Genomic DNA, 144,179 nt, shown 5'->3' on the forward strand with positions numbered 1-144,179 from the left:
TTTCACTTAGCATGATACTCTGCAGTCCCTCCATGCTTTCACATCTCTTTTTGTAGGTAACATTGATGTATAGGTTTCTTTGTGTACCTGTAACAGCTTTTGATGTCAAGTCTTCTAACTTCATTAAGTGAATTGAAATGATTTCCTTCTTGTCTATGCTTAGAAACAGTTCCTATGGAAAAGACACTTACTGTAGCTTAGAAGGAAGAAAGAAGTGGAGATGACATCTGAAACCACTGGTGATTGTTCTGTTTGGGGTGGCAGAGAGTAGATACTTTTGATTTGTTTTTAGCTCCACGTGGGAGAAATGGCCCATTCAGCTTTTCTCTCTCTTCTTCTCTGGGCCAGTTTCAATCTATAGGTATTGGTAGAAACCCATTGTGAAATGAAGCTTATCAAAGACTAGAGGCCCGGTGCATGAATTCGTGCACCAGTGGGGTCCTTCGGCCTGTGAGCCGAAACCGGCTCTCTGACATCCCCCAAGGGGTCCCGAATTGTGAGAAGGCACAGGCCAGGCCAAAGGACCCCACCGGTGCATGATGGGGGTTGGGGAGGAACGCGGGAGGTTGGCTAGCCAGGAAGGGACCGCGGGAGGGCTCCAGGGCATGTCTGGCCCATCTCCCTCAGTTCCACTCGGCCGATCCCAGCAGCAAGCTAACCTATCAGTTGGAGTGTCTGCCCCCTGGTGGTCAGTGCACGTCATAGCGAGTGGTTGAGCGGCCTTAGCATAGCATCAGCATATTACACTTCGATTGGTTGAACAGCTGACTGGACAACTGGACACTTAGCATATTAGGCTTTTATTATGTAGGATATCCAGACATATTCCATCGTCTCTGCATCTAGTGTGCGCCTATAGTGTCTCTCTCCAGCTCCTGGCGGCTGCTGGCTGTCCCGCCATCCCTTGGCTTGTGGACACATCTCTGCAACCTCTGTCTTCATCTCCTCATGGCACTTTTCCCTGTTTGTCTGTGTGCCTGATACCAGCCGCTCACTCCTCTCTATGATGACCTCCTCCTAACTAATTACAGCAGGAACGGCCCTATTCCCAAATAAGAGTCACATTCTGAAGTTCTAAGTAGGAGGTGAAAGCTGGAGCAACATGACCCAGCCCAGTCCAGCAGGAATTTGACCTTGATTTTGAATATGCCACTGGCAGTTGGCATAGCCCAGTACCCTGAGCAGAGCGGCCATCCCAGAATAAGGCGCCAGCAATTAACCTCACCCCGCCCGGTGTTGTCCCTGCCCAGGGCTGGGGATGTCAATCTGCCCAGCATGGAAGACACCTGGTACATGTGGCTAATTGACGGGCTTTCACAGATACTCAGTGACCATTTAAGTGGCCAGAAACCATGCGTCAAGGGCAGGGGCGAACAGGCGGCTTTTGCAGGCAGAGCCTTGCGTCGGCATCAGAAAGAGTTAAACTCCGCAGCAAAGGCTACGGAGTGAAACCACAGCTGCCGGGGGGAGCACACGGCGTTCAGCCCTAGCAGGCTCCCTTCCGAGCGCACCGCAGGCGAGCGCTGGCATCGGAAGGAGCCCCAAATGAGCCAGCAAGTCGCCCACTCCATCATGAAGAATTGTTCTCTGGAGTGGGGACCAGTGGGGACGTGTTTGAAACACTCACCATATGTGCCTGGGAAGGGCCTAATTTGTCCATCTTGAAATTCTGCCTCTCTTCTGAAAGGATAGTTAATTTCAAGTAATTTGTTTCACAGGTGAAGCCTTTCTCCAAGTGTTTAATATATCAGCCTGGGTTGCCTGAACAATTAGAAAGTGTCACCAAAGAAAAATGTCGCAGTTCATGTAAATAACTGTTTACCTAAAGGCCCGGGAACCCACCCGAGTCAGCACACGGTAATGAGGCATGACGGGGGGAGAGCCAGCCCGGCTGCATCTGCTAACGCTGACACTGCTCCTGCTCACAATTGGCCAAAACAACTAGTATTTGTTTTTTGTGTGGTTTTTTTTTTCGTGTCAGAAATAATGTAGCTTGAAAATTTTCAACAGGCGACATGAGCCTGGACCATTTGTTACTTCTAATGGCCTAATTGTTCTCCTGGCAGATATAAAAAATTGGGGCGCTTCTGTCATTTACCTAAATTTCTAATGAATGCAAAGGCAACGAGAAATTGGAGCAGGAGAAAAAAAAAAAAAGAAGGAAAAGTTGAAAAATGCCTGTTGGCCTCTGTGTCCTCTTCTCGTTCGCCTCGCTCCGGCGCTGCCCCAGCAGGGAGTCCCGACGGGGCTCACCAGATGCAGCGGGCTCCCCCGGGAGGAGGGACAGGGGGATTATTGGCCCAAACCCTTGGGAAATGGGGCGCTGCTTTCCCAACAACCAACCAAACAAGCCCCTGAAGAGGAAGGTGAGTCCCATCAGGTGGCGTTTCCTGATGAATTTCGACTTCTCGCCATCGCTACTGGGAGAGAGCGGGCCCTCGCCTACTCCAGGCCTAACCGGGGCCAGAGCTGAGCTCGGTGAGGAACGGGGAGCCCTGGGCGCCGGAGAATCGCCTGGAATTTGGAAATTCCTGGGCGCCTGTGCAGCTGCAGGGCGACCTGTTGTCCATGAGCCTCGACCTTCCGTCTGCTGGGCACCTGACGGTCCCCTTCCTGTGCGAAGGAATCCCTTGCAAACGGGAACTCTCGGAGAGATGAGTAGGGCCGACGTCGTCAAAGCCATGAGAATGCAAAACATTCCCCGTCCTGTGTTCCTCAGTGCGGTCATTCCCTGAGAACTTGGTGGGGGAAAAATCAAATAATTGGGGGAAGCGAGTTATCTTTCTTCCCTGGACATGATGCCGGTTGGCATAGCAAAGGTTCTGAGGATTCTCCAGTAAAGGACCTCTCTCCTTGTATTTAACTCATCACTTGCCAATGCATTTGACTTCACCATCCTTATTTTTACGTGGAAAAAAAAAATCATATCTTGCAGAACACAGATCTCCGGGGTCTAACCTACTGCAGAGGTCCTTGCTTGTTGGGAAGCGATGTCTAGTGGTAACCAGGTAATCGGATGAAGAGCCCTGACACACCTCGGGGGAGGCTGAAGGGATGAGAGGCTGAACATGGGCCTGGCCAGTGAGGGAAGAAGGGAGAATTCCTCGCCTTGCAGGAAGCGCATGCCTTCCGGGATCCCCTCCAAAGCCCGTGCAATCGAGGCCTTAATTTTGGGTTTGCGGCCTCTAAAGCTGTGAGATAATTAAGTTCTGTTGCCATGGCAGCCCCAGGATGCTGATACAGGCAGAACGACATGAGCAAGTAGAACAACCATCGAGGCCTCTCCTCCAAAGGACACCTCCTGATCCTGTCACAGCTCCTGGTGCGCAAGAGGAGGACGGGACACGCCTGAGGCCCCTGCTGGCCACGGGCGGTCAGTGCACAGGTGCCCGGCACATCGGCGGCCGAGAATCATGAGAGTCTATTCTGGGGGTGGGGAACCTTTTTGCACCAAGGGCCATTTGGTTATTTATAACATCATCTGCTCATTATAATCCACTTAATATAAATTCATGCTGCTATGAAAAAAGCTCCTAGATTTATTAATTCCGAGTCCCGCCTATGGTTGCCTTGGCGGAGCCAGACCAAATGATTTTGTGGGCCTAACACGGCCCAGGGGCCGGAAGTTCCCCACCTCTGCTCTGGTCCATCTGGAATACAGTGCAGCCTGGTTCACTCCACAGCGAGGCTGCTTCAGGAAGAAAGAGCCACTACCCGTAAAATAAATAAAATTAAAATTAAAAACCGTCCCTGCTGGAGAGAAATTACTGTACCCATTGAAGAGTAACATCATCCAGGCACACCTGGGAGTGGAAACCATGCACCTCATTACTGACCGGCTCCAGGCGGCCCAGCCGGAGGTGCCTCAGGGTGAACCCCGATGTCCACAGCCCCGGGGAGGTCACCGTCAGAACCAGCGCTGGGACTGGTTCACTCTCTGGGCTCCAATATCACCAAAACCAACCCGCCCAGGCGGCCCCATTGCGAGTTGCCCTGGATTCGCAGGAGCAGCTCCTTAAGATCAGGAAGCGAGGCGGCCACTGCTGTGCGGAGGATGGAGGCCGTCTGTGCCCTCGGAGTGAATGGCTGAGCAGGGGAGTGCTGCCCAGGAGAGCTCACAGCTTTGGGCCAAGCGGATGGAGGGGAGGTCTCCTGCGTGCCCTTCCCAGTCCAGGCAGCCTCGGGCCACTCACCTGGGAGTCTCAAAATCCTCAGTCAAAATGGGAATAAAAATGTCTAGTCTTCGCGGGCTGAAAGCATCCACCGAGACAACATACAGATGCAGGTGAAAGTGCCTGTTACAGGGGCGGGCGCTCATGAAGAGCCACCGTGACCCCCGTGGAAGGGGGGGGGTGTCCCCGCTATCGACAGGAAGCCAAGCTGAATGAAATTTGTGGGGCTGGACCATGCTTCACTGTTGTCTTAATTAATCAATTTAAGTATTGAGACTTCTAAGCAGGGTCATTGAAAGAAAAACAATTACAAGAGAAAGCAGAAATAGCTGGTCATCTATTTTTACACAGACTGCTTCCTGGTTGAGGACTTGGGTTAAATACCAATTATTGGTTTTATATTTCTGGTCCATGAAATGGAGGCATTAGTTATAATATGGCTCTTAAATACAACTGAGAAAACACCAGGATACGCTGTCAGCCAATGAAAAAAGCCATAGCATAGCATGCGTGCGCAATACTATGGGTGTTGAAATAATGGAAGTTCAACGGAGGCACAAAAATACCCGCCTTCAATGCGTTATTAAAAATGTTTCTGCCCGGCCAGCATAGCTCAGTGGTTGAGTGTTGACCTATGAACCAGGAGGTCACAGTCTGATTCCCAGCCAGGGCACATGCCCAGGTTGTGGGCTCGATCCCCAGTGGGAGGTGTACAGGAGGCAGCTTACCGATGATTCTCTCTCATCATTGATGTTTCTGTCTCTTTCTCCCTCTCCTTTCCTCTCTGAAATCAATAAAAATACATTTTAAAAAACGTTTCCCAACATGTTTGTCAATAAAAAATGAGAGTGAAATAACTCTACTAATAGGACTTTTAAACATATTTTTTATTCTTTCAACATTCAGATGAACATCAAGTATCCAATATGAACCTATATATTGAGAACATGAGGGTGCTGGCTGAGAGAACAGAGCTTGGGACTTGAGATCTAGTGCAGAAGAGAAGCGATATTTTTTTTTCCCTTTGCAGCTGTGTGTGCCGTAACAGAGAAATAGAGAAGCTGTCTGGGGATCCCATACACTAAAAGGCATCTACACAGTTCTGCTCAGGTCAAGAGGCAAAGCTTGAGTTGAGACTTGGACAAGAAGAATAGGAATTAATTCTTGGACGAGGAGAAAAGCATTCCAGGTGGGGTGGGTGTCAGGCGTGAAAGGGCAGGGCTGGGAGAGCTCCCGGCACACCTGCCGCCAGGAGGGCCCCTGTGAGGGCCATACAGGGAGGCCTCAGGAGGCAGGGCCAGGCCAGGCAAGGCCCCCTAGGCCAGGAGAAAGTGGCTCGACCTCTCCCCTGGGGAAAGGAAAACATGGATTAAGCAGAAAGCTAACATCAGCCATAGGGGAACCTAACAGGAAGGGGTGAAAAGAAGCAATTAGACCAGTTAGGCTGGTTAGTAGTTTGGCCAAGAAACTACATGGAGTGAGGAAGAGACCAAAGCTTGGGAAGAGGTTGAGAGTGATGTCATTCACCAGCCACCAGGGTCACAGGGGAGGAGGCCAGGTTCCACAGTGGAGGAAGGAGAATGTAAGTTAAGTTTTGGTAACACCAGCGTTTGCTTGCCTGGGGGACATACTCAGAGAAATGCACAAGGCAGTTGGAAATATGTGCATAGCACTTATATCAATGAAAAGGCGTTAATGGGAGAGCAGGTTGATGGGGATATATCGGGTCACTAGGAAGTCACCTGGAGAGAAGTAAGACGAGACCCAAGAAAGGCTTTTGAGAAATTCCAATATTTAGGGTCAGTTACATGAAGAAAAATTCACAGACTAAAGAGTGATGAAGAGATTAGAAAATATAAATAGATTACAGAAAAAATTGTTTCAAAATACAACCTACCAAACTGACACAAGAAGAAGTAGAAAATCAGAATAGCCCTATATCAGTAGCCAAAATTGAGTTCTGCATAAAAACCTTCCCACAAAAGTAAGTCAGGACCCAGATGACTTTTCTGTTGAATTATTCCAAGTATTTAGGAAAGAAATAATATTAATTTCACACAAACTCCCTTAGAGAAGAGAAATAAAGCAAATGCTTCCAAATTTGTTTCTGAGACTAGTAAATGGCAAATGTAACTTATAAAACATAAAATGTATCCATAGTATTCTCTCAATATCTCTCTCTAAATATAAAATAAAATATATAACACAATATAATACATAGTGCAAAATAAATATGTATGTGTACATATATACATGTATCTATATGTGACATATATTAATACATACATAATGCATGTCTACATGTAACTTGTATATGACTACATGCAAAAAAAATCTGAAATAAATAAATAAATAGAATCTATTGCTGTTTCATATGGTTGGAATTATATTTTCTTTTTTACATTTTGTCAAAATTTTCAAATTTTTAAAAATTAGCATCTACTACTTTTATGTTGAAGAATGTAGCTGTTTTATTTGGGGGGCGGGGGTATCAAGTAAATGTTAAATTCTTGACAGAGGTCAGGGAAAATACCTCAAGGGTGTCCCTTAGCTTAGAATTTTGGTTAGACAATGTAAATTAAATGCAGTAAAGTATGACGGATTTGGGGACTGAAAAGTAAAGAAGTAGAGACAATAAATAAATATATACATTTCCAAAAGGCCAGATGGTGAAAAAGAGAGTAGGAGAGTTTTCACCCAGTGGAGAGAAGCCCAACGAGAGAAAGTTTTAATAGGGAAGAGATTGGGACTTTTATATCATCGCAAAGAGAAGGAGGCAAATAGAAAAGCAAGAACAAAGAGCCTGATATTTATGGGTTAAGACTAGGAGACACCCAGGGGAACGGAGTGAGACACATGCTGTCTGACTCTGCATCTGTGTCCCCAGAATCTGTGTGGTCCCAGCTGTGTCTCTGGACTTCCTTCTCCCTGCCCAGGGCCGAGGCATCACCTCCAGGCTGAATCTGTTGTAGAGACAGCGAGGAACCAACTCAGGCGGGAAGCAAATTCTTTGCCAGAGCTCCTACTGCTGGGTCTTGAGTCCATCCTGTCCTTTGAGACTCTTCTATGAAATTCTCCCTGCCGTCCCCTCTGCGCCTCCCTCCACCTGGTGTCCTGCGTGTGAGGAGGCTCAATGGCCCTGGGAAGCTCGCTCTCCCCCCACCTCGCTCTTACCCACCCATGCCTATCTATCATTAATGGCAGAGACTTGACCCTCTGCTTGTCATTTCTGACTTCCTCCTGCAATGTTCAAGGTTACTCGATATCCATAAATATTTGCCTACGGGAAAGGAAGGAAAGGATTGATTCAAAGGGTGAAATCTGCTATAAAAGTGGGGGAAATAGAAAGACAAACATATTCTGAGTCAAGAATATGGCATTACTCTTGTTTTAGGTGTGGGAAAGAGAAAACTCTTATATAAAAGTAACTATATATATACATATATATATATATGCTTGTATATGTATACATGGATGGACATGTAGATATAGATTATAGATACACACACACAGATATATATATATATATATTTTCTTACTAATGATGAGCATGTAGATATAGATTATAGATATATACACACATACATATATATATTCTTACTAATGATGAACATGTAGATATAGATTATAGCTATACATATATATATATATATATATATATATATATATATACTCTTACTAATGAAGTGGGTCCTGGGGGGCAACCCCTAGCCTCAGTGCCTCCACAAGTCTATAGAAACCACAGGGACTCGCCTGGAATAAAGCAGGAAAATGGCCTCTTAGGACTGAATTATGAAGTCCTCACATTGCTCTTAAAGGGGACGGTGTTTTCGTGGCATTCCTCGAGAACCCCACTTCTTCCTCCCTCGTACCAGTGAGAGTCTCTGTCCCCACACCCAACTGCTCCCTCCAAAGGGTACCAACCTCTTTAATCCCCTCCCCCTCCAAGCGGGAGGTGAGGCCGCTGGACAGCAGTTAGAGAAATTCTTGGCAGTGGAAGGAAGTAAATTTTTTTAATTTGAGCAACAGATGGACAATGGCATATTTCATCGTGGCTGGCAGCCTGCCTCTCCTTAAAAAGGCGCTCGCGCGCCCTGCCAACGGGCCTCAGGTGCTGGGGGCCGCTTCGCACTAACCAGGGCGGGCACGGAGCCAGGGCGTCCTCGGTGCGGTGCCCCGCTGGCACCTTCAAGTTCGCCGCAGCCTGAGGATCCTGACTGGCCGTCCGCCACGGTGGCGGGTTTGCGCAGTGAATCAAAGTCACTGACCATTTCTGGACGCCGAGATGGGGTCCACGGCGCCCCCGGGAGCCCGGCGGGCCCGGCTTCCTCCCTGGAAGGTGCGGCCCGTGCTTTCCAGGGATCCATGATCCATCTGTTTCCAGGGCCAGAGGCAGTCAAGGCAAACACATGGGCCAACGCGCCACATGTGTGTCTGGCACAGGACAAACCCGCTTTCATGTTTAGAGTGTTTGGAGGTCATGTGGGGGGGGGCAGGAGCCCGGGGTTCTAGAGAGAGTAGAAGGCCACACCTGGAAGCAACCTTGGGCGTCGTGTAGCGCGCCTGTGTCGATTAAAGGATGAAGGACTTGAGGCCTTACAGTCACGCCACAAGGTCTGCAGTGGAGCCGTGGTCAGTCCCTGGTCCCATGAAGAGAAGCCTCCCCCTCCAGCAGCGCTGGAACCCCAGCCTGCCGCATGGTCCCTTCTGGGATCCCTTTGACATAGTCTCTCTCCAGACAGAGTGAAGGCCCCCACGGCATCCTGGGACACCATGGCTGTGCCACCTGTGAGCACGCCTCCCTGTCTGTGTAGGACTCTGTCCCCATCGCCAGCCTGGGAGTGGGCCTTGCCAGCATCAGCACCCCAGAGCTTCGATTTAGAGGTGCTGAGTGAGAACGTCCTGGGGCATTTCAGCCCGGGCACTGGCATTTCTCTCTTCACTGGCACATCCTACCCGAACCCACCCAGGTTCCGGGTCCAACGCTTCTGCTGGGCTCGTCCCGGGAACATCAGCTCTGTGTGAAGACTCTGCCTTCTAGGGCTTCATGGGCCACATCCTAGTTCAATGATGTCCCCATCTCCGAACCCACAGAGGACAGAGGACGTGCACTGCACTACATGCGTGTTCCCGGCCAATGATGACAGAGAAGTGTAATCCTAGACGTGTCATTGTCACTTTCTTGAACTTCATGGGTCAAATGGCAGCCAGAAACAAAGATGCTCGCAGCAGACAACGCCCAGCCCCTTAGGAAGTCGGGGGGTTTGCCGTTGAGGGTCATGGTCAGTGACCCTCCTCTCCGACCTGCTCCGACCTGCCCATGGCCTGGCCCCCAGTGTGCCCGGCAGGACCCTGCGCTCCCTGCTGTTCACCCCTGCTGCACCCCTACAGTAGCCCAGTCTCCCACTGTAAGTCGGCGGGTGGCCCCTGTTTCACAGTCGCACACGCCCTGCTGGTCAGCCTTCTGCAGCTCACTCCGCAGCGGCGGCTGAGGTCACTGCTGACCCACCCGGATGCAAGGACAGAGTAGGGTTTCCTCTTCCCACCGTAGAGTCTCGCACAACAGAGCTACTCAACCAATGAGCAACGGCATGAGGACACATGAGGGCTCCTCCCTACGGCGCCCTGAATCCTGCTTTCCTCCACAAATGGGGTCCCCTTTGGAATGCCCAGTGCCCTTTGCCCCCTGGTGACCCAAAGTTGATGAGGCAGAAGCTGTAACTGCTGCAACCCGGAGTGAAGGTCCCCACGGAGGGACCGCCCTCACCTGCGGACTGGCCTCCAGGGAGCAGGCCGGCCAAGGAGGAGACAACAGACAAGACGAGGAAGCCACTGGGCAAACAGCAATGAAAAGAGCACCCTCGCTCCCAAGGTCACGTCCCCTGGCCAACCCTTGCTGGACAGGCATGCTCCTAGGCGGGCTACACCCACCCACCCTCGAGTCCTCTGTAGCAGCCGAGGGTGCGTGGTCCCGACCGTGGGGGACAGCACCTCCCAACCCGGGCACCGTTTGTAGCAAACCATCCACAATATGAAAATATATTTAATGCAATTAATAATTGAAGAAGTGAGCGCGTGTGCTCTCGGAGAGTTAAATGCTTGTCAGAGTGATCGATGCACGCTTCGCCACCAATGCGTTTCCCATGAAGAGCAGAGGGATTGTGCAAACTTGCGCTGACCTTGGGTTGCCGGGGACAGGCGGCAGATTGCGGGGGCAGGCCCACTCACGGAGGAACGGCACGGCGGCCCCCAATTTACAGCCCTCTCCCCAATTAAAGCACTGTACAGGCATTAAAATTAATGCAGTCTTAACTCCAAAGCAGGCCCTACTTTCTTAATTAGTGCATAATTATTCCGTTTTTGATATCCTGGAAAATTATCACATGGAAATGATTTTAGGCAGAGTAACAATAGCAAAATCTCCCTCCCCCCACTCGATTAACATGTGAAAGTAATTAACACTTTATTACAGTGCAAATACTATTACTGCTAATGTTTAATGACTTCTACCATTGCATCCCAAGCAGGAAATTCAGGAGGCCGCGCAGTGATGGTTCCCCATAAATATATTACAAACGGCTTGCAAAGATGAGGGCGGTTGCAAGTCGCTGCATTCGGAATGAGCAGGCAGAGACACGGAGTCGCCAAGAGCTTAGCAGGCAGGGAAATGCGGTTGGGAGTCCTCACTCGGGCACGGCCGGGGCGGGCAGCCCAGCACAGTCCCGCTGTGGCCGCCGTTAATGCTGCAGGTCCCGTGTGCTCTGCCCACGGAGAGGTTACATGTTAGTCAAAGCGGACGTTAAAAACATTGGGGGGAAATGAAAATGAAATTCCTCCAGCTGAACACACTAGAATTAGGGCAGAAGTTAGTATTCCTGTAACCAGGAGGCGCTGGGGTGTTTACCGTGGGGTGAAAATTATAACTCATGAGTGACTGTCCGTCCTCAGGGGCACTGAGCCTAACAGAAACACTGGAAATGAACGCTACAGCCCTGACCTGAAAAGGGGCAGAAATGGACGCAGAGTCACACGTGGAATATTGAACTGAAATTGAGCGCAGGGATTGCGGCCGCTCACCCAGCACGCATTCATCTGGAGACAGAGCCGGGAGTGGCGAAGGCTGGCCCAGAAGGCTGCCTGTGGAATGTCGTCATTGTTATAGAGCCAGGAACTAACAGAACAGGCTCACACACAGGGACCAGGGGCGCTCCTACTCAAGCCAGGCTGTCACATCCCACCCTGTCCTGTGGGAGGGCGGATTTCTGCAGTGAGGGGCGGGGCGGGCTGGGGACGGACTCACAGGGAGGGCGGGCTGGGGTCAAGTTGGAATCCTTGTGTCAGGGGTGAAGTTCCTTACGTGACCGGGCCCGATAGGCAGGATCTGTGACTCATCATCTTTTACACAGTCAACGGCTGCTTCCTGAAAGCAGCCTGCGGGGAGGGCAAGAGAGAGGTGCCCCAATAGCTAATGGCCTCGGGGGTCCCGGAGTCCCCCCAGGGGGAAAGCCGTTGGAAGAGTCGGCCAACGGCATCAGCCAGACCCCGGAAAGAAAGACACTTTGATTGCATGACGCATGGACACGGGGGGCTGTTCCAAGCAGCAGGTGACATTCCTTATCTGGGCACGAAACCTTCTCTCTTCTCTGAGAGGGGCACAGGGAGAAATGGAACAGAGGCTGATAGGAAGGACCTAAAGTCTTGGGTGCTTCAATGATGGACCCCTTTTATTTTTTTAATTAAAAAATATTTTTAATATATTTTTATTGATTTCAGAGAGGAAGGGAGAGGGAGAGAGAGAGATAGAAACATCAATGAGGAGAGAGAATCATGGATCGGCTGCCTCCTGCACGCCCCCTACTAGGGATCGAGCCCACAACCTGGGCATGTGCCCTTGACCGGAATTGAACCTGGGACCCTCCAGTCCGCAAGCGGACGCTCTATCCACTGAGCCAAACCAGCTGGGGCATGGACCATTTTCAATAAGTGAAATAAAAATGTTCATCTCCCACACTGTACACATTATTCAAGTGACTGGCATCCCCGGCCTTTGCATCTTTTCTGTGGCCAGTACAGGTAAGTCATCTCATCCTCCTCTAGTTTTCAGTGGCCTCATTTGCCCTCTGGTTTTCTTAGAAGTGCCAACACACTAGCTGGGCTCCACCGCCAGCCATCACCCCGAAATGCTGCCACAGAACCCGCCTCCTGACCGTTGGCTGCCCAAGAACCCGACTGCAAAGCTAGTCATCTCCCTACGCTAATGAATCACTGACTCATCTGTGAAGCCATTTCCCCAAAGCAATAACCACGGAAACATGATTGGCAAGAGTTTGCTTGTAAAATAGATTCCAGATGATTCCAAAAGGCCAACTATATACCCAGCAACAAAAACTCTTAAGGCAATTTTAAAAATGATAGAGCTGAGGGAATTTGTACACCTCAGCCAACTGTTTTGACTGCTTTTAATTAAATACAAATGAAATAATTGACATAAAGTGCCATTAGGCAATTGTTTTTCTGGCATTTTATCTCTTTTGAGACATAACTGCTTCTGCATTGATTATCCAGAAACCTCATTAATTCCATTGGAGCTGGTTGTAACAGAGATACTGTCAACTTAGAGCGTGTGAGAACTTTTATGTGAATATCACATTTGTATCACACTTTAGATCCCAGAGTATTGTTATTTTGATCCTTTTTTCTTTTATCCTGGGGCTATCACTGTGGAGATGTGTGATGTTAATTTTTTTCCTGTAAATATTTTCAATAAATGAATAAGTTATCAAGGAAAAGGATGTTTCTCTGAGAGTTTACCAACTTAATGGTTGTTTCTCATTTTCAGAATAATCAGAATTTTTACTCTCTTTCCCAACATGCACATGAAGCCAACACCTGGTCATTGGGAAGACCTACGGTTGTCTGTCCACCGTGGTCTCACAGACCCACACTGTGTCTTCATTGTCTCACAGGATGGGGTCAATATTGGGTTTTCATCTTAGAAGAAACATTTGAACCATTAGGCTAACTCGGATCCATTATTAAATTGATCACGGTCCCTGGGCACATTTTTTGGCATCCAAATAATTCTTCCAGGCCTGAGGCGTATGTTCAAGTGAGATGAGCAGTTCAGTTAGGTCTAAAGTGATCGGCTGTTCTGGATGTTTCCTCGAAGCATGGCCAAGAGCCATGGAAGTGTTCACACCCAGCAACGCATGGACTTGTGGGAAGGGCTGAGGTAGTGCAGGAGGCACCCATGGTAGCACAGCGCCCTGTTCCCAGGGCGCCCGAGGGCTTTTGCCCGAAGATGCTGATAGAGAGATGCCATCGGAGAAAGCCCTCCAGCTTAGACGGAAGTTCCGTGGCCATTATTCAAAGTGGATCAAACTCTGTATCAGGTGCTCCAGGGCTGCTGGCTAAAAGGAACGACGTGTATGCAGTTTGAAATTCGTAGCAAGGTTAGTTGTTACCAGGGGAACGCCAACAAGACATCCACCTCCGAGTTCAGCCCTCGGTAAGAGGGGTCTCCTAATCCGTCCCCACGCCCGCTCCGAGCGCGGTGCTGTTTGGTGTGGTTCCGGCTTGACAAATGGTCCTAATGAACTCGGTGTTTGGTCCAGGTTCAAGTCACTTAGAAAGCAAGCCATGGCCCAGGCTCCGGGCCAAGAGATTCCGAACAAAACCACACTGTTTGCCAGCTTCCTAAACTATTGCCATCGAGAGCAGACAAAAGGAGGAGAGGGTGCCTCCTGGAACCTGCGCACACTGTATCCGGTGAGATTCCTGTGCGGAGCGCGCCTGGGCCGGGAGGCGGCCAGCCGGCCAAGCTCACGCTGCTGGCCTCGCCGTGCTGACTCTTCAGATGGCTGTCACTTTCTTCCCCCGCTGCCAACTGCTCCCGGGGCACCAGCCTGCGTTGTGAAGCCAAGAGTTCAAGCAACGCTTGCCATCTCGCGTGCCATCCTCATGTAATTAGGGAGGCAGATGCGCGCTCCTGCCGGGCCTCCCCACTCCACACTCTGAGCCCCCAAAGAAGTCAATCACAGCTCCAAGTTCAAGGGGCTGGAGCCTGGCCGCAGAAGCTGGGCTCCCCGTGCACGTGGTCATTCCTCCTGCCTCCGCTGGGCCCCTTTTTCCAGCAGCCCGGAAGGTGGGTCCAGTGTGATGTCTTTCCAAGCACCACGGAGGGGAAGGTCCCGGTCAAGTTATTTCCAAGTCAGCCCTCGAGAGAAACAGGGCACAGCCATTGTGCGCTTGCCAATGAAGCTCTGAAGGTGAGTGCGTTCCAAGTCATCAGGCAAGTTCCAGAGATGACTGGCTTCCCTAAGCCCTCCCCTTGTTCGTTCTTGAATCCTATCCGTTCTTTCGGATGATTTATACGGGTGTCCCTGCCAACGTTGCCCTTGAGTATATTTTAAATCATCAGTCGCCACCCCAAGCACCCAGAAGGGGTTTTAAAATATTCTCCCCCCACCCTAGCTGGTTTGGCTCAATGGAAAGAGCATCCATTTGAGGACTGAAGGGTCCCAGGTTCGATTCCGGTCAAGGGCACATGCCCCGGTTGCGGGTTCGATCCCCAGTAGGGGGCATGCAGGAGGCAGCCGATCAATGATTCTCATCATTGATGTCTCTCTCTCTCTCTCTCTTTCTCTCTCTCTCTCTCTTTCTCTCTCTCTCTCTTTCTCCCCCTCTCTCCTTTCATCTCTGAAATCAATAAAAATCTATAATAATAAAAGCATAATATGCTAATTAGACTGGATGTCCTTCCAGATGACCTTCTGGATGAAGACGGGGCTGAGAGGGAAGCCAGTGCTGGTAGCTGGGGGAAGGAAGGCCTACTCTTGCACGAATTTCATGCATCGGGCCTCTAGTATATTTAATACAATACAATACAGTACAATACTCTCCTCACTAAAAGGAACTGAGGTTCTTTGGAGAAATGGTTGATTCCAGGGCTGGAGCAGAGACAGATGAGCTGAGAACAAATGTGCCATGAGCTCAGGAAGGGTTTAGAAATGGAGGCAGACCTGTTAGGACAACCCAGAAGTAGCTTGGATGGGCTCCCATTGGCCAAACCCAGGACATTTTGAGACACAGAATAAATAGTGATAGGAACAGGTTAGAACCCATCGCTTCAAACAAGAATCTGTACGCCGGTGCTGATATAAACGAATGAATGCATGCACAGGGAGGGGACAGCTCTGCCGCTTTGCCCCATGCCCAGGAGAGGAAGGGATGCTGTGAGAAAATCCCATTTTGCGGCCATCATTGGAATAATTGGTTCGGGCATGGCTCCTCGATGGATGCACAAACGTTCGGATGGAAATTGATGAGGGACATAACAGTGCCATTGTCTCAAAGTACCTTCCCCCACGGTATTTGTTACCAACAGAAACCAGTACATTTGCAACAGAAACCAGTACATTTGCAACAGAGGAAGCTGGCACGCCCATGCTGACATCCATCGGGAGTGACACAGAGTGACCTCAAGTGTCTCCGGGCGTGACTGACCGAGAAGGTGTCCCTTCGGCAGTGCTCCTGCCCCAAGTGAAACTCAGAATCTCAGCCTCCGAAAACAGCAGACAGGCCCGAATGGAGAGACGTTCCAGGAAATAACTGGTCTGTGCTCTTCAAAAACGTCAAGGTCAACAAGTCCAAGGAAGTCTGAGGGATCAGTCAAGACCCTGGACCAGCCGCTCTGAAATGTGGCTCCAAAGACGGTAGCCGGACAATTGATGGAGTTCAGAGATGGAGTATGGAGCAGTGTTACAGTTACTTTAATGATCTGTATATATAAAAGCCCAGCAACCGGAACGGCGGAACAACCAGAACAACCGGAATGACCTGTGGCTATGACACACACTGCAGCAGCCAACTAGCCTGATCCGGGCCCCAACCGGCCCCCACCCCCGGCTGGCCCAGCCCCCGATTGGGCCCCAACACCCCCATCAGGGGGGGCCAGCTGGACCCCACCTGTGCATGAATTCATGCACCAGGCCTCTAGTTATATTATGATTGTGTAGCGGAGTCTTCTTGTTCTTAGGAAATGTACTATAAAATATGTCAGAGTAAAAGAGCATGCTATCTGCTACTTACTCTCATTTGGAAACAAATTGTATGTGTATCTGTACATATGTATATATGTGTATACATACGTATGCGTATGGGTATATATGGTACATATGTGTACATACAGAGAGAGAGAAAGATATTTATTTAAACAGGCAAAAATGTTAGCGATCAGTAAGTCTGGATAAATGGCATATGGGAGTTCATTGTACAATTTTTGCAAATTCTCTATACATTAGGCATTATATCAACTAAAAGTTACAAAAAGGCACCCCAAATTGGGGGATTAGAGGGGAGGTCTACATTCAGGGAGCCAAGAGCATCAGAAAGGCTTTGTGCAGTCAGACCAGGAACCTCTGGGCACTGTTTATGCCTCTGCCAGGAGCAAACGAGGCCCATGCCAACCCCCAGGGACAGGGACTCCTACGTGGATTAACTCAGGGGTGCTCACCCAGGGGTCACTGTGCCCCGCTGGGGACATCTGGCAACATCTGGTGACCTTTGTGGTGTTACACTTGGGTGGGAGGGGGGTGAGGAGGTGCTGCTGGCACCCTGTGGGGCCGGGATGCTGCTCAACATCCCACGATGCACAGGGCCCACAGCAAAGAACCACACGACCCCATGTCAGCCCCGCCAAGGACGAGCACCCCTGAGCTAAACAATTGGCTTCCAACAACCGCGTGGTTAGAGGACTGAATTTAAGAGAAATTTAATTTCATAAATTAGAACAGTTTCATGAAGCTCAGAATGTATTGCAGACTCAGTTTGTGTCACTTTCAAGGCTGGTGATGACAAAGACGAATGAAAAAGCAAGACAACACGTCTCATTCAAGAACAAAAGGATTCCCCAGCTTATCGCCGGGGGTCCCCACACAGAGAGACAGACCCCTTTCCTCTGTGTATGGATTTCATACTCATCTATACCGTTTGGAAAAAAAGTAATTGCCAGAAAGTGTGACTCAACATTTTTTCTTGGCATCTTAATATCAAAGACTAAGATATGTTAAGCTTTCTAAACGTTCTCTTTCACTGCGTGTCATTCGACGTGACATAAACACAAGTCAATAGACAATTATGAGGAGTGTATCACCATCAAACCAGTGTTACATGAAATGTTGAAGGGTGTTCTTTAAGAAGAGGAAGAAGGAACAAAAAGATAAAAAACATGAACAATAAAATGGCAATAAGTACATATCTATCAACAATCGAATCTAAAAATCAAAATAAATGAACAAGAAATCTAATGAACAAAATCAACTGGTGAATAAAATAGAATCAGAGGCATGAAAACATGGAACAGACTGACACATCTCAGAGGGAAGGGGGTGGGAGGTGGGAAGAGGGTAACCAAAGATCTTACCGATATGGACACAGACAGCAGGTTGCTGAAGGCCGGGCTAGGGGATGGGGGGGTGGTTAGGAACCTGGTGGAGGGGGGAAGTGAGGGAGACAAGGGGGCATCTGTAATACTCTCAACAATATAGATTTTCTTTTAAAAAAATGAAGATAATAAAAATAGTTCCTGTTAGGTATACTGGGGTTGTAAAAACTGCTAATCCCCATTGTAAACAAATTGCTGATCTAAATTAAATTGGTCACAGCCATACGGAGGAAGTCCATCTGAAAAACAAGGATGCGCCCTGCAGGGTTTGGCCTCATTTTGGTCGCGGACTGAAATGCCGCCCCCCGTCACAACGGGCGAGAACACGAGCGCGTCTGATGCCAGGACCCCGTCCCCAGAACCAGTGCAGACGGAATGGCAGCCTTGACGCCCTCCGCGTTAGCAACCTTCTAAATCATCTTGAAAAATATGTCGGTGTTCCAGGTCCGGTTATGTGGTTGCCCAAATCCTATTAGAACCATCAACAGCAGTTTGTTAATGCAATTTCCCTCCGTCCCCTCGCACCCTGTCATGTGGAGTCATCTGTTACACTGTCATGGGGCGTCCGCAGGGACCGGGTCTCGCTTCCGCCCGCTTCTTTATCTCGCTGCTACCTCGGAGAACTACAACACCGTATCTTTCAAAACATGGGCTCCCTTATCACAGTTCAGCTGACACCCCGCCCGCTTACTTTTCTATCCCCAGACTCACATCCTCGACGGGCACGCACATTCGTGATTTAGACAAAACTAACCCGGGGGATGTTGTCCTGAAACATTCTGATGCTGACACCGAGAATCGTTGGTGTATTCTCTCCCTTTACCCTACAAATATTATGAGATGATTGCTCTTTGCATGGTGATTTCAGATGTATCGATCCGCATATTGTGGTCACATCACAGGTTTGATGGACTCGCCAGTAGTTGGAATCCAACTATATTCCAGGACACCTCCAGGCTTACCAGTGTGCTGGCCCCCAGGGGCATCCCATCCCTGCTGTCCCCCCCTCACCCTGCCCCAGGGCTGAGGGACAGAGAGAACACAGCGAGCTCGCCTTCCTCACTCACATCAAGACCCATGGAGTGGGTAGCGGAGAGGAGACAAGAATATTTGTACCGCCCTAACCGGTTTGGCTCAGTGGATAGAGCGTCGGCCTGGAGACTGAAAGGTCCCAGGTTCGATTTCGGTCAAGGGCATGTACCTTGGTTGCGGGCACATCCCCAGTAGAGGGTGTGCAGGAGGCAGCTGATCGATGTTTCTCTCTCATCGATGTTTCTAACTCTCTATCCCTCTCCCTTCCTCTCTGTGAAAAATTAATAAAATATATTTTTTTAAAAACTTAAAAAAAAGAATACTTTGCACCTATTCTGTATCAGGGAATGTTCTAGGTGCTTTACATACACTACTATGATATTCTTCTCATGTAAAAGGGCACCTGGGAAGGGAGACCAGAAGATTAAAGCTGCAACCAGAGGATCCGAGTCCATGGCACAGCCAGTGAGCAACAGAGAACGTTCGCACAGCACACCAGAGGTTCTCTTCACAGAGTGAAAGGACACGGGAATGAAAATAACAATAAAGAGCATGAGAACAGAAAACAGAGTCTAAACACAAACAAATACACTGGTCGTCTGGAAGAGATCTCTTGTTCCTACCCCCTAAAGCACAGAACCATTCTCACATCCGTTACTCTCTCGAGGTGAAACAACACAGAGGTCTGATGTGCAGACTCAGAAAGCGCACAGCTTTTCATGGGAGAGCCGTAGATGAAAGGCGCATGTATACACATTCTCTAGCACGTGATGGAAAATTGCACGGAAGAGGAAGAAAGCACAGCCTGTGTGGGCGCGATACCCCGCGTTTCTCTGCACGGGAGACTGATGGGCGTTGGCCTCCGATCCAGCCTTTGGAACTCGAGCCGCCAGTCCAGGCGCAGCACCTACAGATGTCAGAGCGGGGGAAACGGTGACCTGAAAATATGACGCACCCACCTTATCTTTCCTTTGTGAAACAATTCCAGGAGCAATTCATAGCCCAATAATTTAGTTATTAAAGAAGAATGAAAAAAAAAACTGGTGAATTAAGCCTTTAGCTTAGAAACCAGAAGAAATAGAAGCAAATACCTATATATGAAATAAATCAGGTATCAATGAGTCAAAACATATAAAAATTGGCATGATAAATCCAAAATCTAGTTCCTTGTTCAATTTCTTTTCATTGTAACCTAAGATTTAATTAAAAATGATATGAGGTATATGGGTCAGTTTATCCAGTTTCATTTGATAATGAATGAATGATTACACTGAATTTCACAATAGTATTTTTATAGGAGTGAGGTTGAAAAAACTTTCTCCGGTAAGACAGCAAATCCAAAAGCAATATAGGAAAGGGGGGGGCATAGATTTTTCCTTGTAATGCTTTTTTAAAAATAGTTTATCTTTATTGTGGAAAGTATTACAGATGCCCCCCCCCCTCATTTTCCCCATTGACTCTTGTAATGCTTTTTAAAAATGTTATCAGCAAACTAAAAATGCTACAGATAATTAACCTCTTTGATCACCCATATGATAGACAATTATTAATACCCCCAGATACTGAAATCACCCACAAATGTATAACTGCAAGAGTGAAGAGCTGGTAGAGAAATGGACAAACATCTGGACAAATACTTAACAGACAAGAAAGTTCACCTACTAGTAAGGGGATGGGATCGGAAGCAATGATGTGATCCCGTTCTCCTCCCCACATACTGGACACATCATGAACATCAGTCACATTTGGGGCCAAGAAAGACACAGGGAAAGAGAGATTCTCCTACAGTGCCGATGGGGAATGAATCACAAACTTTCAGAGCATAAGCTAGTATGACCTGTAAAATATTAAGTTCATATTTCCTAGTAACCTGACATTTTTACTTCTGGAAATTTACCCAAAAATTAAACACTCTGGCATTCATATTCAACTACATAACCATGCAGCTTTGAAAAAACTGGAAACAGCCTGGTGCCCATCAGTAGAGTCATGCTTAAATAAACTATTCCACTGCAAAACATTATGGAATATTAAACATTCCTTTAAAGATTGTGTCTTGCATTATTTATTAGCCCAGGGGATATTTACAATGCACCATTAGCTTGCAAACAACAAGTTACAGTGTGATCCCATTTTTATGAGGCCAAAAACATTTAAAATCAAGATGTATACATATGTATATTATGGATATGTGGAGAGATATATATGGGGATAGATAAGAACACAAACCATACCACCCTGAAATGACATTGATGATCTGATTACCTAAGGGGGGCAATGGAGAGGGAGTAGAGAAAACCATTACTTTTTCCTTCTCATAATTTTAGATTGTCTTATTTGCTCTAATTTAATAACAAAAATTAAAAATATAATGTACCAATAAAATAGAGTAAACACAAATACATGACTTTTGGAAAGAGAGAGAAGACAACAACAAATAAGGCTATGTAAGAACAGTCAGAGACCATTCTGTGTAGAAACCTATAATAAGAGCTTTGAATATTGAATGAAATAAAAACTAAACACATTTTAGAAATGATCAAATAGTAGTTATTCCAGGAAGGCAAGGATGGTTTAATTCCAGGAAAATCTATATATATAAAAGCCTAAGCAACTGTTACAACTGGATGACCAGCCGGTAGCTATGAGGTGCACTGACCACCAGGGGGAAAACACTCAACGCAGGAGCTGCCCCCTGGTAGTCAGTGCGCTCCCACAGCCATCCTCCTGCGGTCCCTCCCCCAGCCGGCCGGCCCCAATCGGCCCCGATCTGGACTGAGTGAAATGGCCCCAAACAGCCCCTATCGCCGGCCAGGCCAAGGAACCCCACCTGTTCATGACTCCGTGCACTGAGCCTCTAGTAGGTAATATAATTAAATATAGCAATAAAGCAAAAGTGAAAATAATGTATTTATTTCAATAAATGGCTTTAAAAATGCACAGATAAGTAGAAAAATATATATTTCCTTGACATAATGAAATATACTGTATTGCCTGACTGGTTTGGCTCACTGGATAAAGCGTCAGCCTGGGAACTGAAAGTTCCCAGGTTCGATTCCAGTCAAGGGCATGTACCTTGGTTATGGGCACATCCCCAGTAGGGTGTGTGTAGGAGGCAGCTGATTGATGTTTCTCTCTCATCAATGTTTCTAACTCTCTATCCCTCTTCCTTCCTCTCTCTAAAAAAAAAAAAAATCAATAAAATATATTTTTAAAATATACTGTATCATGCTTCATGATAAAAATCATAATTTTTTTAAAATAGGACACATTGCCAGAACCGGTTTGGCTCAGTGGATAGAGCGTCGGCCTGCGGACTCAAGGGTCCCGGGTTCGATTCCGGTCAAGGGCATGTGCCTTGGTTGCGGGCACATCCCCAGTAAGGGGCGTGCAGGAGGAAGCTGATCGATGTTTCTCTCTCATTGATGTTTCTGGCTCTCTATCTCTCTCCCTTCCTCTCTGTAAAAAATAAAATATATTTTTAAAAAAAAACTTAAAAAAAAATAATAAAATAAAATAGGACACATTGATGCCTTTCTAGCCAATTCAATGAGTCCAGAAAAAAAGGTAGAAATGTTGAAGAAATACTATAATTCATGAATAAGTCTGTACTAGGAGACAAAGTAATGAGCTACATGATAACTATTATGACTGACTAGATAAGTCAGAGATGGTGAGATAGAAATAAGTATAAATATTAATATATTTTTCTATGTAGGAGCAATAAAAAGATAGAAATATGACTTTTTAAAAGTTCATTCACAATAGAAACAAAAAGTATACAATACCAAAGAATGATTTTAATAAAAATTTTAAGGTCAACTGCAAAAGCTATTAAGGGACAAACAAGAAGACTTAAATCAAAGTCTTATCATGTTTGTTAATAGAAAAATGAATAATAGTACAATATGTAATCTTACCAAACTAATTTATAAATTAAATTTAATTCCATTTGTACTCCAAATAGAATATTTGTCCCTCATAAAATGATTCTAAAATTAATCTAGAAAATAAATAAGGCAGAAGAATCATAAAATGTTTGAGATAGAATGAGAGGGACTTGTTAAAACAAACTGTAAGGCTACAATACTTAAAACAGTACAGCACTTCCCAGAGAAAAGACCAATCAATAAACAAAATTAAAACCTCATCCCACGTGTGTGTAAGAATTTACTGGGTTGAAGGTAGCAGGGGATGAAATCTAATTCAATAATTCATTTGACTTAGTTCAAAAAGGACTAACTAGAAAAACTTCAGTCAAATCCCCTTTCTCACAAAACATTAAAACTAAGCCATGATGAGTTTTTAAAGTGAAACATAAACACTAAACCACAACAGGGAAGGAAGACGTAGGCACTCTCTGGACCTGGGGGAGGGAACATAGTGTTTATGAACCCAAAACCGGTGTTAGTTTCAAACACACACAATCTATATACAAGAGATAAAGTGAGTAATCAACGTGAGGAAAAGCACTCGCGGGTTGGTTAGGAGCACCTCTGTACTCTCTGGAAGACTCGTACAGTCAATGAGAAAAATATCAACACCCCCTTACACAAAGGGGCCAAGGCCAGGATCAAACCACTCGCCAAAGAACACCAGAGAGCCAATCGGGCGTGGCCGCAAAGAGTCCCACCTCTGCAACTACAGAAATGAGAATTAACACATCAAAGCACCATTTCTTTGACATCGAGTCTACAAAAATGAAAGAGCACCGACTGCCCAGTGTGGACGATAACCGGGGCAGGGGCACTTGCATGGACGACCGGCAATAGAATTATTTTAGATGCATCTTTCTGAAAGCAACTTTATGAAACGTTTTAAATTGGACCCAGCCTTTGGCCATGGAATTCCACTTCTAATATTCTTTTTTAAGGGAACACGCCAAGGCCATTGCAAATAATTGCGTGCCTTGCCATTCATCATCACAATATTTATCATGGCAAGAAACATCTAAATGACCTCCATGCCCGATTGAGGCTGGCTGCGGGAACCTGCCTCCTCTATCTGACAGGCTGGCACGTGTTGTCTTTTAGAATTGTGTTAAGAATGCTTCCTAACAGGGGGAAATGGTCGCGATCTGTTGTGAAGTGCCAAGTGTAGGTTAGAAAAGTATGATTCTAACTTGATGATGGCCACACCCCCGACTGAAAAGAGACTCGAAGGATATGATTCAGCGGGGTGGGGTTATGGCTTTTCTCTGACTTTCACACGTTTTACAATGGACACGGATTACTTGAATACAGAGAAGACCAAAAAACGTTTATTTCCGTGACCATGTTTGTTATCAAGTTGCCAAGCATTCCTCACCCAAACAAAATCTTGGGAAGCAGAAAGTTGGAAGCTTTTCAAAGACCAGCCCTTTGCGTGGCCCGAGCTCCTGAAAGGAAAATGCTCAGAGTCACCCTGCGTGCTGCCGCTGGTCCTCACAGGAGCTCAAGGTCACCCCTTCAGGTTTGCTGCCGGTAAAGACCCCGCAGCCAATTGGAGGTAGGACAGTGGTGGGATAAAGCCTCTGCCCTGAAGATGCGTACCACCTACTTGGGGGAGGAAATGAAGGAGAAAGAAAACCTGCTGTGTTTCCAGTGTAGAGTTTGCTATTGCCAATCAGTGTGATGTGTTTATGAGAAGAATGTTACAATGAGAGAAAGAAGGCCCCTAACTGGCCCACCGGCCCCTACTGTCCCCTCCTGCCCCCGCCCATCCTGAGCATCGCCGGGCGCAAGAGATTTGCAAGAATGAACAAGCGCTGCAAGTCTGAGAGATGGCATTGGTCAAGCACGCATTTACCTGTCAGGGTCCGAGGGCAGGTCCTCCATACCCTTCTAGGTCCTGACCTTGGCCTGGCCTCCATCTCTCTCCCCGTCACTTCCCAGCACAGCATCGCCCCCACCCTGGGCCTTGCTCCCTTTCTCCCCTGGTCAGTAGCTGTGTGACCAGGAGACCTCCAGCCTACAAGCCCAGAAAACCAAAATCAAACCAGAACAGCCTTAGGAGATAAAATAGGGAAAACGCTACAAAAATTAGGGGACTACCCTTTGCAGAAATGAAGGAAGGGGTGCCCTGAGGTGAGACTGGAATGAATTAATGAATTAATGAATGGATGGTTTCGTGTATCACCCTAATTGCTAATATTTAATAATTTATATAGCATATTAAAAAGTGGTTGCTATTATGACTCTTGCACAGAATCTGCTGCCCGGAGAGAAAGGGCTGTTGTTGCGACTCAAGGGTTATGAACATCCCACGTGACATCACAGAGCAGGTCCGACCCGCAGAGGAAAATGCCCAGGCCCGCAGCTCTGAGGAGAGGATGGCGTCAGCTGCCCTGGGCACCCGGTGTTACTGTAACCCTCCCAGCTCCCCGCACGGAACCAGAGCTCCCTTCTTATCCTGGCAGCACCTGCGTATTTCCTGAAGCCCTGAGAGGAGGACCACGAGGCCTGGCAGAGGGCAGGGCAGCCCAGAGAACCCTCCTCACATCACTGTCACATGACAGACTTTCAGGGGGGAAATCAAATTAAAACATTCATCCAATTAGTAAAATAGATGGGTAGAAATGATGAACCACTTTTGGATGTTCTGACTTTCGCGACCCCTTAGGAATTCAATTCATCATCTTTGCCAATGTCAAATCGACTAACTCAGACCCCTGTGCCTAAGTTAATAATATTTCAGCTGGAGAATTTGGGAGAATTGTGATATTCATAAAAGAGATATTCAAAATGTTTCATAATTACGCCAAGTGTGTCTAGATGTAGCAGAACTGCCTATGTTTTGGGAGAAGAGCCTGTAATCTCTAACAGATAAGTTAATTAGTCCGCCAGCCTGGGATTGGCCAGGGAGTCAGGAAGTTTAGCCAACGTCTCCTCCCAAAGGCTTAAGTCACTGAAATGTGACCACAGGCCAGCAAGAGTGACTCAATGACCGGGGAATGCCTTCCAAGAAAACAGCTTTAAAGAATTATAGGTACAGCCCGGCCAGCCTGGAGGATCACGGTTCAATTCCCAGGCAGGGCACATGTCTGGGTTTCGGGCTGGATCCCCAGTAGGGGGCGTGCAGGCGGCAACTGGTCAATGATTCTCATCACTGATGTTTCTCTCTCTCTCCCTGCCTCTCTCTGAAATAAATAAAAATGTTTTTAAAAGAATTATAGGCACAGCATGCATTACCTCAGTAAGGCGAGGCCACCTGCTTCTGAGCCGATGGGCTCTTCAAGTAACAAAGGCAGGAGGCTCCCCCCGCAGCGGGGAAAGGCCAGATCTCGAAGCCTCGACCCAGAGCTGGGTCCTTCCTGGCACCGGGCCTGGGATTTCTCCAGACAAAGGCTCTCCCACGAGTGACTGTTTCTCTGCTTCACGAATGAGTCACAGCAAAGTAACGCGGGGCAGATATCAAAGCGCATCTCCCTGGAGAAAGCTATTAATAATCATCTTTATTAAGCTTCTATTTGATGTGGTATTTCCCTATCTTCACATTTTTATCAGACCCGCTTAGAACTAAACTCCCTTCACCTTGCTATGGTGGGATTTTATTTTAATTTCCCGATGTTGCCTCTTTTCTGCATATGGAATGCTGCAGAGAATGAGCTATTGTGCCTGAAAATTATAAATTATTATTGAAATTTAAAGCAGTGCGCTTTTGAGCTTGTATATCATCGCCCCATAATTTATTTAGAGGTATTGAAAAATCCATATTAGAATTAAAAATGTAATATATAAATTCATCTTTCTTTGTTTATTCCCGTGTTTTATTGCACACCTGTTTGGAGACCGTCACTGTGCTAGTTTTCAGAAATACCAGAGAGAAATGCATGTGTTTTTTTTATTTTTTCCAGCATTTTCTTGCCCTACAGTTCCAAACTCTATATAACTTCTTACATTTGAAAAGTTCTAAACAAATCTAAAAACGGGTTCCTGTTCTTTTCTTTTCTTTTCTGTTTCACTTTTATTCTCCAACATCTCAGTGGACGCCAGGGGCTTTGTGGTAAATATTCCTAATTGATATCTGTTATCGGACAATCGCCACCCTCCTTAAGCCGGCTTCTACAAAGTCCATGTATAGGACGCGTTTGTTTTCACTGTCGTTTAGATGCACGGATGCAAATTGAAGACATCAGCTAATCAGGCATGAGGATCATTTACAAAGGGAAAGACAGGGCGGGTCTCTTCCAGCGTAAAGTATACGGAATCACCACCGAAATGGCCCCGTGAGCCCGCTGGCTCGCTCCAGGAGGGTCCTTTCGAACTCCATCTGTGAACATTTGGTCAGTCCTTGATGGAGGAAAGACATTCTCCCAGGTTCGGATTAATTTAGTGCGCATCTGTGCGCTCACCGAATCCCTACCCGGACGCCACTTCAATTAAAATTCATGGGAGCCAGATCCTTGAGCGGCTTTAATTGCAATATGCAGATTATAAATGGCACCCATCTTTAACCACACAAAAGTCTTTGCCGTGGCCTCCGTCTCAGGGGGGCTATCGAAGCGCAGGGCTAGTTACGGTGGGAGAATTTTCCTCTATCGTGTTGCGGTTCCAAACGACGCTGAGACCTCACCGGCGGGCAAAAGGCCAATCAAAACGGATGCAAAAGTACAATTAAGGACTATTTTCAAGAAACGCCTTTCCATTCTGTTCAAGGGCAGACGGGGCTGCGCGGGGCCAGGAAGAGGAGAAAGCTGGGCGCGCTTTAATGAGGCCGGAATAATTCTATGTCGGCTCCATAAATGACGCAGTAAATGGATTTTTTTTTTTCTCTTAAGCGGGTTGCATATTGTTCTCACAGCTGGTTTACAACAGGCACAAAAACTCCCCTCCCAGCGTCCTCGAAGCTAACCTTTAAGTCAGGCTGCAATCAAATGATCTCCCCTTCACACGCGCAAACTATGAGCTCACGTATGAACACCCTGTGCATGCATTTCAGGGAGCTAAACAGTCCCAGGCTCGCCTGGGTCATCCTCTCCTGCACCCTGTTCACACACGGAAATTAAAGCAACAGACAAAACCACCCTCACATAACAAGCTGAGAGACACAGGATCGGCCACGTAAACAGCAGACGTGATTAAGAAATAGAAAGTCAAAGATGACACCCAGAAATGCCAGCGAGGTTAATCACACTTAATTGGAAGGGATGGCTATAACTTTAAGAAGGCGGCTCGGCTGCAGTGGGCGCGAAGGTTTTTATTCTACTCCTTTACAGCCTGCTTCGCAACTACTTGGACAAATACAAAACAAGAATTACAGTGCACCATAAGTTATTTTAATATCCTGCGCGGGTGCATACTCCCCATGAAATCCCCAGACTATGATTACGGTTCTCTGTCTGTGTGAATGTGTCAAGTTCTTTCGAGTGACTGCACACTCTAAATTATATATAACCGTTACTTTATAGCTAATAGGCACTAAAATTACTTTAAAACAGAAATGTAAAGTTATATTTTCATCCTCTTTGACAGATAATAAAGCTTATTTATGAGATCCAATTTTTCAAGCATTAAAACATCTCATGTTTACAAAAACATTAAAAACATTATGACTTGATATTGAAAGGAATGAAGAGAAAAAAAAAAAAGCAAAACCATTATGAAAATATTTGTCCTGCGCGGTGACTTCTCTCTTCTGTCAAAATGTCGTAACTTCGTTGATGAGTGTGACTGGTTTAAATGCTTTCAAAATTAAAAAATATTTGTAAGTTCAAACGGAGGCCAGTGATTTAAGGCCGCCCGGTTGCGCCATCGGTTGGCGCGCACGCGATGTTGGGGAACGTGTTTTCGATGAAGGCCTGACACGGGACAGATGACGCCCGCTCATTTTCCTCCGCGACCCAAGAAGACATCACCTGATTGTCCTGCGACTGCCTCGCTGGGGCAGGCAACTGAGGTTGGGTTTTGCTCATCCACAAAGTTTCTCATCTCTTCCTGGCCTGTGGGACGAGAGTCCTAATAACCCTTAGGCTTCCCTTCCTTCGATCCACCCACCTCCCCGCAGACCCAGTGAGAGGCAGGCGCTGGGGAGGCCACGGCTGAGTGAGCTGGGCCCCGCACCTGCTCCTGCCTGGGAGGACGGCCCATTGCTCACAGCGGGAACCAGAGCCAAACCCACCCGAAGTCACATGACCCTGGGGGCAGGCTGTGCTCCTGGGACAACGGTAGCCACAGGGAAAGTGGCAGGGAGAGGGGACCCTCCTGGACGGTGCAGCCTGGAGCAGAGACGCTGGGAATCACCCACTGGGAAGCCTACCAGACCTGCCCCGGCTCAGGGCCATCGCCACCTGTCTCTGGCTCAGGCAGCCTGGTGGCGGCAAAGCCCCATAGAGGGCGTCCCCTCGTGGGTCAGGCAGTCCCAGCAGGTGCCCTCGGGACTCTGCGCCAGCCCCCGGGACATAAATGCTTTCACGGCCGCCCTCTCTGGCCCGCCGCCTTCAGCAGGCCTAGGCTGCCCTTCTAGCGGGAGGAAACGAAGGCAAAGACCCCAAGAGATAGAGCCCTGGCCGCCAGCTGGTCAGCAGAAGGTTCCAACGCAGGGAGGCTGCCCAGCCCGGGCACGGTCTGTGTCGCCGGCCACCAGGACCCTGGGCTCTGCTGCCCAGCCTGGGGCACAGGCTGCTGAAGGGGGCCGGTCAGAAAGGGAGGCCATGAGGGAGAACGTGGACCTGCCAGGGAAGGAACCCCAACATCCTCCCAGCAAAGGGCACATGGTCAGAGCACCAGGAACAGGGCCGTGACCCTGCGACCCAGGATGAACTTGGAGAGGACCTGGGCAGGCAGGGATCTGGGCTCCAACACGGGGGCCCAGCGGGAGGCCGGCAGCAGCTAAGGCAGCACAGTGTTCAGCTGCGTTTTGAAAGGCTCACTCTGATCACACCCCCAGACTTTGTTCCTCCTCCAAAGCTTTCATGAACTATTAACCCCGCTCACGGGCAGGGGAAGAAACCCAGCTCATCCGTAAAAAACGGAGGAAAAAAATCATAGCACTGCAGAAGTTTGCAAACAAACAGAAAGGTTAGGAAGACATCAGCTCTGTCAACTCTGTGTAGAAGATTGCCAGAGCACGTCCGCGCAGGTGTGTGTATTTATGTTCGTGTCCACGTGTGCAGGTGTGAGTCCCGGGAAGCAGTGGGCTGGGGAATAGCCATGAACCAAGAAAATGCACAGCAGCTGCTAAGGAGTCCTCTGCTTTAGTATTGAGTTCATGTCAGTTGAGCCTGGGAAGGCAGGGAGATGTGCCAGGTGGGTCACATGGGCCTGTGCAATCCATAACCGCAGATGGAACAACTCAGGTCCCCGGATTTTATGAGAGAAAGCATGACAGTCTCAGAAGCAATGTACAGACCCTGTTATTTATGGCCTAGGCCCCATGCGGGGCTAAGGAATGGGTGTCATTGGCCGAGGTGAAATGTTGTATGACGCTACCGAGTGTCTCCGGAACTCAGATAGGCAAGGTCCTAACCCAGGTCCCCGATGCAGACAGAATCGCAATGCAGGGTCATCAAGTCCGTCCACTGGGTGTGAGCAGCGGGTGGGGCTGGAATCTCCGTTAAGGCTGCTTCCCTCCTGACCCATGACGTCCAGAGTTTCATGGGCAGCGATGCTCCCACCAGCCCTTCTTCTGAGAATAGAACCCCTTATTCTCATGGGACATATTCCAGGGGTGTCCAGGGCAGATTCTTCCCCCAGCCCACCCCAAGCACAGACCTGACCTTGACCAAGGCCCAGGCCTCCAGACATCTCCCAACCTTTATAGCTGGTCCTGTGATCGCCATGGTGCCCAAGCGGCCAGTCAGAACTGTGTCCAGGATGCTAGCCCTCCTCTCTAAGACAGGGATGGAGAACGTCCGGCCCGAGGGCCATATAAGGCCGGAGGAATCATTTGGTCTGGCCCTGCCAAGGCATTAGGAGTGAGTTCGTTAAACGTTTGACCAAAGAGAGCAGGCTGACTTTTAAGTTGATGATTCTGTATGGCTCTGAGTGGTGTTATAAATATCCCAATGGCCGTTGGCAGAGAGAAGGTCCCCACCCCTGCTAAGACAACCAGTCTTTGACGGTCGGGTGAGTGGCCCTATTTTCTGTTTAATGTGGGGAAACGGCCTGAAAATGAAGCCAACATAGAAGGAAACAGGACCCAGAGATGAAAAGGACCAATGGGACAGGTTTCCCATGACGTAGGGTCACTCTCCGATCCAGCTAATTCTCTGACCTGTCATTCCTACCTCTGTGCCAGGCGTAGTCACCGGATAGGCAGTCATTGGAGCCAACATGGTCCTGGCAGGAGGCCCCTCACCGAGCATTCTTCTCCCACGTGGACTTTTCCCACAATTCCACAGCCTCTTCAGTGACCCAAGAGCTAACGCGCCTGCTTTTCTCAAATCGCCGGCTCGATTTACAGCAATAACCACCAGGAAAAACAAACGTATTTCTTTCTTAAGCAGAGTAGGGGAGAACTTCACTGTAAATAACAAAGGTGTTACCTTTCCCGACAGTTGATCAAATTTATGCTCATACAAAATGAAATCAAAAGTAAATCAGATCTTAGCAGAACAGTCGCTAACTGTGAATCCAGGCTGACTTAAGCAGAGAACGTATGCAAAATGGAAGTTCAAGAGGGTTTGGTAGGAGGTGAGCGCTGGCTCTGTGGAGACGGGGGACACAAGTGAGCCAGGGTCCTGATTTATGGAACCGGCGGTGTGTGTGTGGGGCGGGGGGGGGGGGGGGGGGGGGGAGGCGGGCGGGGGAGGTGTTGACAGCAGAGCTGGCCCGGATCTGGGAGCACATTAAATTCCCACTGAATTCCCCAAACTCGGGTGCAGGCAGAGCCGCGAGCAGCGCAGTGAGGAAGAGTAGGGAGCGAGGGGGGAAGTGGCAGAGGCCGTCCTCACTGGAGACAGGAGACCGTGGGGTAGGGTTGGCAATCAGCAGACTGTCACGGGAGGGACACAGCAGAGAGTAAATGCTTCAGGGTGAGGGACACCAATGTCACTCGGGGTGTGGGCTTAAGATTAGGAAGACAGCCCTGACCGGTGTGGCTCAGTGGATAGAGCCTCAGTGTGCAGACCAAAGGGTCCTGGGTTCCATTCCGGTCAAGGGCATGTGCCTCAGTTACAGCCTCCTCCCTGGCCCGGGCCCTGGTTGGGACGCGTGCAGGAGGCAGCCAATCGATGTGTTTCTCTCACATCGATATTTCTCCGTCTTTCCCTCTCTCTTCCACTCTCTCTTAAAATCAATGGAAAAATATCCTCGGATGAGGAATGAATGAATGAATGAATGAATGAATGAATTTTTTTCAAAAAAGAGATGGAGACCATTTTAAAGAATCTTTCCATCCCTGTTGCTTCTGCCAACGTCCCAGAGAAAGAAACCAATGTCTCCGCCCAGAACCAGACACATTTCTTCCAAACTTACTGGAGCGCAAACCACACACAATGAAAGGGGGACCCTCCTCTGAGCAGGTGCAGGAGTGGGGCCGAGAGGCAGACACATGGCCTCTGCGTTCACCAAGACCACGACCCCACTGAGCGTGGCCATCGGACAAGGCTTCCTCGTGCCTCAGGCACCGTCACACAGTCCCCCTGCTGTCATCCTGCCCTGCCCGGCCACAGCTACCGCCCTCCCCCCCTGGGTGGCCGAGCCCTTCCCTCCACTTCATCTGGTCCTGATACACCCACACTGAACACGCCAACTAAACAAAGACAGGTTCCTGCTGGCAGGAGAGACAGCGTCAGCACTGGGAGCGCGCCCAGTCCAGGCCTCTTCTGGGATTTCCAGGTGTGACAAGAGGTCTCCCGCCAGTCCCGCCCCTCCTCGGGCCACATGGAAAGCTTGGACCAGGGAGTTACAGGCGCCTGAAGATGAGAGAATCAACGCAGGGCTGGTCTCAGATACTGTGTCTGAAACTTTAAAATCTCATCACATTCGCCAAAACTACAGCCTCTAGCTGGATGGAGGGCACCCGCTGGAGGATTTTCTGTGAGAAGCCTGCATTTTCTTTGTCAACAGGAAAAAACGGTATTGAAATTGCACAGCTGTCGAAAATGCTACAATCCTGGGGAGGCCTAGACTCGCTCCTCTTGCAGACTTCCAGCAACACGGAGGTGGCCACACGCACCCAGGATGCGATTTCTAGGAGAACAATTCCTTTACTCGCTTACAAACTGGTAAAGTTTGGGGAAAGAACGTTCCTCTCTAAATATTGCACCTGCCACAGAAACAAACAGCTGTGTGCCTAGGACGCGTGGTCCGGGTGTCATTTCGTGTGCGTTTGCTCCACAGGCGAACGTGTTGACGGCAATCACAGTGCAGTGTTAAGGTGCATTACACTCTCGCCTCGTCCTGGCGGAGGGGGGGGGGGGGGGGGGAGGGTCCATCTCCATCCCCTGAGGATGCGCGCAGCGTGCTGAGCCAAACCCGAGGACTAATGAAGAAAGACCACGCAGTTGCTAAATATCTTGTTTGATGCAGAAATAAAAAAGACTATGTAATGCAAAACTCCGGGAACCTGCGGCCGACCATACCTCACATGACACGCTTTTGTCAGAAAAGTTGGTCGCGTATCTCAGCAGTTCAGGGCGTGTGTCCCCTACGCCTGGGGGCCCGCGGCTACGGTAAGGGTGCCCCCTCCCGGCTGGCCATGCTGGGGCGGGGGGAGGACTTCCTGTGGTTGACACAGGTGAAGTCTTCCAGACCAGGGGTGACATTCCGGGGACATCAGGGTAGCATCCTTCCTAGGCCGTGGGATTTACAGACCAAGTCATGGAGTGCACAGAGCATGTCACCGGAGCCCAGGAGGTGCCACGGCCACGGGCTGGGCAGGCTCCAGGGGGTGAGCTCTGATTCCCACCGAATATGAATGTAGGAAACGAAATGGAATGAACAAAGCGCATCATCACCGTGCCCGTTTCCCAGTGTGAGGAGCATCTTTAAGGGGCGACAGCAGCTAATGAGCCCCTTCCGCAGGGTCCAGGGCAGCCCGGCGGCCAGAGTCCCCACAGTCCCCGGTGCCCGGGCTCAGAGCCACCTGCCCCAGTGCCCGGAAATGGACATGAGAGAGGAGCCCCCAGAGGGCTGCTGCTGCTGGCCAGACCTCCAGGAATGAGAGTGTGGAAGCCGCCCGGCCAGCATGGCTCAGTGGTTGAGTGTCGACCTATAAACCAGGAGGTTGCGGTTCGATTCCCTGTCAGGGCACAGGCCCGGGTTATTGGCTCAATCCCCAGGGTGGGGTGTGCAGGAGGGAGCCAATATATGATTTGCTCTCATCATTGACGCTTCTATCTCTCTCTCCTTCTCCCTTCCTCTCTGAAACATATATATATATATATATATATGTTTTGTTTTTTGTTTTTTTAAAGAGTGTGGAAGCCACTGGGTGGCTGGAAAGCCTGGTGCTTACAGAACTGCTTGGTTTAGGGCTTTTTCCTTGACGTTTTTCATTCACCAAAAATCTTCTAGGGAACCGGTGGGTCAGACAAGGCGCATGCCCCGTTCTACAGCTGGTGGGGGTTTGCCTACAAGATGCAGAGTTTGAACTCATTAATTCTCCACCTACGTTCTCTCCACCCAGGACGGCAAAGCGCCTCGGCTTAAAGTCACCCCCGCTTGGTGACTATTAGCGGCGCGGTGACAAGTGAAAACGGGCGCTTAGCACTCGCCGCGGCCCCGGTAATGGATGCAACATAAATTATTTGGGGCCTGAGCCCGAGCGGGACAGGCTTCCTGGCAAAGCAGTGACATCCGCAGCCACTGCTTGAGACCATTTGCACTGTGTGCAATTCACACTTGTCACCAGCGTGGCCCGTCATGCCAACATCCAGGCGAGGACTTCTCTTAAGGTCACCTCATTAGTCAAAAGGCCACCGGAGCTTCCAGAGGAAGGGAGTCTGAGGGACAAGGCACAGCTCCCTGGGGGGGGGGCGGGGGGTAGCTCTTCATTTGCGGGCGGAAACTTTTCGGTGCAGAAGCAAACTAAGAGGCAGGGGGACTCGTTTACAACAGCTCAGTCCCCCCATGTCGCCCCTCAGGGAAACGTGGGCTGAACCACCTGCACAAAAGCTGAAATGTACCAACTTCCCAATCGGGGGAATTTCTAGCACAAAAATGAGAAGCACCTGCCATTGTGAGAAATTCAAATTCACAGGGCACGAGTTTTCCAAACGGACAACAAACTTGCTGGCCGTGCCCCTGGACAGCCATCTCCTTGATGACCCGGGTGCCATGTGGAGGCCACGGGGCAGGCGGGAAGGGCGTCCCAGCTCCGGGCAAAGTGCCAGAGCGGAGGGGGCCCTTCCGCGCCAACCAAAGGACTGGTTGAGGGATTTGAGTGTGCCTCCCCGGCAGGAGCTCAGTGTCCCTGATGCCAGCACAGTGCTCACATCCTGGTGACCGTTCACCGAGCACTCGGCCTGCGCTGGCGGGACCGCCTTCCAGAAGCTGGGGGGAGCGCTCTGCCGAGGGACCTCTCAAACACAAGGAGACATCCATCCAGAAGCACGTGGCCAAGGACCAGTCTCCCCTGCGGTCCCCAATTTAAATGGACTTAACACCTCTCGGGTGAGATACGACCAGCACCCCCAGAACAAGTCCCTTTTCTGAAGGGAAGCGTGATCATAATAAACACAGGTCATCGAAACCCTTTCTCTCTGTTTTCCTCTGGCTGACACCTAGGAGGGGGGCGCTATTCTCCGATGGCCGACTTCCCCAAGCCATGGAGCGCCGGAGAGCCATCGCCACGCCCGGGGAGGGTGGAGGTGGAACATGCCACGGCTAGGCCACGGGCCTCGCAGCCGGGGACAGAGGGAGGGGCGCTCCCGGGCACCCACACTCTGCCTCCTACGCCCTGCTGCACCCCCAGCCCAACAAGTGTGCCAGGGGCGCCATGGACAGTCTCCATCCAGACACGAAAGAGAACTGTTGACACAGCTTGACAGTCCACACAGCAGGCACACAACGAGGGCTGAAACCCCTTCCGTCCCCTGCATGTCCAACCTGATAAAACACATAACAGAACGTATCTCCAGTCCTTCCTCCTTCACCAGCCATACAATGTGTGAGTGGAAAATTCCAGAACAGCGTTTGTCCAGGACATGCAGGCTAATGGCTCCCCTGATTGCACGGGGCTATTTTGGGGGCGGGGGGGGGGGGGGAGGGGGTGGTAAACCCGGCTACAAAATAGATGCAGCACTTGTTTTCCAATGAACGCCTAATAAGGCTGCCTCTTAAGTCTAGATACGTGAAAAACTGCGCTTTCCGCAGCTTGGTAAACTACAGATTAATCCTAGAGGATCCCATAGGTGCCTGTTTAGTACGTTCAGATCCGAACGCAGCCCCGCAGTTAATAAACCCTCCGTTAGCCTGCGAGGACGTCAGGAACTCCTCGTCTTAGAAGCCAGAGACCCGGGTGAGGCTGACCCCATGTTACACACCTCCCTCCTGCGTGGGCGCGGGAGCCCTGTGTGCGTTCAGACGCGCCCGGCAGGGTGGCGGGAGGCCCTTCAGAAGCTCCCGGGCCCACGCCCCTGCCGTCCCGGCCTCGCTTCCCCAGTCGGTCTGCGTTCTGGAAGCCTTGAATCGCAGCGTCTTCGGGGGAAGGGATAATGCTGTCTGTATGCAATTGCGAGTTCAGTTTATTATGAGAAACGAAAACATGTTAAAAATTAAAGAAACCTTTTTCTTTGTGTTCACAGTTCCTCGTGTTAGTTTAACCCCCACGCCTCACCCCCAGGGTCATTTGATGAACCCGCCTCCCGTTCATGTTTGCAGGCGCGGACTAAACCCTTGGCCCCCCCCCCCCCCCGCTGTTTTTTGTTTGTCTGTCTGTTTGTTTGTTTGTTTTGCGTGGCAGGTAAACAAAGTCTTGTGAGCGCAGATGAGCATTTCCGCCCCGTCCCGGGAGGGTGGGCAATCACATTTGCAGAAGTTTGTGCATCCCTCACGTCCCCGCCCGGCCTCCTTAGAGAGCCCTGTGTGTCTATCCTCGCCTTCCTTTACTGGGCGTACGCCTTTCAGTTTTCTCCATTAAGCTCAGAGCAGGGGCGGCCGTAACATCTTCTACCCTAAGCCAGGCGGCAGTTGACGCCTGTACACGAACGTCACCCGACTGCATCCCTCGGGGTGCGTACGAAGCCCTTTGCAGAACGGGCTCCACTTTTTTTTTTTTTTTAAATCATAGACTCACAGTTTTAGTCAAAAACAAACAGGGTCATTTCATTTTCTTCTTCAACAAAGGGACCCTTCCGATGACCACAGCGCATCCTCCTCCCTCAGGTGTCGCCTTTTCAAGGCCGGGATGTCGGTCGGATGTGTTGCTTTTGCGGTGCCATCAGCCAAAGTCTATATAATTCCCCCTCATGGTCTTGGCTTGTTTACCATCCCCGAGTCCTACTTGTTTAGGCTACGAGCACGCCCCCGCGGAGGCGCGGAGAGCAGCCCTCTTGGCTCTGAGAATTATGTCACCTCCCGGTCCCACCGCCTCTCCCGGAGCCCCTCTGACAGACAGCATCAGCCAAATCTGCATAAGGAAGAGTAAGTGACAGCTGGGGTCAGGCTCTCTTTGTTTAATGACACTGCCAGTTACACAGTTTTGAATTGTTTAAATATGAGTCTGCCGCTCCCACAGCCATCATCTCGCTGGTTCCACTCTTCATACCCAACAGCCAGGAAACTGACACGTAATTACACACTTGCTGATGGTATCGCCGGGGCCGATAATTAAAAGTGCCACCCGAGGATTGCGATTGCTAGTCTACAGCTGGGATGTTGTCAGGAGGCAGCCACTCCGGCGGCTTTTAACGCCGCGTCCGTACAGGTGGACCCCGGTGCCCGCGCTGGAGGGACCGGCCGGCCTCCGCACATCATTCTCGGCGTCTCACACAAATGAAGGAAATCTATTAACAATCCTATAAGTGAAATATAAACACGGTGACCCGAGGGTTAATCTGCCGGCTTGGATGCAGGAGTTGGATCTATTAGGCATTGTTCTTTTGCGCCACCCTCCCTTTTTTTTTTGCTACATTTACCGAAAAGACCATCGGATGTCTCCCACCTCTGAGTCTAGCTTCCCGTCTCACGGAAGTGAGAGAGGAGGCAAAGAATGACTAGCTCAGCTCGCTACTTGACTGTGTGCCTGTTTCTGAATAAAGAAATAGGGGAGGCCTAGCCAGTTTGGCTCAGTGGATAGAGCGTCGGCCTGTGGACTGAAGGGTCCCGGGTTCAATTCTGGTCGGGGGCACATGCCCGGTTTGCGGGCTTGATCCCCAGTAGCGGGTATGCAGGAGGCAGCTGATCAATGATCCTCCCTCGTCATTAATGTTTCTCTCTCTCTCTCTCTCTCCCAATCCCTTCCTCTCTGAAATCAACAAAAAAATATTAAAGAAAGAAAGAAAGAAATAGGGGAGATTGTGGGGAAAAAACACACAAAACTTTAAACCATTACAAGTTTATTCACTCACTGCCTTGCCCAGCTTTCTCAGAAAGCCATGCGTGTCTATTCTCGCCTTCGTTTATTGGGCATAGGCATTTCAGTTTTCTCAATTAAATTCCAAGCACCAGAGGCCATAACAACTTCTAACCTAAGCCAGACTGAGGTTTAAATCCGTATAATGGATTTAATTTGGGGGAGGAGATGAGATTGGGGCAGACAGTCTGGGGTGGGGACATGGGGACCTCCTGGGGGTGAGGCATAAGCCCCACCCTCTGCCCAAGAAAGTGGCCGCGCCAATGGTGTGACCCCTGGTGACCTCTGACGTCCCAGCCCCTCCTTCCCCGAGCAAGGGCGCACGGGGGGGGGGCAGAGCGTGGAGCGTTGCTAAGATCACCGAGGGAGGACAGGCAGGGAATGTGGAGCAGACAGGAGCCACGGTGAGCAGGCGTTCACGGATGCTACACGTTAAAGTATGAGAACAAGGCAAGTGGGAAAGTTAAAGCTGCCGCAGACAAGTCATGCTCCAAATGGTAACGGGCCCGGACAGCAGGACAGAGCCGCTTTGCCCGGAACTGTATCTATTCGACTCAAAAATGAGCCATTTATCCATTGCACCGGGCCCAGACCTTCACCTGGGCGTGCGTCTGTCTCCCACGGACTGCTGCCTCTCAGAGCCGCCTCCAGCCCTTCTGCTCGGACAGGCGGCCAGCCCTCCGCTGGGCGGGGCAGGGTGGGGCTCTGAGCGGGATGAAATCTTCCTATTGCCTTGTATGCGGGGGAGAGGGTCCTCACGCCCCTGCAAGCGCACGCCTGGGCGTATGGACAGGTTCGTTTGAGAGCGAGGACCCGGCCCACTTTCCCGGTCCCCCTTCGGGCCCCAGAGGAGAGGGCCATGCCCAGGGACCCCTCACTGCTTCTCTCCTGAGACCCAGCGCTCCTCCTGGCATCCTCTCCCTGGGCAGCGGGTTGGCACTGGGGCCTCCCCTGCGCCGTGGTTGCCGGCAGGCCTGCGGTCGGTGGTCTCTGTAAATGGTGAGAATCTCACCTTTCTCGGAGGCTTCCAGGAGGACTCACGTGACCTAGCACCTGGGGAGTCCCTGGTCATGCTTCCCAGCATCATGTGGCCGACGCCCAGTTTGGTGGCTGAAGAGGAAGACAATACAAAACTGTCGTATGCACACACACTTCACACGTTTGAAATGTCATATTGATGGCGGTTGTCCCGGAAGTCTCACCCGTTCTTGCTGACGGGGGTCTCTCGCAGCCCGCGCACCAGAGGGGCCCCTGGGCAGCCTCTGCTAACATCCAGGACGCCGGGGCCACGCCCGGCCAGGAGATCTGCACAGCCTTCGTGTGCCCTTTCCTCTCATCACAGGGGTATTTGTTGTTCCAGCTGCGCTGTGTTGTCTCCCCGACACCCAAAATGGATCAATAGACCAGAGTGTAAAATGTATAAAGCATTTCAATAATTCGTGATTATTTTTAATATTTAATGAAAATATATTTTACTTTAAACATAACATAAAGAATAGTTTGAGTAATTAATGTTTTAAATTTTAATAAGAAAATAATAATCTAAATACTCCAACTCAGTTGGATTGTTGTTTTTTGTTTTGTTTTATTTGTTTGTCTGTTTTCATTTTGTACAGAGTTTTATTGAGCAGCTACTGGGACGGCTGGGGCAGAGAGCAGATGGACGTCCACAAAACATGTCACCTTGTCCTTGTGATTACTGTAAACCTCCCTCAGAGCGACTGCCCTTTGGTGAGCATTCAGAAAGCATGCGATGCATTTGTGCTCTGTGCCCACTCCCAGGGCTCCATCCCCATCTCCCTTCCCCAGGTCTCCTGGTCACCATCTCCCAATCTTGCTCTGACCAAGGCCCTGCCCCACAGCGATTGTGAATAGTGAACGGGACTCCGATACAAACACGCACGATGGGCAGTGAGTCTGTGACAGATGACTCCCACCAAGCATCCAAAAACAGTCAAGAGCTATTACAAAAGCAAGATGGAGAATGTCTGAAGATGGAGTTCTATTGATAAAAATAAAATAGTCATCTTTTCCTGAATAAAGCTATTATTACTATTACCATTAATGAAACACTAAAGCTCACTGGTCACAAATAGACGGTATCTGTAAGATGAACATAATGAAAACAGAACAGCTGAACTACATTTTTTTAACATTAATTTTAAAAAATGAAGTACAGCCCGGCTGGTGTGGTCACCCTTCGAGTCCCAGTCGGGGCACATGCCCAGGTTTGGGGCTTGGTCCCTAGTAGGGGACACAGAGGAGGCAGCAAATCACTGATTCTCATCATTGATGTTTCTCTCTCCCTCTCCCTCTCCCTCTCTGGAATATTAAAAATATATTAAAAAATAAAAATAAAAAATGCAATGCAGGTAATGACACCTCTAGTTCGTTTACCTGAAACGCACACTTGAAACTGAGGTTGTCACAGAGAAGGGTGGACTTCGTGGTCAGGCGCGCGGGAAGGGCTGTTGGTTTTCCGTGGGCTCAGAGGGTGGCAGCTCCGGGGAGGAGGGGTGAGGGGGGGGGGTGGCTAGGGAGACAGGGAGGCGGGTGCCACCAGGCGGTTTCTGGTCAGCAGGCCTGGGGTGAGGTCTGCAGGTTTGCACATCTAGTAAGTTCTCTGGCCCGGCTGCTGCTGCCGGCCTGGGAACCCCACTTTGAGAACCCCGGTTTCAGGATGCACTTTTGTCTTCTAGGTGATTCCGCTTTTCAGTCTGGATTTAAGCACCAATTTGCATTTCCCATTTTCAGAAATACTTAGCCATCTCGCCTCGGCGCCCTGGGACACTGAGAATGAATTCTCACCAAACTGACGTAAGTAACCTGGGGTTTGCGGCGCAGCCTCCAAGTCTGCTCTTTGGAGGGAGGGCTTCCCCACACGCTGGAGGCGCTCAAACAGGGCTCTTTGTCCACTCAACACCGCCGTCAGGGTGCGGAAACGCGCAGGAATACCTGTTAGCAAGTCTCTCAAGTGTGTCCTCTACGTTCAAAATATCTCAGTGGGATCTTCAGAGGAGTTCAGTGCCGGGTCATCTAAACAAGGGAAGAACCCGCTCGGGGCCAGGGCAGGAGCCCCCCCAGGCTTCCAGGCCCCACCTTCTCCCGTCCGTCCTGGGTGCGGAAAGCTGATGTCAGTGAAGCCGCCCCCTCGGGATGGATGTAGGTTATTCAAATGAGCTATGTCTGCAAGATATGCTAATTTGCAAAGCTGGCTGTAATCATGCATGCAATCTCTGCAGTTTGGAGATTTCTTCCAGAAAGCTCTGGAAGCCCAAACAGAGGGAGGACCTTTTCCAGCAAAGGCCAAGAAGCATCCGCATGAAGCAGGACTGAACTGTCAGTTGTGAGAGCCTGTCTCGCCAGTGGCCTTGTCTTCCCATGACTGTGGGTCCAACAGCTTTGCTTTGCTCTGTTCTCCGGCCCCTGCCCCTACCTGGGGTTTCCCAGTGCACGCTTCAGGGGCAGGTGTCGTGTCCAGAGCATCCATTCTGCATCTGGGAAGTCAGATGAAGGGCTGAGACCCTGCATGTGATCACTTTTATCTCATCCCAACTGACAATTGCCAAAACACCACTGGTCAGATAAGCGCATTACACATTTTCCTAAATTCATTAAACATTTATAACAATTAAAATATTTTAAAAATTCCTTGCATACTAAAAATCTATCTTCCTACCATCAGCAGTGAGTAAGAAGTCCTCATAGTATTACATTTAAATACACTTGCTCCCTGAATAAGTTCAAGAAAAATATCTGGGAGTGACCAAGGTCACAGACAAATTAAAGATAAAGATGACCCCAGGAGAAGAAAACCTACTTGCCATGATAATCTCATAAGGAAGAATTCGCTGAGCCAATATTTAATAAATATGTTCATTTCCTCATTTATTTTTTAAATATTTGGTCTACATTCTCTTGCTCATTCTGCGTGAAGAATGGTGATGGATGGATGGGTAGATGGATGGGTAGATGGATGGACAGATGAATGGATGAAAGGGTGGGTGGATGTGAATGGATGGTGGATGGATGGATGAATGGGTGGATGATGGATGGATAGATTATTGGATGGATGGATGGATAGATGGATGTGAATAGATAGATGATGGGTGGATTATGTGGGTGGATGAATAGAAGGATTGATGAGTGGACAGATAGATTGAGAGATGGATAGATAGATGGATGGATAGATGGATGGATGGATGGATGGATGGATGGATGATAAAGCAAAATCATCATTAGGTCTGGAAGTAGTTGCTGCCTTGGTCAAGTCACCTTAAGTCTCTGAGCTTCAGTTTTTCCGGTTTATCCAAAAATACAAAAAAATGCTGCCCCACTGACTTTTTGAGGTTATTGTGGGAACCATGTTAAGTAATAAAAAGGAAGGGATTATTACAATATAAATTTATACATTGGTTTAATTATTTTCTCATTTTGTTTTATGAGAACTTTGACTGATGTGAATTAGACATTTTCCAACTTAAGCAAATAGTTCATTAGGACATTTAACCCGTCACTGATGGAGAGGACAATTTACAGAAAGATTCGGCCCCACAGAAACAAGAGTTGCCAGCATTTCATGAGGATGCCTTAGGTGCCAGGCATTGTTCAAAGTGTTTAACTTTATTGACTCATTTAATCCACAAACAACCCTCCAGGTAGGTATTATTATTATTGCACCTGTTTTCCATGAAGAAACTAAGACGGCAAGATTAAGAATTCACCTCGGTTGCCTAGTGGGTAAGACCAGAGCCAGGGTGCCAGCCCCGCCATCTGGTCGCCATGTGCATATAACCACTCTGGGCTCCTGGTGGAGTCCCAGGCCTGCAGCCCACACACCACACGGCCTTCCTTAGCCTGCAGCCCACTTTCTCATCTGTGAACGGGATGTAGTACCACCTCTCTTACACACTCTTGTGGATGACACGAGATGACGGATGCAACCTGATTAACGCTTCGCCTAGTACCGTGGTCGGCAAACTGCGGCTCGTGAGCCACACGCGGCTCTTTGGCCCCTTGAGTGTGGCTCTTCTTAAGCCTTAGGAGTACTCTAATTAAGTTAATAACAATGTACCTACCTATATAGTTTAAGTTTAAAAAATTGTCTCTCAAAAGAAATTTCAATCGTTGTACTGTTGATATTTGGCTCTGTTGACTAATGAGTTTGCCGACCACTGGCCTAGTACATAGTCAGAATCCTGAACTGCTTAAACATTTAAAAATAGTTTCAACTGTCCACTCAGAGTCAACTGCATTACCAAGCACAGGCAAACCACACGCGTGGACATCCACCCTGTTCGCCTGCTGCTGAATCTGTGGGCACGTGGGGATGTATGTGTGTGCATGAGTACATGTGCAGGAGAGTGTGCACGTGTGTGAGTGCATGTGTATGAGTGTGTGTGCACATGCGTGTGCACACATGTGCATGAGTGTGTGTGTGCATTGCATGCATATGTGTGTGGAGGCTCACGCACTTTCCTTCAACTGAGTTGCTCTCATGATGAGCTGGTCAAGAAGAAACTGCGAAAGCAGGACCACAAGGCTAACACACGCCCGCAGCTGAGTCGGGAGTTTCAGTAAAGCGGCTCCCTGTTCAGAAAACGCTTAAAAATGCTGCAGACTTTCCAGCGCAGCCTGGGGGAGGCCTTCCTCGCTCCTCCCGCAGCGGCTTTGCCAAGCTCTCCCACGCGGTCCTGGGTGATCTCCTTGGAGACTAAACAGTCACCAGGAGCGGCGCTGTTTCCTTCCTATCCCCTCTAGGGGCTGATGGCTGCCCGAAGGCTGTGCTAGGATGCCCCACCCAGCAGTGGGATGAGTAACAAGACCCCCGCCCCCCCATGACTCACTCCCACCCAGGCCAGCACCAGGATGGTCTCAGCCAATCTCCGCTCCCGATGCTGACTGGGGGCGGGCAATCCCTTGGCAGTCCCACGTTTTTCAGACGGTGGTTCCCTATTCTGGTATAACTTACACAAGTTTAATGGTGGAAACAACACAAATGTGTCCTTTTACAGTCTTGTAGGTCCCGACGGACAAGGGGATAAAAGTGGGGTGCCAGCAGTCAGCGGGGCGCACTCTCTGGGGGCTCCAGGGAAGAACCAGTTCCTGCCTTTTCCGGCTTCTGGAGGCACCTCGGTCCCTCCCTCACCGTCCAGACCAGCACTGTGGGTGAGTCCTTTTTCCACCTCATCTCTGACCAGCTCCTCCGCCTCCCTCTACACGTAAGGACCCTGTGAGGACACGGGCACCTCCCTCTCTACACGCAAGGACCCTGTGAGGACACGGGCACCTCCCTCTCTACACGCAAGGACCCTGTGAGGACACGGCACCTCCCTCTCTACACGCAAGGACCCTGTGAGGACACGGGCACCTCCCTCTCTACACGCAAGGACCCTGTGAGGACACGGCACCTCCCTCTCTACACGCAAGGACCCTGTGAGGACACGGGCACCTCCCTCTCTACACGCAAGGACCCTGTGAGGACACGGCACCTCCCTCTCTACATGTAAGGACCCTGTGAGGACACGGGCACCTCCCTCTCTACATGTAAGAACCTTGTGAGGACACGGCCCACCCAGATAAGCAGGACCGTCTCCCCATGTGAAGGCCAGCGGAGTAACAACCTTCTCCCATCTGCACCTCTCATCCCCCTTCACCATGCGCCCTAACCTGCTCACAGGTCCCGGGGACCAGGATGGACATACTTGAGGGCTCCATCTTGCTGCCCACTAGAACGGACACCACATCAATGGTAACAAGTCCTCAGCCGAAGGAATGAATCCCTAATGTACAGCCAAGGATGGAGGAGCTCTAAGAGAGTGGCTGGGTCTTCAAGGGTGTACGTCGTGGATTCAGAGCCTCACTGACTGCACTGTCACCGATTCACTAATTCATGCGACCAGCCCTCGCTCAACATCACAACCCACAGCAGCCTTCCTGTGTGCTGGGGGCGGCGGGGTGAGACAGTCAGGTAAGATGAGGGTTGTCCCAGCCCCAGCGAATTCATGAGGCAGCCTGTGGAGAGACATGAGTGGACTCAGGGCTGGGAAAGGCATGAGGTGCCTCTCCTCCTCCTCAGCCTGCCCTGTGGCCCAGCAGCTTTCACCCCAGGAGGCCAGCAGGTGAGGGCCCCCTACCTGTTCTAACTGCCGTCCGAACCCTTCCTCCCCGCAGCCTGAGCCCACGGCTCAGAGCAGCTCTGAACCTCTGTGTTAAGACCTTCATGAAGCGGGCCCTGGCCGGGTAGCTCAGTTGGGTAGAGCGTCGTCCTGATATGCAGGGGTTAAGGGTTCCATCTCTGATCAGGGCACATCCAAGAAGCAACCAGTGATGCATAAACAAGTGGTACAACAAGTCAATGTCTGTCTGTCTGTCTGTCTGTCTCTCTCTCTCTCTTTCTCTTTCCCTTTTTTTCTCCCCCTTCCTCTCTCTCTCTAAAAAAGTCAATTAATTTTAAAAAAGAAGGCATTCATAAGGATGAACAGAATGGCAAACCCTTTAGTCACTGAGGCCCCAGTAAGGGCCAATGCTGCCACGAAGAGCAGGCGATGGCCGTGGCGGCGGCCCAGCACACAGGGCCCGGCGTCCCGTGGAACCGGCGCGCTCGGCAGAATGAGATCCCGGTAGGAATGCGACCTCCACCGGTTTCCCGGTGCAGGGGATGGAGGCAATAATACCCAGCTCGCCGGGCTATTGTGCAGATTAAATTGAATGATAACAGATGTAAAGCCATCATCACCTAGTAGGTATCCATTACACCTTGGTTTTCTCTGCCTCCAGCAGTTACTCACAAATTATCGGCATTTGCTGAGTTCTGAAATACCAGCCAGTTACTCAAAACAAATCATTATGCACACCGCGCTCGTGCTGGCTGTAACTTCTTTCTAATTTTAGCAGAATCCTGTCAGAGCCACTCAGGGACGATGGATCTTACAAGAGCGGCATTGGCACTGGGCCTGGTGCCATGGCTGGGCCCCGCCCAACCGGCGGACAGACTTGGGTCCATTTTGTCAAAGTTGCTCCAGTAAAAAGAGGTGACGTCGGGTTTCCTTTTCTGAAACCCACCAAGAAAACATAACGATGAAAAATTAACTCCAGCTTCGGTGAAAGTAGGAATGATGGCAACCTCACGTAATAGGCTATGGGGGCCAGAGACGAAGGACCACATCTCTCCGCGGAGCCGGGCAGCACACAGACGTCGCTATAGACCGGAGGGTCTTGGAAACCCCGGGAGGAGCAGAAGGGGAGGAAGGCACTCCTGAAGGTGGGTCCTCTGGGGGACACGATCAGGGTGTGAGGGCCAACCTGGAGTGGGAGCCTGGAGTGGCGATAAACCCAGGACAGAGGGGAAATAGTGATCATTCTTGCAGCTACTTGCCAGAAAGGAGCCAACACTAATCAAACAGCAAAAACAACAATAAAAAGCACATGTGAGCCGGCTGGTGTGGCTCAGTGGTTGAGTGTCATCCCATGTACCAGGAGGTCACCCGTTTGATTCCCGGTCAGGGCACATGCCCGGGACTCCATCCCCAGTAGGGGGTATGCAGGAGGCAGCTGATCGATGTTTCTCTCTTATCGGTGTTTCTACCTTTCTCTCCTCCCTCTTTCTCCCTTCCTCTCTCTCTCTAAAGTCAATGAAAACATATTTAAAAAATACATGTGAAATTACTGTGAGCCTTTCAAGGTCTTGCCAACAGGAGGAACAGGGAGACTGAGGAAAAACTGCCGCTGGGGGAGGAGAGGGTGCAGACCAGATGAGGAACCCGGCGGCGGGTTCAGGAGCAAACTCCATGGCTGTATAACAACATTCTTTAAAACAAAAAAAACAACTTTTAAAATTAATTTTAAAGAGACAAAGGAAGAGAGAGAAAAGGAGAGAGAGAGAAAAAAAACAACAACACTGTTTGTGGTTCCACTTATGCATGTAGTCATTGGTTGATTCTTGTATGTGCCCTGACCGGGGATTGAACCCATAACCTTAGCCTATGGGGACGACAGCCTACGCACACGCAGTTCTCTTAGTGAAGGTCCAACAGAGAGATGGCCAAAGGGGAGAATGGAACATTTCAGGAAAAAGGCCAATGGAGGACATGCTTTCAGAGAATTTCTCCAAAAACAGGAAAATCTTCCAGGTAAATGATTTTGTATATTCTAAGATAATAAGAGAAAACAGAATATGGAAGAAATAGCTTAGGGAAGAGCTATAAGAGATAAAACAGCAACCTTTACAAAATGGAGATAAAAACAGAGAGCAGAAGGGAGTCATTTAAGATCACAAAACTGTTACGGACGTGAAAACCTCAGTCGCAGCAGCAGGAATGTGAAAAGGCCGCACCCACCGAGCAGACAGACACAGGACCAGGCCGTGGAAGGTTCCGTGGGGTGACGTGGAAAATGAGGGGTTAGGAAGAGAAGGTGACAGACACGAAAGAAAGACAGGGGTTTCGATTTAGACTCTGTTTGTTGCAACACGGATGTTGCTATTTCCTTCTTTCATCCACTTAGTCCTTCATTTGTCCATTCTGAAATTCTTTGAATCGCGGAGTTCCGGCTGCTCACGGACGCTGTTCTGGGACCTTGGACATGAGCCGTGGTGAGGACGCCCCCACCCACAAAAGCTCACGGCGGAGACAAGAGAACGAAGAAGCAAGACCCTGGTTGGGAGACTGTTCACACCGCGAAGGAAATCAGTGAGAGTCGGGAGGCAGAGCGCAGCTGGGGAGGGCTCCCTGCGGCCAGGATGGGGGGGGGGGGGGGGGCGGGCAGGGGGGCAGGAAATGATGTCACCCCATGCTCTGACGGAAGGAGCCTTCCCTCCCTAAAGAAAAGGCCCGACCCCCAAATTCAGGGAGAAAAATGACACGAGACTGTGAACACCAAGATCTATCCGGAAGCCACTGAAGTTCAAGACATGCTCAAAGCCTTGAAGGTTTTTTTGAGGGACAGCAAGCCGGACAGGGGTAAACTGTGGCTGGCACACGGTGGCGCCCGCGTGGCCCAGAGCCAGGAGCTCACAGAACGATCCAGGTGGCACCAACTCCCTTTTATTTTCACTGAATTTATTGGGGTGACATTGGTTAATAAAATTATATGGGTTTCAGGTGCACAATTCTATAACACAGCATCTGTGTATCGTATTGTGTTCACCACCCACAGTCAAGCCTCCTTCTGTCCCCATGGATCCCCCGTTTTCCCTCTTCTTCCTCCCGCCACCCCCCTTTCCCGCTGGTAATCACTACACTGTGGGCAACTGCAAAAGGGTGGCCTGGCTGCCTCATCCACGGGCCACATTCAGAACCCTGACTCCCTGGGAGGGAGGAGCCGGGACAGGAGGCTCTGAGGCAGGGGTTCCAAAAATCACACTTTGGGAAACACTCTCTCCCAAAGTTTTGGGGAAGGAAATACGGTTCTAAGATTTTATACGCAGCCAATTGGTGTCCACAGTGACCAGAACACGTCTCCCAATCGCATACACCAGCCCCTCATGGAAGCAAGATGGCTCGATGCCATCCAGGCAAACAGAGGGGCCGGCCATGAGGGCGGAGGGGTGCCGGGAGCTCCGAGTGCGTTTCATGTGGAGTCAAGATAGAGCCGTTGCAGGAAAGACGGCAAGAAAGCCGGGAGGAGATGTGGTTTTATTTAATCAGTGATATTAATGCTGTAACATAAGTAACCGGAATCCAGGGGCCGGGAGGGAGAGAAGGTACCTAAAGCACCTGCCCCGCACCTTCCCCGGTCCAGCAGATCAATGCTGTTTGAAGCTGATGGAATAAAAAATAGAGATCGAAGCAATTTTGTTAAAGTCATAAAAGTGAACACTAGAAGAACTAAAATGAAATTTAATCTCCCCCAATACTAACAGGCTCTCTCTCCTCTCCAGTTCTCCTCTCCTCTCTCCTCTCTCTCTCTCTCTCTCTCTCTCTCCCCCCCCCCTTCACAAGCACAAAGACACACACACACGAAAACAAAGGAAACATTAAAAATGGAGACAATAATATAAAACCACACACAACAGCTTCTAAAAATACATCCTTCGTAATGGATGTAAATTGGATAAATTCCCTATTAAAAAGTATTTTGCATTAAATTCAAATTCCATTATATGCTCTAAGAAAAACACCTTTCAAAGGTTACCCAGGAAGGTTGAAAACAAAAGTATTGACAACAAAAGGAAGTCTAGGGGTAAGTGATGCCGGCTTCACAGCCGGGGGGGCCTGGAAGGTTCGGCTCTGGGCGGCAAGCACCCAGCTTCCTGGGAAGCTCCCGGGGCCTCCGAGAGGCCTCTGCCACTTCCCCTCTTTCTTTTCCTTCCAGGTGCTGTTACCCCCTAAACTGTCAAACGTCTTGCTTATTCGTGATCTCTTGTCTGTCACTCACAGGCCAACGCCAGCTCCGCGAGGGCAGCTGCGTCCCTTTGGCCCATCCTGTGGCCGAGGACAGCGCCGGGGAAGCTCGGGAAATACTTTCTTGAAAGAATGAAGAAAGAATAGACGCCAGTTCAACCACCACGTTGCAGACGATTTGACACCAGAAAATCTGTTAATGCGATTCACGTGCCCACACATCACAGAGAACATGTGGCCAACAGATGCCACAGAGAAAGTCTGTCCAGTTCCAAGCTTCCCCCTGATAGGGACGCGGACAGATAACGCTGGCACAATAAACTTTGTAAATTTCTGGAAAGCAAAGTTCCCTATGAAAACTGGGTGGGGGGGGGGGGGGGGAGGGTGGTGCTTATAGCACCTGTGACAGATGGGAGGTTTTGAGACTAAAACACGCACACGCACACGCGCACACACACACACACACGCACACACACACGCACACACACACACACACAGCTCTTCCACATCTCGTTTGTTTACTTTCATCAACCCGAAAGGAAAACACGCAACAAAGATGTAAAACCCGTAAGTGAGTGAGTGCAAACCCAAGCAAAAAGGACCCCTTTCCCTCTCAGGTCTGGGAAGGTTCGCCCCCTACCGACCCTCACTCAGTCCTACAACAGTGCGGGAGGGAGGCGCCCGGCCTCATGGGGACAGCAGGACCCTGCAGCTTTCAGAGGGTGACGTGCAATATTCCTCATAATCCAAGGGCAAGGTGCTGGGGCTGGCGGAACGCCACCCAGGAGACTTCATCTGACAATACACTATCCTCACTGCACCAAGATCCACTCCCTCTCCCCCCACCCTCTCTCTCTCTCTCTCTCTTTCCTTCCCCACCCCTCTCCCCACACACACACACACACACACACACACACTCCCAGGCATGTTTCTGACAGACACAGGGTTTCCACTTCAAATGTACCCTTTTGCAAATGAAAACCCTGTAAAATACAGGCCGCCGTCTGCGTGCAAAGCCCCGGTCTCCGTACCCTGCGCATCGTTTTAATTCTCTCAACAGCTACGTTGCCAGAGTGTCTTTCACCCCAGTTTTACAGACGAGGAAGCCGCGTCCGAGAGGGTGGGGAGCGTGGCGGGTGGGGGTGAAGCTGGGGTGGGACTGAGCCCCTCACAGCAGAGCCAGGCTCTCCAGCAGCCCCTGTGCTCGCCCTCCTGCTGTTTGTAACCATGGACAACAGGGGACCCCTGGGACCCCTAGGACCTGGCTCCAGGGACATGGAGCACAGTGTGGGGCACCAAGAAGGGCTCGTGTTCATCAGCGGAGCCCTGCATGACAGCCATGCCAGGCTGTGCTGGGCGGGAAAGGGGGCTCCTCTGTGTACGTGCCCAGCGCGTGGCCGCGGGGGGAGCCCAGCCAGGGCCCGGCCTCGGGGGACCGGAGCCGGACAAGTGGGAAATGGGCCGGGGCGGGGCGCTTTGCATTTCACATAGTTTCTACCCGGGGCTTCCTTTCCTAACGAGCACATCTTTCTGCTGCCGTGTTTTTGAGAAAACGCTAATTCTGAAATAGAGAATAAACATTTCCTGGACACTTCCCCAGGATGTGAGCCTGGCCCGGGGCTCCACGCCCTAATGGGAGGGCGGGCGGGCGGTGGACAATAGGATTGCTGGAAAGGGAGGGGAAAATGACTTCAAGATGCGATGTTTCCCCATAAACAAGGCCGTGCGTGCTCAGCGGGGTTGCCAGGGGGGTCCCCCGTGGCGTGCGTCTCTGTGGTGAAGAGAGGCTCTTCGGGAGCCCCGCTCTGGAGGCCTGGGCTGGGCACGGGGGGCTATTTTCAGGTGCCGAGTGCTCCCCTCCATCCCTCATTCTCCCAGCTGCCCTGCCCCAAGGCCCAGGGACAGGAGGCAGGGCCCCTTCCCAATACGGGGCACACTGGCTCCTGGTTTCCTGCCTGGCACATTCCCCACCCCCGGGAGGAATTCCACAGCTAAAGACAGGCCTGTTTATCCCCTGAAAGAAGGGGCCTGAGGGAGCCTCAAACGACCAGGGGCGGGTCTGTGTACCCGGCCGCCTCTCGCTGGGGAGGGAGATTCTCGAAAGAATTCAACTCCTTGGAGGTGAAAGGGTAGCGACTGGAGTAACCCCCAGCCCCCCAATCTGCGGGGGCAAAAACGAGAATTTCACCACACGGGGCCTGTGACCATATCGGCTACGTTTCAACACCCCGTTCCCAGCACACACACTGCCCCACACACACACATACACACACACGTGCTCATTTGCCTGTTTGCGAATTTTCATTACGGCTCATTAAAGAACAAACCTCTTCAGTTAGGGAAGATATACAGCTCCTTATCAGAGGGCTGTGGATGTTCTTCTTAGCCGTGTACAGACACGGAGATTAAATTTCAGAGAGAGATTTATTTGGTGCTATTGTCCCGTTATTCACCAGAGAATTGTGCAATGCAAGTAATCTGATCAGAATAATGCATAGCGACATATTTCAGAAAACCAATAATTGTGGTAACACAGAGCTCTGCGAGGTGCCAAAATAAAGTCCAGAATCACTCTCACCCTTTCCCCCCAGTTCCTTAATCATAGCTCCCCGTGATGGCGCAATGCTGTCCGCCACACACACACACACACACACACACACACACACGCACACACGCACGCACTGGCGGAAATCGCCATCGGACTTTCGGAGATTTATTGCACTCTGAGATCTACGGCACTTCTCTGGACCCCAAACCGAATGATATTTTACAGACGAGACTCTGCAAGCTGTCACAGCTTTCCTGTCTTAGGATTCTTTGTCCTTGGCTGGGTCTGCAGGTTTCGAGGGTTTTGTGTTGTTGTCTTTTCACTAGGTGATGAAGAAGTGAAGTCCAACGACAGGAACATGACTAAAACTGGCTGTATTTAAATTCTGTTTACTCCTTTCACCTTCTGACTTACCTACATAAAAGGTCATCTTTCACGAACAAGCCCCAAACAGAATCACGGCCCGCTCGCTTTCCTCAACTCCTCATGGAATAAACAGAATCTGTAACAAGATCCCCATAACCGTTTTTTATGCTGCTCCTATTTGCAATGATTTTATAACCGGCGGCCGGGTGGCCTGGCTCGCATTCTCACAATCACTGCAACCGGGGATTAAGAACCATTTAGGGCCCGAGTCTTAAAGCCAGTCCCCACGCAGCAGTATCTGCAACATTATGCATTGTGTCCTTTTATTGTGGCTGCCTTTCCCGGTGCCGCCGAGGAGCTGGGGACTTGGGTCCTCGTTTTCAGCAGAGGAGCGACCTGCTTACCAACGTGGGCAGTGGCATCGGACGAGATTTCAGATGTGGCCGGGAAGTAAGTGCTGGGCCCCTGATGGCCGCCATCCGCTTCATCCTGAAATAGTCACGCGCCGAGACCCCTCCGGACGCTTCTCCTGGGAACCCTTTCTGTGCAGACACGGGCTGGTGTCTAAATTGCTCAGGAACAAATACGTTGAGTAGCTGGAAAACTGCATTAAGAAGAGCAAGGCAGCCCAGCTGGTGCGGCTCAGTGGTTGAGCATCGACCTATGAACCAGGAGGCCACAGTTCTATTCCTGGTTGGGGCATAAGCCCCGGTTGTGTGCTTGATCCCCAGTGTGGGGGCGTGCAGGGACAGCCGATCAGTGATTCTCTCTCGTTGTTGATGTTTCTACCTCTCTCTCCCTCCCCCTACCTCTCAAAAATCAATTTAAAAAACAATTTTTTAAAAGAAGGGTGAGGCGACCTAACCGGCTGAGAAGGCGAACAGTAGGGAAGGGGCAGGCACACTGGGGAGTTTGTTCTCCGCCTGCGCAGGGATTCCAGGTGTGAGGGGTCCCAGGAGCACATGCTGGCCCCCACCTCCAGTTTGGGGGTCACCCGTTGGGCAGGGCAGCCTCTAATCTGGGTCTGGGGCCTCCACTAACTAAAGGAAACAGGACAGGATGGTCAGCCACATGCACTCAGCATGTCCAGTGGCCCCCAGCGTGAAACGGGGGAGCCAGGGGGTTCCCCGCTCAGCCACAGTATCCCAGCCTGGGGTCAAAGATAGAGAGTGAACAGCAGATGAGAGATCCTAAGGGACTCCCTTCGTCTTGACCCACCAGGTAGGAATGCATCCAAAGACCACTGGGCTTGAAATCTAAGTAACGCTGAATTCGGACAGAAAGAGCAGAGGACATTTCCATAAGCTGGTATGGTTCCCAGGCGGGTCCCTGTGCCAAGGTCAGCATGGTCCACCCACTGACGGTTAGCGGAGGGAAGAGCCCCTGCCCGGAGCCGGTGCTAATACTCGTTCATCCGTGAAAACGAGAAATGGGTGCGTTTTAGGGAAATGAATGCCTTCTGGTTTTCACATCGTTAAGAATATTACTTGAGTCTATCTTTGTAATAAGTAGCATTGCTACCTTATATTCAGGAAGTGTTTCTGTGAACCAAGTAGGTCTTATAACCCCCATGTACGATGATGAAATCCAAGCTATGCAAACATATTGACTACCGCCCCGTTGAAACGAGAACGAAGACGAAGATGGCTATTATCACTACGGCTGGTTAACATTGTTGTGATAGATTTTCCCAATGCAGTGACATGTGAAATATTAAAAAATGAACTATTATAAATGACATCATTCTTTGCAAGTAATATACCACACACACAGAAACCCTTCGAATTGAGTATTCAGTAAAGTAGCCCGGAAAAAAAAAAGGAAAACATAGAAAAAAAAATGTCTAAGTTATTAGAAAATAGGATAGAAGAAAATTACTTTTGTAATTGCAAACGACGACATAAAATACAGGGACCATTCTAGCAAAAACTGTACAGAATTTGCAACAGAAAAACCACAACTATTCCTCAGAGACGATGCAGTGTTTTATAGAAATAGAACATGATCATCTAGAGCAGTGGTTCTCCACCTTCTGGCCCTTTAAATACAGTTCCTCGTGTTGTGACCCAACCATAAAATTATTTTCGTTGCTACTTCATAACTGTAATGCTGCTACTGTTATGAATCATCATGTAAAGATCTGATATGCAGGATGGTCTTAGGTGACCCCTGTGAAGGGGTCGTTCGAACGCCAAAGGGGTTGCGACCCACAGGTTGAGAACCGCTGATCTAGAGGAAGACTGAGTATTGCAGAGATAAACGTTATTCCCCGTTAATTTTAGAGGAGTGCGAGCGCCATCCTAACCCAAAGGGCTGAGGCGATGCTCCTGTGGGAACCATGCCCAAGTCCGTGTCAGACCGACATGCAAAGGAGAGCTAGAGGGTGCCAGGCCATTCCCTGTCCAACAGCCTCACCTAACTAGTGACCTTTTCCTTTAAAACAAGAATCGCCAACTAAGGGAAAGGGGTGTGCACACAAGTAAACATTTAATGAGCAGTGCTAGGAAAAATGCCCAGATACTGAAAAAACTGACATAACAGGCACACCCCAGATGATACAGCAAAATAGATGCCAGATGGAACAACATAGCCCACTATGGAGACTTAACATAAACACGAAAAACTTTTAATAAGATTATTTGTATGTGTTTTAGGCCATAAGTTCCATAAGGGAAGGTCATGTTTGTCCTTTTCAACGCATGAATGAGTGAATGAAAAAAAAAAACAACAGTGATATAATGGAGGGGAAAAGGCACAAAGAACATATGGATGACTGTGACAATTTAAGATATTTTAAAGTGATAGCAAAAAAATATGAGAAAAGATTGCAAATGAAACGATCAAGGATTAATGGTCTTAATAATTTAGGAATTTTTATTAGTCAGTAAGAAAAGGGCAATTGGAGAAAAGTAGAGAACATTTCAAATCTTGGTCTGGGGGAGTCGAGAGAGACGCCCGCTACGCTGCCCTCCGTGCCGAGGGCGCTGCGGTCCGTGCGCACTTTACGTGCGCCCTCCTCCGCGGGTTCTGGGATTCCTCCAGCAGCCCAGCGCAGAGGCATCGATCTGAACACACTTCCGATATGTTGACATCATTATCTAGAGACGGCGTTGCCTTCCCAAGATCCTCTGATAGAGACATACCTCCAGTCGCTCTTTGCGCAGTGGAGGTTTGATAAAATCGTCTCGAGGAAAAAAGCTACAACGTGAGGCTCGCTTGGCTCACAAAAATAAAACAGAACAGTTCGGCTCTTCTGTGAGAATGGGTCCATTGATGATACACATCAATGAAGAATTACTATGCAAGAATGAGAATGAATGATAAAAATCTATTATATTGTCAATTTTTGTGGCTTAGACACCGAGAAAAAACTCTTTTATCTCAAGAGCTAAACACAAACGCGTACACACTCACACTCACACACACATACTCTCACACACTCACACATGAGCACACACACAGGAACACACAAGCACAGGAGCACACACACAGGAACACACACACTTGCACTCACACACACTCACACTCACACACAAACACATGAGCACACACTCACACAGGAACAGACACACCCGCACTCACACACACACACGAGGACACACTCACACAAGCACACATCGTGGCGGAGGCCAGACACCCAAACCAACTTCTCAAAACCTCGACACTCAATTCATGTCTGTTCCCTACCTTTGTCATGAAGCATAAAGAAGGAAGATGAAACCACACAAAAAGATGGTTTTAGGATGAAAAACTCAATGAAAAGATGAACTAGACACCACGGAGCCTCAAACGAGGCAGAAGAGGGAAGGTAATGGCGGGGGGAAGAACAGAGCATTAATGAAACGATTCTCTCCGTCTCGAAAAATACCTTGAGTTTTCATTCCCTTGTTTCATCTCATTGAGGGTCTATCCAGTTCTGTTGAAGAAGAAAGAGCACCCTTTTCTGAATTCATCCTAGAAGCATCCAGAGAAATTGCAGTTGTTCACATGGAAAGTAATACAATTACTAAATAATAATACGAGAATACACTGTGTTTTGGGCATTCACAACCGTACACCTACTTTTGCCCCACCCTGTATTTGGGGGAACTGAAACAATATTAGACCAAAAAATCAAGACAGACAGGATAATTAAGACAAGAAATTATATGTTATAAAAAGGTACAGTCCTTTTACTTACCAGTCTAAGGCCCCATACATTGAACAACATTACATCAGAATATATAAAACAGAATATATAACATATAAAACCGTATATAAAACAAAACCAGGAAGAAAAAAAAAAAAAAAAAACAGAAGAAACTGGCTTGTTAACAGAGTGAGATTTTATGTTACCTCTTTAAGAATTACAACATGACAAATGAGTAAGGATGGCTCCTCTTAGATAAAATACCAGATTTCACAGGTACAGAGAGAGCTTTGCCCTCTACAACTGGAGAATCCATGTATTCTCAAACATTCGTGAAATCTCTATTTTAAAAATCTGCCCAAAGTTTAGTGCATAAAGAAAATTCACAGTAGAAATCAGAGGCCATTCCTCCGAATCCAAAGCAATAAAACTAGAAAGTAATAACCGAAGGATAGTCCCAAAATGTCAATCTTCCCACAGACGTGGGCTGGAGCCTCTGAGCACCTTATGAATTCCGGAGAAAAGGAAGGCGGAAATTACAGATGCTTACTAATGAGAATACTCCGTGTGAGAGCCTGTGGGCACGGGCCAAGCGGTCCTCCGAGGGGAGTTTAGAGCTTCAGTGCATTTTCAGGAAATAATAACGACCCAAAGTAAACCAGCTGAGCATTTAATTCAAGAAGTTAGAAAAATAACTCAAACGATATCAGGCAAATAGGAGTGGATAGTTAACAACCTAAAATAGAAGCTCCTGCTTCTAGTATCACAAACTTGGTTATTGGGATCAAGCCTTCCACTGAAAACAACGAAAAATAATGGGTAGTTTTAATGCCCTTAAATAAAATAAAATAAAAAACTGTCAATATTGTAAGGAAATACCACCCAAAATCTAAGGAAAGAGTGAGCTCAGAGAGCTGAGCTGAGCCGAGCTGAGCGCTGAGCGGAGCCCTGAGCACTCAGAGGTGTGACAATTTGGGTGGCCAGAGCTCAAGGGGGCACAGCCCACCTATGTCGGGGGTAATTGCCAACCAACTGGGTATTATCTGTTAACTTCAAATACAAACAATGCCCCATGATTCAGCTCCTCTACCCTTAGGGATACACCCTAGAGCAGAGGTTCTCAACCTGTGGGTCGCGACCCCTTTGGCGGTCGAACGACCCTTTCACAGGGGTCACCTAAGACCATCCTGCATATCAGATATTTACATGACGATTCATAACAGTAGCAACATGACAGTTATGAAGTAGCAACGAAAATAGTTTTATGGTTGGGCCACGACATGAGGAACTGTATTTAAAGGGCCAGAAGATTGAGAACCACTGCCCTAGAGAAACGTGTACACCGGGATCCAGGGCTAGAATACGCACGTGGTGCTATTTTTAGTAGCCAAACGCTGAAACAGCCCAAATGCCCATCGACAGGGAAGAGCTATATAACTGGCCCTTTTTACAGGAGACGACGACCTGGTATCGAAATGAAGCAAGAATAGCTACACATCCCAACAGGAATACATTCCACATACACTGTTGAGTGAAGGAAGCAAGGAGGGGAAAAGGAGATATTCCACAGGTCTCCGATCCAAAAGTTCAGATATAAAAATAAAGAAAAACTAGAGTCTCTTGACTAGGGATGCAGACAAAAGCCAAGACATTCTTCTCACAAAAGTCAGGAAGGCGGCTACCTTGGAGGGAGGAAGATTCTGAGTTGGGGAGGGCTGTGTAGGGAATGCTGGGTGCCGGAAATAGGCTAACGAGGAGCTTGTTAGAGGGTAAGTCCACTTCCATGGGTTTCTTTCTCCCTTTTCCAACGCAGAGAGATGGAAAAAGTTAAGCAGGAAATAAGATTGTATAAAATATACCAAAACACAAAGAGTTGATTTGAACAGAAGTAAATCCTGTATAATAAAAGGCCAGCGACCAAGCAGCGGAACGACCAGAACAACCTGTCGACCAGTCACTATGGCGCGCACTGACCACCAGCGGGTAGACGCTCAATGCAGAAGCGGTCCCCTGGTGGTCAGTGCACGCCCACAATGGGAGCTCCACTCAGCTGACTGGTATGAGCTGCTGCTGCTCCTGTAGCAGGCTGATCCCCAAAGACCATGCCCCCCCCCCGACACCAGTGCACAAATCCCATGCACCAGGCCTCTAATATTCTTAGAAAAGGACAGCACAATAGCCAAGGAGTCTAAGGCCTGGTCTAGGAGAAAGAAAGGAGATGAAGGAGCTTAGAATCCTTCATGGAGCCAGTTCTCGCCATAAGACAGTGGGTGACTTAGACAAACACATTTAAAGTGTCCACAGGGTGAACAGTTTGATACAAAATTCCGAGTGTTCCACCATAGACCAGCAAAATGTCAAAAACCAGAAGACACCAGTGTCTGCAGATGAAATTGGCCAACAACCCAACTATCTGTTGTCCGCTGCTATTTATTTATTTTTTTATTTATTTATTTATTTATTTATTTTTAAATATATATATTTTATTGATTTTTTACAGGGAGGAAGGGAGAGGGATAGTTAGAAACATCGATGAGAGAAACACTGATCAGCTGCCTCCTGCACACTCCCTACTGGGGATGTGCCCGCAGCCAAGGTACATGCCCTTGACCGGAATCGAACCTGGGACCTTTGAATCCATAGGCTAATGCTCTATCCACTGAGCCACACCGGTCAGGGCTGTCTGCTGCTATTTAAAGTGTCCCCCAGACATAGCAGACCTGTGTCTTCTCACCGCATCTACTGCACGGCACACTGCTCTATTCATTCCTTTCGGTCTCATTTGTTCTTTTCTAGCTTTTTGACTTTATATAAATATACATACATATATATATAACGTTTTTTACATATTTATGTTTTATGAGTTTATATGTGTGACTTGTTTATTTTCATTTTGGGGCGCGAGAGGCGCACAGTGGCCTCATTTTCCTGAGCTTTGGTGTAGCTGTATCCCGTGGATCCTGATAGACGGAGCTTTCCTGAGTGTAGTTTCAGGAATCCTGCGTTTTGTTTATTTCCCCTTTGACCCACAAGTTGTTTAATAGCTGGTTTTGTTTTTCCAGGTGGAAGGGCCTTTTTTTGTTTTTTATTTTCTTATTAATTCCTAGGTTTATTGCAGTTAGCTAGTGAGGGTGGTTTGTATTACTCATATTTTTTGGAATTTATTGAGGTTTTCTTTATGGCCTCATACATGGCCGTATTTTGTGAACGTTTGCTTGAGACGAAGGAATGGCCTCGATATGCTACAGGGCGCAGCTATGGAAATATAACCACGCGATCTACCTTGTCCATGCCACTGTCCAGGTCTTCTACACCATGGGTCCGGGAGACTCGTCCCAGCCACACGACGTCTGTCTAGGACTCACAGGGTGACTTGTCCTACTCTGTGTGCCTGTCCATTTCTCCTGTTCTAATATCTCATTTCTTCTTTCCTCTCCTGTGGTTTCTGTTACATGCAGATCCCTTCTGTAATCTAATTTATGGATAATAATTTTTAGATCTTCATTGTTCACTGGAGCCCTCAGCATTATAAAATGTCCTCTTTTTTTCCCTTTCACTTAAGGCTTATTGGCCTGAATTCTACCTTGTCCATCAAATTGCAATACCTACTCTCCTTCTGTTTGCATCTGCATCCTCACCAGCCTTTCATTTCTTTCCCTCAGTTACCTTGTATGAGGCATATCTGTTGGTGTCACTTCGTGTTGCATTTAGCTTTGTGAGCCAATCAGACAACTTTTCCATATATATATATAGATATATAGATATATATTTCAGAGAGGAAGGGAGAGGGAGAGAGAGACAAAAACATCAATGATAAGAGAGAATCACTGATTGGCTGCCTCCTGCACACTCCCTACTGGGGATCGAGCTTCCAGCCCAGGCATGTGCCCTTGACCAGAATTGAACCTGGACCCTTCCGTCCACAGGCGGACGCTCTATCCAATGAGCCAAACCACTAGGGCAGACATCTTTTCCTTTTAATGAGTAAGTCAACCCAGCTCCCTACTTTTATTCATGTAATAATGTATTGAGCTTGGTTCTTTCCAGTCGTTCCAGAGATATACACACTTATGTTTACATGTATGTAGGTAGGTGTGTGCATGTTATATATGTTATACAGATACATGCATATACAAAGTCCTCCACCATGGGGTCTTCTTATTTACTATTCTGGTGTTATTTACCAGAATGCTGGTAAATTTAATATGATATTTAGGAAGGCTTATATTTTTTCTTCTAGTGTTTCTCTTGTTACTTGTCTTTGAATAATAGCCTTACCTGCCTCTTTAGTTAATCAACCAATCTCATTAGATCCAAAAATAAATAGACAAAGTTGAATATCAGATTCTGTAAGACAGTTGAGCCCTAAGGTATCTATCTTTCTTAGGTAGATACTTATCAGACTTATTTCTTAAGCATCTAAAATGAGTCAAAGCTAGTAACATCCATGGGAGAAGGAAGAAAATCTAATCATTTTCCTTGTGGCTAAATTTCTCCCAAAACCCTAGTTAAGAATGCTTCTTGGTTATGAACACAGACAGTAACGGGGAACTTTCCCTTTCCTGCCCCTCTTCCCATTCACCAAACTATTGGACACCAGAGTTAATCGCTGTGTCCTAACGCACCTAAGACCTTACCACCTGGTTTATCAGCGCCAGGTGACCTTTTACCCTTAGCTAACACCTGTGGGGTCATCGGCGAGATTTCCACATTCCTCTTTCTCCTGGAGTGTTCCTTACGTCATTTCCGTCATTTCCGCATCGGCTGTGATAGCAGACACCAGAAGAGGCTCCCCCGGGGCTCCCCCCACGCTGCCTGAGCCCCTCCCTCCCTGCCCAACTCAGCCCAGTGCCCATGTCCCCCCTCAGACTGGGCTCTACCCTCTGAAGGGGTCTGCTGGTCACTTCGGAGACCCCAGGGCTGCCTGTCCCTGCACTTCTGTGCCCACCGGCTGCACCACTTCTGCTCTCCCAGCAGCTCTGAGTCTGAGACCAGCTCTCCGTCCAGTCAGGTGCACCTACCTCTGCACATTCCGAGTGAGACGCTTGCTGTGGGGGAATATGTTTCGTTTTACAAATCATAGAGGAATCATCCGAGCCCTTTGCACCCTTCATCTGCCCCCACACCATCGATCCCGAGACCCCTGGGCGGAGGGTGGTCCGGCCACACCTGTCCCTGCTCTGAGCAGGCGTTTCCTGTCACCTGGATTCTGTTGTCTGTGGTTTTATGTCCTTTATGACTCTGTTTCAGCGTTTCTCAACCTGTGGATCGCGACCCCTTTGGGGGTCGAACGACCCTTTCACAGGGGTCGCCTAAGACCATCGGAAAACACATATATAATTACATATTGTTTTTGTGATTAATCACTATGCTTCAATTATGTTCAATTTGTAACAATGAAATTGGGGGTCACCACAACATGAGAAACTGTATTAAAGGGTAGCGGCATTAGGAAGGTTGAGAACCGCTGCTCTATTTGGTTGATACGTGTTTCAGAAGGCGCCTTGGGGAGCTTCAAATCCACTGGGGCCATGACTCTAACACCACAGCCAGAGAGATATTTAGATGGCGATGAAGCCCAACCGGTTTGGCTCAGTGGATAGAGCGTCAGCCTGGGGACTGAAAGGTCCCAGGTTCGATTCTGGTCAAGGGCATGTACCTTGGTTGCAGGCACATCTCCAGTAGGAGGTGAGCAGGAGGCAGCTGATCGATGGTTCTGACTCTCTATCCCTCTCCCTTCCTCTCTGTAAAAAATCAATAAAATATATTAAAAAATAATAATAATAAAAATAAATAAATGACGATGAATTTGACCATGCCCTAAAAGGATGTAAACCTCCCACAATTTACTTAAGAAAGCACAGAACTCCTACAACCATCACCATATTGAGTCTTTCCATAAAAGAGATCCTACATATCTCTTCTATTTGTCCAAACCCTTATTTTTATCTTTCTTGGTGAAATTTTGTAGTTTTCTTCTCTGGGTTCTACATTATTATTCCTAATATTTTCCCTGGGTACTTTATATGTGAGGCTGCTCTTGTAAATAAGAACTTCTTTTCCACTAATGATGCTGATTATGGCTGATATGTAAGATTACTATTGATTTTTATATATTTATTTAAGGCTCGACCCACTCAATGCTTCATTGGCTGGATAAGACAAAAGATAAAATAGATTTTCAGCACAACGATAAAGATCGAACATGTTTATTCGTTAAAATTATGTATCAGTGGGTCATGATTTGAATGACCAATTTTCAAATCAGAAGTTCTATTTTATTTTATGGTTTATGCTCATCATCTTCAGATAAATCACTGCTGATTGACTCAGTGGGATTTACTCCGGAGAAATATGTGAGGATTTGATCCACTGGCCTGAAATACCTTTGAAAATTACACACTTCTTTGTCCTCACACACCGCTCTTTGAGCGAGACCCTGTAAACGGCCCCTTCGGAGATGTTCTGAGAGACGGTATCTGTTTGTAATCGGGTGTAGGACTAGGAACAGAAGTTCGCAAATTAGAAAAAGCAATTCTTTGGAAAAGTCACTCTGCATAACTTTGATGATGAAAATTATATGAACGAAATAATAAAAACGTACGTTGGACCATCTGAGCAACCGCCACCTGCTTCAATAGGAAAGACCAGAGAAAGATGTATGTGCCTCCCTCATGTACCGGCCTGGACCCCTGCCTGCCCGGAGAACACGCCGGGCGGGGGGGGTGGGGGGGCCTACCCACAGCCCTGTCATCTTGGAAGTGCGGGTCGCCCGGGAAGGGCCTGGCCCCAGGCAAAGAGGACGCTAGTTCTGGGGCGGAGGGAACAAAATTGAGGTGCTTCCCCAAGTAAAGCGAGGAGGGTGGGAGAGGGGAGAGGCAGGAGGCAGTGGACCCCAGCATCATGTAAAGCAGTCAGAGGCGAGTGCAAGCCAGACACAACCCGCCACACCCCCACCCCCGCCTCAGCCCTGCTGTCTCTGTGGGAGGAGCCGCCATAGGGAACCGGCCACATGGACGCACCTACAGTAACAGCCCTCAGTAAGTCACCTTTCGGCATTTGCCTTCCAGGGTCCATCTTGACTTCAGGAGCAATTCAAAGTGTCCGTTGGAACCTGTGCCTCCCTGAGGATAAAACCACGGCCACCTGCCCGGCTGCTGTGGCTCAGGGGTTGAGCGCCTACCTATGAACCGCGAGGTCCCAGTTCGATTCCCGGTCAGGGCACAGGCCCGGGTTGCAGGCTCGATCCCCAGTGTGGGACGTGCAGGAGGCAGCTGATCCATGATTCTCTCTCATCATTGGTGTTTCTCTCTCTCTCTCCCTCTCTCCTTTCCTCTCTGAAATCAACAAAAATATATATTTGAAAACAAAATCACAGCCATCTATCCTTGAATCCCAGACATTCCTCACCGCTGGCTCACCACATGGTAGAGAGCGAGTTAGTTTTCTCATCCATAAAGTGGAAAGTTTAGACGGGGCGGGCACCCATGCTTCATGTCAGCCTGACATCCCATGAGCCTCTGAATCCATAACGGACGTTCACAGGTCCCAATCCCCCCACTGGACAATGACATCCTGGGTGCAAACGCCCACCCAGGCAGAGGCCAGACAGAGGGAGAGGAGTAAACAGAAAGGGGGGGAGGTACCCAAAATGGACAAAGGGTCCTTTTCGGGGGTGATGAAATGTTCTCAATTTAGATGATGGTGATCATTGCACAGCTCTCTAAAAAAATAATAATAATAATTGAATTGGGCGGTGGACATGGGTGGGTTTTATGGGATGCAAGTGACACCTGATGAAAGCCATTCTAAAAAAGAGCAATTCGTGTCTGCAAGGCTGACAGAGGGCGGCCCAGGAAGGCACATGAGGAGTCAGGTGTGACAGCAATGGGTGTCCACCAGGGGTGGTCAGAGACCCATACCAACCTGGAAGCACCAGCAGATCCGCTGCCTGGGCAACGACTTGGTATCACTCAGACATGTTCCCTCGGGGCCACACCCTCTTCCTCTATGTCAGGCCAACACGGAGCCGGTGGCTAAAGAAGAGCCCACTGCGTGCCTGGGGCGGGCGGGTGTCTCTCCGGCTGGCCACCACCCAAGAGCTTGGCCGCGTGGAGAGGGATTTCTGCCCTCTGCTCCCTCCTTACGTGCCCTCGGAAAGTGATGCCAGGAAGGTAAGCCCCGGGGGTGGGGGGAGAGCTCCCCAGGGACCCTGGGACGGCTACTCATGACGAGCTTGGCCACTATGGCGAATTTTGATTTTCATAATCACTCTCCGTGGTTGTGTTGACCAGAGGGACATTTTATTCCCCGGCGTGCCCTGTCAAACTTGCCATTAGCTTCCAGGGGGAGAAAAAATCCAATGAAAAGGCTTTTAAAAGGAGATAAAGTTTACTCATTGGAAATGAGAAATGAATATTTATTGTCAGCGCTCTGTCTAGATTAAAACCTTGTATGTAACACCAGTTGCAAGTGTGAATTATTCCCTTGTTCACGTCGGCATGACTTCTGTTCTCTAATGAGCCCGTCTCCGGGAGTGTATTAGCGGCGGGATGATGAAACGGCTCATCAGGTTGGAGTATTAAGCGAACAACTAACTTCAACTTTCCCAACAATGAGTAAAAAAACAGAGGGGCCCCCAGCAGTTCATTTCACCAATTTGATGCCACCGCCGCCAACTTCCCGAAGCAGAGCCACAAAGTGAGGGCTGCCAGCAGCAGCGAAGATGGGCTTCGGTCCCCCGACGACCTGCTGCGGAGCCAGGGGAACAAATAAATACGCTCCCCACACAAATCATGGTTTTTGGCAAGGTTCGTCTTGGCCAGAATGGAGGAGGGTTTTTTTCTCTTTTTTTTTTTAAAGAAAAAGAGAACACAGTATTCTCCACATCACCCACCAGCAAAAATGAGCTCTTGCTGTTTGCACGGCATCAGGTGATGGTCCAGGCGAGCCTTCTCTCCAGGGTGTGACTCCGTGATAGGAAATGTCATCGTTAGTAGCAATTCCTCGTCTGCCTAGGGCGCTCGAAGTTTGCAAACACTCTCGAACGTGGAATCTCATTTGGGGGACGTGCTCCTTCTGAAATGCCTACTGGGGGAATCGCAGAGGCCTGGAGATACAGGAACATGGGCACAGAAATTCAGGGATTTGTTAAGCAAATCTGCTTTCCAGAACATTCCATGGGCCATGTACAAATCTTTCAGCAGCACCAGGCTGTCCCTGCACTCAAGGGCCAGCACCTGAGACACTCGATGCCCCCTCTGCTCTATCTTCAGGCCCAGGTGCCGCCCTGCAGCGCTGACTCAGGAGATGGGCAGGCAGTGTCCCAGCCTTCGTGGGGTCCGACCACTGAACTTCCTGAGCCACTGCTGAGTCTGTTGTCTGTAACACAGGCCAGGACACTCGGCCCTGTTTTGCTGGGTATGTGGTTAGGTCCTGGATTTGACATATTTCCCAAGTGGCCTGGAATGTTTTTGCTCGTTAAGATGGCCGCTTACAATCAGTATCCCAGCTCCCTCGTGTGTCAGAGTGGGGAGCAGGGGCCTTCGGACTTCCTGTGTTGAACCCATTTTATAAAAGATGCACAGCCCTGGCTGGTTTGCTCAGTGGTTAGAGTGCCAGCCGGCAGACGTCAGGGTCATGGGTTCAATTCCCGGTCAAGGGCACGTACCTTGGTTACAGGTTCAATCCCCAGCCCTGGTTGGTTGGGATGCAAGCGGGAGGCAACCATTGATGTATCTCTCTCACATTGATGTTTCTCTCTCTCTCTCTCTCTCTCTCTTCCTCTTCCCCCACTCCACTTCCACGCTCTCTAAAAATCAATGGGAAAAGAAAATATCTTCACTCCTTGGGTGAGTATTATAAAATGAAAGAATAAAAAGAATACAGAGCTGGATCCAAGATACACGGTCACTCCGGGCCACATGGACACACACCCCCGCAGGACCCTTTCCCCTGCCTTGTTCTAGCTCTTCGTGGGGGCGGCCCGGATGAATTCCTTGCAAACTGTTGTGAGCGATGTGGAAGTTTCTAGGAGGGAGTCAAGAAGGCAGAGCCCTTGGTGGCGTGTCGTTCAGTGAAGGGGTCGCTATTTTTGGACAAGAACAATCCCTCAAGATAAAACCGCATCCACAGGGAACGGTCCTCCATGTCCTTGCGGTGACCCCGGAAGTTAACTTCAGGGCGCCCGAGGGGGCAGGGCGGAGGGCTTGGGAAGAGGATGCTGGAGGCGCTTCCAGGAGCCCCGTCCCTCTTCTCACCAGGGCCACGACCCAGTCTTCCTTGGGGCCTACACTCTGCCTCGGTGCCGGGCCCTGGACAGAAACTTCCCTCGATGCCTTCCTCACCACGAGGGGTGCAGGACAGTCCAGGGCAGAGGGGGCCGTGTTTAGGGTGAGGGGGCCAGGATGTTCCCTGGTGTCCACCGAAATCAGCACAGAGAGGGGGGAGCCTGGAGGGGGCGGGTGTCACATTAGAAGGGGCGAGAGGTGCCCAGGGCGCCTGCTGCAGGAGGGGGTGGGTCCAGGGAGGGCGTCTTGTTTTGCTCTGACCGGTGGGTGTGGGGATGAGGAGGGTCTCTCAAACAGGAGGAAACAGGAGCACTGATGGAGCACTGGTAGACGCCGGGAGAAGACAACACAGGAAAGGGAGTGATCGCGTGCTCTTACTGGGGAGGGAGACACATGACTCAGAGAGCTCGGTCATTCACGCCCTCATGGGGGGGGGGGGGGCACAACGATGGGGAAGGTCTTTGAGAGGGTGATTTCCACTTGTGCTCAACTCTTTGGCTTCTCTGTAAATATTCAGAGCGATTTTTCTGCTGCCCAAGGCTGGTCTGATTACTTCCTTGTTATCCGAGCCACGCTGTGCAAGAAGCTCTTTAATTCGCTGTCTCATTTGCTACATGCAGTCCCTCATGAGAAACACCCTGGGCCTGGGCGCTGCCTCTGGTCTTGGCCCTGACCCTCAGCCCTCGGGCCAAAGCTGCCTGCCACGGGCTGAGGCCCAAAACAGAGCAGAAATAAATGGTCGGTTCCTCCACGCTTCGAAAGTGTGCCTTTCTTTCACCCATTTCACTCCTCTGTGGCATCTATTCCTGAGCACATGGAAATAAAACGCTACACGCGGTGATGGGGAGAGCGGCTCTATCGGATGAAGGGGGGGGGGGGGGGGGATTTTATCACCAAAGGGACTATCCTCTCCATGGTCATGGCCGGGCCCTTCAGACCAGGGCTCTGGGAGGCCCAGGGCTTGGCTGCAAGCTCACGGGACTTCCAAGAATCTGTTGCTGGCCTTACAGCGACACAAACAAACGTTATTTTTTTCTTCTTTTTGTTTCCACTTTAGAAAACTAAGTATGCACCATTTTTCCAGATCCAAAGGCAGTTTGGAGAATTCACACTAATCTGCATCACAACATGAGCAGGATTTCCATCGGTATAATACTTATATGCATAGATATTTATATGTCTGTACAAAACAATTTTTTAAATGAATAAGGCTCTCCTAGAAAGAAAGCACTTACTTGAGTGTGTGTGTGTGTGTGTGTGTGTGTGTGTTTAATGTTTCTGAGCAAACATTCCGTTTTCTGGTCCTGTCTGTTGAACTGAGCTACAACGTACCTGGAACCGCCTTCCTGAACGCGACACTGTGCTTGTGTGTGATTCCAGTGTTTTGTGTGTGGCTGAGTCAGCTGGTTTGTGTTATTTTAATCAACTGAGAGGCCTTGGTGTAAGACCCGCGACAGGCAGCAGCCACGCTGATAGCTTTCTGTGTCTGTTTTTTCATCAGAGACGGTGACTTTGTGGGGGGATCGCTCCTTGGGCTCGGGAAGGCGTCAGACTGCGCAGTCACCTTGCCGCCCGCCCTTCTTCCTCCAGAAGGAAGCACGCTCACTGTGCACAACACCCCGCCGGCAGGCGCCCCCCGCGCACTCGCTCTTTAATTTGGAAGAATCTTGGAAAACACGCAGCCGCGGGATTTTGGCATGCTCTTCAGAATGCACATAAATAAATCTTTTTCCAGCAAATCTCCAAGGGTTTTAGGCAAAACTTTGTGAATGCCAGAGCAGAAAGCTAAAAACAATTTCGGGTTTGTTTGCTGAGCCAAAAGAGTGAGTATCGTGTCCAAAGTACAATTTTAAAGCATTATTTTTCTGTATTAAAGAATTCAGCAACGTGCCTTTCCAACTCAAGAATTCGTCTGCGGAGTTTCCCAGGCACGTACTGCTCCTCCGAGTTTTAACTCTTCACAGAGAAAGCCCAGCGGAGCAGGCTCTGGGAAATGTCACCGGTGGTGTGGGAGCCTCTCAGACTAAAGAAATGGATCCTGCACCCCGAACTCCCAGGCCCCGTCCCCCCCCCCGTTAGCAGGAATGGGCGCCATTGTGTAGGACAGGACATGCACCTACTACATCCTCAGTAGATATCTGTGGAACAACAACAAGAAAACCTGTAAGGACCAGAGCTGGCGAGCTGTCTGCCGCTGCTCTATAACGGCCTTGCTGAGGTTGATGGACATGCCAAAGGCTGTAGGTGTTTAGGGTTCAGAGGTAACGATGCTGCACTGGGCACTTAAACCTTCGCTAAGAGGGTAGGGCTCACGTGAAGTGTGCTTGCCTTTCATCGACTCTTCCTGTTTCTCGGAAAAGCACAGGCACATGGTAAGAGGAATTTTTAAATGTGGGAAGAAAAAGGAAGAAATGGAAATCTCAAGTGTCCCCCGGCCCCTGAGAAGCACCCTTCCTCTCAGTACTCGGCGGTGTCCCCGGCCCCCTTGGCTGGCCCGCGCACGTCCTGAGCGGCGTCACAACCGCCCCTCGCAAGGTCTGACCTCCCCGCACAGGGCGGGGTCATGCCACATGCGCCTCTGCCAAGTCCAAGCACCAAGGACTATGCTTGCACCTGGAGGGCACTCCGCAAGTGGCTGCCCCGTCGATAATGCGATTCTTCTAATGTTCCACTTGTCCTGGCCAACACGGGAGGGAGAAATGCACTGCAGGGAGAAATGGGTAATGGACATCATCCATGTTTGTCCACTCAGGTCTTCATTTGAACATCTGGTTTTCTGGGGGTGCCTCCCTGTGGCTGGAGGGAAGCCACCTGGACACCGGGAGCCACGCCTGATGGTCTCTAATGACCTATTTTTCCCGCAAATAGAAATAAAATGAGTGTAAGAAAACTGGGCAATGACTTGTTTTGTGGATTGGTCTGATACTTCTTCAGTTCTGTTTCACTTTCATCCAAGAAAGTTTTGATCATTGAAGGAGGAACACATCACACAGCCAGCTGACTGGCTTCACGGCGCCCCCAAGACTGTTCGATGGAAATTGGTCCCCGTGTGTGGGGCACGGCATGGTCTCCCTCCTCCCTGCCCCCGCACCCTCCCTGCACCGCAGCCACCCCTGCTCGGTCCACTCCCCCAGCGAGCATCCCCTCTGCCACCCCTGGATACCGCCCCCACCAACCTGCATGACTTCTGAGCTGCCGGCTCAAAGGCCACTGGCACTGGCAATAGTCCTCACACCTACGGAAGGCCACATTCTCCCGGGGTATATTCTTGTCAAAGCAATCATTTCACTTATCCTTATAGCTTATAATCAGGCAGATATTACTGGGATTATTTGCCCCGTATCTAACAATACCAACTTACAGATGCTAGAAAAAATCATTTTGTTTAGCGACATTTCAGTATACAAGATAGATAGATAGATAGATAGATCTATATGGATATAGATATAGATATCTATATCTCTCTATATATATAGAGAGAGAGATATAGTATCACTGAGCCACACCGGCCAGGCTGTTGCTTCTTTTTTAAACACGGACTCTGCCATTCTATGAACTAGTGACAAACCATTATAAATTGAAGTATAAAACAACATAATTTAGAATATCACCCACACATATGAAATACCTAGGGGAAATTTTAACAAAATATACACAAGATGTGAACAATGAGAGCTAATTATTGTGGGGGGAAAAGCAACCTAAGTGAATGGGTAAAAATACCACCACGTTTCCCACTTAGAACACTCAGTGCTATTGAGGTACCACTTCTCCCTAAATTTAGATTCACTGCAAATCCCAGCGAAAACCCCAAAATGCTTTTCTGTGGGCATTGACAAGCCAATTCTCAAATTCATGTGGAAATGCGAAGGCCTTAATGTAGCCAAAGAAACTTGGAAAAAAAGAACAATCTTTTCCAAAATGGTACTGAAACAGTTGCCAATCCATATGCAAAATATAAACGTTGATCTATCTCTCTCACTACATACAAAAACGAACTCAAAACGGACCACAGACCTAAATATAACTATAAGACCTCTAGGAAAAGTAAACATAGAAGAAAAATGTGATGGCCTTAGGTTAGGTAAAGAGTCCTCATATTTAGACCGAAGGCAAGGTCCCTAGAAAATAACAGTGACGAGTCAGGCTGCACCGATATTAAAGAATCGTGTCACGTGAGCGACAGCGCTAAGACGGAGAACACGCAAACCGCATCCTGGGAGAAAACATTTCCAAATCCCGTGTCTGTCTGATGGTGGACTTACTTCAAGAATAATTAAAAGACGCTCAAAACTCAATCATAAGACAACACACAGCCCCGTCAAAAGAAAAAGTGGGCAACAGACATTTCACCAAAGAAAACCCGCAGGGGCAGCTAAGATGCCCAGGTCGCCTGGCCCGGGGGGAAGGTAATGAAACCCGCAGCGATGCGCGCGGAAGAGGCTGTGGCGGTGCTGTCGCAGGCCCAGTGCACGCCTCCCTGCGCGTCTGTTCAAGACACATGGACGTGGGCGGCACGGGTGGGGTTTTTCCAGAAAGAAAATAGAAAAGGTGAACTCTCCGCTTCTCCATCGTGAACCTGTCTCTCTCTGACCTCACGCTCAGTATGGAGTGTGTACATATCAAGTATCACCGAGCCACACCGGCTGGGCTGTTGCTTCTTTTTTAAACACGGACTTTGCCCTGGTCGCGTGCAGCTTATATTTCCAACGTAGTTATATTTTTATACACACACAGGTCTTCTAATAGCGACAGTGTAATGAAGGACTTTAAATCCTTTTAAAAAGAATGTGTATAAGACTATTTATAGCAGCTTTGCTCACAGTGACTGAAATGCAGAACTCCCAGCTCCCTATCCCGAGAGGATGGGCACGCAATTTACGATCTGGGACGTTACGTAGCCAGAGCACAAACTGAGCTCCTAATCCTGCAGCGTGGACAAGCCTCACAGAGCGACCGCTGAGGGAAAGGAGCCGGGCACAGAGGAATTCACATCGTGTGACTTCATCCGGAGAAAGTTCTAAGACAGACACAATAGATGCAAGATGGATAGGAGGCCTAAGAGTGGCGTTGGGCGGAGGTGGGGGTGTGCAGGAACTGACAGGACAGACAGGGGAGGGGGCGTTCCTACCTGACTCAGAGGTGAAGGGCGCGGGTGGGTCCATTTGTCAAAATGGACAGTTAAAAGGTGTGTCTCTCCGTGTGTGTAAATGTTCCCTTAAAAGGGGACCATGAGATTCCAAAGTCACCAAGATGACAGTGTCGGGGACCCCAGGTTCAGTCCTCCCACAAAGGGTCTAAGAAGGTTCAAGTCAGAGAGAGAGGGTAATCGCTGGTCACCAGGGGCTGGGGGTGCAGAATGGTGAGATGCGGGCCCAAGGGGACAAGCCCCCGTCAGAAGATGAACTTGTCAGGGCCCTGATGGACAGCATGTGACTCCAGGGAACAATACCTCCCCGTGCACTTGACAGCAGCCCTAAGACTAGGTCGGCACTGTTCCCACTGGAACAAATAAGAAAAAAATTCATGATTGTGGGGAAAATCAAGTGAGATCATTCACACGATCATCTTGCCCGTGTCAGGTGAAGACTCAATGTGATGAATTAGGGGACGTCATTTATTATAAAGCTGCTCTGCAAAGCAACGGGCCGGAGGCCAAGGAAGACATCTTGGGAAGCACAGGATTTCAGAGGTGAGTCCCCGGGGCCACGCCAAGAAGCCACCCCACCTGCCCTCGCCGAGTGAACAAGCAGCCGAGGACCACGGAGGAGCCGAGGCTGAAGCGCACTGATCTCCCATCTGCAGGCTGGAGGACGATTTCCCATGGTCAGCACTGGGAGGCTCAGACATGTCAGTGCTGGAGGCTCTGGCCGGCGGTTGCCATGGAGGGTGCTTAAAGGCGTCTTTAAGGAGTGGTCGCCAGCGAACGTGCAAGCCGGCGAGGAGCAGGGGCGACGTGTGCATGTTAGGGTCGACAGGAAGTCAGGAAGTTTTAGCCCTTCTTGCGTCTAAATATACCTAGAGCTGTAAGAATCTATTTTATTGTTGAAATTCCTGTGGGAAGAACAGTTTTGTTACTGTGACCCAAATTGCACTCTCATGTCCTGTACCTATGGCAATAGCTAATCCTGAACATTCTTAAAGAAACGGCTTTTGCCGAAACCGGTTTGGCTCAGTGGATAGAGCGTCGGCCTGCGGACTGAAGGGTCCCAGGTTCGATTCCGGTCAAGGGCATGTACCTGGGTTGCGGGCACATCCCCAGTGGGAGATGTGCAGGAGGCAGCTGATCGATGTTTCTCTCCCATCAATGTTTCTAACTCTCTATCTCTCTCCCTTCCTCTCTGTGAAAAATCAATAAAATATATTTTTTTTAAAAAAGAAACGGCTTTTTAGGAGATGCAATGATCACATCAGAGCAGAGAATGCTCTTCAAGGGAAGCACAGCCTCCACAGAAAGAGTCCAGCCGTCGCCCGGGCGATGCCAGCAAGTCGTAAACGGCATTGATTGGCTGGTTATCGGAATCCAGGTGTCCGTGGCCTGCACAGAAGCTCATCGATTTGCTCTGTCCCTGGTGGGCACACAGTGAGTTCCCTGCACATGCGTGCTCATGGCACAAACAGAAGTTTTCCCAGAGCCTGGGATGGGGGGTTGGGGGGGTGGGGGGCTAGGACCATATGGAATTGGAGCCAGAGCCAGGGCCTGACCCGCTCTCCCAGGGAAAGGAGTGGAGAGGCGGATGCTGGCGCGCCTGGGAGAGAGCCCTCTGGAACTCGGCACGCATCGGGCGGTCCTCGCTGATCGATGGTAACTGGATCGGATGCTCCCCAATTAAACAGGCCGAGCACCAACCCTCAGGCTTTGAGCCGGGCAGGACTTGTCTAGAAATTCACTTTTCCAATCGAGCTTTAACCAGAAAAGAAATTTATAAATGGAGATGTCAAAGCAATTGTAAGGGAAAATGTCAAACGGAAATTTAGATAATTCCGCTCCTTCGGCGGGAGTTCTAACGTTACAGAGAACGTGGCCAGAGCGCGCGGGCCGGGGCCAAGACGGACTTCCCCGCATGAGTCATTACTGCAATTTCCAGACCCACCACTCATCCCTCGGAGCTCAGCGCGGACAGGGGCGCCCGCTGCTCCAGGAGCGGCCCGTGGGGGCCGCACGGCCCTCGCCCGGCGAGACACGCTGCGGGCTGAACTATCAGAACGCCCGCTCCTCCCGGGACAGGTGACACGGGCCATGATCAAAGGCGCCAGAAGAAAGAGAAGAGGGTGACAGGCGGGCGATGGCCCTCCAGAAGGCCTGGTGGCAATCCCGCACTAATGAGAGCCTCCCTGTGACTGGAGTGACACGCCGAGATGTCCTTCCCTGGGACAGGCCTGAGTGATGAGATCACAGCCCGCTGGCTGGAGGGAGGACAAATTGGGAGCGTCTTCTCGCTCAGGTGCGCCGGGCGTCGGTTAATAATCACCGAGGCCACCGGTGTCCTCGCCCGCCGCCGGTGGTTGTCTTCCTGATGCGTGTCACGCGCGTCGGGGCCACGGTGATCACTGGGTTGTGTCTTAGTGAGTGATCGCAGGCGGGCGAGGAGCTCCACACCGCCGGGCACGTCACTTTGTTTTCCGAGACGCCGAAGCAGTCGATGTCCACGGCAACCGCCGGCCAGAGCCTCACGGCATTGACAAGTCTGAGCCTCCCAGTGTTGCCGTGAAAAAGTACCCTCCAACGTGCAGATAGGAGATTAATGCGCTTCAGCCTCGGCTTCTCCATGGTCCTCGGCTACTTGTTCACTCGGCGAGGGCAGGTGGGTTGGCTTCTTGGAGTGGCCCAGGGGACTCACCTATGAAATCCTCCACTGACACCCGGAGGCAGGGCCTGCACCAAGGGGCCCCCTAAAGTCCCTTCAGCTGTGCCCTCACCGAGCAGTCCCTGTGCCAGGTGCGGGGAGGGGACGCAGGTGGGACAGGAGACTTTGTTCCCATCTCCAGGAAGCTTACTGTGGGTAGCAGATGGTACTAACCATTACAAAGCAGAAAAAGCCGTCTCACAGAACAGAGACACCAAACCCCAAGACAGGCAAAGCCAAGAGAGATCAATTCCATCTGGACCACAGGGGACCACAGCATGAAGGAGGTGGCCCCGGAGCTGACAGTGATGAGGGAGGAGGGACGGACCCTGGCGAGGATGCAAGCAGTAACGAGGAACGGGAGGCAGGGCCCACGCCGCTCTGGAAAACGGGCAGGTGGTCTTCCCAGAGACAGGGGTGCGCCACGGGGCCCCGCCCCAGCCCCTCAGCAAATTCTTTTCAGCTGAGGCGCTTCACGCCTTAGAACCATCACTTGGTAGCCCAGCCTCTGACAGACGAGCTGAATTGGACCTTCACTCCAAGAGAATCATGTAACCTGTGCCTTATTTCAGTGACCAGCTGTAAATATATAATCATAAGCTGATTGTACAACTGATACATATAACTAATTGTGTATGTGCATGTGTCATTATAAATATATGTGTAAGTATGGAACAGTTCAATCGTTTAAGAACAGCAAACACCTGCAGGTGAAACCATTTCCTCATATGCTCTACATGTTCTCAATCAGGATGCAGGGATGGGGATTCGGGGCACACAGGGAACATCTGAGGATGATTCTCAGGGTTAAGGACTAAGTCAGCTCATAGATGATGACGGGGGGGGGGAATCTTTGAATTATTTGATGGAGAAATATTTCCCTTGTTCCAGCTGCTCACAGTTCGAATTCTAGAGAAAGACGGCGCCCAATGAGACAAATTATATATATATGGCTAATATGCAAAGTGTCCCTCAGGAGTTCGACCAGAAGTTCGATCGCTCACTATGACGTGTGCTGACCACCAGGGGGCGGCGTGGGACGAAGGACGGCCCCAGCCGCCAGCCAGAAGGCCCGATAGGCCGATTGCAGGCCAGGTCTAGGGACTCTACCTGTGCACAAATTTCTGTGCACCCGGCCTCTAGTCCATGAATAAATGTGAAGTCCACTGCAGTAAAATAAAAAACAAAAAACAATTTTCAAAAAAAACTGCCACCAGAAAGGACTGTCCCACGGCAGCAAACGCAGCTCAGGGCCCTGGGGGAGATGCCCGAACCGGGACCTCAGACCACTTATGTGGTAACTAGTCCATGCTTCACACAGGAAGGTTCTCAGCACAGGCGCTCCTTTCCGGGAGGGGGGGGCATCTGAGTGAACGAGACAGCCTTGCGCGTGGAATTGCATAACAACCCCAAATCCCCACTCCACCCACCTGAGACGCCACCACTAGATAGCGACTCCTTTGGATATTGAGAAACTGGAGAACTTTATCCCCCATTAAAATAAATAACATTGAGCCCGGCCGGTGTGGCTCAGTGGTGAAGGGTCAACCCATGAACCAAGAGATCACCGGTTCAATTCCTGGTCAGGGCACATGCCCGGATTGTGGGCTCAGTCCCCAGTCGGGGGGAGAGGGGGCAGCAGAAGGCAACTGAAAATGTTTCTCTTTCATTGATGTTTCTGTCTCTCTCCCTTCCCCTTGTCCTCTCTCTAAAATCAATAATATAAATGAATTAATAAATAAATTAAAACATGGGAATGATGCTATGTTGTAAAGCACTGAAGTATTTTAAGGGAATTGTTGGTTAAAATCTCCATTTGCACTGGCTGAGAAAAAAGCAGTGAAGAGAGAGAAGTCAGGTAGGCAAGCAGGGGTGAGTGGGATCCATCTTAGCCAGGGCTGGCCCTGGGTGTCATGGACATTCATTCAGGAGCCGTCACACACCCAGCGTCCCTTTATATATCACACCAATCCCTGGCTACTGGCCACGCAATAAAGCTACAGGCTTCGTGCTCAGCCCTGGCTGCAAGTGGGCAGCTGGGAATCGGGGCCTTAGCTGAGCCTCATCTGTAGGCTGCGTCCCCACCAGGAGCCCTCCCCCTCACTCTTCCTCAGTGAGGACACCCTTGACTTTACTGGGGCATTTTTTTAAGCACAGGATGCGGCCCAATCTTCTGGGGACAGGAAAGGGGACCGAGAAAGATCTTGTCTTCAGAGAAGAGAGGCCAGTCATTGCTGGGACAGCCCCGCCCAGACCCTCCCACCTGGGGAGCAGGAGTGATCCCGGAGCCTCTGCCAGCTGTCCAGCAGCAGGCGAGTAAGCAGGGGAGGGCAGCGAGACTCCGGCTTCCTGGTGGCATTAGTGGGACGAACAGTAAGTGGGGAGCCCATATTCAGCACCCCGAGGGGCGAGGAGACAAAGCCTGTCTTTCTTCAACCACTCAGTTACCTGTGGGCATTCCTGATGCGCCCTCTGCCATGCCGGCGCATTTGATACTCAGAAAAACAGTGAAACTCATTGGCCGTATGTTCATCAACGACGCAGCCGGGGACGTGCAGTAGCGAAAGGAAAGGGCGAGGCCATTAGCAGGGAGCAAGGCCTCGGCTTCGCGCAGCGTGCTCAGCGCTACCCTCCACTGCAGTCCACTCGCCAGGCCAGATGTGCGAGCCTGGGGTCGTCCCTGCTTCAATCCCAAATATGTATAAAAGTCTGTACTATTATAAGACGCACTGGTGCCTCTGAGAGAATGTGAGGCAATATATCATGTGCAGCCCTCGTGTCCTTGCTGAGTTTCCCATGATTCTACTAGATTTTCAGAACCGGGATTCGGGGCAGAGCGCCATGATGACTAATAATATCACCTTAAAATTATGCTGCGCTTACTATCTATAGCCCTTTCATATATTCTATTTTTTAATATTTATAAATCACAAAGAGATTGCTGTTTCTTTGATTGAGTGCAGAACAGAGTATATTAAAAAAAAAGTGAGGGAAACTAGAGTAAAGTTATTCATCTTCTTTTCAGGAACATGCAAGATAAGACAACAGGCTAAGAAAGGGAGACACATTAAAAATGGAAAGGGGACCAGACGTGAGAATAAAAGGATATTTTTTTTAAAAAAACTAAAAATTCAATCGTCCAATTTAAATGCGTTTTAGAAGCTGTAAAAGTCACATGGAAAGCGCGTAAATTCTATAAATAACGTGGAGGATAATTGGGGCAGACGCACAGGAAATAAAGGGAAAAGATAAAGCCTGCTCAAAGGACGAGAGAGAACCCTTAGAGGCAAAGACAAGAGAGGAAAGGCCAGTTTCACAACGAAACTTCCAGATGAGACCCATAGAAGCAACATAGTGATTGGCCATATCCTGACCAGAAAGCAATTCTCAACCAAGTGTGTAAGGGTTGAAATCATCCAGCGTATATATCCTCCAACTACAGAAGAAATGACCTTCAAATAAATGACAAAAATATAACCAGGAATTCCTCAAATATTTGGAAATGCTGCAATACACTTCTAAATCACCCGTGTACCAAAGAACAAATTATAATGGAGAGTATAAAATACTTTGTAATAAAGGATAAAAAATACAAAACAACACAATTTATGAGGTGCAACTAAAGGTATGCTTAGAGGGAAATTAATAGCCTTAAATGCTTATGCAAGTACGGAATAAAAAGGCTTAAAGTCAGAGATTGAATTATTCATCTTAGGAAGTTAGAAAAAGAAGAGTAAATCAAATCCAAGTAAAATTAAGAAAAATATATAATTTTCAAATGTAAAACAAATGGACAAGAGATAAAATCAAAGTCAAGCGTGGTTCTTTTAAAAATCTAAAAAAACTAGCAACTTATTAAAAGGATTTTTCAAGAAAGAAGATAGGTATTATCAAAATGAAGAATTAAAAATGGGGCATTACTACATAGGCCATAAATGTTAAGAAGAGAATGAGAAGCTATGACACATAACTTTATGCAGATTAATTAAAATTATGAAAGAAAAATTCTTAAAAAACACAAGTTAGAAAACTAATAAAAGGAGAAATAAAATATGAATAATCACACATTTATTAAAGAAATGTAATTTGTAATTTAAACCTCCCCCACCACAAAGAAATCTCCAGGCCCAGAGAATTTCATTAATGAATTCTTCTCAATATTTTGGGAGGAAACAACAACAATCTTATAGAAACATTTTTGGAGACTATAAAAAAGATGCAACCCTTCCCAACTCCTCTTATGAGACCCTTTGGCCTTGACACTGAAACCTGACAAGGACATTAAAAGGAAGACAAACTCCTTGGCAGCTGTTCCTGTAAATATAGATGGGGAAAAAACTAAACAAAATATTAGCACAATATCCCACTACGATGCCAAAATAAAATGCATGAGCCCAAGCTGGCTTATTCATGGAATGCATCACGTTGTTAATACTGGAAAATCAAATGTGTCTCTGCTTCTGCTGCCTCCCCCTTTCTGAACAACTCAGTCCCAGGTGCGTTAGGTAGAACAGGAAGCCTCTGGAGTGGGGGCAGGGAACCAGCCGTGGGCTACAGAGGGCAACCTGACTGTAGGAGGGGCAGGGTGGGCAGTGCTTCCCAGCAGGGGAGCGAGGGTGAAGATGGGAGACATCAGTTACTTTTTGTGGGTTAAGCAACTGAAGATGATAAAATGATAGAAGATGATTGAGAGAGAGAGAGAGAGAGAGAGAGAGAGAGAGAGAATAGATAATAGATGACAGATCAATAATAAATACATGACAGAATGATAGAAAGATAGATGATAGATACATGATGATAGATAGATAGATAGATAGATAGATAGATAAATGATAGGTAATAGATGATAAATATATGATAGATACATGATAGAATGATAGATAATAGATGATAGGTAATAGATGATAGATAGATGATAGATATATGATAGATAGATGATAGAATGATAGATGAATAGATAGATGGATAGATAGATAGATAATAGATAGATGATAGGTAATAGATGATAGATACATGATAGATAATAGATAGATGATAGGTAATAGATGATAGATACATGATAGATGATAGATAGATGGATGGATAGATAGATAGATGATAGCTAGGTGGACTAAAATAAATATGCATGTGAATGAATGTGTGTGCACATACAGCACACACACATATGCACATGCAATGTCAATATATATTGGTAACTAGCTCTGCTGGAGAGGGTCGACAGAATCCCAACAGCTCTGAACACATCCAGCAACAGACCTTAGCTTCTAAGTACCACGTTCCACTAAAAGAAATGAGAAGTCCCTGGGGAAGGGGTTTATTCCAGGTCTCAAACAGAAAGAGCAGAGATGAGCCCCAAACCATGACGCCAAAAAGCAAGGAAGTGCTGGAAGAAGAGTGGGCCAGGCCAACGGACACCAGGCCAGCTCCCGGGAGCTCCCACGGGACAGATGGGGCCACTGGGCACGGAGTGACTAATGATAGTAACAGATCACGGTCCATCAGGAGGAGCGGGACACCAGGAGTCCTTCCAGACACTCAGGAAGCAACTCCTGTAACACTTGATGGGGAGCAAGGTACACAGAGCCTTGAAGTGCCTCCCACAAAAATGCTCATGAATTAAAAGCAGAAAATAGTAAGTGGACAGGGGAGAAACCGGCAGGCACCGCCTTCATCAAGCATTAAGTCAGCATCACTAACAATGGCAAGAAGGACGCCGCCCGGTGGGACCCGGGGAGAACACAGCGGTCCTCCTGCGAAGGACACAGGCTCCGCATCGGAGCGTAAGGAGACTCAGACCAATCCCGCCGGGGGACGCTCTACAGAACAAGTGGTCTGTCATCTTCAAAAGTGTCAAAGTCGTGAGGTCAGGGAAAGACCAGAGACCATTCAAGACCAGAGAAGACCGAGACCCAGGGCGACAGGCAGCACGTGGTCCTGTGAGGATCGTTTCTACAAAGACATTGTGGAGCCCTGGCCGGTTTAGCTCAGTGGATAGGGCATCGGCCCGCAGACTGAAGGGTCCTGGGTCCCATTCCAGTGAAGAGCACATATCTCGGTCGCAGGCTTGACCCCTGGCCCTGGTCGGGGTGCATTCAGCAGGCTCTTCCTTCATGACACATACAAAATTAGCTTAAAATGCATTATGGACATCAACACAAAATTCACCGGGCCTTGCGGTAGGCAGGATTCTATAGCTTGGACACAAAAGGCACAAGCAATAAAATGAAATGCTAATAAATTAGATTTAACCAAAATTAAAAATCCCTGCTCCTCTAAAGATAGCATTCACAAGATGAAAAGGCAAACCAAAGACTGAGAAAATATTGGCAACTCAGATACCTGATAAGGAACTGATATTCAGATCATAAAGAACATAAAGACCGCTTGGAAATCAATAATAAAAAGTCTTGCCCAGCCAGTGTGGCTCGGTGGTTGAGTGACTACCCATGAACCAGGAGGCCACCGGTTTAATTCCTGGTCAGGGCACAGGCCTGGGTTTCAGGCTTGATCCCCAGTAGGAGACGTGCAGAAGGCAGCTGATAGATGATTTTTCTCTCATCATTAATGTTTCTATCCCTCTCCCTTCCTCTCTCTGAAATCAATAAAAACATTTTTTTTAAACAGTCTTCCTGAAATGCTTCGATAGGAGCAATAGAGACAACATCTCAAAAAGTTCAAGCAATTGGGAAAGGTATTATTTAGGAAACATAGAGAATAAAATATATAAAGAGACATGCTCCAGCAGACAGCTAACCAAACTATAGACTCTGAATAAAAATACAGAACTAGAGAGTTCTAGAATCCCTGGTAACAGGACCGGGTAAAAACTGAAGCCAAAGGTCATTTTACCAAAGAATGCACTTTTATTTTTAAACATATTTTTATTGATTCCAGAGAGGAAGGGAGAGGGAGAGAGAGAGAGAAACATCAATGATGAGAATCATTGATTGGCTGCATGCTGCACGCCCCCTACTTGGGATCGAGCCTGCAACCTGGGCATGTGCCCTTGACTGGAATCAAACCTGGGACCCCTCAGTCTGCAGGCCAACGCTCTGTCCACTGAGCCACACCAGCCGGGGCAAGGATGCACTTTTGAAGACACGAACACATCAACAATTTAATCCACTGGCTCTAAGATGCCACCACGCTAAGCACCAGGAGGCGGCCCGGGCGGGCGGAGCACGTTTCCTTGTCCGCAGCTAGAAAATGACAGGCGATTGGATAAAATACTCCGGGACCTGGGGACGCTGTCCTCTTTGGCCAGCGGTTGCACTGGTAGAATTTGTCTTAAGGAACTAACTGCATGCAAAAACTAACTGCACGGATCTCCTCCGCGGCATCGTTTATGAGAGAGAAACTGGGAGGATCTGAGGCCCGGCAGCAGGAGACGGACAGGGGACCTCCGGCCCGTCCTCTCCCTGAGATGCTGTTCATTCGCGGCAGGGCCTGTGGACAGAGCCTCGTCATGACCAGGAAAGGTTTCCATAACCGTTCAGGTATCTTGTCTACGGCGTCCGATTGAAAAGCAAGAACGGTGCTGCTTTCTGAACATTTCTTTGGTCATCAGGATTTATTTGGCATCTCCCTACATTTTTCTAATTTCTTTCAAACCTTCTTTTCATGCATATGAGTGTCTCCCTTGGAAGGGTCCCCTATGCTTTACACACGAGTGACTTTTGCTTCCTCACATGGCAGCCTCACAATTTATTTTTAAATGAGAAAATAAGGGCGCCCTCACTTGGAGTCTATTTGGTTCCAACACCAACGCGCATGAACCCAGGGCTTCTTCCCCAGATGAGGTGCAGCCGCCATGATTCATGATTTGACAGATTTGCATAAAACACTAATTGCTGTAACATGTATACTCATTTTATGACACAAGTAATTAACATACGAGTTTTTACCAATCACCAGCAATACATATTTCAAAAAGGAAAAACACACACACACGTAGATTAATTCAAACAGGACCTCCCACACATGTATTTTTGAAAAGAACTGATCTAGTAATGAAATATTCTCCGCCACAAATGTGAGCCAAAGCCAGAGCTCATTTATTTCAGGGATGTGTGTTCCCACTTCCGGTTCACAGCCCAACCTCTCAGCACAGCTTTGCCCAGGAGGCGACAAGTCTACTCCCCCCCACCCCGCTCCCCCCCCCCTCACAGTGACTGTTCATGGAGGGTGACTGCACAGAGAGAGTAGCGGGCTTCGGGGGGCCTTGGGGAGGGCCGCCCACCACAGGACTCCGTGGAATTCTGGGGACTCCCTCCCCTTGCGGGGGACCCCTTAGAGGAGGGGTTCTCAAACTACAGCCCGCGGGCCACATGCAAATACAAATACTGTATTTGTTCCCGTTTTGTTTTTTTACTTCAAAATAAGATATGTGCAGTGTGCATAGGCATTTGTTCATAGTTTTTTTTAAACTATAGTCCGGTCCTCCAACGGTCTGAGGGACAGTGAACTGGCCCCCTGTTTAAAAAGTTTGAGGACCCCTGCCTTAGAGCCAGCAGCCACAGCCAGCCTCCTCCCTGGTCAGAGCCCCACGGGCGAACCCACTGCATCAGCCAGTCAGACGTCCTCATGCCAACACGCAGATGTGTTCACACGCAGATGTGTTCACACGCAGATGTGTTCGCCGAGGGGCCATGGCCACGCCAGTCCTCTCTTCCCCTTCAGATGCTGTTCGGCTCCATCTCTTCCCTTCCATGGGGTCTTTCCGGAGACCAGCCGGTGGGGTGGGGGGAGGCCTGTGGCCGCTCAGTTCTGAGACCCTCCCCGGCCCGCACTCAAGCCCCTCCCCCTCCTTCCCTCGCACACACCGCCAGAGTGTTTGGGGGAAACAGGATACAGGGAGCGACAGCCTTCGGGCAGCTTCTTGCTTGACACCTCGTTTGCTTGACAAACACACTCACCCACAGCATCCACATGCCCAGACCCTGGAGGAAACGGAGCCAAAGCCGCGGTCCCCTTAGCCCATCACTCCCCACATGGCCCGAGGCGCCCAGCTGTTTTGGGGGGTTCAGCGATCAAAAGCCCCATGGACGACATCGCCTCTAAGAAAAGTGAATTAGATCACATCACCTTCCATCATGTGCATGAGAAGTGAGGAAACCCAATATTCGTCCCAAAAGAATCAAAAATACGCTTGCTGTGGCCATGCGGTGCCGGGCCACACTCGGACACCCTGCCGGCTCCTGGCTCCCGGGGGGCACTCAGCTCACCTCCAAGGGCCCCCTCTCCGCACTGTCCTGGGGAGTTCAGCGAAGCAAGACATCCAGACATCCAGACGTTTGTAAAGAAATCACACGGCTCTTGATGGAAAGGAGAGACTTCCCAGCACCCGTGTTCCGTCCTTAGCATCTGGTGAGCCGCCTGTGCCTCGTTGTGACTGACGTTAGCACCGCTCGGCGCGGCTTTCCTGGGAGGCCTCCCCGGCTGTCATGGCCGCTGGGAGCCGGGAGCACACACAGCACCAGAGCCGCTGCCCAGGCAGGAGGCCTGCGGCCTGGTGTCCAAGCCTCACCCAGGAAACGACTTCCTTTGTTCCTGAGACGTTGGGAAGTAACGTTTCCATAGCGGAGTTTCCCTGAGCATCACCCTAAACTTCCCACCACAGGGAAGGGCCTTGCTGGGTAGCAGATGGGACGATCCCGAGAGAGGAGGTAGCTCTATGCTCAGACGCCGCACGCGTCACACCCCGCCAGGCGCCCAGCGCTGAGAGCCAGCTCAGAACTGCTATCAGCCCGGCCGGCGTGGCTCAGCGGCTGAGCGTCGGCCTCTGAACCAGGAGGTCACGGTTTGATTCCCGGTCAGGGCACCTGCCCGGGTTGCCGGCTTGATCCCCGGCGGGAGGCATGTGGGAGGCATGTAGGAGGCAGCCAATCAATGATTCTCCTTATTCATTGATGTTTCTCTCTCCCTCTCCCTCTCCCTTCTGCTCTGAAATCAATAAAAACATTTTTTTGAAGTGTTCTATCAGCAGGGCCCTCCTCTGTCACCAGCAAACGAGGATGAGGTCATGATGCCATCCGTTCAGGAAGTGAGCAGCAGGGCCACGCTGGGCCCTGGGCGTGTCCCACCAGGAGGCTCCTCACCGCCAGCCCGGCTGTGGCCCCTGAGACGGGATGCACTCGAAAGCGCTTAAAACACCCCCTTCTGGGAGTCCACGTGCCCCCCCACCACCACCACCACCCGAGCCAGGAAGAAAGTCTCTTTACAAAGAGCCACTCTGCTCACACGACAGAATGAGCGCCTCTCTTATTCCCCCCGGAAGGTAACCGAGGGCTAGATCACCTCTGCACGAGGCTTCTCAGGTACCAGCACAAGACGGAGAAGCCACGCAGCCACTACCCTGCAACCGTTCAGCTGCAAACTGCAAACTCAGAGACTCTGTGAGGCCTCGCACGCCGGGCCAGTCTGCACGCCGGTCCGCGGAGCCTTTCTTGTTAAAAATTAGAAAGAAAGAAAAGGAGGTCGGGCCATTGACTCCGTAATAAAAACGTGATCGCATCCTAAACTAGAGATCATCGGTGTTTGCGTCCCCGATCAGGACGCTGCTGACGCGCGTTCGAAAATGTCCCCGACGCCGCCGTAAAACAAATCATTAAGCAGGAAGCGGCTCGCGGCCTCCGCACGCCCTGACCCTCGGCAACCCTATCACAGCGCCCAAGTGTTTCTAACAAACAAAAGAGAAATTAGCTCTTTTGTTCTCAGGACTGTCAAGCAGGTTAGTTCATCTAACAGAGTCTTTTATTAATAAATGGCACAGATTTTCATGCTAGTGCTGCTAAAGCAAATCACATCATCGTCGGAGGGAGACATACCTATTATTTTCCGGTGATATATTGCTCTGCAGCTGTAGCCAAAACAATCGAATAAGCGCTATTAGATAAAGGATTCTGAATATGAATGTATTGAATTTGTAGTGGAAGGAAATGAACACATTGCAGCATTTACGTCAGGTTGGGTTAGGCTGGGCCACCTCTTTCTCCTTAATAAATGCAGATCAAAAGACTTCTCTTATGTAAAAAATAATAACACAAATTTCAGCGCTCTGAAATAACACAACCACTTTGTAACGCGCGGAAGGAATCAGTCAGCCGGGCGCCGTGCGGAATATAAATTATTTTAGGAGGGCACACCGACCCTCTCCGCACACATTTATATTCATAAAGGGTTCCGAGCGCCTAGAACAATAGCAGCCATCTATTTGCCATAAAGCATTTCGGCATTTGAATTGTCACTTATGGCAGCTTTGATAGACATGTACTATATAAGAAAAATATCTCCCAGTGCTCGGCTCGCTTAATAAATTGATTAAACTTCTCCTCCGCCGATTGTTTTTGTCTTAACTTCTTCTCCAGACATCACCTGGAGGAGGCCGCACTTGCTTCCGCGGGACCGCGCGAGAGGAGAGAGTGTAATCGAGGCCCCGGCGTTCGAGCACTGTCAGAATTTCCCTCAGATGATAAATGATTGTATAATGCAACAGTCTGCTGCGAGGGCTGAATTATATTAGCCATCAGTGCTCAAAACCCATTTGAAACTTAATTGTGCTGTGATAGTGGTATCCCCCAGTCAGCAGAACAGCAGGTTTATAAAAATCATCTCCCATGATTGTTAAACGCTTTCCTAATGAAGCCGATGATCACAACACTCGGCAATAAACGCTTTCTGTCAAGATGTCACCGAGCGCGGGGATCGTGGCCTCTACAGTGAACAAGGGCTTCCGCGATTTGGGTTTATCTGCATCGCACGGAACGCCACAGATCGGGCTGCATATGGAAGATAATCTCCATAAAAAGGCAGCGCGCCGTATATTAAAGCGGGATTATCAACTAGAACATAATCACGCCGCTGTAATTATACGGCGCGCCATACGTAGATGTGAACAACCATACAAGAAAATAATTGAGGGCCATAAAACTTAATTCAGAAAAATCAATAGAATATAAAAGCAATCAGATAAGGCCTCTTAAGAAATCGATCAAGGCTTGTACAAAGTCATAATGTGTTTCCCTAAGAGAAAAGGAGCTAAATGAAGCAGAGAAACCTACATCATATCCTACAAGTAGGTTTCTAGAGGTGCTTGTATAAGTGAAGAGGGAAGACGAATGGAAAATGCAATTACTTCTACATGCTAGAGCCACGTGGACCCGGAGCAAGAGGAATATATGTTAAATACTAGCAGCCAGAAGGGCTGTTGGACCAATTATTCGTTTTTTGATCATTTATCTATATTTGTGTCTTTTTGTATCTCTCTAGAGTCTAGAAAAGCTATTAGGCTCTGCTCGCTGCAACTTTATGTATCTTTCTATGTTGCGCGCTCAATCTGAAATACTCGCCGATTTAAATATTGGTATAATGTGGAGCGGACCGCAGGGTGAGGAGTCTGTGAAGACGTCGCCTTCCCCTTCCCTGTGAGTCCCCCGAGCCCAGCGGCCCTTCGTCTGTCTCCCCCTCGTCCTTTCTGCAGAATTTGGCCACATCATTTTGACCAGAACAGTATGCTAAGCCAAGACTGTTTTCATTATGCAGGGGAGGAAAAAAGTTTATAAATGAAACCTATTTTCCTACGGGAATACATGACTATTGGATTGTATCCCCAAGGATCTGGGGAAATAATCAGGGGGAAATGCACACTGCTTTTGAAATATTCCCACAAAACTCTGCACAACTGTACATTAGCAAGAGCTTTGCGGTTTATTTTGTATGAAAACAAATAACAAAAGCTCATATAACCTATAGGTGAAATGTATCCTTAATCCCCCAAAGCTCCCTCGCTGGGCTTCCAGAGGAAACAAATAACTTTTTGTGAAACAGTTAATGTTGCTTTTCTGAAAGGAGAGGGGGGTGGAAAAGTGGCTACGTGTTTTGGAGCCGTGTTCAGGCATCGCACACTCGCAGGGCCACGGATTGCATTCGCTCCATGCAGCTGGGTGCATGCGCTGCCTCGACTCTGAAAGAGAAGTATGTTTACAATTTATGTGAAAGGATCTCTAATAGGCTCACAGTTTGGAGGAGGGAAGCATGAAAGGGCTTGTGTCAAGATAGCTGAATGGGGAAATTTACATGTTATCACTGTAATTTATGAAAACAGAGACTCGGAGTATTTACTTCAAAGTTTGTTTTAATGTATTTAGAATTCGAGTGGAACCAGCTGTTTTTTTAACTTCTAAGGATCATGTTGTTATAACCCTGTTCAGAAGGGTGACTGTACTCTATTTCTTCAAACAGCTTAAGAGGCACTAATTACAGGAGGAAGGGCAAACACGGCAAGAGTCCCCGCTGCCTCCTGAGGGAAACTACAAGCTCTATAACCACATGCGTCCTTGAGGAGCCGTGGCACAAGCCACATCCTCACAGAGCCATGTTCTCCTGGCCAGGAGTCTGCAAATACACCCACAAAATCACCATCACCATCACCACCATCGTTAACATCACCATCAATACCATCACTACCATCAACATCACCATCACCATCACCATCATCACCATTATCACCATCACCCTCACATCACCATCATCACCATCACCAGCATCACCATCACCACCATCATCATCATCATCACCATCACCATCACCATCATCACCATCACCATCATCACCATCACCACCACCATCATCACCATCACCATCATCACCATCACCACCACCATCATCACCATCACCACCACCATCATCATCATTATCACCATCACCATCACATCACCATCATTACCATCACCATCATCACCATCATCACCATCAATACCATCATCATCACCATCACCATAATCACCATCATCACTATCACCATCATCATACCATCACCATCATCATCATCACCATTGTCACCATCACTATCATCATCATCATCACCATCATCACTATCATCATCATACCGTCACCATCACCATCATCATATAATCACCACCATCACCATCATCACTATCACCATCATCATACCGTCACCATCACCATCATCACCAACAGCATCACCAATATCATCATCAAAAAATCTCTTGGAACTGGGACACCTAAGACAATGCACACTGTGGAGAGTGCTGGTAGTTGAGAGTCCACATGAGAATGCAGAGTTCAGACCTAGGCTGTTGTCTAATTAAGTCACCTTCACCAGCTAGAAAAACATTAGGCCCTCAAACCAAAATATGTACAAGACCTAGAATAGCCAAAACAAATTTGAAAAGTTGGAGGACTACCACATTTCAAGGGCTATTTTCAAGCTGTAGTAGCCAAGACAGTGGGTATAGTATTGACAGAGGAGTGACAGGTAGGTTGATGCCCCAGTGTTCAGAAACAGGGCCACACATCTTCGGACGATTCATTTTTTTACAAATGTGCTCAATCAATGCAGGAAGGATAACCATACGCGCTATACACAAAAATTTACTCAAAAGGGAGAAAAAGCCTAAATGTTAATGACCAAAACCACAAACATCTGGAACCAACACACAAGTAAATTTCGGGGATCCTGAGTCATATACAAAGATTTCTTAGAGACACTGCAAGTGACAAGCCATAGGCTGTGAGAAATTGATTGTAAAGCATATATCTGATTAAAAAAACAAAAACAGCCGAAACCGGTTTGGCTCAGTGGATAGAGCGTCGGCCTGCGGACTGAAAGGTCCCAGGTTTGATTCCGGTTAAGGGCATGTACATGGGTTGCAGGCACATCCCCAATGGGGGGTGTGCAGGAGGCAGCTGATCGATGTTTCTCTCTCATCGATGTTTCTAGCTCTCTATCTCTCTCCCTTCCTCTCTGTAAAAAATCAATAAAATATATTTTTTAAAAAACACAAAAAAAAAACAAAACAAAAAAAAACACCACATTCTTTACATATGTCTGGAAAATTGAAAGAACTCTTAAAATTCAATAATATGGAAAAATCAGCTCAATTTTTAAAACTAGACAAAAATCTCAAGAGACGCTTCTTCAAAGTACACTTCTGAAAACAGGCACACAGAAGGATGATGATCCCCACACCAGTCACTAGAGAAATGAAAGCTCAGACCACGATAACACACTACAACGCCCATAGCAGCTTGTGCAAAATTAAAGGTAAGCCTGGTGAGCCTGCTGGTGCAGCTCAGTGGCTGAGCGTGGACCCATGAGCCAAGAGGTCCTGGTTGGATTCCCCGTTCGGGCACATGCCCAGGTTGCAGGCTTGATCCCCAGTACGGGGCGTGCAGGAGGCAGTCAATCAATATTTCTCTCATTAACGTTTCTGTCTCTCTCTCTCCCTCTCCCTTTCTCTCTCTGAAATCAATAAAAACATTTAAAAAAAAAAAAAGAGTAAAACTGACCATACCAAGGCTAGATACTAGAGGAACTGGAATTGTCATACCGATAGAAAACTGTTCCAAACACTTTAGAAACTAGTTTGGCAGCTTCTTCAAAAAATGCATCCACTGTCTGTCCCAGCCACTCCACTCCTAAATGCCCAAAAGAAGGCCCGTGTCTGTATAAAATTTTTACACAAGTGTTTGCAACAGCTTATTTATAATAGTTTAGAAATCTCAAAACAACCCAAATTTCCGTCCTCAGATGAGCAGACAAATTGTGGCACATCCATTCAGGGAAATACAATTCAGCAACAAAATGAATACATCATCTTTGAAAAGAAAAGGAAGAATCAATACACACACAACATGGAGGAATGTCAAAATAATGGTGCGCGTTAAAGAAGGCACAGAAGAAGGAGTGCAGGTGGTCTGAGGCCACAGACATGAAATTCTGGAAAACGCAAGCTGATGCAGGTGACCAAGAGCAGGTCGGTGGTGCTGGGTACGGAGGGAAGAATCAGAGAAGGACGCTATGGAAGGGGTGACGTCGGGGTTATCTTGATTGTGCTGATGGTTTCCCAGGAACGTATATGTCCAATCTCATCAGATTTTACACTTTAAATATGTGCACTTCGTTGTATGCCAATTCTACCTCAATTACAGGTGTAACACACTTTGAATAGTGTGTTTAGGACAGTGGGTACTCAACAGTGTTCGCTGCCATCATAATTAGTTCCCCAAGAGGAGGAAAGGCTGGTGTGATGCTTTCTACTGATGTCACATCTTTTGTAGCAGGACTTTAAGAAGGAATATGATTGACGAATCACTGTCCTGACGTATGTCCTCCAGCCACTCCTCTGTCTGAGCACCGTCTTGGTGCCGTAGATCAGCTCAGCTGACCTTCCCAGGGTGTCTCTGTCTTTCAGGTCATATTTTTAAAGAAAGGAAATAACCCTTCTTGTCTACTTCTCCAGCTTCGTGGAAGCGTGGTTTCATACGGTTTGCAATTACCCATTCTAAGCGTACAGTGGAATGAGTTCGGGCAATTTTATAGAGTCGTGCAACCACGTTTCCATCCGCCCAGAAAGTTCCCTCGTGCCTTTTGGCAGCCTCCTATTCCCCCCCCGACCCCCCCATCCCCCCCTCACCCCCCGCCTGCTCCCGGCAACTACTTATCTGCTTTCTGACCCTGTTCCTTTCCCAGCATTCCCTGTAAGTGATTTCACATCAGAGATTATGCAATATGCTTGCTTTCTTTTGTATCTGAATTCTTTCACTTACTGTAGATTTTTAATATTCATCTCTAGTGTGAATGTATCCCTATTTTTTGTTTTTATTGCTGCATAGCATTCTTGGTGTGGAGTTGCCAGGAATTTGTTGATGTGCTCACCTTTTGGTAATAACAGTTGGTTGTTTACGGTGTTGTGCGTGACTGTGCTACTCTGACCATCGGTGTCCAAGCCCTTGTGTGGAGGTGTGTTTTCATCTTCTTGGGTGCATACCTCGGAGTGGAGTTGCTGGGTTGTATGTTTAATTTGCTAAGACGTGACTGAGCTGTTTTCCAAAGCGGCCGGACCATTTCTAATTCGCACCAGCAACATATAAATGTTCTGGTTGCTCCGTGTCTTTGCCAACACTTGGTATTGTCAGGTTTTTTTTTTTCATTTTAGCCATTTCAGGAGGTGGGCGGTGCCTCTGTCTTATCTCTTATCAGAATTTACTCATGATTAAAGTATACGCCTTTATCAGCTTTCAATCCATATCAGTTTCTTTCCTAGGACCAGGGTTTTACTCCTAAAGTTACCTTTATCCAATAATTAAGTGGGCTTAGGCTTCCCAACAGATGGTGATTACAAAGTAATAGCGTGCCTCCTCACACACTTGTCATATTTTTAATGAAAGATTTTGAATATAAATTGAACTTTCATAATAAACCATAATGAGTTGGGTGTTTTTATAGCTAAGAAGGCAAATAAGGAATTAATCATTAAATGAAAAGTATTTCAGGCATTTAAGATAAATATAATAAATATAAGATAATGGGTTTTCGCTTCAGTAATATCAAAATAAAGACAAGGGAGACAAAGATGCCCGGGATTAAAAGTATATTTCACATTTCTGAAATGCACTGTGTGGTGCCTTTAATAAACTCGTGGCTGCATCATCAGGCAGTGCAGTGAGGAGACCCAGGGTTGGGGCACAGGTCAGTGTGGAAACAAAGAGACCCCACGGGTACCCTCAGGGGGTCCAGGCTTCCCAGGAGGGTGGAGGGCTGGAGAGTGAAACCTTTACATATAAATACCTGTACATGTACATTGAAGAATGAGTAATTAGATTTGGATTAGAATAGATTAGGGTATTAATTCGGTACTTAACTTCATTATATAGGTGCTTTATCAAACAAGAAAATTATGTATATATATAAAAGGCTAATATGCAAAGTGTCCCCTCGGGAGTTCGACCAGGAGAACTGGAGTTCGATCACTCGCCGTGACGTGTGCTGACCACCAGGGAGTGGCGCGGAACATGGCAGGCGACCAGCGGCAGGGCACTGAGGGAGTGAGGGAAGGTGGAGGCGGGAGGTGGAGGCGGGGAGGGGGGAGGCGGGGAGGCAGGGAACCTGATCGGACCTGATCGCCGGCCAGGCCTAGGGACCCTGCCCGTGCATGAGTTTCATGCACTAGCCTCTAGCATCAAATATCATTAAAAGCCCATTTTAACAGCCCTGTCAGGCAAGCTTGGTGCCCTGTGGAATCTCAGCAGACAAGGTTGTGGTCTCTACCAGCAGCCCTAGCTGCCACTGCCAACTTGAAGTGAGGATTATGGCAGTGGGAGGGGCCTGCCGGGAGGGCGACTCCTCCTCCTCCTCCTCCTCCTCCTCCTCCTCCTCCTCCTCCTCCTCTCCTTCTAGGCCCACTCCAGCCACAGGGGTCCAGGTCTGAATCCAGACCAAGGCTGGCTCCTCGGCGTCCCTCATATGTGCCCCTCTGCACCGTCAATGGGCTCACTGACTGTCAGCCTGTCCGGGGAAAAGGATTTCCCCCGTATTCGTGACGGCCATCCTTTCACATTCATGGCATCATAGAGAATTTCCAGAAATGATTTGCTTAATCAAGTGCAGGGATGTAGGGCCACACTCAGTCCAGACTCACCTGCACGTTCATTGTTACTGAGAGCATTGTGGATGCCCACTTCCCCAGCTGTTTGCAGATGCCCCTGAAGCAAGGTGGCCAAGCGGCATGGAAGGAAGACGCCAGGTGTGTGCTGAGCTTTCTCCAAAAGATGCAGGAACATTCTTCCGCGGGGCCAGATACACAACTGAACTTCTCGAGAATATAACTCAAAAACAGGGGTTCCTTCCCTTCTTCCTAAACATGCATCCTTTCCTCTGAAGGCCCACATACACAATACGCTTTTCTCGTGTATCGCACAGGCGATAAAAATTATACGGTGCCACGCAGTCACTCCTCCTTCGGTATTGCTTCAGGGAGGGTGGATTCCACTCCCCGGACGTGTGTTTTCCACGCATGTCAGGGTCCTTGCCTCTGAAGATTGCGGTGGAGGTGGAGGTGGAGGTGGGGGGCAGGCCTTCTCTTCGCCCTCTCCACGCACCCCCACCATTTCTTCATTGCACAGAACCAAAACACACTCACAGCAGAGTCTTCTGCGTCGATGAGCTGGATGTGTCCGGCGAATGTACTTTAGGAAACATTTGAAAATGCCTGGCCCAGAACGCCATTCCCTCAGAAAACTCCTCGAGCAGAGTCAGCACAGAGGCAGCTGCAGAAATGGGGAGCGCGCCTCTTCCCCAGGAGGCCCCCCGTTAATATCTACCTGCGCACATGTTCATCAGAGGGGCTGATGAGACGAGAGCGCGCGAGCCAAGTTAGCGCTTCGATAACAATTCTCCTGCCACGGGCCACGGGCCGACACGGACGGAGCTGGGCGTAGCAGTCCATTAATGGATCGGGGCTCATACCATAATGACCTGCTAACCCGACGCCGTGTTGCTCTCACGCTGGGCCGTCCCCGGGGAGGCCACTGTCACTGTGTTATCTATCGCCTGCCTCCCTATCAAAGGGGAAACGCCGGGCTGAAATGCATGTACGCATCCGGCTCCGTAGTTCACTGCACACCAACCCCGGCGAGCGGGAGAACAATAGATTTATAAGTTTATCCTACATTAAGCCGAGCATGCCTGGCCGCACTGTAAATTACTAAACAATAAACCAGGTGTGCAGGATCCCGACTCGGACAGAATATAAAAATCTATCAGCCTGTAAAACACAATAACCATAAATGTGCCGTGGAGCCAATGGCTCAGGTAAACCATCCGCCACCAGGACCCAAGGTTTCTGCGGGAAATGCCCAGGGAAGCAAGCTCGGGGTCCTACGGGGCTCCCTCTCCTCTCCTGCTCCCCGCGGGCAGCCGGTAGATCCCCGGGTTCCCACACTTGAGTGTGTGTTTTGTTTGCTCAGCGTCTTTGTCTGGAATCAGCCACATCCTTGAACCTGGGGGTGGCTCCCGGGCCACGCTGCTGGGGCTGGAGTCTTTGCAAGATAATGTGAGGCTCATTGGCTGCCCGATCCTCCCATTGAAACGAGCTGGACACACTCCCACCGGCTGCAGAGAGGGAGACGCAGCCTGCGGATGATCCGTGTACACCTTCCTCTGGAGAAAAATACCTGAAAACTGGGTTAACTCAGTAAACCCGTCCTAAATCCCACCCTGTCGCAGAAATCAAATGTTGATGAAGTAAAGTGTGACCGATCTCCCCTCGCAGGGCCCATGCGTCCTCTCCCCACCACCGCCCCCCCACCCCCCAACATGAGAGATTCCGTTTGTAGGAATCGCAGGAGGAAAAACAAATGAATGTTATTTCAGTGAAAGATTCCAGAATGATTCCATCACTTGCGATTCCAAAACAGGCGAAGCTAATTAATTCCTTCTGAGGAGATTTTTCAATAAGCAAACCAGGTTAAGTTTCTCTGATTTCCTAACAGTGTTTACGCTCAGAGAGGGGCAGCTAATTGCTACGCGGCTTGACATCATTGCGGGGAAGTGCTGGGGGAGGCGGGCGGTTTAATTAGGGGTGGTTTCAAGTTCACTACCTGATTATCATCACAGAGCTGCCCTCACGTGCTATGCCGCACGGCAACGCTGAGAAGTGATTACATTTCGCTCGCCGTTGGCCTGAGTTTTGAATGAAAAATGACGGTCTCTGTACAAAGGGTTGGGTGGGTGCGTATGAGGGAGATTTCTCTCTGGGCCGCACGCGCCGGCCTGTCCGGGTCCCCTCGCGTCCGAGTGTCCACACCAGCCACGCGGGGCCGTGGACGCGCATGGACGTGCCCTGAGAGCTCCTGCGAGGGTTTCACGGGAGGCTGACACCACCACGCTTTCGAGACATTTCAGAAGCAGACTCTCACCGTCTGCCTGGTTCAGGTACAACAGCAGCCGCGTCCATAAATAATTCAGCTCCAAATTACAACTCACTTCCCATTCCCGTCACCGGCAATCGTTTTGCCAGTTTTAATTTCTGAAGTTTCCTTCTGGTACGCTGCTCTCTCCCGCCATCGGCTCGCGTGGCTAATGACAGCCTTGACACCAGGCGGTGCCCGGTACCTGGACGAGGCTGGAGCCCGGGGTGTTGGGGTCCCAGGACGTCCAGGTTGGCAGGAGCCCGGTCACTGGCACAGAAGGGCAGCCACTTCTGTTTCAGCTGGCGGCTCCGCAGTTATTTTTAACATACACCTAACTAAGGACCTGAACGCATGGAAGATTCTAGAATCCCCAGGAATGTGTAAAAGCGTAATGTTGTACGCCTGGAATGTATAGAGTGTTATTCATGAACGGCACCTCCAAAAATTTCATTTTTTAAAAAACTCCGTGCGTCGCTCCTGCCCTAAACACACTTAGCCCGGGAGCAAAGGCCCCTGAGCCGGGAGCATCGCCTTCCAGGCCGAAAGCAAGACGCGTCCAAACACCGAGGTGGTGAATTAAACTTCGAAACTCTGCCGACTCCCGGCCTTTTATCACACACACACTTCTAAGTGCCGGCTGAAGTGCTCGCAAAACACTTTATATTCCGCTGTTATCTACTCTGGATTCCGGCAATTCCGTTTTGAAAGATGAATAAATGAAATAAGATTCCCCAAAGCAAACCATTTTACAGCACCAGTAACCCCTCAAGGGGGTACCCTGGCTTTTCACAGGAATTTCAAAACATAGACAAGAGGGGAAAAAACTTCAACAAACCTCAAATCGTCAGTATCTGGGCTGAATGAAAGCGACTCGCGCGGCTGCCCACGTCGCCCAGGTGGGCGCCCCGAGGTGGGACACAGACAAACCAACCGGGGCCGCCCGGTCGCAGGGTTTGGGCCAGACGGGGAGCAGCACTCTCGGGGTTCTGCACGCCCTGCGGGGACTCTGTGCTTTGGGGAGCGAACTTGACCCTTCAAGGAACAAATTGACCATGATGGAGAACAACTACCAATGTCTATTCAAAAGCAACCAATTTCTCATTAATTTCCATGACCCTGCCCCCCGCACCCAAGCATTACGTAGTTCTGTGCACAAGCAAATCGATCCATTCCAGCTGCCGTTGCCACAGATGATGAGCATGAAGAACTTGCTCTGAGAACATACCTCTGTCTCTGGCGGCCACAGCAGCCCCTCGTCACCCCGTTTCCCTGGTCTTTGGCGTCATCCTAAGGCTCTGCGTGGGGTCTTCTCGGGCACCCCCCAGGGGCCCTGCTGCTCCTTCTCGCTGACACACCCTCTCCCGGGGGCCTGGCGTTCCCCCTCGTGCTTTCTCCGTCACGTTCCTGCAAAAGGACACCAGACAGTACACACCGGGACTAACGGTACGTTGGCCAACAAGTGTGTCATCTCCGCTGTGACGATGGCGACAGAGACTTAGCATTAGTCCCGGTACTCGGAGGCGGTTTGGCAGGGACCACGGTGGGTCCACGGTGAACACCGGCTGCTACTCGATGCTCAGCCTGTACTCCAACCTCGATTCTGAGCAAACGCTAAGCTGTGAGGACGAGGCCCTGGATCGGACCACTGGCCAGAGCCCTGCCTCAAGCACGGGGTCCGCACCCTCCGTTCCCCCCTGCCTGTCGCCGAAGGGATTCGCCTGCCCCCTTGGGCCTCTGATTGCGGTCTTTGGGAACCCGCTCAAGCACCGCACGCTGCAGACACGCGATCCAATGTCACTGAGTTCATCAGCCCCATGGAACGCGACGTAGCCACCACACCGCCCGAGCAAAGATGCGGCCCAGTGACAGGTGGAAAGCCCACACACGCCCACGCGGGTGCCCAGCACACAGACGTGGAAGATAAAATGACCGACGCACTTTCGTAACAATGAACAGCCTGTGTCTCCCATTCAGCAGAGCCTTCTGCCGTCCTCCGTCTTTCTCACGCTGCAGTCGGAAACCCCGGACATTCCCAGGGACACCCCCAGACCTTCGCACTCCCCTCTGAGGATATAACCTCCAACAAGCTACCTTGGGGTCTCTGACGGTCAGACAGAGCGGGTCCCCACACTTTCACTGACGCTCAACCCTCGTCAGCACGTGGCGTCTGCACCGGGGGACCCTCACACTAAGGCCTGGGTCCCTGTTGCTGATGTCCTTACAGGTTCTCTGGGGAACGCCTTTGTCTGCGAGGCCTGGGCCGCCGGCCCCCACACTTCACTCTCGCCTTTGCCCAGGATTCCGTTTCTTGGCCATCAGCCCCCAGGTTATTTCCACTGTCGACAAGTAGCTTAGAGCGTGGAGGTGTGGGCACGGGGGTGCGGTCGGTAACACTGCACCACCGAGTCGCTTTCAAGAATGACTGGGTCCACAGAGGCAGGAGGGGGGACACTGGGCCCCCTCACTGCTGGGTGTGACCCCGGCTCCACGGGGAAGGAGCCCAGCAAATGCATTTCATTCGGCCAGAGTCCAACCGGGAGGCTCCGCAAAACTACAACTGACCCTACGGTGCAAACAGCCACCACCACAAAGGTCGGATGACAAGCCCCAGAGGTCTGCGGAACCAGGTCCCAAAGCCGGTCCCACAGGCCACCAAAGCCACGAATGTCCAGTCCACTTCACAGGACAAAAGGGGTTCAGAGTTCATCCCATTCCTTTCATTGGAATAGTCCACTGACCTCTCTGCACCCCCCTCAGATTGTGTCACCCCAGACTGGAGACATGTATTGGTCAGGATGCTCTTGACCGCAGGTAACAGAAACTCCAGCTGAACTGGCTTAAACAGTGGAGATGCAGCCCACAGGAGCATTCCTGCAGCGGCTGGGGAGGGCCCTGCTGGATTCAGGACCCCCATGGAGGACCCAGGTGGTCTTCCGGCTTCTCCTCTGCCGTCCTCAGACTCGCTCTGCTCCCGGCCTCGGGCATCACAGGCAGGCAGCCCGGTGTCTAGCAGGAAAGGAGCAGGTACTGTCCTCCTGTCTCCCTGCCAGTCATTCAGACCTTTCTTGGGAGTGCCTCAGCTTCTCATTGGCCAGCATTGTATCGCATGCCCTCACCTAAGCCAATCACAAGACAGGAGAAAGGAGCAAGCATGGTTGGCCTTAGATCATGTATCACAAACTAAAATGAATGAAATCAATTAAGTAGATTCCCAATTCCCCATTTTTTTAATGCTTTTAAAAAAATTATTGATTTCAAAGAGAGGAAGGGAGAGGGAGAGAGAGTTAGAAGCATCAATGATGAGAGAGAATCATTGACTGGCTGCCTCCTGCACACCCTCTACTGAAGATGGAGCCCTCAACCTAGGCAAGTGCCCCGACCAGGAATTAAACCATGACCCCGTGGTTCATGTGCCGATGCTCAACCACTGAGCCACACTGGCCTGGGCCCACCTCCCCATTTTTTTAACTGAATGTGAGTCTAGATGTAGATATAAATATGCACATGCACATTCCTACTTACGTCACTGTGTTAAGCTGTAAGATGAATGCCTTACTAGCAATGATGGCTCACATCACTTAAGAAGCACTCGCTCAGCCTGATCCTGAGTTACCTCCGGGAAGAAGGCGTGCCCTGCCTTCTAAAGCATGCCCGCGGGTACGACCAGAAAGACGTGACAAAGCGGGGTCCTGTTAGGAAGAAAGAAGGGAACAGAGACCGGTAGCGACCCAGGCTGTGAGTGTGGTGGGGGTGGCTCATCGTTTCAGGGAGACAAGAGTCACGTGTACTGAGAGGCAAGGGTTCAGAGCTAGGTGAGGATCCACAGTGTTGATGGGCTGCCTCTGGGGCCAGGTAGGTCCCCATCGAGTGACGTGGATACGGTTACAACCAAAGTGTGAGGCAGACGTGGCCAGGGGTGGAATACAGGCAAAGAAAGGCACAGCCGACTCCGTGTAAAACTAGACGCAGCATCTATGAGAGTTTCTACCGTGCGAAGAGCCACCGAGCTCGTCTTTGCCGACTGCGTCCTGTACTGATCGATTTCCTATAATGCGCTGGGTAATACTGCTGAGGTCATTATGCGGCTTTTAGCACCGTGTGGCTCAGGAGACAGGCATGTTGAGGGCTGTCATCGCCAAGATGCCTTCTGCCCTCGTACTGTCGTCTAAACCTGATGTCAGGAAATTCATACTCAGTGAGGGAGGAAATTGTGTGGGTAGGTCTCAGTCAAATCCTCGAGGATTATTCGCTAATTAGGAGCACAGGAATGTAAATTTGCCTTGTGTCAGGTTTTCGGGAACAGTAAAATAACATAATTAAGCGCGAACAAAGCAATCCTTTATACCATTCCACACCGCGAATGTATATGGTGGTGAGATGCCGCCTCCATTGGCCTGGAGGGACCAAATCATGACAGTGAGACTGTGCAAATCTGACTGAAATATATGGCGATTGTGTTATCCTCACCCATGGATATGTTCATTGATGTTAGAGAGAGAGGAAGGAGGAAAGAGAGAAAGAAGAAAAAAGAGAGAGGAACATCAGTCGGTTGCCTCCTCCACATGCCCCAACTGGGGCGCAAACCTGCAACCCAGGCATGTGCCCTAACTGGGAACTGAGCCCGCAACTTGTTGGGGTCCGGATGATGCTCCAACCAACCGAGCCACCCAGCCAGGGCTGCTGCCATTGCCTAGATGAAGCTTTTCATTTTAATAAATTCATTAGGTAATTAAATAATTTATTTAAAGGAAACGGAACTTGCTCTTTTTGAAAAAGCAAACTGAATTGCATTTAAATTAGCAAAGCAAAAAGCCAATATGAAAACTCCCTCGAACTGGAAATCCTAATAACGTTAGAAAATAAAAGTTTAAATGGTATTTCCCAATTCTGACTTCTCCCTGGACTTGCGGCTGCACGTGTGAAACCACAATGAATGAAACTGTGCCCTCCGCTGGGCCTGGGCGCCCGCGTGGCCCCGTAAGCCTGGCCGAGCACAGCATGCGCACATCAAGGGCTCCGAGGCCCTTACCAGCCGTGGCTGCGGAAGGCGCTCCTTCCTGCTTGAAGCCTATGAGAAGGCAAATGGGAAAAGCCCCGCTCCTTCGGAAAGGCTTGGAAGAGGTTCAGAATCCGTTCACAAATTCTCTCTTCCACCCGCTCATCTGTGGGAGGGAAGTCCTGTCCGGTTTGGCCCAACCAATGAGGGGAAAGACTTCCAACCACAGGCAGGCCCGGGGCTGGGCGGGCACCTGAGCCCACCTCCCACCTTCTAACGCCATGGGATGCCTCTGCTCTCTGCTGCCACCTCTTCTTTTTATTAAAAATTGTATTTATTTTATTTTATTTTATTTTATTTTATTTTATTTTTGTTAAACCTCACCTGAGGATGTTTTTCCATTGATTTTTAGAAAGAGCAAAAGGGAGAGAGACAGAGAGAAACAAACATCGATTGGTTGCCTTCGCATACAGCTGGAGATGGAGTCTGCAACCCAGGTACCTGCCCTTGACCGGAATCGAACCCAGGACCCTTTAGTCTGCAGGTTGACACTCTTTCCACTGAGCCAAATGGTCCCAAACCCACGCCCATCTCTCCTTCTCGATGGAGCTGGAGCAGGGAGGTGAAGGCAAGCACTGAAACCACGGAAGGAGAGGGGGACGTGAGTTGGGGAGAGGGGAAACCAGGGATGAGGAAGTCGGGGCAGCGCTGTGAGAGGATTGGATGGGGAGCATTGGCGCGAAAGGGAGCAGGTGGGGGCGGCGGATGGTGATGGCCGTGGGAAGAAGGAGGGACCAGGTGTGGATGGCTGACTCAAACAGACACGTTCAATAAAACTCTTTTTAAACCGCGTCTGCCAAAGTCCGTGAACACATCCACTAGCCGAGTGGACAGAAGCCCTGGGAACCCCACCCCTGATAAGATGTCACCCCCGTCCCCCCAAGCAGGCAGGCTCGCAGGGGCTTCAGCGCTAGCGAGGAGGAGGGGAGGGAACCCAGGCCTCGTGGTGTCCGCTGTTTCCTTTCTGCTTACAAACCAAGAGGAGCCAGGACACGGCAGCTCCTTCACAGATGCTGCAGGGCCGGAGGCTCCTGGGCCGGGGGCCTGGTTTACAGCCGCCGTTTCCTATTATAACTCAAGGACCTTCGGGGCCTTTCCGAGGCCAATACATGATTGCCAAGCGCCTCGCTGTGTCTCCTGCCGGCTCTCCTCCCGCATCAGATCCGGCAGGGACACCCCACGTGTCCTCCACGCCGGAACAGCGTCGCGTCGCGCCCACCAGTGGCCCATAAGCAGCCCTCGGGGATTCTGCGCGAATCGCTCCGTGTGGCTCCTTCAGAGAAACAATAAAGAGCCCCCCACGAGCCGCGTGTCACCTCCCTGCCTCGGCGACTCGTTGTTCCTCGGGCCCCGAGGACCACCTCTTTGTCAGGCAGACGGAGGTCGTGTGTACGAATCCCCACACGCAAAGCAGCAGCAGGAGCTCCTGGGTGGGGAAGCGTTCACTGGACGTTGCCCAGGATAAACATCTGAGCTCTGGAAAGGTCACTGCAGACTTAGATGTCTTACCCTATCGGCCTTTGAGCCCCACGTGGAACACAGTACGGAGGTAATGAGGGATATATCCAACACTGTGACTTTTTAAAAATGTATTTTTATTGATTTCAGAGAGGAAGGGACAGAGAGAGAAACATCAATGATGAGAGAGAATCAATCATTGATCAGCTGCCTCCTGCACGCCCCCTACTAGGGATCGAGCCTGCAACTTGGGCCTGTGCCCTGACCGGGAATCCAACTGTAACTTCCTGGTTCGTGGGTCAGCACTCAACCACTGAGCCACACAAGCCAGGCGACACTGTATGATTTTTAAGAATTCATATCAACTCTCCATCCCTTGGACCTTTTCTGGCATAAACGTTGCCTTTGATGATGTTTACCATTCTTTGAAAAGTGGGTCCCTGTGTCCTCCTGCCACCGGTGACCAGAAGAACCAAAGACACAGACAGTAAGTTGACGAAAGGCCCCAGGCCTCCATGCCAGTTACAAGGGAACAAGTAACAATAATCCAGATCTTCCTCACATCCCTTCTCGGGACTCCTGACATCTGCCATAAAACGGGACCGTATGTCTCCTCCTCCGGTTGAGGAGAGCCACCCCGAGCCTGTGCGAGGCCCTGCCAAGGAGAATGACTGGCTTACGAGCACATTCCCCCCCGCCCCCGCCAGTGATGCCCACAGCACACCCACGGATCTCTTTGTAAAGTGCTTTCCAGAAATCACTGGGGGACCCCGGGGGCCGTTTGGGGTCCTGTGCTTAGGGATTTGACAGGTAATGATAATGAGACTCGCCTCCCTACTTCCTTCTGGATTCATGTATTTGGACTGGTGTGTTCTGGTGCATGAGCTTTGCTGAACAGGAAGGAGGGAGGAGAGGGGGCAGCAGGAGAGAAGGAGGGGGCAGGGAGTGCCTAGGATTCCCCATAAAGTGGCTGCACGAGCACCATTTACGGCCTCTTCTACAGGGACTGCATCCGTCTGCCCTCATATTGTCAGGTTGACAAGAGGAGGGAAAAAAATTAACCAAAAGCCAAATCAAATAAATGTGCAACTCATAAATTCTGCAGCTAAAAATTTACCCCCGAGGGACCGCAACCAGGCACCGTGGACCGCTGCCCCTCCGGCCCCTCATAAAGGGGATGATGAGTGAGGAGGCCCAGCCTGGAAGAGCAGCGCCGGCCGTCCTGCTTCCTCCTCCAGGCGGGGGATGCGCATCCTCGGTGGGCACCGGCCCGCAGCCCTCTCCCCACTTGTCAGCATCACCTGCCTGCATGTTGCTAAGCAACACGTGCCTGGACCGGGCTGGACTGCGAGACCACCTCTCTCGGGCTTAGCTCTGGGTGCAGCTGCTCCTGGGTGGGGGGCTGTGGTGGAGAGTGGGAGCCATCCAAGTGTGAACCACCAACACCGAAGTTCACCCAGACGCTTCCTATTTTGACTCCAAGGCTAGTCTGTCACTCAGAGCAAAAGTTGTCCCAATGAACATCGTCCTTGCTCCCGAGTGAGTAGTCAACTACAAACCAGGTAGAACCAGTCTTTGGAGAAAGCGACCTGTTGCTTTCCACTGATTAAACCTCCCAGAGGCAACAGCCCAGGGTTCCGGGAGAAGATGTGTATCAGCCCTGGAAGCCATTGTCTTGGAGCTTCACGTCTTACATGGGACATCGCTGATGACTACTAGTGTCGGGAACATTGGCCTGTACAGCCAAGGGCCCGGACCTAGAACATCCATAAGAAAGACCCCCAACACAATGGGGTGTTTCACGCCACCCCGACTATCCAGGAGAATTGCATTCGTATTTGGTAAAACTCGGGGACCCTGAGCCGCAGAGCGCCATCTTGTGGCGGGCAGTACTGCTCTCTGCACCCCTCCTCCCAAAAGGGGTGCAGGGGGCACAATGACCAGGACCTAGGACACACCCCCACCTGAGAGTGGGAGAGAAAAACTATCATAGCAACAAAAAAAGAAAAAAAATCAAGTTGGTGCACAATGAGTTCATTATGCTTTTAAATGATTCATCCACATTTTAAACTGACAGATCAGTGAAAAAGCAACGTAGGCGTGTTAGTCAAACCTTCCTTCACACAGGGAAATGGGTAAGAAAATCCTGCTTTTTATAACCACCCGGAATAGCCACAGTCAGAGCTGGGGGTGGAGCTTTGCTCTCAGATGCCAAGAAACACGAATATAGCTCTGCTCCCAGTGATCATGCGCGGGGCTCTTTCCGACAAGCTGCTTGTTCACTAACTTCGGTCAGTAAACATGTGGACGTATGTTCATGTGAGACACGTAAGTGTATTTCCACCAACGAAAAAGATGGAGTTTTTGCAGCTTCCTTGAGATGAAAGTACAGCGCCAACGCCATCACACTTCCCTACTTAGTGGAACGATGAATTCGACGCGTCTGTTTGCCTATTCAGACTCTGCTATGTTACAGTGCTTTCCATCAGCAAACGGACTCAACTCACAGAGTCCTTATTTTCCAAATGCCCGTTCAAGGGGACCGCAGGGGGAAATGTCACCCGCCCTCGCCGGGTCCGCGAGTTTCCTCGCGGCGCTCTGGGCGCCGAGGACCGAGCGCTGCTGTAATGATTTGGGGCGGATCGCAGGCTGCAATAGCACACAGGCCTCCATGACACAATCAGGACCCAGGAGGTGACAACAGGTTTTCAGGAACAGAGTCTGTGTTTATGTCTTTAAAATAAGAACAAATGAGTCACTGTCAGAACGGCTCCTTGTGAATAATTATTTGCTATCAACACCCTGTTAAACGGGGATTTTCTCCTGCTGCCGGGTGATAAACGAATTGCTCAGCTGTCACCTTCAGGTGCTGAGTGGCACCTATCCGAGTTAGAAGGGGCCTCCTCGGGCCGGTCTGTTTCCATAACTGGATGGAGCTGCTCTCTCCACGGGGAGACGCCTCTGATCTGCGGGGCCTTCTTTCACATGGCGTCGAGCAGGCCCGTAAATCCACAGAGGGTGAGAGTGACACACGGAACAGCCCGTCACCGCGCCCCCGCCCACAGCGCAGTGCGTGAACCTGCGTGTTTCGGGGTCTCACTTCACGGGGGTTCATCAGGAACCTCGTAAATGCCCTGGGCACCTAATCCTGGGGGCTAATTGGGCTTCCCCGTGGGGACGCACTCATTCTTGCTCTCAGTCTCTTGGTATGATATTCTTTTCCATCAGTCACGGGGGTGGGGGGCGGGGGGCGGGGGGCGGCCAGACGCCATGGCTTTGTGAGAAGACAGCAAGATTAAGCCAAAAAGGGAAAAGATGGTTTCCTCCCCAGGAAAGCGCGGGGACAATGGGAGACAAAGAGCGTGCGGGACGCGGGTGGCGGGAGAGAGCGGCACAGACGCTTCAGGGGGCCCCGGGGACCCCTTACAAGTAGCTCCACGGGCAGAAGGGCTCTCCGGAGTCAGAAGGCCAAGCAGCGCAGATGAGAGGGGCCAGGGCGGAGGCACCAAGGGGCCCAGCCAGATGGATGGGAGGCAGGGACCGAGCGGCTCACAGCTGGACGGGGAGGGCTCGGGGTCAGAGAGGCTGACGGAATTGGCAAAGTTGGCTCTGACTCTGCCAAGAAGCCAGGAAAAGATCGGAGCTGTGGCAGGTACTGAGCAATGCACAGGGATGAGGAGAGAAGGCAGAGGGCAAAGGGCAGAGTTCACTGCCCCACAGCCCCCATGCGGCATCCCCGGGTGGGACACCCCAGCCACCCCCAGCAGCTTGTGCTGCAGCCAGCCCCACCCCGGGCCTGAGGCCGCCGCAGCAGCCATCACATCTGCCCCCATCCTTATCGCCGCTGCCATCTTGCCTGGTTGGCACCTGTCCCATCAACCTCTGGGACTGCAGCGAATGCACAGTGGGGCTGGCTCTCTCTGCCCCCAGATCCCCCGTCGCCACCGTCTAGAGGTGAGGATGGCTCGCTTCATTGCTTATGTGCAGAAATCAGACACGGTGACAGCTGGGGACAGAGAGCTCCCACGGGCTTCCTGCAGGTGCCAGGGCCACAGCCCATGTGCTCCTTTTGGCAGGCGTAAAGGGCCAGGCACCTCGGGGACTGCTCCGAAAATGAACCCAGAAACCCAGCCTCTGTGAGCAAATTGGAGACAAAGCAAATAACATCGATGTAGTGATAACGCCCGTGAAGGCAGCAGAAGACGGGGAACAGAGGTTGGTTCGGTATTTCTTGTTGGAAAAGATGCCTGACCAAGCTATTGTCTCACTGCAGCACCTGCCCATAACAGGGGGTCACCAGCTGCCTGTGCCTCCCAGGGCTTTAGCACATTCCAAAAATCACATCAGCCCCAGTGCCCTCACAGCAGCTGTACGGGGTGAGCTCTGACGTCCATTTTGAAGATGTGAAAACTGAGGCTCAGCAAGGTCACTGACTGGCTGGGCACCCAGGTGCGACCGTGCTGAACAGGTGACACCTGACTCCAAATGCCACCCCCACCCACCCCGCTCCCCATCTTGTGTCGCAGGCGATGGCTGGGATCTTGACTCCTGTTGCGACACTGGGAGAAAGAAGGGAAGTCTTTCTGGAGCGAAGGCAGCAAAGCTGGAGTCGCCAGATTTCGCCCTGAAAATGCAGGTGCCCGGCGGAATCACAACAAGCAGCTTCAGTGTCAGTCTATCCCGTGCCATCTGCGGGCCATACTCACACGAAACCAACATGCACGGCTGACCTGAGAGGCGCGTTTAGCTGGGTGCCTGGTACGTTATCTGGCATCTCTAGTGGACATAGATGTTAGTTCCTCCAAACTGTCTTCCAAGCCGGGAGAAAGCCCTGGACACGGGAGAAAAATACCCAGTGACATCCCCTCCCCCAGCCAGGCCCTGGAGGCAGGCCGCCTTCCTCAAAGCGCTTTCCCCCATCACCTCATCGGCTCGCGCTACTGAACGAGGACATGGGCAGCACTATTCTCACGCCGTGGACAAAGGACCGTGTCACTGAGTTTGAAGAGACTTCCGAGAGTGACTGACACAGTCAGGGTACAAATGTGAGTCCAGGGCTCTGTGTGTGTGTGTGTGTATTGATTTCAGAGAGGAAGGGAGGGAGAGGGAGAGATAGAAACATCAATGATGAGAGAGAATCATTGATCAGCTGCCTCCTGCACGCCCCCTGCTGGGGATCGAGCCCATAACCCCGGGCATGTGCCCTGATCAGGAATCGGACCATGGCCTCTTGGTTCATGGGTTGATGATGCTCAACCACTGAGCCGTGCCGGCCAGGCAAGTGCTCTGTGTTTAAAATGAGATGTTACGCCCTGACCAGGCTGCAGCCATTGCACCCGCGGTACCTCGCTCCTTGCTCACAGCCACCGCTGCGACATCCTCCTCGCGTCCTGAATGCGACCACATGGCACTGTGACCATCGACGCGATCCCAGCATCCTCGGCCAACACAAAGCCACAAAGCCGGGGACGCCAGAGAGCGTCATCGCAGCAAAAGACGGCGCTGAGATCGCAGACAGGACTCAGGGCCCGAAACGCTTCTGGAGACCAGAAAAGCTTAGAATAGAAATCATTTGGAAAAAAAAAAAAATTTTTTTTTTTTTTTTGTTAATGAGACAGATTCATTATGCTCATTTCCGCGTTCCAGATCTATTAATTTAGCCTCTGAAGTAATCTTTGTCCAGGGCACATAACTGCACCAAATACTCCTGCTCTCCAAGCTCGATTTCCTTAAAAGGCAGAGATAATATGGGCTGGGTATTCTTTTCCTGCACACAATTCATTTCAGTCAGAAACGTTCTCCGATGGCCTCTTCCTTCGCCGCTCGCCGAGTTTGCGTGCACCGTGATCCAAGAAGATATAAATTACCGCGGGGACACGGGGGCGAGGCTCCCTCCCAGGGCACAAACACCGAGATTTCATTTTCCTGATACTTTTATTTTGCTGCTAATAAAATTGGGTGGTTAAACCTCCGTGGTGGAGTATGAATATAACACTAGAGTTAAGCTTTAACACCAGCAAAAACTCTATTAAAAGGTGGCCCCGGAGACTGGGAATTTGAATCCTGGCTCCGCCGGCCAAGTAGGGCCTGGACGCTGAGGGGAGCGAGCGCCCACGCCTCGCTGAACGGGCCACACAGAAGGCTATCTCTTTCCTCTAGACGCGTGTCCTTACGGAGAAGGAAATACAAAGAGGCGCGAAAGGCCTCAAAACTCGGAGCTGACGGATGAGGAGAAATGAGCTGCAAACGGTGGACGAGGGGCTGGCGCCACCGCGGGGCCAGGGCAGGAGGGTCCGCTCCCACGGGGACAGCCCACGGGCCCGGAGGGAGGGTGGGCTGAGATGTTGGGTTGAAAGGGAAGAGCTGTGTTAGGAAAGACGAACACAAGAAAGGCATCCAGTGTGGGGAGAAACAAATGTCTTTTGGACACAGGCTTGACCTGGGTGTGACACACCCGATTCTAGAACCTTCCCTGCCTCAGGCAGCCACTCCCCGCCTGGGTGGGTCGGGTCCCCTGCTCCACTAAATGCAGATCCCAGTCCGAGGTGATCCGGAGGGTCACAGCTGCAAAAGAGGACGTCATTCAAGTGCCTGGGCATCTTGACACGCCCCAGAGAACGCGGCTTCTGGACACAGCAAGTGTTTTAAATTCACTGTTCGAGGAACTCACGGACTTATTGCTGATGCTAGAAATTTCCTTTAAAAATGGGCCAGGCCCTAACCGGCTTGGCTCAGTGGATAGAGCGTCGGCCTGCAGACTCGAGGGTCCCGGGTTTGATTCCGGTCAAGGGCATGTACCTTGGTAGCGGGCACATACCCAGTGGGGAGTGTGCAGGAGGCAGCTGGTCGATGTTTCTCTCTTATCAATGTTTCTGACTCTCTGTCCCTCTCCCTTCCTCTCTGTAAAAAAATCAATAAAATATATTTTTAAAAAAATAAAAATAAAAATGGGCCAGGGAAACCCGGCCGGGGTGGTTCAGTGGTTGAGTATCAACCTATGAACCAGGAGGTCAGGGTTCAATTCCTGGTCAGGGCACATGCCCAGATTGTGGGCTCGATCCCCAGTGGGAGGGAGAGGGAGCACGCAGGAGGAAGCTGATCAATGATTCTCTCTCATCACTGATGTTCCTATCTCTCCCTTCCTCTCTCTGAAATCAATAAAAATATATATTTTTTTAAATGGATGAGGGAAAACAAGCCATTTACTTACATTCATCAGTAACAATGAGTTAGAAGCTTCATTTGGAAAAGCAATACGTGTGCTACCAACAAAGTGTCAAAAATTCTGAGAAACAAAAAGAAATTTTAATAGACTAGGCTTGCATTTTATGTGCATAACCAGTAGCATGAAAATTAGTTTAAAAAATGTATTAGAACCGATGAAAAAGTTAAAGTGATACTATAACCGGCTTGAGAACTAACGGTCTACCTGGGAGGGGGAACCAATAACAAGACGACAACTGGCAGGCAGGTGGCCCAGCTGCTGGGTCTTTAAGGGAAGGAGGGGCCCCAGCAATCTCCACGTGGTCACATGCTCGCCAAACGGCTGATCAATATGCATTTTACTCACACAATCGATGAACTTAGCAAAGATGTGTTTCAGAAGAGACTATTTGAAGATGGGGAGCAGGTTTTAGAAACGAAACGGAGAGTAAGCTAACGGATCTCCCAGAAATAAGATCAACAACGAAAAACTTAAGCCTGTCTTGAGCATATATTTGAACTTGGATGTGCAGAGATGGTACACCAGTCCCTGAGGGTCCCTGATGCACTCAGAGGATCAGCAGCCCTATAGACAGTTAAATTACTCGGAGAGCCGGGGAATTTATCACACATGCATTTCAAAGCGGATTCTGGCCTCCAGGAGGAAGGGAAGGGCCGCCCATTAATGTACACACAGAGCAAGTGCTGTCTGCCAGCGCTTTGCATGGCCTGTTTTATGTGACCACAGATTGGCTAAAGGTTTCTCATTTACATAAAGTGGGTTAAAGAACCCTCTCCCTTTGATGGGAGTTATCGGGGTCCAAGTTTTGCAAAACCATGCACAAAACTATGTAACCGTGGCCCTGACAGGTAAGACAACGAAATAATTTGCCCCATGTTCCACGTCTGGGTGCATTGTTTATAACCAACTCCAGCTAGAGAAGGTAGAGGTGAAAGAGGTTTCGCACCTGCTCCGCACAATTCACTCCAGCGGACGGGCTGGAATCGAACGCACGCCGAAGTGGCCAACAGTCCTCTGAAACGTAGACAGTATTTAGCTCATAACCTCAATATCTATTTTATCGATCAAAAGAAATGTTAACTTCATCTACTGCTGACAGATAATTTATCAAAAAAATGTTTTAAATAAGAGAATATTTCATAGCGAAGGTGGCTTGGGAAATTAGTCACTGGCCTTTGGGCCTGAGCTGTCCATGAGGAGAGAGGTGAGGGTCCTTCGTGGGGACCGGACCCCCACCCAAGGAGGAAAGGATGGCAGAGAGGCCAGGCTGGAGCGAGGGTTGGAGTGAGGCAAACCCCCCCCCCCCCCCCCCCCCCGCCACTGCCCTGCCCGAGAGAAGGTGGCATCCACAGAATTAGACTCTCCTTTCTGAAGACGGGCCCTCCAGGTCGGTCCGGACGTGCAAGGGCTAGGACATATGTCCCCAAGAACCCTCAGCCTTCACATACGTGGTCCCTGTCAGAGCCAATCACTCCGACTTTTCTCTCTCGTTCAATAATTCCCACTGCTTTCTACCAATCGAGTCTTTCTAACGGACCATTCTCACTTTCCCGCTAATCCCACAGCTACTGCCCAATTTCTGACAAAGCCACACACAAACCGTGGGTCCCACTCATTCACCTCACGGCGTCCACATCGGATGGCGCCCCTCAGCGGGATGGCATCCGACTTAATATCAAAACTCTCACCGGCTGCTTCCCCTACAGTGCTCCAGCCTCCCCAGGGGCCCTTATAGCGCCACCTGTACCTGCAGATGAGTGAGAAGGGGAGGTCATCTCGCTGGGCCTCCCTTTCCTCCTGGTGGGAGGCTATGTGATCGGACACGGTGTTTGGGCTGTTCTTCTGGCCTGAGAGTCCTGGAAATTGTGTGCTTTCTAATGTTCCCGTCCATCGCCCTCGGGCACATGCATGGACAGCACCCCTCTGGAAAGATGGGGAGACGCGAGCAGAAGATCGACATCTGTCATCAGTCGGCCCACAGGGCTCAGGTGCCTGTGATGAGCCCCGTGGCCACAGCCACAATTGCCCCCTGGCAGCCCTGCTAGTGCTCGAAGGGTGTGGAGGTCTCATCGCTGCAGGAATTTCCAACGAACCACTTTTCCGAGGCGTCTGCGCCAGACAGGACTGTGGACACTTCGCTGGGATCCGTGGGAACCCGGGAGCCCGCCACCCTCTCCTATGCCAGCCTCGTTAGGACCCATGACGGCCACACTCTGCACACCCACCTGCTCATCGACCAGATAGGACGCGGGAACTGAAGGTCTGGGTTCTCTTGTGGCCTGTGTTGTGGGAGCGAAGACCCCCGGGCCCTTGGCTGAGACTTCGCAGAGAGAGGGCCCCTGCCTGTCCGGGGCCTCCCTGCACCGAGAGGATGCTCAGGGGACCCGGAGCCAGTCTGCCCTCCCCACCAGCAGGACCCGAGGTGTGGCCCCCTGGCGCCTGGATGCTCCCGGGCCCAGCATTGACCAGGCCCTTGCGATTCGCCAAGGAAACCCAACAGGCAGGTGCTGCTGCCTCCAGGTGTGCAGGGGGCACCTGGGCCCTCGGACAGCGCTCCGCGCACGGCCTGGTGAGACCACGGGGCTGCCGTCACAGCGCCAACTCAGGGCTGGTTCTCCTGAGGCCTCGCTCCCGACTTGCACACGGCCGCCTTCCCGGGTCCTCACTGGGTCGTCCCTGTGTCTGTGTCCCCAACACCTCTTCTTTTTTTGTTCCCTCACTGGAGGATATCTTTTCCATTGATTTTTAGAGAGAGTGGAAGGGGGAAAAAAGGGGAGAGAGAGAGAGGAACATCCATGTGAGAGAGACACATTGATACGTTGCCTCCCATACTCGCTCCGACCGGGGCTGGGGATCGAGCCTGCAAGCGAGGTACGTGCTCTTGGCCAGAATCAAACCAGCAACCATTCAGTCCCTGGGCGGACGCTCTAACCACTGAGGCAACTGCCCAGGGCCCAATCACCTCTTCTTATAAGGACACCAGTCATACTGGACAGGACCATCCCAGTGACCTCATTTTCCCATAACCGTCTCTTTAGGGGTCACACTCGGAGGCCCTGGCAGGGCGTCAGCATGTGAATGTGGGGACACAGCGTTCAGCCGGTAACACACCTGGACCTGCTCCTGCTCCCTTCCAGGCGCTGGTGACGCTGCAGAGAGCTCCTCACCAAGCGGCGTCCCTCAATCGGCAACGACATCTGCCCAGAATGACAAGCGAGGAAGCCCAGCTGCGAGAGGAACTGGAGAGAATCCTCCCCCGACAGACAGGACACCCCGGCCGCCCAGAGCCCTCTCCCGGGTGCCCGCGGCTCTGGTCCTGCCCAGGCGGCGCGGAGGCTGGGGAGGGATCCGCCCATGGCTACAGATTAATTTACGAGACGATGAGAGGCAGAGTGAGGCGCCCACGGTCGCGCAGCTAATGACGGCCCAAGTCCTTCGACGCCAAGCGCATCCTCCTGCCGCCACCCCGAGGGGTCCCCGGGGAGCACCATCCACAGCCGTTCCTCCGCGTTAAAATGCGTTCATCATCCTGCCTCACATCTGACCCCGACCTCCCCACCAGACGATCGCCTCACAATAAAAAACACACTCCGCGCAGGTGGCTGCTGTGAGTTATTGCATTTCCTCAGTTTCACGTGTGAGGAGGTTCCTCCCCACAGGAAAGGTTCCTCAGTATTGAAAACATATGTACCGAGGAGTAAGGTCGGGAGGAAAAAGCGGTTTATTATAATACATCACACATAATAAATGCTGCCTTAACCAGGCCGGTCTGAACTTTCCATATTAATCACACGTGAAGGCTGCAGGGCCCGGGTAACTAACCAGGAAGTCCTATTACAAGTGATAAATATCACAGACAATACAGGGGAGCGAACGCTTGTTGACCGTAAGTGCTCGTTAATAATGCAGGGGGGGGTGGTCCCCAGCGCAATTATGACTCTGTTCATTGAAGGGTCACGTTTCCCAGAGATTAATAATTAGGCTTACAGTGGCCTGGCCCCGCGGGCTCCCTTCATGCCTGAATCGGAACCCCAGCCCTCTGGCTTCTCCCCGACCTTGCGCAGCTCTGGACCCCAGAAAAAGAAACACATTCCATGTTGAGAGAGACCCCCGAGAGGTCCGGGCTGAGCCTAGAAAAGGGTGGGCTCAAGTCTCATGACGAAGCCCTGAGCCTTGACTTTGAAAATGAAGGGCCGTGCCGACCACAGCCGGAGGGGAGCAGCTGGACAGACGGCCGGCCGGTCCCTCTCCTCCTCTGAACGCGGCTCCCAGCTGGCCGCGCCAGCGTCCAGGACAAACACCGCCCCCAGCAGCGGTGGATTCGACCCAAGGAAGATCCCAATGGCACAGAGGAAGCTCAGAAAGTGACTCTGCAGTAACAAGGAGTGGAAAAGCTAAGACAAAATATAGCCTCGCAAGTCAAACTAGCCCATTGCCTTTCCTGTGCCTTCTTGCCTAGTGAGTTCCGACGTGAGCCGAATGCAGGACATCCCTGCTCCTTCAGCCGCTCCCCCCTCACCGTGGCAACAAAACCTCCCCCAGCAGGGCCCGTGGCCTTCATCCCGCGCCAGGCAGACAACACGACAGGGAAATGCGCCTGCCTGTGCCGATCCTGACCTCGCCCCTGAGCTCCCCAGCCCAGACCCCTCCTCCCACTCTCATGGCCTCCTCACTCCTCAGAGCTCAGGGACCCACCACCCAGAGCACACAGGCCTCCCCACTCACCCACACGCTGAGCCTCCTCTGTACCCAACCACTCGTGACTGGCCTCTGCTTCAGGGCAGGTACCCTGGACCGTAGGCATGGGTCTCATTTCCTTCCCCCTCCCTCCCGCTGGGAGCTGGGCGTGGCCCTCACCCTCTGCCCTCCACCTGCCCAGCCAGCTGCCCGGAGGCGCGGCTGGGAATGAGATGCCTCCAGGATCGCAGGAGCAGGTTGGGTGAGGAGCAGATGAGTGGGAGCCTCAGGTCCATCTGAGGGCAGGGGAGCTACAGCCTCGGCCCAGATGGGCTCCCCAGGGAGAGGGGATCACGCTTCTCAATGACCCAAAAGGAGCGTGGGCCTGGCAACACCTGAATGTCCAACAAAAGGTGTCACCATTGGTTACACTCAGTAACATATTGCAAGACCATGGCCTCGGGAGTATAAAACAGCACGTGCAGTATGACCACCATCGTGTGAGCAAAGATGTCAACAGGACAGATTGATGAGCAAAAACGTTAACGGTGGTTAAGGCCGGCTGGTGGGACCACAGTGACTTGTTAAGTTGACGATCTCTGCTTTTGTCTCTGTTCCAAACTTTCTAAAGTGAATGGACAATGGGGCGGGGGAGAGGGGGGCGGTGGCGGAAGTACAGTAACGTCTGCCCTTGGCTCGGTCTCCGCAATAGGCATCACTATGGAAATGCAAGGACCACACCTGTGCTCTGAGCCAAAGTGCATTTGGCAGCCAAGGATCCGGGGAGAGGACCCGCCAGGAGCATCCCTGGACCTCCTGCGCCATTAGGAACAGCGCCCCTCGAGACAATGAAATGCAGAGGCTTCCTCCAGGCCAAGGAGATCAGATCTGCCAGGCTCCTCCTCCCTCTCCTGCCACCTCCTTCCCTCCTCCTCCCTCTCTTTCTCTCCTCCCTCTCCCTCTCCCCTCCCTCCTCCCTCCTCCTTCCTCTGCTCTTCCTCTTCAGCCCCCTCTCCTTAGCAGGAGCCCAAACCCAGGCCAGGGGTGCCCTGCTGAGTAATGGCAGTCCCTGCACTGTCCTGCCTCCTTGCTTCCCTGTCCCCTTCTCTCCACGGCCCACATTCCTCTTGCGGATGCAACCATGAGCCAGCTGGCAGTGGTCTGGAGCCCCCCCATTTCCACACCCCTCCCCGCAATTAGGAACTTAACCTCTGTGTCCTGGTGTCTGTGAGGAGCAGTGACCCAGAGGTAGAAATTCCTTCTCCCAGGACCAGTCCCTCGGGCCAGCCCGTCCCCTTTATTTACGGCTCCTGTCAACCGAACCTGCTGGGAATTTTCTCTCTGCTCTCATAGGCCCGCTAATACCACCTCCTTGCCTATGGATGGATCTCCCCTTATGGGGGTAGCGGGGGAGCTCCTTCTCAGCCCACCCTGAAAAAGCCAGGGGTGTTCTGCAAAGGCTTCTGGGGAGAAGGGGCCGGCGTGACCCGAGGGATGTGAACGTGGACCCTCTTGGTGGCCACGAACTCTGCGGGGCCACCAGGAGCATCAGATTTCAAGCCGAAACCAAACCAGATGGACAGCATCCTGGCAGCCCTGCCCTTTCTGCCGTTTTCATTCCCATCACTCGTCTTCCAGGGTAAACAGTCGATGTTGCTCTAAGGCAGCGGTTCTCAACCTGTGGGTCGCGAACGACCCTTTGGGGGTCGAACGACCCTTTCACAGGGGTCGCCTAAGACCATCAGAAAACACATATATAATTACATATTGTTTTTGTGATGAATCACTATGCTTTAATTATGTTCAATTGGTGACAATGAAAATACATCCTGCATATCAGATATTTACATGACGATTCATCACAGTAGCAACATTACAGTTATGAAGTAGCAACGAAAATAATTTTATGGTTGGGGGTCACCACAACATGAGGAACTGTATTACAGGGTCGCGGCGTTAGGAAGGTTGAGAACCGCTGCTCTAAGGGGCCCGCTCCCTATGCTGGAGCCGCCAAACCATTTCGGTTTCAAACGACGCTCCTGTTGAGGACCCAGGCGTTTGCGGGCCGCGTGATTTACGGCTGTGAGCGCCCTCCGTCTCATTTCATCCCTCCAAGAACTCGTCAAAGTGTTAAATAAACATGCCGCCCGGGCCTTGTTTTCTCTCCGAAAGGCAAACACTGTTCCTCCCCTGATTAAATGCTGCCGAGCGCACAGCCCATGCCTCGCAGCGGCTCCTCTCGCGGCTGCGCTTTATGTATTAATTATTTGGTGTGCAGACAAAGGCTTTAATTAGAGCCATAAAGGGTTCCTGAAGAGTGAGTAGCTCCGTCCGCTTTACCCTGATAATACACAGACATCTCTGCAGCGCGGGCCGCCCTGTGCCAGCCCTACCGAAGCCGGAATCTATCACCCGCTCGCTCCTCTCAGCCCATCAAATGGTGTTTGGGGATGGGGCTTGGCGGCAGACATGATCCCGCTCGCCTTCCCGTCCTCAAAGAGGGAATAAATTAATTGGACGTTGGTGGAGAGTAAAGGTTGAGACTTGGCTTTGAATGTAAACAATTCCCCCCCCCCCCTTGCCCCGGCAGTGCCTACGCTGGCCTGTGCTGTGGCCCCCGCACACCCTCTGGTGACCGCCTTGTGGTGGGGCTCTGGTCTCTGTGACCTGCACGTCCCTGACCCCCCAAGAGTTGACTCCGATAAAAACATGCAGAATGAACAGGAAGGTGAAATGAATGAGCTGGGTGTCCTCTGGCATCAGCAGTAGTTGGGCCGAAAGCAGAACAGGGCTGGGGCCCGGCTTCCCGCATGTCCCCAGGAAGTGGCTCCTGTCAGCATCACTCATGTCAACAGGCCACCTCCTCCTGGCTCTGCTTCTGAATGGACAGCTCTTCCCTCATAAAGAGTCCTCCTCGCGACCCCGCCACCACGGCCACCCTGACTGAGGCAAATACCGGCGCTCGAAAGGGCAGCGTCCACCGGCCGGGTGCGAAGTGGCTGGCGGGCTGACAGAGCCCGGCCTGCACCTCTGACCAGTTCAGGGATTCAAGTTGGGTGGGGACGGTACATTAACCTTCGTGACGGGTTACGAAGGCCATTTGGTCTGGCCCTGCCAAGGCATTAGGGGTGAGTTAATTAAATGTTTGGCCAGCTCTAGCCGGTCTGGCTCCGTGGATAGAGCGTCAGCCTGCGAACCGAAGGGTCCCAGGTTCGTTTCTGGTCAAGGAAACGTCCCACGGTTACAGGGTCCCTTCCTGACCCTGGTCGGGGCTCCTGTGAGTGTGTCTCTGTCACATCAATGTCTCTCTGTCTCTCCCCCTCACTTCCACTCTCTCAAAAAAATCAATGGAAAAATATCCTCTGGTGAAGATTAACAACAAAAAATGTTTGACCAAATAGAGCAGCTAATTTGTAAGGTGATCGTTTTGTGTGGCCCCGAGTGATGTTATTAATATCCCAAGGCCCTTGGCAGGAAAGGCCCCCCACCCCCACTGTAGGGGGTTCAACCGCAGAATGCCCCAGAACACCCACGGGCATCAGCAGAGACAGGCCGTGTGGGAGAAAGAGCCCGGACCCGACGTAGCCCCGGGCGCCGGTCCCAGCAGCGCTGCCCCGGGCTCTGTGCCTGAGACCAGCCGCTGAACCTGAGCCTCGTGGTCTGTAAGCAGCAAACCATACCGCTGCCCTGGGCCCCACTCGGGGACAACAAGAGGGCGTGGAAAGAGGGCACGCGGCCAAACCGACCTCACAGGTCTCTGCAATTCTCACGGTGGATCCTGGAAGGCGCATCGCTTCGCACGCCCCCTGGCCCGGCACCCATCTGCATGAGTGGGTCCTGCAGGAATGATCTCCTGGGGGCGCCAGGCAACGAGCACAGACGCCCATGGCCGCCGCTTCATAGAAACCTCAGAGCCCATCAGGAGGGCCGGAGGCGGGGAACCACGCTGGCCCCGAGCTGTGCGCGCCACGCAGCCACGAGGAACACGGGCTCACGTGGAATAACGTCCAGGAAGGGGAAGCAGGTTTGCAAAGCAGGATGGGCAGCAAGAGTCGATTTGCTCAGAAAGACCAAGAGAGATGGCAGACAGACAGACAGACAGACAGACTGCCGGGGGACGAGTCCTCCTGCACACATGTGTGCGCAGAATGTAAGCTTCCCTTTCTCGTTCCTTTCTCTCATGAGGAGAGAATTTTCTACTGAACACACAGCCAACAGGAAAGATAGCCACAGCCAAAGCCAAGATCCCCGCACCTGTCCTCACCCAACAGGGAGGACGTGTTCCAGGCAGGGCATGTTGTAGGGATAAACCAAGGTGAGAGGAGAGAGTGAGAGCGAGAGTGAGAGCGAGCGAGCGAGAGCGAGAGAGAGAGAGAGAGAGAGAGAGAGAGAGAGAGGATATGATTGAGGAGACAGCAGACACACGCCAGGTCAGGCCGCTCTGCTCAGGTGTAGGTTTAAGGCGCGGTTAACTGTACGTCACTGTCTCTATGTCTGCGAGATGTTCAGGCTGTGGCTGAGCCCCAAGGACATCAGCCCCAGGAAGCCAAAGGAGCCAAGCGTGACACAGGCCTAATTAGGGCCACGGGATGGAGACCAAAGAAAAGTAACAGCAAACAGCAATGGTGAATACATTCATAACTGTCAGCCGCCAAGTGTTCGCACTTCAAATTTCATCGCCCGTCGGGTGAGAGTGTCTGTGGCTCCCAGACTGCTGGACTCGAACTCCATGTGGTTCCGTTTTTATGGGTGAATCTGAAACCAGGTGGTTCTGCGGAGAGATGTCCCACAGCCCTGGCCCTCCCGTGGTCTCCCCGGATGCCTGGGATGCTTTCCTACAATGAAATTACCAACATGAATCTCTGAAACGCAAGCAAACTTTCAGACCAAGTATGCCAATTACAGGCTTGTCATTCTCCCTTTGTAAACCCCAATCTGTAGCCATAAAAAATGTGCTTATGATACAACTTTTGGAGCTCAAAAGAATCGAGGCTTTGGTTTTTTTGTCTTTTCTTCTCTTTTCTTTTCTTTTCTTTGGAAGAGGGGATTTTCAAATGTCTTCTTAACATGTTTTAAGGGAAAACATCACATACGAATTAGCCATCGCTGGTTTTGATCGTAATTCAGTGATTCCCTATCCTCAAGTTACTTCTCAATCTTTAAAAAAATGTTCAGTAATAAGATAATCTGTCCTAAGATTATGGATAGAGGGTCTCTCGGAGATGGAGAGAGAGAGCGAGTCCATGGAGAGGGAGGGGAGGACTTTATAAAATCAGGCACCGTGGGAAAGCCTGTCACACTGCTGAGAATGAGCACCAATGGCGAGCCTGCCCATCTGCTCCCTGTGACCAGCACTGTCCCCCGACCCCTGGGCACGTGGTGTTGGGTGAACAACAGGCTTGGACACACAGGGGCTTGGCGTTGTCTGTTGTGAGGAATATTAAGCCGTATTCTGACCCCGATTTCAATGGAGGCTTTTTGTGTGGTCTAATAGAGCCATCCCTCGTCCTAGCAGCCACGTGCTCTCCCTGACACATTTGAAGAGAGAAGATCTACAGGGAGATGTAGAATCAAGAGCAAGAAGACGCCGGGTTACAGTTCACGAGAATTTGCAAGTTAAGTCTATGATGACTGAAGGGCCGGGGACGCGCGGCGAATGGGTCTGCCCGCCGCTCCCGCGACAAGGAGGTTAATTAAGTCACCGGCGTTCAGCAGAGAAAAGTGTAAAACAGCCTGATCAGGTGAACTCCTCTCCGGGGTTACACAGGGTAACCCGCACCAGCCCCCCTCCCTCCGAGGAGCTCTGCTCGTCCGCTGGGGAGGAGGAGGCAGGCTGATGGCCACGGGCGCCCTTGGTGCCCGCGATGGGCCGCCCTCCCCTGCGCCCCAGCCCTGCTCAGCCCTCAGAGCCGTGATGGACAGCCAGCCTGGCATGTGGACTGGAAGAGGGTGCACTCGGGAGCTCGGGGAACAGCCAGTACAGGGCGTGCACTCCCAGAAAGGAGGCAGGACTTAGGGGCACCCAGGCTGGAGTCTCTGATGGAGTCACAAAGGGGAGCCTGCCAGCCCCCAGTCCTGAGAGAATACCCCCAGCATTCACTCGGGGCCCACGTGGCCTGATAAACACGCCAGATCCTAGAATTTGAATTCAACACGAAGCCCTGGTGCCGGGGCCACACTCCGGTTTTCTGTGTTAAATTCAACCACGTGATAGAGCCTGGGTCTTCGTCTGGGAGCCTGGAGTAAGGAAGGTGGCCGTGAGTATCCTGGGCAGCACCCATGCATCTGCCCCCCAGGGGGCACCCACCCCTCCTGCAATGCGTCCTGCAGGGCACTCCCCAGTGAGCCCGCCCTCCTGCTCTCGGGGTGGGGGGAGGCAGACAACCCCCATACGCCATGAGCAGGAGCAGAGCTTCCCCCAAAGTCCTTAAGTCCCCACGAAACCAAAAGATACAGCCAGGCTCCAAGGCAAGTCACACAGGAGGGAAGCGGAGGGGGGGACACACCAGGCGTGAGGATGGCGGGGAGGGTGCCAGGGAGGGTGCGGGGAGGGTGGCAGTAGCAGCAGCTCAAGGCTCTGTGTCTAGAAGCCACGGCACCAGGAGTCAGACTCCAGAGGAAAGGGGCTAGAGAGGCTCATCAAAACCAGACAAACCAGCCCAAAATCACTGTCCTGGAAGGTAGGTCTAGGCTGCGACTCCACCTCCCCCTCAGCTCACAAGGAGGCAGGAAGAGGTCTACGTCAACCTTGCCTCTCAGTGGCTTGATGGCTGTCTCAGCAACATGCCCAGGTTCGGAGCGGAGCCCAACTTCCCAGTCTGCAATGGAGATGCCATAAGCAGTGTGCAGGCCACAGCCAAAACACCGGGGAGGGAGGAAAGAGGAGAGAGAAGGAGGGAGGGAGAGAGAGAGACAAACAGAGAGAGGGAGGGAGAGAGGGAGAGGGAGGGAGGGAGAGAGAGAGAGAGAGAGAGAGAGGGAGGGAGGGAGGGAGAGAGGGGGAGAGGGGAGAGAGAGAGAGAGAGAGAATGTAAATGCAAGCCACAAGGCCAGAAATCCTCCCACTCAAAAGGAACCCACATACCAAAATTCCAAAACTCGCAGAAAAAAGCTCATTCAAAAAGGACACAATAAAGACAATAGTGCGAATTCGTTCCAGACACAACCAAGTTTAGAGACGCACTTAGCGAAGACTTTCAAATAAGTATGTTTCAAATGTTAAAGGAATAAATAAAGCATGTAGCATCTCCATAAATAACGATAAACTATGAACCAAAAAAGAAATATGAAAGAATAGGTGTAACATGAAAAAAAAACACACTTATAACATCTTAAAAACGATACATCTAGTCACTAACTATGCACAGGATGGGAAAACCCTAACAGGATCCTAGCCCAGAGCAAAGCGTAAAATGGAAGACAGGGCTGGGATGAACCTGAGTGTAGGAGTGTGGCCATTTCTGTTCTTATGTATGAAAATCTGTGAAGAGGCAGGGAGACTGGGTTGGGAGCTCCAGGATTTGTTACATTGGAGTTCTTGAAGCTTAGAATAGGAGAGAAATGATATTTGAAATGATTGTTGAAAATAATCAACAACCCCAAAAGCTTCCAGAAAAAAATAAACTCTACCCAAATATACATATTTTTTAAACTTTTTTAAATAACAAGAAGAAAAGCGACACTCCAACAGAAATATGACCGAGGCATGTGAAAAGGAAGTTCGCAGAGAGGAAACGAAATAGCCAATAAAGACAGACAGAGAGGCTCAGCCTCATCAATAACCTGGAAAGTGCAAATTAAAACACTGAGCTACCAACTCATACCCATCAGGGTGGCAAACATGTTTGAATTTAGCCGTTCCAACTGCGGGTCGAGTATGAAGGAAAAACAGAAAGAAGAACTCGAATACGGGAAAGTAACTTGGGAATAGCTCACCGAGCTGAAAACACTTGTACCCCACACTTAGGTTAGCGAGAACGAGCGTATATAAGAATGTCTACAGCCACGTTGCTGCCTATAAGCAAAACCGGGAAACAAGCTAACTCTCCATTCATAGGAGAACGGATAAACGGTGTTAATGCCTCCAAGCGAGAGAACATGGGGCAGATAAAATGAATGAACTAGAGTTATACACGCAATCTCTAGGAGATAATATTAAGTGAATACAAACAAGGGTATAGAGCAGTGGTTCTCAACCTTGGCTGCACATTAGAATCACCTGGGAATCTTTTTAAAATCCTGATTTCTGAAAAAAAAAAAAAAAAAAAAAAAAAAAAAAATCCTGATTTCTGGGCCTCATCCTCTGGAAATTCTGTTTCTTTGTTACTAATGTGGTGGCCTCACCCCATAACAAAGAAACAGAATTTCCAGAGGATGAGGCCCAGAAATCAGGATTTTAAAAAGATTCCCAGGTGATTCTAATGTGCAGCCAAGGTTGAGAACCACTGGTATAGAGTATGATGCCATAGAGATATTTTTAATCTGCCAACCACTAGCAGAGATGGCATTTATTGATGCATAAATATGTCATAGAAGTATAAAAATATGCATAAGAATGAGAAACACTAAATTCCTATTATGGGCCACCTCTGGGATGGAGGGAGGGGCTGGGATCACAGAGGGGCACAGGGGGGCCTCCATCTCCTCTGTGACATTAAGATGTGATCAAGATAGTGGGTGTGTGGGTATTGGTCTGTGCTTTAATTCCTTCAGAATGTTTGAAATATGTCCTAATTTTTTTTAAAAAGGTATTTTTACCAAGAAAGCTGCATCCCGCCTGTAGCAAGCTCCCTGCGAACTCGCACGGGCCCTGAAACCTGAGACATATCCTGACGCTGAGACTCTAACCAGCACTTTCGATAAGACGAGAACTTAACCGGACGCCACCGCCAGGACTGAGGAGTCCGAGAGAGGGGACGAACCTTTCTCTGAAAACAGCAGGAAATGTTACTGTTTATGAAGCAAGTGGTCCAAACGTAATGAATATTCATGGGAACGAAACCCAACCTGCCAGGACGATCTGATTAATAATAGAGTGGGCCGGTGAAACCTGGTAACCTTTTATGATAAATTATAGGCGGCGTGTCAGTGGTCCCTGCTGGCAGAGGCTGACTCCTCCGCCCCGGCCCCCTCCTTCCCAAGGAGTCCCCATCGAGAATGGCAGGCTCAGACAGCGGCAGAAAAGGGGGTGCAGCCGCCTGACCTTGGCACGGGTCAGTCGGGGAGCGTGTGGGACGTTCCCCAGCTCTGGGTCGCTGTGAGCTGGAAAAACAGACGCATGTCGGGGAGGTCCGCCCGGGATACGAAGGTGGTGGTGGGAAGAGCTCTACCACGCATTGGCCTCCGTATCCTGGAATCAGCCTCCATGGCAGGCGGCCCTCCTCCCGAGTCCCGCTGTCCACCCAGCACCGGCCACGCGGAAATAAATGGTCTGCCGTTGATCTGCATGTTTTAACCCTTGTGAACGTTCACGGGCGTTGTGTGCACGTATTGATTGCCACGGAAGCCTAAAGTTTAAAGCATTAATTCTGAATTCCGCGAGGTCTGTCAGTTCCTCCCAGACCCTCCGTCCCCATCAGCTCCTGGTATTTGGAGTCCCCCTTCTCTGCATATTTTAACAGAAGGAATTTAGGGGCTTATCTAATCTGATCTTCCGTCTCCGAAGCCCACGCGGTTTAATGGGTCCGTCGATATACGTCCATATTTAGGCCGAGATGGATGGGCACGGCGAGCGTTGGCCTTGGCAGCGGCTGGGCATCAATCATGGAGATTGCTCGCGCGGACACATCCGCCATTGGCCGTCCTGGTCCCCCACCCCCGTCTGACATGGTTGAAGACACTTCCAATATATCCACGATGATCTGTGTCCAAAAACTTCACAGTGGGATCCCGTGAGTCAGGAGGGAGATAGATGGACCCATGCCCATAGGCCAGTGGTTCTCAACCTTGGCTGCACATCAGAATCACCTGGGAATCTTTTTAAAATCCTGATTTCTGGGCCTCATCCTCCGGAAACTCTGTGTCTTTGTTATGGGGTGGTGCCACCACATTAGTAACAAAGAAACAGAATTTCAGGAGGATGAGGCCCAGAAATCAGGATTTTAAGAAGATTCCCAGGTGATTCTAATGTGCAGCCAAGGTTGAGAACCACTGCCCTAGGCCCTGCGGCTGCCTCTGCTTCCGGCAACCCCAGGTGTGACACCCCGGCCCTCTGAAGTATGGAAGGGCTTAGCTCTCGTCTGCAGCTGTCCCTGGCCTCAGCGGCTCTCCGGCAAAGGGAACCGAGGCTCAGGGGGTCCGTGTGGGACCGGCTCTGGTGTGGGGGTGCCCTGCAGAGGGCTTTCTCTGAGCCCTTCCCACAGCTACCCCACCTGGGAAGCTGGCCACGTGCTCACACACTTGTGGCTAATTTACCTCTCAAATGCCTCCCGGCAGCTCTCCGTCTCCCGCCCCCCTCCGCGCCCCCCCCCCCCTCCCCCGCCAGCCCTTCTCCAGGTGCTGTGACAGCAAACTCAGGGCCATTCCTTCCCAGTGGGACCACTCCTCACAGGGGCCCCAGACATCGGCCTCCCAGCCCCGTGCCACACCCAGGGACCCTCCTGCTTCCGTGGGGCGGCCGCCCCACTTTCTACCCAAGCGCCTTGGAGGGTTTAAGGTCTTCTCAGAGGCTCAGTCCTCCCATCCCCCAAGTGAGGGTTAAACTGCCCACCTCAGGGCCCTGGGAGAACCAAACTGGTAAGAGGGGGAAGGCGTAAGCACCCCCATGGGAGTTCTCACACCGCCATAGTCAGCACCTGGTGACTTCTTCCCTCTAAAACCCCAAGTCAGCAGCAAAGGAGGCAGCCCCACCAGGAGGGAATAGGGTGGAAATCAGTAACAGTTGGACGAAGGATGCAGATCTGGGGAGCAGGCGCTTGCCAGGGCCTGGTATCCAGGAGGGACTCTGACCCCCATAGGGAGGGACTCTGACCCCCATAGGGAGGGACTCTGACCCCATAGGGAGGGACTCTGACCCCAATAGGGAGGGACTCTGACCCCCATAGGGTGGGACTCTGAATCCCATAGCAGCGGTTCTCAACCTGTGGGTCGTGACCCCTTTGGCGGTTGAACAACCCTTTCACAGGGGTCGCCTAAGACCATCCTGCATATCAGATATTTACATTACGATTCATAACAGTAGCAACATTCCAGTTATGAAGTAGCAACGAAAATAATTTTATGGTTGGGTCACAACATGAGGAACTGTATTTAAAGGGCCAGAAGGTTGAGAACCACTGCCCCATAGGGTGGGACTCCGACCCCCATAGGGTGGGACTCTGACCCCCATAGTGTGGCCACATTTAGCAAATAAGAACACAGCTGCCCAGTTACATTTGAATTTCAGGTGAACAACGAGTCATTTGTTAGCATAAAAAAGTTGTTAGTGCGCTTATCATAAAAACAATTTACTACAAAAATGTTACTCACGTGACTCTGGAATTTCCTCATTTCACCGACCCGGGGAGGAGAGACGGGGGAGTCGTGGTTCTCTCCCTTCACGGGTGAGACGTGAAGGTCCAGGCGGCTGGCTCTGCCCTGACGGAAACGCTGGGAGACGCGGGCGCGTTCACCGGGGACACTGCTGCCCCTGGGGAGCAGCATGACCCCCTGAAAGGGGGGCCACTCGGGGTCCCCGAGCCCACACCCACACGTGAGCTGCCCAGGGGCCAACGCTGCCTCGCTCCGGAGAGAGCCCGAAGCACTTAAATAAAGTAGCCATCACCTGGCCGGCGTGGCTCAGTGGTTGAGCGTCGTCGACCTATGAACCAGGAGGTCACGGTTCAATTCCGGGTCAGGGCACAGGCCCCGGATGCAGGCTCCATCCCCAGTGCCGGGGGAGGGGGGCTGTGCAGGAGGCAGTCGATCCATGATTCTCTCCCATCAATTATGATTCTATCTCTCTCTCCCTCTCCCTTCCTGTCTGAAATCAATAAAATATATTTTTTTAAAAATAAAGGGGCTGTTCTGCATAGCCAGGGGGAGGCGTTGTGGTGTTTAGCCCTTGGCAAGGGAGCAGACAGACAGCTTTGAGCGATGCCTGTCCTGGTGGGGGCGTCGGAAGCCAGCTCCTACTGCGAAGCTGCTGAGTTCCCAGCGGACAGTGACATCACGGCTGCGGGGACACACCTTGCCCCCCTCAGGCGAACCCTGGGGAAGACCAGCGGATTCCAGTTACATCCTGCAAGACTGTCACCGCCGGGGACATCCTCTAAAGGAAAACACAAAAGTGAAGCAGGTCCGCGGTCCGCCTTGTCCTCCCGGGATGAGAAGGCGGGACGCTCCCCCGGGAGGCCGCACCCTCTCCTGGGGGACAGCGCCCGGGGGCGGGGGGGGGGGCGGGCAGCAGAGGCCCGAGGGCACAGCCAACGCCTGCTGCCTGCGCCGCGCCACCTGCGAGCGGAGAATGGTTTGTACATTTTAAAACTGTTGGAAAAATGTCCGGAGGAGAATAAGATATTGTGATGTAGAACGTCCATGCAATTCAAACCCCCATGTCCATCTGCGGTTTATGGGGACATAGCCACACACGCTGGTGCTCGCCTGAGGCGACGGCTGTCGGTGCCACAGGCCCAGGACTGGCACAGTTGCCCCTGAACAGTGTAGGGCTGGCGGTGCCCATCACCCAGGCGGGCGGCCAAAAATGTGCGTATCAGTTTTGACTCCTCGAAAACTTAAGTCCTCCCTGGATACATGCGAGGGATTGGTTCCAGGCGCCCCTGCTCCAGGCCTGCATATGCAACGGTATCCATCCATGCCTGCCATTGGCCCTTCACAGCCAAGGACTCCCAACTGCCGATGGAAAACAGTATACTATTTATTAAAAAAATAAACCAACCACACGGAAGTGCATCTACGCATCTCAAAGCTGTGTGTTCAAGCGTCAGCTATAATCATAACCAACACTAGTACCTGCAGAGACAAAAACATTTCGTGCCTGACCTTGTGCAGAGAAACGTGGCCAGATGAAAACAGCTGCCTGGCCATGCGGCAGGTGCTCCGGGCATCAACAAAGTGTGGCAGCCAAAGGGGGGAAGGGGGGGGGGGGCGGGGCGGGAAGGGGGGAGGGGGGACCCGCAGCTAATGAAGGCTCCATAGTAGGTGCTCAATAAATGTTAATGGACTCCAGAAAGGGTCTTGATGACAAAGAACTTGGTGCATCATTAGAAAACACACAGATTCATGTATCCAAGGGTAGGTAGAACTTCCAAAGGAAGACGTCTGCACTCTCCCCGTGCCTCATTACAACCTCACGGAGTTTTTGTGATAGAAAAAGTAATCCTGCCCTGACCGGTTTGGCTCAGTGGATAGAGCATCGGCCTGCGGACTGAAGGGTCCCAGGTTCGATTCCGGTCAAGGGCATGTACCTTGGTTGCGGGCACATCCCCAGTAGGAGGTGTGCAAGAGGCAGCTCATCAATGTTTCTCTCTCATCAATGTTTCCACCTCTCTATCCCTTTCCCTTCCTCTCTGTAAAAAATCAATAATATATATATATTTTTTTTTTTTAAAGTAATCCTGACAACATGTCAGGACACGGGGGGCTAAGCATGGAATGCTTCTGTTTCTTGGCATCATGGCTCCTCGGCTCGCTCACTGCTGTGTGACTCAGGGAAAGTGTCTTAACGTGTCTGAGCTTTGGGTTCTTCAACAGCTAGATGGGGACAAAACCAACTCCCCCCTTGGGTTTCTGTGAAAACAAAGTCATATATTTCATGTCAAGTGCGAAGGGCATCATGTGACACGTAATGAAATAAGCGATGGTGCAAACGCATTCTCCTGGAAAAGTAAAATAAAGAAATAGAAGGAAACGAAAAGGGGGGAGGGGGGAGAATTCAACAAAGGCACAGCTGTACACCCAGACAAGGACAAAAGACGTTTCCTAAAATCTAGGACATGCCAGGAGGCTTCCTTCATACCCTCTAAGTAGCGGTGGCTGGCCCCACCTGCACACTGACCCCGAAATAAAACCAGGAGACAGACGAATGCCATGTGATAGCCGAAGCACATTCTATCAGGCTCCCATTAGATGTAGTGTTCCAGGGGACACGTGGCTTAACCTGTGGTAAATTTAAATCTGTGTAATGGCTTGTGTTGTAACAAGCTCCCACCATAAATAAAAGTTCCCTGGGGAGGGGAAGTCGCACGTCCCATTACTGTGTCATTCATGCTGATAACTCACAGCACAGATGAAATGAACTGGATCAGCGGCGTATTCATCAAACATACGTGTGATTCCGCCGTGCTGGACACCGACCAAAAGGATGCCGGGGCCTCGAACCCCTGCCATCAAGAAAATTTTTCTTCATCTGGGCCTCCCGCCCACCCTGCAAACCACCATCTCCAAACCGCTCCTGGGCTGTGGGTCTGCTGAAATCTCCGCCCATCCTGAAGGACAAGCACCTCACCTGGCCCTGCTCCCAGATCAGGAGGAGGCCGGGACACAGAAGTGGGGGCCCCGCCGGTGGCAGGACCCCTGCAGCACTGGTAGTTTTAGGTGTAAATCTCCCAGGAACTCATGACAGACAAGCCCCGTGACAGCTATGCTATTACTGCTGATGGCCGACCTTCCCACCAGGTTCCTTTGAATTATAGGAATCTTATTAGAAGACTCTGACCTCTTGCATTCTGGAGGCAGAAATGGCCTGAAAATCCAATACCCTTATTTATGCCAGCTCCACCAAAAGGAAAGGAAGTAACTGCCTGCAGACTGACAGACAGACAGACACCTATACCCATCTCTGAGTTCCAGCGTAGATACAACCCCCTTCCTGTCCTACCAGGAGGGTGTTTGACACCAGGACTTCGGAGCACAGAGCAACCTCCCTCTGGGTCCTGGTGCAGGCTCCGCGGAGAACGGTCCAGCCCTCGTTAATTCCCGAGGCAGGAAGCATGTAAGCAGAAAAGCGGACGGATGGGAAGACCCAGCTGGACTTCTGTTCTTTTTCTTAAAGTCTGATTCTATCCTAGTTTGTTCACTTGTGAGATTCTGATGTATTTTCTTTTTTTATTGAATTTCTTAGGGTGCCATCTTACCTAATAATAGACAAACATGTAAATTGACCGTCCCTCCGCTACGCTCACCAGCCAATCAGGAGAGTATGCAAATTAACCCAACAAAGATGGCGGCTAATTTGCATATGTAGGCGTGAAGCGGCGGAGACTGAAGGCTCCGGCCAGAGCAAAGGCCTGGGTCCCGGGTACCGGGGGAAAACCAGTGCCGGCAGCCAGGGGAAGGGAAGGCCTATTGCACGAATCTCTTCATGCAACAGGCCTCTAGCTGGTTAACAAAGTCATGTAGGTCCCAGGTGCACAATTCCATACTACATCCTCTCTGCTGCTTGGGCCTGGAGAGGGCACCTCTGTGGGAGAAGAAGGGGCTGAATGAGCAGCCTGGGCTTAAGGAAGGGGTGGGGCTAGATGAGGAGGTGGAGCCAGTGTGGAGGGGCGGGGCTAGAAAAATCCCACCCATGAAAAGAGGTGGGGCTAATGCAATGGGTGTGGCAAATACAATGGGGCAGAACCAGTGACAGAACTCCAGAGAGGAGGCGGGGCTGGAGCAAAGGGCAGGGCTAGGAAAGGGGCAGAGTGGATGTAGGGAGGATGGGCAGGGCAAAGGAGATATTTTACAATTTATGCTATGATTGGGGGGGGGCGGTAATGTCTTTTTGTTTCTAATTTAAAAAACAAAGAATTTAAATTAGAAAATTCGAAAGCCCTGGGGAATATCCCTTGGGCCACCTGGTACCAGTGCTTCACATGGCCTCCAATTTCCTTTTTCTGGGTAAGCCCCACAGCGGATCCATTCAGAATTCCAGGTGGCGAGGGCTCCTGGCTCCTGGCTCCTGCCCAGTCTTTGCAGGGAGGGCTCAGAGGACCCCCGGCGTCCCAGGAACTCGCCGTGCTCATCTGCATCTAGTCCGTTTATGTTCTGTGAGCTGTTTAGGTTCAAGGGTGTTTCGCTCGCACAGCGTACTGGGGACTGCATTTTCTCTGGGGTGCGCCGCGAGCTCTCCATCAAAGCTTGATTGAGCAGAAAATGCGTGCTAATGCTCACAGCAGTACTCTATTACCGCGTAAGTGCGCTTGTAAATATTCACTACATGTTATTACGCCATTTGAACCAGGAATATTGGGAGGTGAAAGGTCGGCCTCATGCTCTCTCCGGAGGCAGCGGTTTTGAATATAACCAAATGGGATAATGGTCAGGAATACCCAGAGGGGGCCTCGGAACGCGTCGTAAAGAATTGTGCTGTGAGTTTTAAGTTTTCAGGACAACAGAGACGCCCAGGCGACGCTCCTAAGCAGTCATTATTAATGGAATGACAAGGCTGGTGTTAAGCAGAACGGCTCCGCGACAATGAATCTTGCCCCTGCCGTCAGCACACTCCCTACAACTGCAAATAGCAGTGAGGTTACAACCTAACACGCAGACGGTTACCCTCCCGATGGCTAATGCGGTTTATAATGCTGTTAAAGTCGGGACTCGCGCCTGTGTAAGCTCACTTAATCTAGGAGAAGTTTAAACACGAATATTAAATGCGAAAAACTGCTTTGATATTAGTCTCTCTTAATTAAGTGGGAGCTCCTTCTAAGACGTCGCTCTTTGGAAACATGCGTCGGCCCGGCGGATGAGCGTCGTGAATTTTAACCGCCGCACTCTTCTTCAGGCTCCATGGGCCTGTGGTGAGGAGGCATCCCTTTGTTTGTTTGCTTGTTTTTCTAAATAAAAGAATTAGCTTCATCGGAGAGCCAGGTTGCACGTCTATTTGCTAAACTTAAAACAGTGCATTGCATTCCAGCTACTGGGGACTGGACCCATTTTTAAAAATAAGTTACTTGTACACATTTTCAACATAGTCACCTTTTAAAAAATATATTTGTATTGATTTCAGAGAGGAAAAGAGAGGGAGAGAGAGATGAGAACATCAATGATGAGAGAGAATCATGGATCGGCTGCCTCCTGTATGCCCCACACTAGGGATCAAGCCCGAAACCTAGGCATGTGCCCCAAACAGGAATTGAATCGCGACCTCCTGGTTCATAGGGTGACACTCAAGCACTGAACCACGCTGGCCGGGCAACAGAGTCTCCTTTTAAAACCCTGTCAGCTCGCGCTGTCATCATATTTGACTCCCTTTAACTATAACAGAATCCTTTGAAGAAAAGCTGGTTATGACACCTACCGCGTTGCCCCTTGGCAGCGACCACAAGGGGCACTGAGAGCAGGAAGCGGGCACGGAACCAGAGGGCAGCCATGGCCACTGCAGCTGCTGTGACAGGTGCCAGGCAGCCAATGCCGACCGCCCTGCCCCAGATTCCCTGGCGTGATGGGCAGACCAGCCCGAAGACAGGGCACGTGGGAGCCCAGGTGTGTGGCTGGGTCGGCTGCTGGGTCTGCCACCCGGCAGTCCTAACGGCCAGCAGTTCTTCACCCCCCACCGGCCTCCAGCCACACGCCTGGCCACAGACCCCCAGGGCACGCAGCCAGGCTCAGGGGGGATTTGACCTCCCTCCATTGCTAAAAGTTTGTAAGTTTATAAGATTTTTAAAAAATTCTTATACAGCCCAGCCGGCATGGCTCAGTGGTTGAGCGTCAGACCATGAACCAGAAGGTCAGGATTCGAGTCCTGGTGGGAGAGCAGGCCTGGGTTGTGGGCTCAGTCCCCAGTGTGGGGTGTGCAAGAGGTAGCCGATCGGTGATTCTCTCTCATCATTGATGTTTCTGTCCCTCTGCCTTCCTCTCTGAAATCAATAAATATATTTATATTTTTAATTCTTACCCAGATGAGCACCGACCTTCTCAGCTCCCTGTTGCTGAAACCAGTGAGAAAGGAGCGTAGCTGGACCTGAGTAGCGAGAAAGGCGCCCCCAGCATCGCTCAGCCCTGGATCTTTCCCCAGAAAGGGCGTTTCCAGGTGGCCTCGGAGCCTCCTGCTGGGCTGACCCAGAGCAGGGCCACCAGGTCAGGAGGAGAGAGCCCTCCCCCGGTTTTCAAAGGTCTGGCTCCTCCTGCAAGGTGGGCGTCTCAGCGGGCGGAGGGCCTCTCTGCCCCGGTCTGGGCTCCGCGGGGGCAGCAGGCCTCCGAGAAGGGCCGAGCGGCTGCGCCCGGCGGGTGGGGGCTCCGTCACCCACCACCCCGGGGCTCTGCTTTAATTGAAAATGTATGTTTCATTGGAGACACCTGTTTCGTGTGCGATCAGAGAGCAGGCTTCCTCCGACGTGAAGTGGGGACAGGAGTGGGGCAGGGCAGTCCTCCTCGGGAAGGACAGAGGCGTCACATTGAATTCCTGGGCAGGCTCCCTGCTAGGAAGGACGACTTCTCCAAGCCAGGCGTGCACGGGCACTGGAACCACCCCGCACGCTCACGGCAGGTGCCTGCTCTGTTGGCACCTGCCTTCCTAAGCTTGGCGTTCAGCGGAGGGAAGAAATGAGAAAGACAGCGTCGTCCCCAAGTCATTCAGAATTACCGTGAGCAGGAAAGCCAGCGTGGACATCGATGCCATTAGAAAAAGAACGTGCAGAAATGGAATTAGGGGTTAATATGTTTATTGTCTAAGTAGCTCCTATAAATGGGTACCAAAACCCATAAACATCCCAATTGGTTAATAAGAAAAGGGCAGAAATAAGCCATTCTATGAAGAGAGAATACAGATTTTAACAGGAAGAAAAATATTTGAATACACGGTCAGTCGCTGGCTATTAACGACGGCATCATTCCTCGCCCATCCCACTAGCAGAAATGCTCCTGGTGTGCCGAGCAGCGATGGGGCTTGCCGGGCGGACAGTGTCCTCTGTCCCTGGGCCAGGACTAGCCAGGCGCCCCCTTCCCCACCAAACTGTCCGGCAGCAGGTGACGTGAGCCTTAAAATACTCATGCCTCTGACCTCAGAAGTTCGTGCTGGGAACCTCACCAAAGAAAATGATCTGAATTCATAAAAAGCTTTCAAAGGATGTTCATAGAAGTGTTATTTATAACCGTGACAAATTGTACATAACACCTAAAGCACCAAATGTCACAGAAACAAGGAAATGGCTGAGCAAATTCAAGTTTTTCCTTTTGATGAAAGATTGTGAAATCATTAAAAACTACATTTACAAAGATCACATTATAACTTTTAAAATGTATGTTAGCGCCCCGTCGGTGTGGCTCAGACATTGAGCGTTGACCTATGAACCAGGAGGTCACGGTTCCATTCCCGGTCAGGCACAGGCCCAGGTAACCGGCTCGATCCCCAGTGTGGGGCGTGAGGAGGCAGCTGATCAATGATTCTCTCTCATCATGGATGTTTCTCTCTCTCTCTCCCTTCATCTCTGAAATCAATAAAAATATACTTAAAAAATAAAACAAAAGTATATTACCATCTACAGAAAAATACGACACACTGAAGGGTTATATTCTGTTGGACTACAACTAAAAAAAATCTACTTCTCCAAGGAAAAATGGGTCTGGTAGATCCATCACACTTGGGGGAACATGGGTGATTTCAGTGTCTTTTTTTTTTTAGTTTTTACAATATTCCTCAAAACTGTAAATGTGGAAACATATTGTAATTGTGTTTTTCCACTTAGAAAGGCCGGAGAGGCAGGTCCTGGCAGGGGGTGCGGACCAGCCCCTCGCTCTGTGGTCAGGGGAGGGAGGCGGGGGCCCACGCGGCTCCGAGCCGCAGCACTCATTAGACGCGGGCGCCTCTGAAGAGTTTGTCGCTCGGTATTTGTTAATTGTATCAACTCCCATTAATTAATTAATTCTAGAGGGATATTACTTCCTAACTAGGAGCATGTCCTGGGGAAAACTCCACTCCTCTCTCCCTCCCAGCACACCCGCCGCGAGGCCCGGGCGGAAAGACAGACCAGGAAGGAGAGGACTCCGCAGCCACGCGAGACGGGTGAGACACCCCGCACGTCCAACATTCCCGGAGAATCATTTTAGAGGGAAAAATAACTTACTTACGGGGTAAATACCAAGGGCCCGGCGCAGCCTCGGGGTTAATGGGTTCATTTGCTGAAACCAACTTCTGTTCTCATGGGTCTACAGAACCTCACTTGGGGCCCTCGCCGGCTTGGCTCAGAGGTTAGAGCCTCAGCCCAAGGACTGACGGGTAATGGGTTCGATGCCAGTCAAGGGCTTGGCTGCAGGCTCGATCCCCAGCCCAGGTCAGGGCACGTGTGGGAGGCAACCAATCGATGCATCTCTCTCACATGGATGCCTCTCTCTCTCTGTCTCTCTTCCTTCTTTCCACTCTCTCTAAAAAATCAATGGGAAAAATATCCCCGTGTGAAATTAGCAACGAGAAAAAAATCTCACATGGAGACACCCTGCAAAAGAAGCACCATCTTCAAATGACCCGGAACACAAAGTCTCTGTCTACCTCGGCATGAGGGCACTGTGGTCAGGTCGGCCGTTGGGGGAGGACCCCAGAGCCGGGAAGAAGGCCTCTGTGGCGGGGCCACCCCAGGTCCCTGTAGGAAGCCAGGGATCTGGACGTTGGCCACTTCCTTCCATCTGCCCCCATCCTCTCCGAGGTCAGGTGGAGACAAAGATAAGAGCCCCAGATGGGAAGTCTCAAGTCCAGGGCCTTCATCCTCCCCCTGGCTGAGCAGCTGGTCCTAGACCAGCATCGTCATCTTCCTCTGCCTCGGTTTCCCCTCCTGTAACACGAAGGCAGATCACGGCGAATGCACTCTTCAACTCTCTGCTTCTGCAGCTTTCCTAAAGCTTAACAGGACGAGAATAATCCCACTAGATCCTATCAACTCAACCTAAATCACTTGCCGGTATAAAGATAAATTGGAGATACTAATGCTTAGCGAATACATTACTCTGCACTTCTTTTAGTTAGCGGAACATTTAATTAGTATTTACTAGAAAATTACTATCAATTACTAAAAATGACTACAAATTACAAGCAAAATGGATAAATTTTCTCTCTACCACTAAAATAAATTCAATTACTAACTTTAAGTAATTGCGGGTAATTTATTTCTTGGAGGGCAGAGCGCTATAGACAAACTGGGAGAAGATGATTAAGATGCTCGGAGTGGCTGATTTATGAGGGAAACCTAAATAGCTGAATCTGGGTGGCTGAGCAAAACACGTGGGAACGCACACCGCAAGACATCCACAAATAGCTCAGCCAGCATGCGGCGTCTCCCTGTGGCTTAGCATGGGGGAGGCGGGGGGAGCTGTGGTGCGCCCAAATCAATTTAATCAGGGCTTCCTGCTAAAATACTTAGAGGTTTCCTTGATGGTGAAATCGGAGTCCCTAATATGGTTTCCCAAAGGAAGTTGTCAACACCTGATGGTAGACAGGACAGAAGGAGAGAGAACGTTCTGCAGCATGATTCGGGGTGGGGGTAGGGGGGCTTTTTTTAGTCATTAAATATATTTTTATTGATTTCAGAGAGGAAGGGAGAGAGAGAAACATCAATGATGAGCGAGAATCATTGGTCAGCTGCCTTCTGCACAACCCACACTGAGGATGGAGGCCTCAACCTGGACATGTGCCCTGACCAGGAATGTAACTGTGACCTCCTGGTTCATAGATCGACGCTCAACCACTAAGCCACGCCGGCCGGGCTCTGGGGGGTTCTAGAAGGAAAAGGAAAATTGAGATGCAGACTGTCCAATGGTTTGTTTCCTCCCAAGTTTCATTGAGCAGGAAGTGTCCTGTCCCCACACCAACTACATGAGCTGCCTGCAAGGACGAAGCTGCTGCCCTCCGGGGGTCATCTGTCCCCATGCGGTCATCACACCATGTTACTGCTGCACGTCACCCCTACGTCTGGGGGCAGCAACATAAGCACTGAGGTAGGTCATCCTTTAAGCAAGTGTCTCTTGCCCAGGCCAAATGTGCCCCACGCCATATTCACGCCCAGGGGGTCTGGCCCAGCGTCCTGCAGGTCCCTGACCTCATTGGACACTGAATGGCCTGTCCCACGGATGCGGAAAGTAAATGACAAATGCTGACTCAGATCTCCCCAGTCCGGGGTGGAGCACAGCAGGATGCTGGATTTGGAGGCCAAAGACCTGGGTTGGATTTAAACCCCACTGAGCCCAGCAGGCGTGGCTCAGTGGTTGGGTGTCGACCTATGAACCAGGAGGTCACGGTTCAATTCCCAGTCAGGGCTCGTCCCCAGGTTGCTGGCTCCATCCCAGTGTGGGGCGAGCAGGAGGCAGCCGATCAATGATGTTCTCTCATCATTGATGTTTCTATCTCTCTCACCCTCTCCCTTCCTCTCTGAAATCAATAAAAAATTATTTAAACAATAAAATAAATCCCACGGATGTTTCCTCAGAACAGTAGGACCCAAAGCACAACACTTACCCCTCCCAGGCTCCGTCGCCTCATGTGTAAAACTTAAACGAACATTCCGACGTCAGGTAAACAGACGGTGGGACACCCAGACAATAGGATACTTTTCCCATCAAGCCCCCAGAAGACATGGTGGGGCCGTCAGCACAGGCCGCATGGTGGCAGAAGCCAGTTGAAAAGTCTGCACACTGTATGATTCCAACCGTATGAAACTCTAGAAAGAGAAAAAAAAAAACCAAGAGGGTAGGGATCGCTCCCAGCTTGCTGCACACCTAACGCTGCCCTGAAAAATAGAACCCCCAAATGAATAGGTCTCACTTCACCTGGTCGCAGGGAGCACGCATGAGACAGAGCCCCACATTGGAAGCCACGGGCATTCACGGGGCGGACAGAGCCAGAGGGACCAGGGTGAGCACCGGCCGTGCACCGCTTCTCCGGACACAATGCGGGCCCTGGCCACTGCCCTCACTCCCCGGGTCTGGGCCATCGTGTCTGGGTGAGGCTGGGAGGAAGGGTGGACAGGGCCCCGGGACAGGCAGCCTTGCATGCCGTGTGCAGGCAGGTGCAGCTTCCGGGGACATGGCTGAGGAGCTGGGTGGTTGGGGACGCAGCTGTTGGCATGTGAGGGGCCTTGGGCTTGTAGGCCTGGACACCGAAAAGCCCGCAGGCCACTTCTGGTGGGCCTCAAGCTCCTCCCAGGCCCCATCCTCCTCCCAGGGCCCCATCCTCCTCCCAGGCCATCCTCCTCCCAGGGCCCCATCCTCCTCCCAGGGCCCCACCCTCCTCCCAGGCCCCACCCTCCTCCCAGGGCCCCATCCTCCTCCCAGGGCCCCATCCTCCTCCCAGGCCCCATCCTCCTCCCAGGCCATCCTCCTCCCAGGCCCCATCCTCCTCCCAGGCCATCCTCCTCCCAGGGCCCCACCCTCCTCCCAAGGCCCCACCCTCCTCCCAGGGCCCCACCCTCCTCCCAGGCCCCACCCTCCTCCCAGGGCCCACCCTCCTCCCAAGGCCCCACCCTCCTCCCAGGCCCCACCCTCCTCCCAGGGCCCCACCCTCCTCCCAGGCCCCACCCTCCTCCCAGGGCCCCACCCTCCTCCCAGGGCCCACCCTCCTCCCAAGGCCCCACCCTCCTCCCAGGCCCCACCCTCCTCCCAGGGCCCATCCTCCTCCCAGGGCCCACCCTCCTCCCAAGGCCCCACCCTCCTCCCAGGGCCCATCCTCCTCCCAGGGCCCACCCTCCTCCCAGGCCCCACCCTCCTCCCAGGGCCCCATCCTCCTCCCAGGCCCCACCCTCCTCCCAAGGCCCCACCCTCCTCCCAGGCCATCCTCCTCCCAGGCCATCCTCCTCCCAGGGCCCCACCCTCCTCCCAGGGCCCCATCCTCCTCCCAGGGCCCCATCCTCCTCCCAAGGCCTGGCCCACCATCTAGAGGACCCCACATTGGGACGTGTGTGTGTGTGTGTGTGTGTGTGTGTGTATCACTCCTAATGCCTCCTGCTTCCTGTGACACTGGCCCAGCCAGTCCCTGCGTCCCCGAGGAAGGATGACCGGCTGCCCGGCCACTGACGGCTGGGAGAGGCCGTGAAGCAGTGAGGCCAACCCTGTCCCATCCGCGATCCCCGTGCTGCAGGAGCGCGGTGTCCCTGAGAGCCACATCGTCCCTCCGGGGGGGGGCGGGGGCGGGGGGGCGGCACGGGCAGGGAGCGCAGCCTGCGGTCCTGGGGTGGGACGATGGTGTGGTTATGTCCCGCGTGAGGGGATTGCGGGGCTGAGCCTGCGGGCTCCCAGCCACAGGCCTGAAAGGCCACGATGGGGGTGTCCTGGGGCTTCAGGACAGACTGAGGACATGGCTTCATCATATGGCGTGGCTGTCATTCATTTATCTTAGATTCCTGCCCACAGCCGGCGGGGAAGGCGAGAGCAGCCGCCCCCTGGCTGTGCGGCCTGGGAGACCCTCCCGCCCCCCCCCCCCCCCGGACACGTGGGCCCCCATTTGGGGCTGAATCGAGTCCCCTAGGCTAGTGGCATTCCTGTAAGGCCAAGGCAGACACCCAGGGCTCTGTGCCATGCCACTCGCCACCAATCTAATGTCAGCGCTTCCAAAACGTGCTGCCACCACCTGGAAAAATCAACCTGGTCTAGGCCGGGCAACTTGCAGAGGCATTTAAATCGGCTGCGCACAGCCCTCCCGCAGGCTGCAGACGGCGCCTCCGGTTTAGTTCTGACTCGGCACCGCAAGCACGTTCTGCAAAGGAGACTGGGGCCCTGGGACAATGACCTGGGTGGCCTGGGTTTGGGGAGGAAATAAGCCAGGAGAGGTAGAAGCGGCCTTGTAAGGGGCCTCTCTCGGTGCACGGCCAGACAGCTCACACTTGAGGAGAGACGGCCGCTCGGGGCCCATGGGAAGAGCCCAGTCCACAGCCCGGCATCTGAGCGCCCACAAGACGAGCATGGCAGGCGACTTTTCTCATGAAGATCTGCTGACCATGACAATGAGGCGGGCAGTCTTATCTGCTGTTGACAAGGATTTTAATGGGCACAACTTTGGGGAAGCCATTTGGTAGTGCCCCTTCACGGCCTGAAGATGCCCAAACCCTCCCCAGGAAAGTCTGAATAGTGTTTGAAGCCCTGTGGGCACGTTTGATGCGCCCTGTGACTGAGAGCCACCCTCTGGTAGGGACCAGCGTCCCGCTGTTCAAAATGGCAATGATAGAACGTTGAATACTAGCGGAACGGGCTTCAGTGTGCATGTTGAATTTTTAAAAAGCAAAACACAAAACTATAAAAATGTTAAATGCACATAAAGGAAACTGGAAATGACATCAGTAGCCTCCCCTGAATCATTCATTCCTTTTTTTTTTTCAAGCAAATATTCTGCACGCCAGCAGTTTTCAAACTTTTTGATCTCAAGACCCCTTTATACTCTTAAAATTATTCAGAACCACATATGGGTTCTATCAGCTGATATTTACCATATTAAAACCAAAATCGAGCATTTTAGAAATATGTATGCATTAATCCCTCTCTTCAAGAAATAATAAATCCACCGCATGTTAATACTACAAAGAGCGCGTAGAGAGGGTGGCATTGTTTTCCATTTTTGCAAATCTCCGTCAGCCCAGCCTAACGGAAGACAGCTGCGTCCCTATTGGCTTCTGTGTTCAATTTGCTGTGATGTCACCCTCCAGAAAGACCCTGGAGAACTCCACGGTGTGCTCCTGAGAGGAGGAACGTGGGAAAGGCCAACAGCATCTTAGTTCTCTGGAAACTAGCGTTCACCCGGCGCGAAGAAAACAGTGCTGACCTCATGGGCCCCCAGAAGGGTCCTGGGGACCCAGGGAGCCCCCAAACACACTTAGGAACTACTGGCCTGAGCCTTCTTCTAGGCCTGAGCTAAAGAAAAAATAAAAACGAAACAAAAGCAAGCTTCTGCTCTGTTCTCTTCTCCTCTGTGAGGGCAAGAACGCAAGCCAGTGGTGAGCCCTAGCAGTTTGCCTCAGTGGATAGAGCGTCGGCCTGCAGACCCAAGGGTCCTGGGTTCGAGTCCAGTCAGGGCACGTACCTCGGTGGCAGGCTCCTCCCCGGCCCGTGCCCTGGTCGGGGCTTGTGCAGGAGGCAACCAATCAATGTGTTTCTCTCATGGATGTTTCTCTCTGTCTTTCCCTCTCCCACTCTACCTTAAAAAAATCAATGGAAAAATATCCTCGGGTGAGGATTAACAAACAAACAAACAAAATAAAACAAAAAGGAAAGAAAAAAAGAGAGCCAGCGGTAAGAAGAGGCAAGGAGTGCCTGGTGTGCTCTGGGGAGGGCTGGAGGGGAGGGGCGCTGGCCAGGAGGGCGCCGCCTCTGGGTGGCAGGCTTGGGATTTCATGCCTTTAGCATATCTGTATGTTCTGCAGGGTTTCTCTAAGGCACAAGAATGACTGTAAAAACAGTTTGTAATGTTTGTGCCTTATTTTAAGCAAAGGCCTCTTACAAGGATACCTTCATCCGTGCAACACCGGGAATCCAATGGGAGCCCCTGGGTGCCCGCCACCTACTCCTGTGCTTCACAGAGGTCATTGCGAAGGTCGCTGAGGGAAGGCCTGGGGCTCACAGTGCATTAAGGCACCCTCTTCTTCGGGAGACACCACGCAGAAAAAACAAAGCGCACGTCACTATCCCTTGTCGATACTAGTTTGTTTCTGGGCCTCACCGCTGGGCTTCTAGCATCCAGGACTCCGCTCCCCCGAGCCCAGGGTGTGGCTGAGCCCCCAGTGGGTTCCCTTTCCCCACGAGCCCCTCATCTGTGTCTCCTGCAGGCACATGTGCTCCCACCCAAGGCCGGATCCCAACTCCCCCCTCGCCCTCCCAAGGCGGTGGTTCCCAAGGAAAAGAACCGCGCTTTGCTCGAATGATTAGACAGCAGTTTGACTTTGCATAGGACATAGGTAATCAAGTTGAACGTCCAAACCCGTTCCGATGAAAGCGGCGCTTATTGGTGATCAGCACAAAACAGAGATGGCCTCCAGCTTCAAGGGCAGGCGGCCTTCGCTTCGGGGGGCCCCCTCCCTTCTTCCCTCCTCCCCCCTCCCCGTGCCTCAGGAGCAGTGACTGTTTTCTGCGACCGCCATAACAAAGTGCTGCAAACGCGGCTTCAAACTATAGAAACGTTTTCTCTGGCGGCTCCTGGGCCAGAAGTCCCTCTAGGGCAGCGGTTCTCAACCTTCCTAATGCCTCGACCCTTTAATACAGTTCCTCATGGTATGGTGACCCCCAACCATAAAATTATTTTCGTTGCTACTTCATAACTGTAATGTTGCTACTGTTATGAATCATAGTGTAAATATCTGATATGCAGGATGTATTTTCATTGTTACACATTGAACATAATTAAAGCATAGTGATTGATCACAGAAACAATATGTAATTATATATGTGTTTTCCGATGGTCTTAGGCGACCCCTGTGAAAAGGTCGTTTGACCCCCAAAAGGGTCGAGACCCACAGGTTGAGAACCGCTGGTCTAGGGCCATGTGGCCCCCTGTGAGGCCAAAGCACAGAGAGGGCGGGACATCCAGGAGTGAAGCTCAAACCAGGAGCAAGAGGGGGTGTCCCACATGGGCTTTGGGGGGGCGCGGCTACCTCTACTGTACCTTCAGGCCACAGAATCTGAATCCATTACACCCATGGGCTCTTCAAAACAGCTCACACTGTTTCGTTTTTGTTGGTTTAAATGCTTTTATTGATTTCAGAGAGAGAAAGGGAAGGGAGAGAGGGATAGAGACATCAGTGATTAGAGAGAATCATTGATTGGCTGCCTCCTGCACGCCCCCTACTGGGGATCAAGCCAGCAACCGGGGCAACAGGAATCAAACCAAGACCTCCTGGTTCATGAGTCCATGCTCAACCACTGAGCCACACCGGCCAGACTGTTTAGCTTTGTTTTTATTTCCGCACCCAGTCCTGGGCATGTGTATCCATTACTGATGTAAGTGTGTTCAGCCAGCATCACCATAACACTATCAATCTGGGCCTTCCCCCCCCTCACTCCTCCCTCTGCATAACATTCTGCTGTGACTGGAGCAGGTCCTCTGCCCCTTTAATGAATAGTGTTTTGCTGGAAACTAAACATGGAACCCACTGAGCTAGCAGGGATTTCCTCTGGTCATAGAGCGTTTGGTGCGGACCTGTTCCCACACCCCCTCCCACCACGCAGGCGCCCAGGAGACACTCCGCTCCCACACTCCACCCTCGACGGCCTGCCGCTCACGGCAGGAGCCTGCTCCTCGGGAAAGCGCTGTGGATGGCACACATTTAGGGAAACGGCATAGAGACCTACGTGATGTTTGTTTCATACGTGGCCAGTTTTCCCACTCCATACGTGGCATTTCCAACACGTTACATATCTTTATGTGATCAGCAAAGATCGTGGTTATGACGACACGGAGGTCGCCACTGCCTCAGGTGAAGGTCGAGCGCCCGTCCAGCAGCCGGTGTAAGCAGTGCAGCTCCTTGCGGTTGGCCTGGTGACTCTGGGCCCAGCCAGGCTCCGCCGTACTTACCAGGCAATGCCATCCCCCGAGCTCTGTGGTGAGACTCCCGCCAGCCTGCCAGCCACGCACAGGTGACTTACAGAGAGCAGGCTCGGGACGCCTCCGACGGATGTCACAGCCCAAGGGTCCGCCTGGCGATGTCTCCAAGACGGGCCGGTCCTTGGGTACCACGGGTCGCCAAGTGGGTGCTGGGTGGAGACGTCTACCCCCCAGCAAGGCTGCTGCTCAGATGGTAGGAAGTCCGGGCGATGTCTAATTTAGAAATGGCACTCACCTCCTTCCACGCCTCCAGGATTCACATGATTTGCTTTTCTCATAAAAATCACACCCTTGTTACAGAAACCAAGTCCCCACGATGTATGTAAAATTTATTTCCGAAGTGTGTCTACTTTTATGGGGAAAAAATGATCAGGAAAAGCCACTGGCTACAGAAAAAAAAAAAACTGCAAACAAAATGAACCTTTAACAAGCTAATGACTTAAGGGTGGTTGTACAGACACATAAAGTATGTCGCGGGCTTACGCTATTTGTCATTAACACATATTCTGAAAGCTTGGCTAATATAATGTGACACAAAATTAGTCAAACACAATTCATGCAATATTGTTTAATTTTACTCCTCATTTAACTTGGTTTTAAGCAAAATCATTATGTCACATGATAGCATTCACTTGAACAAGAAATATTTCATAATGGCCCCTGCCTTTAGAAATGAGTTATTAGGACTCCATGCAGAGCACATTCTTAACTATGAAAACTATAAAGCTAATAGCTTAATCATGTTTTGACACCATCTGCATACTTTATGCATTATTTACAAGAAAGATATAAAAATGAAACCACCGAATATCTCGCCCAATACTTCACAGTCATAGTTAACTGGTTAAAAATATAACGCATTCATCTTCCAGGGGCCGTAGATTTGCATATAGATATTTGCATACCATGTTGCCGTGTGCCATTAATGTAAAATTTAACCTTTGTTCTTTCTCTCCAATGTGCAAGGTATACTCATTAACTTAAAAATAATGGCAAAAATAAGTCTCCGGGTGATATACATTTCATAGAGCATTCCCCAGAGCGGTGAGGGAAGGTAAAATGTGGGTGGGAAAATGTTTAATTGAATTAATTCCTCATTTTCTGTATTTTTATTTTACAACCCGGAGACAGAGCAATTTGACGGGTATATGTCAACCCTGTGAATTGCAAAGGACTCCTCTCAATTCGTCAAGGTGTCAGCCTGCGTAATCCTAGAGTAAAACAGCCCCACCCCCACCCCCCCTGTTTCAGGCCCGAGATGAATGTGCACCGTCACTCACACACCTGTTCAAGTGACGGCCGTTCACGCCACAGACAGAGTTCACAACCGCGAGGCCTGCACCGTGCGCCATGTCACCGAACACTGGGGCGAACGGAGGCGGTGTTCAGCTGGCATTAGGTTCTAATACTCAATGTCAGCTTCTAATAAAGTCAAGGCATGACCTCTTACAGGAGGGAGACAAAGACTTAGTCACGGGGAGGACTGTCACTTGAATGTCTACATTCCTCTCTCTTTTTCCTTATTGACTAGAGACCCGGTTCACGAAATTCGTGCATTGCGGGGAGGGGGTGGGTCCCTTAGCTGGGCCTGTGCCCTCTCACAGTCCGGGTCCCCTTGGGGGATGTCTGCCTACTTGCTCCCCACGGGGAGCGGGCCTAAGCTGGCAAGGCTTCTGCCACTGCCACTGCGCTTGCCAGCTGTGAGCCCAGCTTCTTGCTGAGCGGCGCTCCCCCCGTGGGAGTGCACGGACCACCAGGGAGCAGCTTCTGCATTCAGTGTCTGCCCCCTGGTGGTCAGCGTGCATCATAGCGACCGGTCGTTCTGCCATTTGGTCGATTTGCATATTAGGGTTTTATTATATAGGATGTCTGTCCTCCAAGTCTAAATGCGTTGTTGAGCCCGGCCTGCATGGCTCAGTGGTTAAGCATCAACCTATGAACCAGGAGGTCATGGTTCGATTCCCAGTCAGGGCACATGCCCGGATTGCGGGCTCGATCCCCAATGGGGGGCGTGCAGGA

The sequence above is a fragment of the Myotis yumanensis genome, unplaced genomic scaffold (genome assembly GCF_028538775.1).
Source record: "Myotis yumanensis isolate MYYU_CA2020_CCGP unplaced genomic scaffold, mMyoYum1.0.hap1 SCAF_13, whole genome shotgun sequence".
NCBI lineage: Eukaryota > Metazoa > Chordata > Mammalia > Chiroptera > Vespertilionidae > Myotis > Myotis yumanensis.